General features: G+C 46.9%; 1 protein-coding gene across 1 annotated transcript; it reads right to left on the reverse strand.

Moving 5' to 3' along the window:
- Positions 1 to 2,359: 2,359 nt before the first annotated feature.
- RASGRP1 (RAS guanyl releasing protein 1) lies at positions 2,360 to 64,467 on the reverse strand. The gene is made up of 17 exons (XM_075532286.1): positions 64,433 to 64,467; positions 59,684 to 59,868; positions 34,767 to 34,872; positions 28,053 to 28,115; positions 27,084 to 27,215; positions 22,453 to 22,606; positions 18,655 to 18,828; positions 17,693 to 17,809; positions 15,522 to 15,797; positions 14,081 to 14,161; positions 12,199 to 12,303; positions 11,346 to 11,455; positions 10,435 to 10,579; positions 9,403 to 9,439; positions 8,583 to 8,735; positions 6,192 to 6,577; positions 2,360 to 2,494 (listed from the first exon to the last, which is right to left on the reverse strand). Exons 1-17 carry the CDS (start codon positions 64,465 to 64,467, stop codon positions 2,360 to 2,362), a joined length of 2,394 nt encoding a protein of 797 aa, XP_075388401.1.
- Positions 64,468 to 144,179: the final 79,712 nt, after the last annotated feature.

A 144,179-nucleotide genomic window follows, 5' to 3' on the forward strand; every position in this document is an offset into this window, starting at 1 on the left:
ATAAATATTACACAGAAAACTTACAGTAGGTATCAAAATAACCTTTACAATCTGTACATTTTTTTCCTTGCGATTCTTTTACATTATACATCTTCAGACACAAATTCACAGGTGGTCAGTAAAAAGAAAATCAACAAGTACAAGAGAAAACGAGAAGTGCCATTGCTGTAATAAGCCAAGATTAGACCTTGCTTTGGCAGAGACTCAACCGACTTCAAGCCAGTATGAGATGAGCCTGTGGGGTCATTCTACTGTGACGCATGGAGTCTCTGCGTCAGGATCTACTCAACAGTACCCAGGAACAGCTCGGCAGGCAAACACCGGCACCCTCGGCTTGATGAGCCGTTTCTGTAGAGCCCGTTAGCCTTGTGCAGCTCTGTGCAAACAGCCTGAATTTACACAATTTCTAGCCCCTTCTGGGTTGTAAAAACTTAGGATGAAATTGCTGCCTTCTGTCCATTTGAAGGATCAATTCTGGAATGCCAAAAGTCCCCCGCCCCACAACAACTCTAAATTGATTAAATAGAAGTGTGTGCTTTTGAATACAGCTTACACATTCAAAACAACCTGGGGTTTGCCTTTTGAATGGAGGAAAAGAAAAAGACTTTCTTTTGAACGGCTTGTGCGACCATGTTTAAAGAAATGGAGCTCTACCCTCTTGGGTCTGTATCCCAAGAAAAGAATAGCAAGACAATGATTTTGTAAGTCATTAAACTCGTGTTTGTCCTCTTTCAGGCCCTATAGTGATACCAAGTAACTACAAAATAGTAAAGGCGCATTTAAGCGATTCTATAGAATTTAATGAAACACTTGAAAGAGTTAACACTAAATGCTAGTTTTATGCCACTCGAACCAACTACCAGTCTCGAAGAAAGTGCGCCCAAGGAGACCAGCTTCCCATCGAAGACCCTTCCGTGGTCTGTCTCCCCGAGTCAGCAACACGAGGTATACTCTGTCTTCTCATTAAGATTTGGACCCACTGGCTCTACCCTTGAAACTTGGTTGTTAAGACCATATTCATGGTAATTAGTCAATTTGGGTCAGAATCTCAAGAAGTCCTCCAGAGCATGGAAGGCACCCTGACACCTCCCCCTCAAAGATGAACTTTTGTCGGGAAATAAAAAGAGGTTGACAGGAGAGTTTGTGGACAGTTGCTAAATGAGCCTGTTTAGCATCTAATCTTGCCGATAGAAAATGCATAGGACTATTACTTGGGGTTTTGCCAAGCTTGGTACAATTTACACTGTGAGAGATTTTTTATCTTGTAACAAACTCAAGTTTCTTCTCGTGAGCTTGTGTAAGTGACCGAGTTATTAAATTCACTTCCACATTTTATCAAGGAGGAAACCGAACTAGGCAACATGCCTGAGACTGCGGTCATGCCTGATATTGTCTAGACACACTGTGTACATGTACGTACATGCCATCAACTGTTATTGATGCCGCTGATTCAGTTAGCTTGTTTCTAAGCATCAATCATGAAAACAATTTTAAGCACAAATTCAGTTCAAAAGAAAAATTGATAGCACACTTAGAAAAAGATAAGGATGGAACACGAGTTTGACTCTTCACAGATTTTTTTTCAAAGCCCCCAGTTGTATGTGCTGTATGCGTGGTGGCAGACATGTCTGCACTGTGTTCAGTTTAGCCCGTCAGCCAGGCGTGTGTGATGGTGCTAGCTACGTTTTCTAGGTACTCACTTTGGTCCCTTGTATGATTGTGAGACCACAGCTAGAGCCTCCAGCTCCATGACGCCACATTGTTTAACAGGCCCCTCAAACGGCGTCGTTACATCTCCAGCAATTCAGGTAGTTGTCCTGTATGGATGAGTGTAGTGGAGGAAGGAGGGGTGAGAGGCTAAGTGATTAGGCCTGAGGTAGTGAAAAACAGGGACCAGATTCATAAAGAATGCTGGGATAGAGAGGAAGTAGATCTCCTTTGGAATATGGGTGATTTTCTAAATCAAGCTTTGACTGGATGGAACAAAGGAAATCTCTTAGTTCTTAGAAAAACTGAAAAGGAAGTAAATTCCTTCCCCAGGGATTTTAGTTGTAAGCAGAACCGGGCTGGCCACTTGGGAGTCAGGAAACTATAGTCGGGTTTCCAGCACTGTTGGTGTTAGTCTGGGGCCGGGGAAGGTGGTTTGATCGGCAAACACTGCTTGCTTCCCTTTTGATTCAGTTGACTGAAAGATAACCATCACACCTTACGAATCTCTTAGGCCAAAAAGTAGCCTTTTAAAGGCAGGCCAGTCTCTTGTTTAAGATTCCCTGGGTCTCTGGTTGGTGCTAATCAGCACAGGAGACGAGATCCTCGGACGCGCTTCTACCAGTGGGTTTGTGCTCCTGGGCCATCTGGGTCAGGGACAGTCGCCCTGCTCCATCTGAGCTGAGACGGGAGGGCTTCTTTGCAGCTGGAGGGACTCGATTTTCTTCTGTGCGCATTTCAGTTGGGCCTTGAGGGCGTCATTGTCCGCTCTCAGAGTGTTTATTTCCTAGAGGGAAGGAAGGATGAGCTATGTTAATCCAGCAGCATCGATACCACATCAGGTACAGTGTTGGAGATACTACACTTGATTGGCATTTCCTCTTCACTGTGGTTGAGAAATAAAAACTATTTTCGAGACAATGATTTTGCCCTGAATAGAAAATAGAAATAAAATCTATTTTCAAGACATGATATTGTCCTGAATAAAAAATAGTTTCCAATGAGCATGTGCAAACAACAATTCGTTGATTATCTCAAGGATGTGAGGAGCTAGCAGGCAGAACAATTTCCAGGCCGTAAACGGGGGATGTCGCATAGCAGGAGATGGACTTAGTTGGCGGAAACCAGGGTCTTCCTACAGTCTCGGCTGCAGAAGCAGTGACTCAGAACACTGTCATTGTGTAACATCTTGCAGCTTATGTAATTTAGGGCCCCTTCCCCTTAAATCACTGAACACTAATGTCCCCTTTGATAAAGATACAAGTTTCCCCACCTCCCTAAACTGGGATTTACTTTTTGATTCACAGCTACAGTATCTAACTGTGTAAGTTTCCAGTCTTTGACTATGATTCCAGTGATATCATTTTACCACATCGATGATCCTAAAAGGACATAGAGATGCTATTGAGCTACCTTGGGGGTGTCAGGCGCTTTCCCAGTGGCCCTGGTGGCATAATGGCTGCTAACCACACGTTCACAGGAGGCAGGTGAGGCCTCACACTCCCGTAGATTTATAGTTGAGAGACCCACAGGGGCAGGTCTCTCTGTGCACAGGGTCGCAGTAAGTTGGGATCGACTTGATGGCAGCGAGTCTCCTTTGTAAACAGAATCACGACTCAACTACTTCATATAGTGAAGCTGGTGAAAGCCTAAACCTGTGTAAAGCAGAGCCTGTTGGAGAAGGTAAACTAACTCCATCCAAAGAGGGCAACAGAAAAATGGTAAGACTGTACCCTTGTCAGAGGTGGAAAACGTATGAGACCCAGGCAACCAAGGCATTCCCATCTAGTTTGGGGTCTCAGGTTTCACTGGGATATTAAGCCCCTTCTTTGTGCTGGTTTCTGTGCTGTCATAACAGAGCATCTTAAGCCTCACACCATCCAGTCTCTGTATAGAGAAAGGAAGCGAGACAGACAATTTGGATCCAGGTATATCCAACTCTAGGAGCTTTGGCTAGGTTTTTCTCTGTGACGGTTCAGAGGTATACACATGCAAAGGTATTAAAAGAGTCACCTATATCATAAATTATTTGAAATCTGGTTTTAATTTAGCTTGTTAGTAAGAGATGAGAGTGTTGGATTACAGGCAGACACGTCACTACGTAAGGGTTCCACCTCCTGGGGAAGTGGACATTGTTGCGCCTCTAAAATATACACAGTGAATTCGCAGGGACCCTGGGTCCCTTTCACAGGTGACTGAGAAAGATGGTGAGAGGACTGAGTCACTGGTGTTACCGGGTAAAGATTATCCTGGGCTAATTTACCTGAACTCTACCACCTGTTTCTTGCCTTAAGAAGTCACCATTATAGACTAACTGCACCTTTCAAAAACCATGCAACATGCCAAGGAGCTATAGAAAGCAGGGAGCCCAAGCCCTGCATGTTACAGGTGACCAAGCAGGGCACAGTCTCCCACACATCTGGGACTGAAAACGCAAACTTCTGTCCCCAAGGCCAAAGTTCTTTCAACTCTTACTGCGCTCACTTTGCAAGGCTCTTTAATTTTCCTGTTTCCCATGGCGGTTTCTACTCCTAACGGGGGTTGGGGGTGTGTGGGGTGTGTGTGTGTTTCTACTAACAAGACTTGTGTGTGCGTGTCCCACATTTTGCCACCAGATCGCCTTGATTCATAAAAGCAATTCTTAAAAAATACTCTCCGCAAGAGATTACCTTTCATTCAGAAAGTCTGTTTTTCACTTGTTCCTCATCTTGATCTAGTTGGGCCTGGCACGCATCATCTAGTGTCATTCAGATGGTCCTCTGTTCCAGCCTCTAGGAGTCTGGTCGGGAGACCTGGGGCTGTGGACTAGGGATCCTCCAGAGCTTTCTGTGCTGTATCTTGGGTTATTTAAGGAACTCTAACTAGGTGGATGCTGCTTTTGTATTTGTACTGGTAGGCTTCTAAACGCAGGGCAAACCTTGATACATTGGGGAAAAGGCAGGCTAAAGAATTTTCCTCTGATGAAATGATTATTTATCATTGCATTCCTGTCATAAATTACCTAGAACAGATAAGAAACTACTGAGAGGCAACAAGGGATTTATTGAAACAAGCCCTGACTTTGAACTAAACATTAATAATGGGCCCCAGAGAACTGGACAACATTATCTTGTGAGATTAAACAACATACTGCATTGGGTACATCTTCTGTACAAGACCTCTTTAAAGTGTGAGAAGCAAGCCTCTTACTTTGAGGACTCAGGCGTGCCAGACCCAAGTGGTGGTAGTCAGTCTCTTCACGTCATGAGTATAAGGAGACTGGTGAAGAACATTGGAATGACCATGGACTGCCAAAAGAACACAGTCCTGGGAAGAAATGCAGCCAGAATGCTCCGTAAAGGCAAGGATGACAAGACTTTGTCTCACATACTTTGCACATGTTATTGGGAGAGCTCAGTCCCTGAAGGACAGCATGCTTGGTAAAGTGGAGGGGCAGTAAAGAAAGAGGCAGACCCTCGGTGAGATGGATTCACACGGTGGCTGCAACAATGGGCTCAAACACCAATTGTGAGGATGGTGGTGTTTCAGTCTGTCGGACACAGGGTCACCATGCGTTGGAACCAACTCGATGACAGCTCACGCCGACGACTATCTGGTCTGGTTGAAGACCCTTTTCCTACTCTTGTCTCCCCTGCCCCTTCCTCCCCTTCACACAAATGTTTGCAGCACATTCCTGACTGCTGGTCTGCTTTCCTTAATGAATTGGATGATTCCTTTTCAAATGCCTCTATGATGTATCTTATAATTAGGACATGGTGTGCCTAGTTTCTAAAAAATAAAACAAAAGATACCTTGTGCTACAGCTGTCATTGTTTTGTAGATCACATTGTTATTTGCTAGCTTCTGTTGATCTGTCTGTGGCAATATGTGTAGGGGAAGGCACAGTCCTGATGTGTGGGGAAACACCCCTCATTTAGTAAGAGGGGGGCGTTTTCTGTGGGGGCTTACAACATGCTCTCTTTCTGCATTGTTTGATTGTGACGCTTAGATCACCTGTCCTCTTGGAGGGAGATGGCCAAGCAAAGATCCCAGACCCAAACCTGACGGGTAGTGTTACAGTAACCTTTAGTGAAAAGCTGTAAGCAAGTTTGTTTTAGTTGCGGTGTGGTGGGGGGAGGGGGAGAAGTGAGCATTGGCATAGCACAATAAAGCTGATCAAGAGACTGCTTTTTCTCAACGGGCCTCCTGTGAACAGACTCTGGGCTACTGGCTCTGACACAGGAGGCAGGCACTGCAAAGGCATTCGGGAACCTTGTACATCCTGTTTTGCTCCTGTAATCAGAACCGGGGCCCCCACTGGTCTCTGTGGAAAAGACAAGACTGGGTTCTTTTTATTTTGCTTGCTGCTTTTGTCTGGTTTGATCCAGCTAGTCTTCGCTCTGGTCCCAGTCGGCTCATGTGCGCTTCCCTGGCTTCACCTCATCTCTGAGCTCTGGGCTGCGGGTTCAATGTGAGTGAGAGGCTGAAAAGGGAAAGGGACAGACCTGTTCCAGTTCTTGGTAGCTTGGGAATCTGAGATGACGGAGCTCCTCCTTGGATTTTATGAAGGATTCTTTGTTCTCCCACTTGACAAAGGCCCGCTTTCGGACCAAGCCTGGGCTGGGGCACGGAGACGTGGGGCTGGGGAGCAGGTAAAGTGTATCCTGGGTTGTCTTCCTCGGGGAGGACAGTACAAGAGGACCCGAAGGACCGTCCCTGCCACTCCAGGGCACTGGCTCAGTCTGGGTGGCCTTGTGGGCGACAGTCCTCTTCAAGCGAACAGAAATCTTCTGTGGGGACACCCCCATCAGCATGATGGTCCGGTCTTTACTTTCCTCACCGTGTTCCACAGCCTCCCCATTGGGAAACATAAAAGGTCCCCCGTCAGGCCCTGCAGAAAATGCACACCAAGTTAGTACTCTAGCCTGAAAGGGCTGGCTTAACCCCATTAATCTCAAGTGAAACCTTACAGCTATAGGAGTTGAGCAGAAGCAAACGGGACCATTTGCAGCCACCAATTTAGGGAGTGAACGAGGGCTGAACTCCCACGCGCTTTGCTGGCCAGGCCATGGCCATTGGCATCACGGTCAGTGCAGCCACCCTGAGGAAAGAGCATCTTTATTTTGTACAAAGGTCGCCTTGCGGGTTTCTGTAGGTAACCTGAACCCCTGGCCTCAGCTTGGGAGTTCCCTGAATGAAGGGATAAAGGTCAATGTAGACAGAAATGCCCCATAAATACTTGTGTGGGTATTACTAGCTGGGAGCTCTCAGTACTTCGGTGTCCATATTGCTAGGGGTGCCTTTAGCAGCTGGTCGGAACTTTGGAGGGCTCATCTACCTGCTGGTCTCGGGAGGCTCGGCTTCACCAACCGAGAGAAATGTGCTGGCCTGTGAAAGTGCTTCGAAGTTGCTGCCCTTGTTTGATGCTAATGGGAAAGGGCTGAGGAGTCATTCTCTGTTTAGTGTTTTTGTTTTTAACCCACACTTCCCATCCCCTGCCCCCCCTCCCCCCCCTCCGCTCCCCCAGGACCCAGTCTGGTAATGTTAAACATTAAGAAGTAATTTCTTGGGAAAGCAGGAGAAGACGTCTTTGAGGTGGATGGCAGGCTTTAAGGTAGGCTGCGGATCATCTCAGTGCACTGCTTTGCAGCCTCAGCAGTAATTCTGAGCTCTTTGAAAAAATCATTAGGCTCCATTCAACAGTGACTAATAAACATGAATTTTGAATTCTGTTTAGTCTTCAGAGAAGCAGGGTGAAAATCTATGCCAGGGCTTGGAAAATGAAGTTATTATATAAGTGAAAGTCCTTTTACAAAAGTATGTATTTCGATTGGAATGTTTTATGTATATTTTTCTATTGTTCAGTTTTTAGCTAAGACCAGCCAAGATCTGTATGGCTGAAAAGACTCTGGCCTGATAACAGGAGTTCTCGAACTCATCGCGGGGAGCTTCAGAGGGATGGAGGCAGGGTGGCTGATGTCCTCAGGGACCTTCAGAAACTGGGTCTTCTCTTCTGGAGGTGATCATGCCACTCTCTGGGGACTCGCCCTTCTAACGGTTCCAATGCTAGAGGCCGTCACTATCTGGGTGAGTCGCCGTCACGTGGACTGTAGGCATTGTGGTCTCTGTTCTGTACAATTCAAATTGCCAACCACCTTGGCCTGCTTCTAGGCCTGGAGCCCCGTGGGGCAGTGACCTTCAGCTTCCACTCAAATGTGCTTTTGGTGCATTTCTGGCCTATGGGGACGCTTCTTTTCAAATGCACCTGAGTTTTCAACATTAAATATACTATGTTCATACCGTACTCTGTTAAATATGATACGTGTAATGTGCGCACACATGCATGCGTGCATGTGCGTCTTCTGTCTCCTAGTTTCGGGTTTGGGATGGGAAGAGAGGGGCCTGGGTAAATGTTCGCTTTGGGCTCTGTCTCGGCCAGAAGTCAGGATTTGTATTTGGTGGAAACCGGAACACCCTGCCCGTTGCTGCTGAGCTGACCAGCTGTACTGCCGAGAACTGACCTCTGGGGGGTTTGACGCAGCGACCTGTTGGGAACCAGTCAGTCACGGAGCCTTTCTTCTGACCTGAGGCTGGGTGGATTCAAACAGCCAACCTTTGAGCTAGTCGTTAGGAGTCGAGTGCCTTCACTGTTGGCGCCTCTCAGGGACTCCGGCCCTTGTATGTACTCAAGCAACAGCTACTGACTGGTTCTCATTTGCTTCTCCTGTTCCAGGACTTCTAGAGCTGAGAATCCAGAACTGTGGAAGGGGTCAGCCCTGGCCTAGCCATGGGAAATGAAGCTCCAATAATGAATGAATCTTTCTTCCCCCATAGTGTCCCCCTTCCCTCTTCACATAGCAGGATGCCTCTTCTCAGTTCAGTGTCTGCTTGCTTACCTTGGAGCAGCTCTTTGGCTCCCAGTGGGCAAAGCCTGGCTGTCGGCCCCCCCGCGGCGCTGCTGTCTGTGGGAGCTGCTGGGTGCTTCGCCCGCTTCTTGCACTCGAACACCACCAGGTCTTTGCATTGCTTGTGGCAGTTCATCCCACAGTCTGTGGACAAGACAGGAAGTGTCTGCCTTTCTCTCTCCCCCGATCGCAAAGCCAAGTTCATGCAGTGTTCTTTTGTCACGCACGCCTATCCTATCTTCTTGACCCAGGGTGCCCAACATTCCCAACCCACCTGGTTATGTTCTCACTTTGGACCTCACAGACCCGGGATAACCTTCCCAGTGAGACCCAGAATCAGAAGCAGTGGCTTGTTATTTCAGAAGGAAAAGAAAGTGCCTTGGTCATTGGCACCTAGTGCCCCGGCGAAGGAGACCAGGTGAAAGGTCACCTCCTTGTCTTCACTCCTGAAGTGTCACAGTTACAAGGAAGGCTGAATAATGTCCTCCTGTGTCCACTTATAAGAAGGAAGCCAACAAGGGTCTTTAAAAACTCCCTTCTGTCATGCAGGTGATCATGTCGCTTTCTTTGGGCACTCGCCCTCCCGTGACTTAGGAAGGCAAACTCTCCTACCAGCCAACCCACGGCCAGGACCAGAGGATCCTGTAAGAGGAGGCCGCAATCCTTTCCTGTGCACTGTCAGTCGCTCTCAGGGATGAGCTTATGTGTTCTGCTGAGAATTTGTGGACTGAGTGGACAACGAGGAGCAAATGCTTTTGAGGTGACCCAATAGATGAGGGGCCTGGAAGTCACAGGCAAAGGTGAGTCTTACCTCTGCATCGATAGCCTTGCTTGATCACGCCCCAGAGCTGTGAGACGAAGAAGACTCATTAGAGCGCGCCTGCCACCACTCATCTGCGTGCGGTCAAACTGCACGCTCACATTCATCCGTTATTTTCCGATTCCACCCCTCGTCCACGCGGGAGGGAACCCTTTTCTTTCTCCTATGCTTGACCCTTCTGACCTTCAAGTGAAAATGGGAAACGTCTGGGCTGATGAGAGTCAAATGTTCTGCAGAATTCACTGCAGTGGACATAGGATCTGGGATTCCTCCAGGTGGGGAACAAATGGGCTAGGTCTCGGGACTGAGGAACAAGGCTATAAAGAGAATCCTGAGGTCAGGAACTCAGGTTTGGGAGGACACTATTGGACAGGAGTGGGGCAGCACTAACGTGATTTCTTGAAGGCGGATATTTTTGATAGACCTACGTGTCCTACAGGCATACCTCGGTTCACCGAGATTCACTGATGGTCTGTTTTCTACAAGTGAAAGACCTGCGGCAACCCTGCATTCAGCAAGTCTCTATCAACACCATTGTTCCAACAGCATGCGCTTATTTTTGTGTCTCTGTCACATTTCGGTAATTCTCACAACTTTTTCAAAATTTTCATAAAACTATAGTTGAGCATAAGTAAAACTTTTGTGTACAGTGGAAAGCAAAATTCACGTGGCTCCCTTTAGGGACACTCAGTTTTTAGGACAGTCTTGAACAAAATGTGCATCGTCTCTGAGACATGCCTGTGTCCCTCTTCTGTAAAGATGAACAGCATATGAATATTTAGAAGTAAACTGCTGCCAATCAGACATTTCCATACCATCCCTCCCAGGCCTCGCACTCGGGCGGGAAACACACACGAGGGAAGCGGCAGAGACAGGAGTGTCCCTGGTCTCCTCCTGGGTGTTTGCTCACACTCCCTGCTGGGCTGAGTTGATAGGGTCCCAGGATCTGTACCCGTCTTTATGCTATGAACTGCCCTGTCTCCCTGTCCAACTTCATCCTGGAAGCACGCTGAGAACACTTACAAATCCGGCACAGTTGTCACAGAAGGTGGGCTTCAGGTAGGTGGTCTCTTGGAAGTTGTGAGGAAAGCCCAAGCCCAGCTTGGAGTAGATGGAGCTGGCCCGCATGAAGTAGGCAGTGATCTCGTCCCTGCTGATGAGACCCTCCCTGCCAGGAAACGGCAGAGGCAAGTGTGAGCCTGGGTGGCCTGGGGGGCGCTGGCCTTTCTCCTTATCCTCTGGCGGTGATACAGTGGGAATGACAACCTAAGGATCACTTCCTTGAGCCCCTGTCTTCAGGATACATGAATGGCATGTGACAAGTGAGATGACAGTACTCATGTTCGGAGTTGTTCTTTGGCGAAACCAGTGTTGCCTAACTATTTTGATGACTGCATAAGACTTGAAGAAGAAATGGAAAATGTACCCGGGAGGAGTTCTGGATTCATACTTTATACTAGAGTCCAACTCTGGGCAGGTCATATTTGGAACCCACCAACCATCCATGTGGTTTCTTAAGAGAACTGAGATAGGCTTTAGGGAGCCTTGTTAGTAAACAAAACATGAATAGGCAGTGTTTGCCATAATCTGGAAGGACACAGTGAGCAGGAAGACAGAAATTCTTCTTGTTCACGGTGGACTGTTCCTAAGTGGGCAGATGACTGGAATCTTCAGTTCGGAGGTGCTTAAAAGCGTGTACATTACTGAAGTGCTCCCTGTGGTCCAAGCTAAAGGAAGAGGGATTCATTTAAGGATAGCTCTCAGCTCGAGGATTCAGTGAGGAACTGTGGCAGTAACACACCCGGGTTTACAAATTAGTCCAGTGACCCACCCCTAAAACTGATTTGAAAGTTCTTCTGGTGACACATCCATACACCTCCTCTCACTGATAAGGGCTCAGAACCACACACCTGTGTACAACAGACGCCCCTCACCTGTCTTTGTCCATCACACAGAAGGAAAACGGGAAACTCGCAGCAATCTTTTCAAACTCTTCCTGAGAGATGTAGCCATCCTGGTCGAGATCATAGTTCTTGAAGACAGACTGCAAAAAGGAGTTTCTTTGGTGACTCCCATAGAGAAACCCATCGCCTGCCGTTAGCCAGCTGACCAACGGGGCTGGGGCGGCCAGACCAAAGCCTCGCAGCTTGAATGAGGGGACAAGGAAGCATGCCCCTGAAGCTGCAGCAAATCCCAGGCCTTTGCTGGTACCACCAGCTGGGGGGTGGTCGTGAGTTTGCAGTTCCTTTAGCGTGACGTTCTGTCATCACCTCTGGCCACTGCATAGAGGGGTGCACCCCTTCCACCCAGCCTGTCTCATTGCTCAGCTCAGTTGCTCTGCCATGAAGTTGGGGAAAGCACTGCCCAACCTCCAACCCCAACCCCTATTAGCTGGTCACTCGTTGGCTCAGTGCTCTGCTGTCACCCCGGAGGGCAGCCATGGCCCACAGGGGTAAGTGGTGATGTGGGAGGGCACACACTTGTTCATTAGGATTTTGCAGTGTTTGGGATCAAGCACCTCTACACCTGCCGTTCCCGCCCCCAAACCAGACAAATGACTTTAAACCTATACTCTCTTGCTGGGTCTTCAGTAGGGTACTACCCTCCTCAATATGACCCAAAGTGTATGTGCAAAACATAACTTCTGAACCATTGTGCAGCCACAATATGAGAAGTGGCTACGCCTACAGTCTCTGCCCCTCTGTCTCCACCCCCGTGCCTGCTGCCCTGGCTGCTCTTCCCACAGGCGGGCAGAACCCCTTCTGTCTGAAACACATTTGTACTTACGTCCACCATCCTCTGGACATGCTTGCTTATGGTCTTAGGATCAGGCTTCGGAGAGACTCCTGAGGCCCAGTCGACAACTACCGGTGGCTTTGAAGGTGTTAGTGGCTAAAATGAAATATCCAGAGAAATCCTCATGACTATTAAGCTACAGTATAACCCGCAGTGCTTCCTTTCCCAAATCTGGCAGTTCCGCCTAGGGAGAAGCAGGAGTAGAGCCCATATAGGACAGCAGTAATCTTGGCTAGCACATCTCTTGTACTTGACAGTTTACATGGACATGATCTTCATCTACAGAGAAGGTAACACTCCTACTGTGCCGAGCGTCAGTCTACCCTGTGTCTCGTCAGGACCATCCACAAGCAAGCCACACAGGAGATCACTGAAGTGTTATCTACTCACGATTCACTTTTGCTTAGCGATATGGATGACAAGGACAAGAACTAAGCAGCAGGGGAAACCCAGGTCAGGACAGACTTAGATGGGTTCCACAAGATTGAGCCCAAATTAAAATCGCTTCCTTAAATGGGAGAAGGCATGCTTTCTCACTAAAATGCTCTCATAACACCTTGGCAAGGGGACCTACCAACTTCTTCTTTGGTAAACATTTCCTTTATAATAGGAAGCTGAAACTTGACCTTCATGTATAGCGACAAAGGAATTTAGCCCTCTGGACATGGATGCTGTTTTTTTTTTTTTTGTTTTTTTTTAAATGAGAGTGGGCTCTGCCTTTGAGTACCACCTGCTTTGGGGTTGGAAACTTCCTGAGAGCCTGTAGGGACTATCCTTCAAAAGGCAGTTGGTGATTGTTGTCTGCCAGGAGCTGGGCAGAGAAACTGTGACACACCAGGGCTGTGCACTGTTTGGATGGCACCTCAACAAAGGCAACACTGGCACGATCGCTGAAGACAATGGGTGCACAAGCAAATGTGAAGAAAGCTGATAGTGCCCGGCTACCAAAAGATATAGCACCTGAAGTCTTAAAGACCTGAAGATAAGCAAGCACCCATCTAGCTGAGAGAACAAAACCCACATGGAAGAAGCACACCAGCCTGTCCCAACTTGATCGCTGAGGACAAAGCGGGTACATAAGCAAAAGTGGTGAAGCAAGCTGATGGTGCTCAGCTATCAAATGATATAGCATCTGGGGTCTTAAAAGCTTGAAGACAATCAGGCGGCCATCTAGCTAAGAAACAAGAAAGCCCACCTGGAAGAAGCACACCAGTCTACCCCGAAATGAATGCAAAAGACAAAGCGGGTGCCTAGACAAATGCGGTGAAGAAAGCTGATGGTGCCCAGTTGTCAAAATATATAGAATCTGGGGTCCCATAGGCTGGAAGATAAACAAGGGGCCATCTAACTGAGAAACAACAAAGCCCACATGGAAGAAGCACACCAGCCTGTGAGATGACAAGGCGTTGAAGGGATCAGGTATCAGGCATCAAAGACCAAAAAATAAAATAAAAAATCAGCATTGTGAATGAGAGGGAGTGCAGAGTGGTGATCCAGGGCCCATCTTGGGGAAATTGGACATCCTCCTGCAGAAGGGCTGTGGGGAGGTGACGAGCCAGCCAGAGTGCAGTAGTGTAGCAATGATGAAATATACAATTTTCCTCTAGTTCTTAAATGCTCCCCCCCCCCACACACACACTATCATGACCCCAATTCTAGCCTACATATCCAGCTGGACCATTCACAAAATGGCCCGATCTCTTCAAGCAGACTAAGCTCTTGGTAGATGGAACCTCTCCTCACACATAGGTTGAAGCTGTCTCAGTTCTCAAAACAAGGTTGGGCACCTTGCTTAGTGAACTCAATGAAAAGGCCGTTCCTTTCGATGAAGCACCCAACCCACCTGCTAAACATTTTTATAGCGCAGACTCACTGGGGCTTTGTGATTCCTCGGCTCCCGGGCATAGGACAGCTCATAGATTTCATCTTCCGTGTAGTAGAGATCCAGGGATAACTGCAGATCAAAGCAGAATTGGTCAATGACTAAGATGCTCTTGGCCCTTCCCATGGCTGATGTGCTTTCCCCCTTGATTGCTCCTCTCCAGGGGTTCACTTTTAAGCTTCTGGCGATTTATCAAAATCACAGAAGTTTGGGGGCATGTAACACCTACTATTTTAGTAGGGCCAATGTCAGTTCTTCTCATAGTGTTTATGAAGTGTGAAACTATCCCAAGATGCCTCCCCTTTCACTCGGATTTCATATCGGAACCTCTGTAGTGCTAGGCGGTCCACACTTGAGTTGTTCGTTCCTAACACAGAGAGAAATCCCTCCAGGAGAGTTAGCATGTCTTCATACTATTAACAATTTACGCGCAGCGTCAGGGCCCAGTTTAGATGATCACCGGAAATTATTAAAGGCTATGAAGGGCTAATGGACTCCAAGTGCCTCAGAAGGGTGACATTTGAGAGAGGGAGGGGCTGTAGACACAATCTAGTTCTTAGCCTGGAGTCGAGAGGCATCAGGAAATTGTGTGCCCACTCTGGTGTGTATAATTTATGCGTCTTTTTTCAGAAGGTGCACAGTTGTCATCACAGGATTTATGACTCAAAAAAGGTTAGGATGCCGAGCATCTGTCTACAAATGATAGAAACAGAGCCAAGGTCACTGGTTAATTAGTGAAAGGGCTGGGATTAGACAACATAATCAGACAGCAGCTGGGGGCTCTATCCTGTGAAGTAGGAACTTACTCCGTTTTTCAAAAAGTGCAGGTTAAAGTTGTATAACTTTTGAAGTGATAGATGTGATATGGAGAGGGAGTTACATTCCCACCCATTCATACAACCAGCGAACCCCAGACCTGCAGGTCTAGGAGGAAGCTCATCTGACATTATGCTGCCCCGAGTTCAAATCCTATTCTGCACCCCAACCAAGTGGTCACTGGCCCTGGGCTTGAGGCCCCCCAGGCATGGGATCTAAGCCAGTGGTTGTGGGATCCAAATAGTAAACCTGATTTTTAAACTCACTGCTCTCTTTTCATGAGAACACACCACCTCCCTCTCTTATCAAGTCTTGTATCCCAGTTTGTCGTGAGCTCTTCCCAAAGAACCTAGCCTGTTTTTGTAGGCCTCAAGTCCAAATGGCATAGTGTTTTAAGAGCTCAGCCGCTGGAGTCCCACAGCCTGAATCTGCATCAAGCCTCTGCTACATGGCCCTCGGGCAAATTAGGTCTTTGTGCCTCCACATCCCTATCCATAAGATGGACAGTAATAATAATCATACCCACTTTGTAGAAAGGTTTTGTGAGGATTAAATAAGCTAATATGTGTTAGGTACACAGAGTCGCGTGCAAACTGTCCTCCAGGGCGAACCTTACCGTCAACAGGTGTACCAAGTCCTTGTTGGCCTCCAGTGGTGGGGCCACCTCTTGCAGCTGGACCAGCTCATTGATATGATTGTACAGGGCCAGCAGCTTGTGAACATTCACCTTCCCACCCTCCAGGTAGTCGGGCATGGCTTCATAGAGGGAGATGAGGTCCTTGAGGTGCACCCCCAGGATGGGGATCTTGAAGTGGGTGCACTCCCCATAGGCTCGCCGGTAGTTGTCATAGTTCCTGCAGGAGGAGAGCAGCTCCGTCATCTCACCTAGGACCTACGGAGGCAGAAGGACAGGGCCAATCACAGGTGCTGCTGGCAGGGGAGTCTGTAATGACCACTCGCCTGGTCCCAGCCCGCCTAACATGTTGGGCAGGAGGTGATTCATGTCTCCGGTGCCAGACATGACTCCTAGATGGCCAGCCCAGAGTGTACTGTAAGAGGGTATGCGTCACTCGGTTCTCGACAATAGCAGGTTGTAGTGATCGTTTTTAGATGAAATTTTACTTCAAGAAAACACACAGCATAAACACTTGCAACAAAAAAACATTAAGAGAGTATGGTGAACAAGACAGTGCCCACTGACTTCTGTTCCCAGGCCACAAATTCCTTTCCCAGTTGTCTTGTGCAGGCATCCTGAGACATTGCCTTGCAATCCATTTGCAGGGTGGCTTGAGGAAATGCGGTATGTGTTGCTAGCTTGGAGAAACCGCATGCGGAGCTTCATTGGCGTACTGCTTGTTCTCCTCTAGGAGGCGCTCTGTGGGTCTTATCACTGGATGCCCCCAAAGGGGCTTGTGTCTAGGAAGTGAGTGACATCCGCACGCTTAACGCCCGAACTAAAGAGTCTGAGTAGACTAGACCAGTTGTCAGCAAAGGGCAAAAGAGCTGCAAGCTCTGGGGAGCACTGCTGTTCCTCAGTCCCGAAAGGGAGTAGGCTCATCAGGCGTTCTTTTCAAACCTGGCTCAGGTGAGCATGGAGTCCACAGATCCCTCTTCCCCACCTGGTGGGCAGCCATCTCAGAAGCAAAGATACCAAATGCAAGCCGTTCCATCACATCACACACATTAAATGTTTGCATCTGAAAGTCTTAAAGAAATCATGGTCCGAAGAAGTACCATTTCCCCACAATACAGCACTTAGGCCCGTGGGACAGCAGGGTGAAAGAGTATCATGTTCTCATGCATCTCTAGCAAACTGGGTTGTGTGTGCGGTACAGGTGTATGTTGATGTCAGCAAGTCCATGGTTAACTGTGACTATTTCCCTTCTGCCACCTCTAAGACATGGGCTATTTTTTATGGTTCCAGCCAAACTGCAGGTGATTCAAAGGAAAGTCCACGTCCCCTCTGAGCAGACTATGGGGAGGAGGTGGGTGGGCAGCAGCCCGAGCATGAACACCTGGGACTAAGGGTTGGGCTACGAGCTTCAGACATCCCTCCTTAAGAAAAGGGTCTGCATCCTCAAAGGCAGTTCGGGGATCAGGGTTCCAGCATATTGAGGGAAGGCATGCTCTTTCCTCTTCGGTGCGGTGAAAATGCCCCGGGGCAGGCATTAGCTAAGCCACACGTGTACAGCTGCACCTGTGTGCTTAACTGTGAGCGCTTTCTGCTCCGAGTAGCTGCATGCCATAAAGGAAAGGTGACGTTATCTGATAACGTAAGAAAGCACTTTGGACATTTAAGAAGAACAGTTTGCAATAAAACCACTATCTGTTACAAAAATGGCACCCAAGGAACTCGTCTCCAGCTCCCTGGGCAAAGTCAGCTCTCCAGAATATGCCTCTTTAAGGGCTGTGGACAGCGGCTTTTCGCACGGAATTCTACACTCACCGCGCAAACGGAGCTGTTGTCAACGGACCCCTTCGTCCTTCTGGGCAAACGTTTTGGTGCCAGGCGTTGGAGCAAGGCAGCTAGTGTTAAAGATGGTGACCGATTACTCCGTAGCAATGGGCACCTGGAATAGGTATGGCGACATGTCCTTGGCCAGATGGTCTCAGTTACTCTCAAATCTGCCTTCTCACCGCAGGTTTTCTTGGGGTTTGCCTCCCTGGCACTTTGGCTGACGAGGGACGGTGCAGTTTGGAAATGCTCTCTGGGTTGCTTTTCAGGGAGCAAACCTCCAGTGGCCCTCGGATTCTGGCCAGGGCCACCGAGAATGCAGTCGCACTGACCTTATTGATTTCCTGTGGGACGTGCGAACTGGTTTCCTTGAGCCGGGAGATCGAGCTGTGACACAGCCCACCGATCACAGCCATCAACGTGTTGAAGTTCTGTAGCTGGTGCAGCTTCTGTGGCACAGAAGACACAGTCATTGTCAATGTCAGGCATCCGAGAGGGTTAGCTCCTTCCTGGACTGCAGAACACTCTCTAGCTCACTTGTCCTGCAGACCCATCCAGAGTAGTTGATGAATGCAGATTTTCTGATTCCCTGGGTGGGTGTGTTTGGCATGCCTCTAGCTAATACCACGCGGGTGGTCCATGCTCTGAGAAGCCTGGAGAAACACTGGCGGAGCGGCACCATTCCGTGTTGGAAAAGACACCGTCACATGCAGTCTTTCCTTTCCTTTCCCCCAAGCTAACCCATCGGCTGTACTTTGTCTTACTCACTTTGTTCGAGGCAGTAGCTGGGATAGGGAAGCTAGGATCTCTGGGGGGGTCAAACGCGTATTCCTCGTTCCTGTTTCCCTCTCACCATTGCTTAACCTCTGCCCTCTTAGAGTAGCGTGCAGGCACAGCACAGGAACCTAGCACAGCCTCACCATCTCTGAGGCCAAGTCTCGGCTTGTGCAGTCATTGTAAGGCTTGTCATGCTGCCTTCCTCTCTCAAAGGTAGGAGTCACACTAGGGGAAGCCAGTGTGTGGACTGGTTCCAATTTGGGGGAACATGTGAAAGATGTAGCTACCAGAATACAAATCTCATCCTGAGCCTGGGGGGCGTGTTTGGCCACGGCTCCTTGTTGCCTTTTTGAGGGGGATAGAAAGGTCATCAGATGTTTCCATGGGGACAACTGAAGGCGGAGTGTCACAGGATTCAGGAGGGAAAGCACCCCTGAGGGGCAGACAGGCTGGGGGAAGAGAAGGGGGAAGCATTTCCTTGCTAGCCCAGACCACCAGCCTCACTCCATTCACTCACCTGGGCCACCTGGATGAACTTGATAAAGACTTCTGCCCGGAGCTGCGGGGTGGGGCGGCTGAGAACCATCAGCTGCACCCACTGGGAGATGCCGTTGCACAAGGCAATGGAGCGCTCCATGGTGGGGTTCTCCTTCACGCAGCTGTTCACCAGGTAATTCTGATAATCCGAGAACTGGGGGGCGGGGGGGGGCGGGGAGAGAAACTCATCAGAGGGCTCTACTGTTCTGGGAAGCCTTGGGGCTGTCCTGCTCTCCTCTCCTGCTTCTCCACGGGGCTCCCAGAATTGGTAGAAGGGGAATTGTTAGCATGCTCCCACAGCATGGCGTCAATGGATGTGTATTACACTCATTAATCAAAATGATGCAATTGTGTAGAGACCCACCCCTCCAGAATCCGAAAGAAAACAGAACAAAGGCAAGAAGGTCTCAGTACTGGCTCCAGGTCTGATGAGGAAGGTCAGAGGAATAAGATCATTTTCTTCACACAACATGTAATCTCTCATTTTCTCAAAAACGCCCTCCCTCCTCCTCTCCTGGTTCTTTTTGTATTTTCACATCTGGGTGCCCCGCCTAGGACACAGAATTACCATGCAGACGGTCCAATGAGCTCCCATGTGAAAGCCCCTAGCGCTTTCCAAGTCCTGCAGCCACGTGAAGCGGTGGCGACGGGAAAAGCGCTAACTCTCTGCTGGGACTGACTCTGGATTCCCTTCCACTGCCTTCCTGACCAGAGGCAGGGGAAGAGGGAATGTGAACTGCGGTTTGCTCCATTTTGGGTGATTGCCCTGGAGACACGGTGTTTAAGTGTTGGGTTGCTGACCTCCAGGTAGGTGATTCGAGCCTACCAGCCGCCCCATGGGAAAAAAGATGAGGCTCTCTGCCCATGTAAAGAGTTACAGTCCCCAAACCGTACGGGGCAGCTCTGCTCTGTCCTGTCAGGTTGCTAGAAGTTGCAATCGACTCGACGGCAGTGGGATTTGGTTTTATCGTCCCCAAACTTGACACTGGCATTGACTATGGTTGGTAATGAAAAAGCCTAGGCAGTTGGACATGTCCTGGAGGCTTCAGTGTAAGTGATGAAGGTAAGGTTGGGTCTCTGTCCCAAAGACCCGCGCTGCTCAGTCAGCATCACCAGGAGGGAGGGGCTGTCTGCTCTTCTCCAGCACTGCGCTGGGAGTCCATGTCTGCTCCACACTCCCCAGTCTCTGCTTCTGAGCCCTCTCCTCCGAAGCAGAAACAGCCACGGGGCACCGGAAGTGACGTCACCCTCGACCCGACCAATTAAGAGGCACCGAGTGATCTGCCCTGTCGCCTTCCCATTGCTGCCGGGGAGCTTGTGGGAACGCTTGTCAACAAGAGTAGCGACAGCAGCAACGCCTTCTGGGTCCCTAAGTGATGATGGCGAGCAGAGGGTCCCTAGGAGCCCTCTGCGGAGCCGTGTGAGAGACACAGGTGGAGCAAAACACAAACCTTGGCTTTTGGTAAGCTGCCAAGATTAGCTAGCGTAGGGTTGCTGGTGCTGCCCGAGTGGTGACTGGCCTGCCGAGCACCCCTCACCCAAGGCCAGCAGCTGCAAGTTACCTGATGTCAGTGTCATGTGCTGTGGGTGCTGAGGCGGGTGGGAGGGGAGTGGGGGGGAGGAACGTGAGTAGGACCCAAACCACTCCTTAAGAGAGGCAGACAGCTAAAGCCAAAAGCGTACTGAGAATAAACGCGAGGTCCCATGAGTCATTCCGGTGAATACATTTTATAGATACCTCCCACCCTCAATATTAATACCGAATCCATTTGCGCTTTAAAAGAATCATCCTTATCATTCACCCTGCCCTCCGTACAGAAAAGACTTATTGATACACCAGGCCTAAGACGGCTAGCCTTGGAAGGGCCCGCGAGAAGGGTAACGCCCTCATGGACCTCCGAGGGACTTGGATTTGGGGACCGCTCCCAGGTAAGGGTGTATAAAGTGTTTGCGCACACAGTCAGGGTCGGGCCGCACGCCTGCTTTCCTCTTAGGAGCGGGCCTTTGGTACAGGCTGGGCAGAGGACATCGACAGGAGCAGCCCCGTGCACACTGCATGCCCGGCAGACAGCCGTGTCCTGTCACAAGCTGGGCTCTGTGTGGCCACCGAGAAAGGGCTCTCGGAAGCCTGCATCTGGTTTCCCACAGATGTCACCCCTATGCCGTTCCCCTTGGTTACTGTGGTTTATAGCTCTTTGCTGGACTAAGACCAGCGATCCCTCCGAGTGAGTCACCAAATCTGGGGCACCTTGGGGGACCCCCCCCAGCTCTTCTTCGAACCTGAAGTGCTACACTAAACTTCAAATATGAAATAGCATTCAGCTTGCGGGAGAGATGAATTTCTCTGTAACCCCATGTTGAAGGGAGGGTTACCATTGGGTAAAACTGGTTACAACTGTAACCCTCCGTTTTCTTTGGTGATGGGACTTGGGCTGCTCACTGAAGGGAAGGGTGTCCCCCTTGCAGAGGACCCAGCCTGGCTCCCGGCCGCTCTGGGTTCCAGTGTGATCGAGAACTCTCTTGAGTGCCTCTTGGTTCAGACTGGTGTCCTGCCCTATGATGAAGGAGCTGCTGCCAAATGACAGCTTCCCAAGAGGCGCCTTTGGGTTTCTGAGGGGTGCCAGTGATGGCCTGGGGGGTTAGAGCAGATTAACACTTGAAGATTTATTTCTGAATGGGAACTGGGGGTGGTTCCTTGCTGACCAGCAAACAATTGTGTGAAGACAGGAGGGATGGCAACACGGGGGGAAAGATGGACTCACCTCTGTCACCTAGTCTGTGGACTCTCTTCCAGACATAGCTGGGCTCCAGGAAGGGGCTCGTTGAGACCCCCAGGCCTAATGGTGGTGTAACAAGAACACCGGCTTACCTTGTTCCCTCCGTCTCTGACCTGAGTAAGCCATGCACCTGGGCTCAAGTCCATTAAAGCTGAAGAGCCTATCTGTTGGCAGTGGTTGGACTGAGAGGAACAAGGACGTCATTTGGGGGACACCACAGAGGTGAATGAGGGGCCTAGTTTATTGACAAGTTCTCCACAAGAACCATCACACGCGGCATTTCCAGGCTTCCAGTGAGGAAGAGGTGCACTGGTATGCGCTTCTGTTTCTGATAAGGTGGAATCCCCTTCCCTTCCTATTGCTCTCGGCCACCAGGAACACTGGCCCTGCTTAGTGATCCGATCAGGGAGGTCGGAGTCACAGCGGTTGATCTCAGTGATCTCCGGTGACTGCTGTGCTGGCCGCACGACTGAGAGTTGCAGTATACTCCGGGTTAAACCAGGTGCACCTGCTCACCTGGGGACTTCCTGGAACCTTTCAGAGCCTATCCAAGGATCCATTCATATTCTTACAGGACGTAACCTCTCTCTCTTTTTTTATAAAAAAAGTTCCCAGAGGGAGTTTAGTGATCATCAGAGAGGAGTGTGTGCGCGCACAAGCATGCTTGCGTGCAGGGCAGTACGTGTGCTGGGAGCGCTGTAACTGGGGTGAAGGCTTAGGTAGAGTGGGGTGGCCTTGGAGGCTGGGAGATGGGGGCGACACCACCGACGCGACCAAAGCCACTCGGAGAGTACGGATTCTCTAGCTTACAAGCAGTCTGCCGGATAAGCCCCTCGGCGCTGAGCAGTTTGAAACCACCAGCTGAGAGCAGGAGGAGGCTTACTGCTCCCATACGTGCTCCAGGAGCCCAAACCAACCCAGGCACGTCCAGCCTATCCTTCAGGGCTACTAGGAGCCAGCAGTGACTTGATGGACGTTTCCCCTGCCCCTTAGGTACGTACAACTATCCTTCGGAAGGACTTGAACTCAAGGTAGGTGAGGTGCTCAGACAACTCTTCTGGTTCCAGATGGTCAAAGAGTAGAGAGACTTTGCGTTTCTTGCTGGTATTCGATTTTATCCTTTGAGTAAGTTTCCTGGACCAGTCCCGGGCATTGCTTTTGTAGACAAACATAAAAGAGAGAAAGAAAATGAAAGGGAAATAAAGACCAAACTTGCTTTTAATAAATAAGTCCATTGTCTTTCACAAGAATATATAAAGCAACATTAGTTAATTTAATCATTAGTTAAAATACGGCATCGACGGTTTCCCCAAATCAATGTTTTATATGACAGCAGCTAGGAAATCTAATTCCTGTTCAATATTCCTTTCAAGTGTGCCGTGGGGAGCCAGGTAGTGGGAGAGTTTACTTTAAGACATGGAAAAACAATCACAGGCTGTGGCCACCATTTCCTTGTCTCACACCAAGCACACCTGCTCTCGCAGGGGCTCCTGCATTCCGGTGTCCTGATGGCGACTCTATCTAGTTGGAAATGCCAGGGCCCTAGAGCAGTTTTTAGGAGATGGACATGGAGGACCAGCCTCCTAGTACTGGTTGGGAGAAAGTTCAAGTAGGTGCAGTTGCACACCCATCAGATGGCTGCATGCACTAACAGGCTTTTGCAGGTTCACACTACACCCTGGAGATGGAAAGCATTCGTGGGCATGAAGTGTCTCAAGGGTCACAAAAGAGCCTGCAGAACTGATTCAGTGGCAGTGAATTTGGTTTTGTATTTAGATGTGGCTTGGAGCCTTTTCAATGATTTAAAAACTATGTTCAGAAGTGAGAAAACGATGAGGCATGTATTGGGAGTATGGGGTTCGCTCAGTGATTTCCAAGTGAGGACAGGTTTCCATAACATTACAGGATAAGCAGGAGTCGTTCATAAAGGGGCGTTCATATTCTGACGACTTCCTGATCTGAGGAAGGAGAGGAAGCCCTGTTTGGAGAGGCAGCAGGGGGCAGATCAGTGTTTCCCATATTGGAATTCCTAAGAACCTACCACCGGACGAAAGTCTGTGGACAAAAGAGTCTGGAGAAGATTACAAGTCCTGTAGCCCCATAAACCCATGAGCACATTAGAGACTCAGAGATGCACGGCAAAAGGAACATTTAACTCGCCACTTCTCAAATTCTCAGTCCTGGCAATAGCCTACAGAGGAATTCCTAAAGAACAGACTCTGGAAAATACTGGCAGAGGAAAAGCTCGTTTGGGACATAGTGAGTCAAGGAGGAGTCCTAAATTCTTCTATCTTTAAAAGAAGAAATTGCTACTTTGAAGCATTTCTTTAACTTTTGTATACTTCGGTAAGCAGAGAAGTACAGAGAGGCCAATAAATAGATCTGTCCGGGGTCCCGGAAAGTGGTTTTGAAGGCATTTCTACATGGATATGGCAGAGGGGGCCAGAGAAAACGGGGGGCTCTGTATCATGCAGCCTGCGTGAGTTCTGATGTCTGTCTCTAAGCCCCAGTTTTCCAATCAGGATGTCAAAGCAGACTCTAGAATATATTCCAACTCAGAATTTCTTTAAAAACAAAGATTTTTTAAATAAACAATTTCATATAACAATTTAATCATTCAATCATATTAAGAAAAGTTGTGTGATCATCACAATGAATTTCAAAACATTTTCTTATACTCGTTTTTAGCTCCCCTTCTCCCCCATTTTCCCCTGTCATGACCCAAGGTAATTATTTATCCAGTTATTGTCTCTATAGTTTTACCTATCCTGGATTTCATACAGAAAATCAGACAAAACACAAACAGGAAACAAACAAGAACACAAGTGAAGCCAACAACGACTACACCAAACGTAGCCTCAGTCAAAAAGAAAGCAGAAAGTATTAAAAATGGAAATAACATTAAAACAGGCCAAAAGGAGGATCAAATCATCGTTTCAGCATAACGACAGCTGCCAACATCAAGTTCATAATTCTCTCTGTGTGACAGCAAGGCGAGTCGCAGTCCTTGACCGTGGTCAGAGGGGACTCACTGGAGGCTGAAACCATGTGTGAGCCGGCAAGTAGACTTTCTGCGTTCACTGTCCTCGAGAGACCTCTGCAAACCAGGCATTCACAATGTCAGCTCTGGCACCAGTCCCTCCTTCAGATTTGGACTTTATTATTTGCAATCCTTGGATCACACAGGTTGGTGTGCTTCTTTCATTTGGACTGAGTTGGCGTATCACCTAGATGGCTGCTTGTTTTAAAACCAACCTTTAAGACTCCAAATGCTATTCTTTCTAATACCTGGGCACCATCTGGTTTCTTCACCACACTTTGCTATAGGCCCCATGTCTTCAATGATCTCTTCATGAAGGCAAGTATCAAGTAGGGCCATGTCATAGAACTCATTGTTCTTAGACTGGGGCTAGAATTAAGTGGGAGCCCCAGACCCATGCAGCTATCTATGGTTTACGCATGCCACTGGTTTCACTTTCGAGACGTGGTTATAATTTTATGATAGAGAACATTATCAGTTATCCCCTTGAGACATAGGTAATTCTGTTGAGAGTGTCATTAATTTAGCCAACAGTATGGAATTTAAAACACTGTTGAGAAAAGGAAATTATGTAAGACTTCTGACCATGATACATGCACTGTTGACTTGTGCAGATTAATTTACACAAACAATGGGTTGGTGATAGGGCAAAACTTTTAATAACACCCATTCACAAAGGTAGAACCATGCCTTCCAGACTAACACATGTCATGAAAAAACAACAACAGACAAACAAAAGGAGGGCATGAAGATAGTACACATATGACAGTCTGGGGTTACATTCATTGAGCACCCTCCAGGGGCAAGAGATCGGAACAAAAGTTCAGCGATCACCGAGTCCATAACCTTGGGATGACAGTAATCTGACTTCTCACACTAGGGTGTTTAAGCTGCCAGTCTGTCTAAGGGAGTAGGCAGGTTCCTTAAATTTGCTATGGGCGAGTTTCAGGTCAAGCTCCGTTCACATCCTGGGTTTCCACACGGAAGGAATCCTTCTGGTATGGCCTATGGAGGATTATGGCCTATTTGGAGGATGTGTGCTTGGGAAGGGCAGGGTAGGGAGTGCTGGTAGTCTATAGCACACGGCCTGTGTCACCACGGGCTAGATGGGAACTAGTTCAAAGTTGTCTAATGAGGAACACAGTACTGACAATATTCTCCCCGTGGGATTATATGAGTACTGGTGAGCATGTTTTCCCTGATGGGAGGTGGTTCCACCTGGTTTAACCACCAGCCTAAATGTAATCACCTTCTTTGAGACATATAAGCCCTCCTTCCCCCTATTGACCTGGATTTCCAATTAGATTCGCTTAGCACTCTTGGAGAAGTATGTTGATGTAGGGATGATCTTAGCACCATGTTGTATAGTAGCAATTGAATCGTCTTCTCCCTTTCCTCCCATCTTGAGAAACTGACCCCAGCTGAGGTGAGGCAGCCTCTTGAAATGGTTTTAAAGAGATCCATAGAAAGGCGGTGCTATATGGTTAATGTGTGACAGACAGGCTCTCTACCCCATTGCTTAGGAGCCTGGATAGGACGATTACATGACCTGAGAGCAGCCGCCACCTTCATCTTGGTGTTTATCCATGTAGTCATGGATTCCTAGAGTATTTATCCTTTTGTAAGCGACGGATGCACTCAGCACAATGGTTTGCAGGTCTGTCCATGTCATGAGGTGTTCTCTGGTTTCATCACTGTTTTTAGGGGCGCATCACCTTCCATTGTGTAGATGTCCCCGAGTTTCTTTACCCATTCTCCTACTGATGGGCACTTGGGCTGTTGCCACTTCTTGCTACTGTGAACCCCACTGCACCAAACATGGCATAGCACGCACCTGTTCTTGTCCTGCCTCTTTTGTTGGGGTACATGCCCAACAGAAGCATTGCTGGGTCAAATTGGTATTTCTGTCCCCAGTTTTAGAGACTGCCATATTGTTTTCCAGTCTCTGGGATTCTTTATCCTAAAGCTCTTTCATACTCCAAAGCAAAGCACCCACAATGTGAAAACCTTGGCCTTCAACTCCTTCCCCCCCCCTGCCACACACACACACACACACACACACACACACACAGAGAGAGAGAGAGAGAGAGAGAGAGAGAGAGAGAGAGAGAGAGAGAGAGACTTCCCCCAGAGTGGCTACATCAATCCTGTAAATAAGAAATCCAAGGAATAATCTGCACTAGTCCCGAGACCTCTCCCCACTGGGCATCCCATGTCGCCCTGCACTCAGCCCCTCCTGTTGACAACTGGGGGTGGGGAGTGAGATGGGGGCAGAGGCTGTTGGCACCTGCTGCGGAAGAAGCATGAGTTTCTACGGATCTGGCTAACTTTTAGTCAGTCTCTTGCTCCCCAATTTCACTTTGACTGGGACTTTCCCCCTGCTCTTGGATATGAGTCATCCACTGTTACACCGCGTGGGGGGCTCCTCGGCTCTCCTCTGACATGCCCAGCTTTCCCCATTGCTTTGGCCCGCGCAGGTGAGGGAAGGTGAGCAGCCAGCCCCGTGAGCGCGGGAAGCCCAGCTGAAGCAGCCTGGACGGCATTCTAGAAGGGAGGCGTTTTCGAAAGATGAGTCCAAACCTTGACACTCACATTTGAGTCGTGTCAATTAGGCGGCAGTGTAACTCCTCACCATTAGCTTTCACCAGCTCCTGGAACTCCTCCACCGTGCTGGCCAAGCTGGCATCCATTTTAAACATGACCCAGAATTCCGTGATCCAGTACCTACAGGAGGCAGTGAAACACAACACACAATCCACAGGGAGGTCAGAGAGTCCTACGCTGGTGGGCACCTGCTACCCCGAGGAAATTCTGACAGCGAGGTCGGCTTGCTCTTTTATTTCCTTGAATCAGCTCGGGAAGTAAACTGCCCACCGACCGTCTTCTCCACATGCAAAGTGCTTTGCGAAGATAATACGGATGTACTGAAAGGCGCGGTGACAAAGATGGGGCAAAGCCATATGCATGAGGGATACAGAGGAGACAGCTACAGACCAAGCAAATATCGAAAAATGAAGCTGTACTTTAGCCTATGTTGGAACCTTGTAGGGCCATGCAAATCACTTACAGAGTCATTATTGACGAGCGGCCGTTGCTAATTACGGGAACATTATAGGACGCAAACGCATGCCTCTGGATTTCAACTACGTTCAAGAAGACGAAAGGAAATTCACTAGCATTTCACCAACGGCTTCTTCTAGGCCGCCAGTCGAGGACTAGTCATTATGTTCAAGTCCTTTATATATTTTCAAAATGTCCTACAATGAACTCGATTGCTTTTTTAAATGTTATAAAACTGTCAGAACACAACCACCGCCTGTGTTGATGTAAAACTGCCATGAGACTAAAGAAAACATTCAGCATAAATAATAAGCTAGGGCCCGCCAGGAACAACAACACGTGTTCCCTCTGCGGAGGCTTATCTGGTCGTAGAGATTGCCCTCTCCAGTCTGTGGACCCTGTCGGTGGGCAGGGAGGGGCAGGAAGGAGCCAGCGCCCCTTGCCCCCGCTTCTCAAGTCACCCAGTCTGCAAGTCCTCAGACGCACACGCAGAGACGTTACCTTACAAAGTAGCAGATCTTCAGGCAAAGCCCCGGCGAATCCTTTGCCAAGGCGTCCTTATAGGTAGAGCTGTGGTTAAGGAAAAGGGCAGCCTCAGAAACCCGGGACGTGTCTGCTAAACCCCCCCCCGTGAAGGAAGGTACTGCCATGGCACCGGGATGCCCCCGGCCGTGAGGTGTGGCGCAGGGAGTGAGTTCTGACTGTGGGTGAACGAGCAAGCGCAGAGTGACTGTCGCCCAGGAGGGTGACCACACGGCTGCGTCTAGCCCAAGCTGAAATGGGCTACGGAAGGAGATTTTTTTTCTTCCTCTTTAAGGAGACCATTTATGAAGTCTTAAAAAGGCAAAGACCATACAAAGACACAGACCCTTCATCCGGATGAGGGAGGCCAAGAGCACATGGTTTCAATGGTGCCCGAGAGTTCTTGGTGGGAGCAGACGGCCTCATCTTTGTCCTGCTGAGAGCTAGTGGGCTTGAACCTTGCAGTTGGCAGCCCAGTGCACCCCCTCCCTGCAAACCCCCCCGCCCCCAGCTCCTCCAAGGGTCTTCGTCATGCTTCCAGTAAGTGAGGAATAATGTGTGCGGTAAAGTAGAAGTGGACGGAGAGTATGGTAGGAAGACACAGTGTCATGGTAACCAGGAACAAGAACGTGCAAACGAACACACAGCCACAGGGGAGCTCTGTAGCTGGGACGGCAAGTCAGACAAACCCACAGGAAACCCACTGCCACTGAGGTGCGTCCGATCCTAGTGAAGCTGTAGCAGCCCCATAGGGCAGAGTAGAACTGCCCCAGCCCGGGCTGTGTGCTCTGTGGAGCAGACTGCCACCGCTTTCTCCTAGGGCCTTGGCGGCTGGGAGCCCAGACCCCAACCTTGTGGTCAGCAGTCACATGCTGTGACCACTGCCTCCCTCGGGTTAGTCCTCTGAGTAATCCCGCCTACCGTCGGCGATCCCAGTCAGGGTCTGTCGGATTCTGAACGCTGCAGGAGAATGGTGCCCTTCCTCAGGAGGAGAAGATCCCGTCACGGTCATGTCTCTCGAGACACTGAGGCACTCGATGGGGCTGCCTTGTTTATCCAGGGCTCCCACGCTTGCTGCCTTTGACGGGGTGCAGTCTCACCACTTTCCTATTGCTGGACATATTTGGGGTTTCCTTCTCTGACAGGTTGCCACCTTACACTACGCTACTGTCCACGGAAAGAGACAAAGACATGCGAACTCCAACCCAGTGGTGAAGCTGGCGGGTCCTGCCATCTGCCGCAGCCAGTCGGGCTGAGGGGGATGGGGGGTGTTGGGGGGGGGGCGGTGTACTCCGCAAGCCTACGCCCACCAGGCGGCCTGATACTGTAAAAGGGGTCTTAGGCTGAGCCCTTAAGCATCTGGCCAGTTAACGGAAAGCTTAGCCATCTGAAGCCACCAGACATTCCCCAGAAGGAAGGCCTGGCGATCTGCCCAAGTAAGGATTCCAGTCCCAAACAGTGTGGGGCCACTGTCCTCGGTCACATGGGGTGGCTCTGCGTCAGCATCTCCCCCACGGCTCATAACAGCAAGACCTCAGTAACTGTAAGACAGGTCTCCGTCTCTCCCGCCAGGGTCACCACCAGGGATGCCAGGGGCATCCTTTAGAGGGGCTCTGCACACATTTATATTTTGGGAAAATTTAGAATTCATCTGGGAAAGTAACGAAAATCAGGCCCATAGTCCTGATTTTTTTTTTTAACTCGGAAGGAATTTGTGTATTTTGAAATGTGACATGCCTGTGATATCTGAAAGCACATTGGGACGATCACTTGGATGACTGCATGTAACTGGGCGGTTTTGAATGGAAGCCTTATTAAGCTGGATGTACAGCTTTGGGACATCGAAGATCATGTCCATAGTGCTGTGTATGACTTTAACCTATTAGCATTATAAACATTATTTAGAATTCAGCAAGGCATCGAAGCACTTAAAAATAATCTGTGATGCTAATTTCATAATTGTGCTTTAAAACCGAGGAAGACAGTTAACTAATTAGCATTATTCAAATTAACCAAGCATATTACAAGGCCCCTTAAAAATCTTCTCAAACACGCGAGGCTTACAGAAAGAGTAACGAGCGGTTTGCAGACTAAACGTAAAAGCCCCAGAGAAAAACTAGGGTTGTACAATTTGACATCTTAATGATTTCTAATTTAATAATTAAGATTTGAATAATTTTACTGTCTAATCTGTCCTTAAGAGCTCCAAAACGGAACAAAAGAGACATCATCTTATGTCAGTGGAGGGCACCCTCTTGAAGCTGTGTTATGAGCCTATAGGGACAGCAATTAGACTAAGGGGTGTCAGGGGAGGTGGGTACAGTGTGGTGGTGGCGTGGGGGTGGGGGTGGGATAAAAGGGAGGTGGATGTCAAGGAATCCCTGTCGAAAAGATTGGAAATGGGTTGTGGTAGCAATTGTACCATTCTACTTGACGTGATTGAAATATGGAATGATATCCGTATGAAGCCCCAACTAATAAAACCAAAGTGAAGCCCCAACAACTGGCAAATTTCATAAATTTAAATGTCCCGATGCCTGCCTTTCTTGGGTGTAGAAAGTAAATAATAAGAATGAGCTGATTTTATATCTCTTGATACCAGACCACTGAGGCAACCCATCACTTAAACCCTAAAAGATTGCAGTATCAGGTACATTCTATACAAGTGCCCCTCAGCGCCTAAATCCCCACAATCTGATCTACGGTATGTGTGGGACTTTCATTGCTGTGTAAGGGGGGAGACATAATGAACACACGTGTCTTGAGCAGTCTCACCTGGGTAAGCCCAGCGCCATCCTACAGCTGAGTGCTGAGCGTGTGGGTCACTCAAGCTATAGGGCAGAAGCCTCCTGAGGACATGAGAGCCTCTCAGCCATTACACAGGCAGCCATGTTCCAGAGTGAGTTAGAAATGGGGGAGTCACCAGAGGTGCCGCAATCTGATCTGGGGGAAACGTCACTGCTTCCTGAAAGCCTCCCACCCCACACCTCAGACTCTGAGAGTGCCTAATGGGCATCTGAACTATTCAAAACAGGCTTTTACATTCATTTCTCTCTTTCAAGAATGGAAAAATAGGAAACTTTCTGAGCGCCCTTAACTATCTGTTCTATTCCTACCAGGCCAGAGAGCAAGAACATGAATGGCAGAAAAAATGGTTTTGCTTTCAATATTTAACCTGGGTTTTTATGACAGGAAGTCTCAGTTCATACTACCGTCTTAGAATCCCTTCTCACAGCACAAGCTGCTGCTGAATCTGGGCAAAGCGGAGGGGCAGGGGCCATAGGTCCCTTCCTCGCATGACAGTTCTGGGAGAGAGAAAGTAGCATCCCGATCGTAATCCAACATTCATTGACCCCTACCAACGAGAAAACCCTAAGGTCAAGTATACTGATTAAACCCTGTGGTGGAGCACACGGAATGTGCCACAGAACGGCAGAAGGATGAAAGGTAGGTCTGCGCGGGAAGAAGTAGAGCCAGGTGATGGCGAGACTCCGTCTCATGGACTTTGGATCTGTCATAAGGAACGCCCAGTCCCTACAGGAGGACATCGCGCTTGGGGGGGGTCAGCAGAAGCGAAGGGCCTCCATGAGACTGGCACAGTGGCTCTACAAAGGGCGCAGAGACAAGGCTCATGAGGATGGCCTCCCACAGCCGGGTGGCGTTTCCGTTCCACTGTACACAGTGCTGTAAGCCGGGAGCAGCCCCAGAGGGCATCTCACCACCACACTGCGCTATACTGTCAACAAAAGAAGTTATACTCACGTTATCTATATATCTAGATCTAGATCCAGATACAAATGAAATCACCATTATCTGAGTGATAACGTGACTCAGAATCAATGCGGTAGTGACGTTCGCCATGAGATGAGACGGTGAGCAAGATCGGGCACGGCTTGTCCACAAGGTTGTTAGGAGCTGGAGGAGCCGTGGTGTCTGAAAGGGAAGGTGAAAATACAGGCAGAACTCTCGGTCGCGGAAAGAAGATGAAACCAGGCAGCATTAATGAGGCAGTCGCTGGGACGTGGGGAGGTGGTGAGCTAATGAGTTATGCTCTGAACATACTAAGTGTCTGCGGGATAAGTGCAGTGAAGAGGATTATTTCACGTGGCTCTCCTAGGCAGTTTCTGTAACTTCCACTCTGCCATCCTTTCCTGCTGGACTGGGTAAGAGAAAGCAGGGGTGTGGGCAGACACACGGAGAGGATTCAGTTGTGACCGACTGCTAACAGGGTTCATGGCGATTGCCATCCAGCTGGGGAGAAAATGAACCATCTTAGAAGCAGGGAGGGGCGACTCACTCCCAGGAAGCGAGAAGAGCCAGGAGTGGAGCACATGCTTTGGACCCTGATCCAGGAGACAGCTTTGCCATCAGAGGAGCAGCAGAGGTGAAGCAGCAGCACAGCCAGAGGCCAGAGTACGAGACAGGGTGGTGGACTTCCTAGCCTAAGGAGCAAGGAAAAGCTGAGTGCTTTGTGGAAGGAGGCTGGCTCATGGAGTGGGACACCTCCGGGTACTTAATAGGGGGAGCTGGGTTTGCTGAGTGCCTCCATAGAGCTGAGTACCTTTGCGTTGAAGCTCATAGCAGAGTAGCACGCCCTGTGGACATTTATTGGCGGCCCTAAAAGAGTTTTGTGGCATTGCCTGAGCAGGGCAGAGGACAAGCTAGTCAGCAGACCAGAGAGAGGGTTGCCTGTGGGCATGGCAGAGAAGAACCGGTCCCAACTGAACACCTGTAGTTGGAGCATTTCGCACGCACATGAATTGTATAGCCCGTTCACTCGACTAGTAAGAACGAGTCAGGAAACTGTGGCTCTTTTGGTATGTACTTGTGGCTCTGAAGTAAAATGAAAAAATGTTAAAGGCTATCACTCACTCAGATAATGGTGATTTCATTTGTTTATATATATAATTTTTTAATTCTTGGGAGGGACAGGATTGGCTCTTCCATTTCAACGATGTGCTGACCCCTAATCATGAGCATTGTCTCCAAGCCACTGCAAGTCATGACTGAACCCGGCGGCAAGCGGAGCGTGCTGCACAAGACAGAGCTTGTGGAAGTAGACTTCTGTGGAAGAGCAGCAAGTTAGTTCGACCTTGACAACGCAGCTTGAGTCACAGAAATAGAGACTTGAAAGCACAGGAAACTGGGGAATCTTAACGGAAGCAAGAGAGGGAAAGCAATGAGGACATTATCCCCAAGTTGAAGAGGTGCTCAAAGAAGACCCGAGTTGGAAAGCTGGAGACAGCCTGGCCAGCGGAGAACTGAGGGTGCAGTGCTAGTTTGGCACCCTGGAAGGGAGCATGGACAGGCAGGGGGTTGTCTTAAACAAGGACGGACACAAACTGCTGGCCTGGCACTTAGGACATCGCTGGTGATATCAGAGGATGTGAGGGCCACGGAGGAGGGCAGGAATGAGTGGGCAGTGAGGGCCTGGAGCCAGCAAGCACAGACTCTTTTAAGAAGTTTGCCTGTCGAATTTCTGCCTGTCACAACGAAGGAAGGGGAGGGACACCCGAGCATTGGAGGGAGGGACATGGATATGTTTTGGGCTTGGAGGGGGCGTTCACTATTGCAGAGGCAAAATGTAAAACTGTAGGAGCAAAGAGAAAGCTGGCGGAGTGAGACTCCATGATTGGAGAGTGTGTGGGGACTGCTGAGGGGTGGGGGGAGTGAGACTAGGGTGACCATCTCAGGCATCATTTACTATGTAGGCCAACAAATCATCCCCACCCCCCAGGGAGGGCTATTTAACCACTGACGCTGTTTAGAAACGTCAGTACGTGGAGTCCCTCAATAACAGGCAGCCTCGGAGCTGGTTTGATCAAAGCTTGAAGGCCTTCCCATCATGACCTGCCTCTGATTCCACGGACTTTCCTACTGCAATGTCCTTGGAGATGAGAAGTAAGGATGTGTAAGCAGATGGAGAGAAGAGGTTCAGAGAAGAGATGATGGTTTTACGGGGTTTGGGAGTTCCAGATGGTGACAAGGAGGCCTTGGGAGAGTGGCAGAGGATTAGAACAGCCACCAGTCATGACTCAGTACCAGGGACCCTGAGCCTCAGGTGCTAAACCGTCTCCTCTTCAGGACCTGGGCTGACAGTCATCAGGGAGAGGGAGAAGACAGGTGGCACGTTCTTCCCCGCTATGCCATTCACACCCCACAAGAAGGTGGGCAGCCGGCAGGGCTTGCTTGGCACATTGTCACCGTCTCCACCAGCAGCACCCCGGGACACAGGTTCCCCAGACCCCGGGAAGCTTGAGCAGCCGCGCAGGAGAGCCAGGGCCAAAGCTGCCCCTGGAGTCATGCCTGGGTCCTCACCAGTGTGCGCAGGATGGACACACAGCTGGATGCCCAGCCAGGAAAGACAGCTTTGCCAGCAGCAGGTGCTGCAGGAGCTGGCATTGCCATGTTGATTTCTTTGGAACAATTAGCACCAGCAACAGTCCGACCGCCAATAGAAGACGTGTGCATGAGCCCCGGGTCCCTCCTCCCCTCCTCCTCTCCCCTCCTCCTCTTATTTCTGGAAAGGACCCAGGCACCCATTTGCCACTCAGGGTTCCTGGCAACTAATGAAACGAGAAGCGAACTGCCAAGGAAGTTTGCCAGCGACGCAGATGGCAAGCTAACCTTTGAATGACTTCGCCCACAAGGTGCCACTTGGGGATGCCCCGCCCCCCCCACGCGAAAGGATATAGGGCGATAACTTTCTGCAGCAGCTCCGCCGAGGAGATGAGAATCCGGTGCATGGTCAGCATGACTTGCAGCAGCTGGCTACTTCGACACAGGTTTCCATCTGCATCTGAAGACACAAAGAGCAGCCTCTGGGTTAGGCGGGACACCTGACAGCCAGCCGTCCAGGACTTGCCGCCTCTGCGCCAGCCAGCGCTCCCTGCTGTGTTTGTCTCCTCTGCTGCTCTGCCCTCCCCTCCCCTCCCCTGCCCCGAATATCCAGTGTGGTGCTCACTGACCGCCACCACCACCACCTCCCGCCCAGAGGGGCTCACGTCTCGGAAAAGGAAGGAAACTGGCAGCAGGGCCCCGGGTCTTTGTGGACAGCAGCTGCAGGCCCAGGTGTTGTGGGGCTAAACGTTCATGTAACTGAGAGTGGCGGGTGACCTCCTGATGTCAGAGTGAAAAAGATAATTTGGGGAACCGCAGCCCCCAGTGTTAATTACATGTGTACGTTTTAACACATGAGCGCATGAATACATTTCGAGGCCTTCCCATGCCCTCGGAAGGGGCTCGTGTTAATGAGTGGCCCTGCTTTGTAAGCTTCTGTCGTTTCATGCACAATACCAGGGACTTCTACACGTTCATAGGTAAGTTCCGTTTTCTTCAATTGCATTTTTTCTCCACCAACATGTTGAAGCTTCCTCGTATTACTCTGCTTGGAAATGAAGGAAGACTGGGGGGCAAACGTGACATTTGAAACTTGTTGGTGGGTTCCAGTAATCAGGCAGACTCACGTCAGAGCGCGTGGTGAGCTAGGTTTCGTAAATCCCAGCAGGCATCCAATAGGATGCATTTCATATACTGACCTTGGGCATCAAGAGCGCCCCTGGAGAAGTTCTTAAATTCTTTTCAACCTTAATGGCAAGAAAGGCCACTGGCTGAACTGGCTCCATCATGCTTTTTCTTCCCGGACTCATTGATATCGTCTCCTGTTTACAGCCACCTCCCCCCAGCTGTCCCCTCCCCCAACCCTTATTCTATTTGCTGCCCCTATAGGTTCATCAATCCTGGATTTCATATACCGAAAAACAGAAAAACATATACCACAACTTCAAGAGGATGACCGCCAATGACATGAAAACTCTGAGATAAACCCTAATACGACCAAACAAAAACAAAACAAAACTAAATACAGAAAATGTTGAAAACCAGACCAGGTCAGCGTGCACCAGATTGGGAGTGGGGTGTGGATCAAAGGGCAAAGTTTTAATGGTTCAAGTCAGACTTATCCCCTTGATTTACTCTACTCATCTGTAGTAAGATATATATTATTTGGGCAAACCTGTGACGGATATTCTCAGTGATTAGTTTTGTAAGTTTTCCTACCCCTCAACTTTACCAAGCATGGAGTCCTTTTCCAGGGACTGGTCTCTCCTGATGACATGTTGAAAGTATGGGGAAGAAGGGGGAAAAAAAAAGAGGACCTGATGCAAAGGGCTTAAGTGGAGAGTAAATGCTTTGAAAATGATTAAGGCAAAGAATGTACGGATGTGCTTTATACAATTGATGTATGTATATGTATGGATTGTGATTAGAGTTGTATGAGCCCCTAATAAAATGTAAAAAAAGAAAGTATGTCAGAACTAAGTCTTGCCATCTTGCTTCTAAGAAGCACTCCGGCCTTACTTCTTTCAAGACCGTGTGGTTTGTCCTTTTAGCAGTCCGTGGTGCTTTCAATGTTCTTCGCCAGCACCACAGTTCAAGTGCATCGGTTCTTCTTCGGACTCCTTACTCAATGCCCAACTCTCACATGCATGTGAAGGAATGGAAAATACCATGGCGCAGGTAAGCCCCATGCATCCTCATCCTCAAAGTAACATCCTTGCTTTTCAATCCTCTAACGAGGCCTTGTGCAACAAACTTACCTCATGCAATGAGTTGTTTAGCTCTTGACTGCTACTTCCTTGAGCATTGATTATGGATCCAAGTAAGACAAAATTCTTGACAACTTCTATCTTTTCTCCATTATCCTGAAGTTACCTATTGGGTCAGCTGTGAGAATTTTGGTCCTCTTGACACTGAATCAAGAAGTCATGGATCCACACTGAAGGCTGTAATCCTTGATCTTCACCCGGAAGTGCTTCAAGTCTTCCTCACTTTCAGCAAACAAGGCTGTGTCACCTATATACCACAGGTTGCTAATAAGCCTTTGCGATACTACTTTCTTCTTCATATAAGCCAACTTCTCTGGCTTATATTTTTGTTGTACATACAGGTTGAACAAGTCTGGTGAGCTACAACCTTGACATACACCTTTCATGATTTTAAACCATGCAGTATTTCCTTGTTCTTGATCCATGTACAAGTTCCTCATGAGCCCACGTGGTCTGGAATTCCCATTCTTCTCAAGGTTATCTCTAGTTTACTACAGTGCACACAGTTTTTGCACAGTCGATAAAACACAAGTCATCTGTATTGCACTTTAAACTAAATGTTAATATGAAAATAATACTTTATAATCTATCAAGGGGTCACGAGGGTGGAGGCAGGGAGGGAAGGGGATAAAGGAGGAGCTGATACTAAGGACTCAACAGAAAGTAATTATCTAGAAAGAATGATGGCAACATTTGTACAAATATGCCTGATTTAATTGATGTATGGACTGTACCAAGAGTTGTAAGAGCCCCCAATAAAATGACCTTTCAATAAAAAATAAATAAAACAAATGTTTAAAAGGCTATTCATTTTATTATGTTCCACATATGTGCATGAAAGGCTAAATGATGAGCCTAGTGTAGTTGGGCTTGGATTAGATATCTTGGTTCAGGCGTAGCCGATGACCAAAAGTCCTTCTTCATGGTACGGTATCACTTAGCCTCCCACCCATCACCAAATCTACCAACTCAATTTCATTCTACCAACCCTCTCTCTGCTGGCCTGCCTACCATGGAAGGCTCTTCAGAGCCCATACTTCCCTGTGTTCTAGGTCTGCTGCTTTCCCAGGGACCAAAACACCCCCAAACTACTTCCATGGAGCCAGTTGTAACTCATGGTGACATACAGGACTGAGTAGAATTGACCCACAGAGTAGACTTGTGGGTTTCTGAGACTCTTGACTCTTCATGGGAGTAGACATCCTCTCCAGATCCCAGGGGCCAGGATTCTGAATTCATCCACTCTCTGCCTTCCAATCTCATATTCTCTCTCTGCACATTTGCTTCCATTGGCATTTAAGTATGCCCCAGAATCTCCAAAGTAAAACACCAAAAATTAAAATAATTCTCTCTAGTTCTCTATTTGTTCCCCTTTCCAGCAAAATCTCATTGTCAATGATTTAATTCTCATCGACTTTTCAGTCATTGACTTCTGTCCCCAACATTTTATTCCATCTTTAATTTTCAAGGTCTTCAAATAGCTCTAAACTGCCAAAGTCAAGACCCCCCACCCCATGTTCGCATCTTCATGAAAATGGCATCAGCCCAACATCCTCCTCTCTCTCCCCCTTCCCCTCCGTTCCTCCCTCCCCTCCCCTCCACCAGCCCCCTCCCTTTCCCTTCTGGAACAATTTCTTCCCTTGGCTCCCAGGACACTGCCTGCCCCCGGTCCCTCCTGCTTTCCTTCTGTCTCCGCTCGCTCTGCTAAGATGTTACTTGTCAGAGTTCTCCATGGCTTAGCCCTCGTTGCACCTCTTTCGTTCAACATCCTCCGTGAGCTCATCCAGGCCACTGGTTAAAATACTATGGAGATGCTGACCGCTGTTAAGCTTCTATTTTCAGCCCCGCGTACCAGCTTGATTAACATGTCCAGCGGTGTCCTTACTATATCCAGTTAGATGTCTAAGTGGCATTCCAAACAGGCATGTTTACATTTCACGTATACAAACAAAACTCTTGGCTTCTCCTTTCCCCCAGCTCTCTGGCCCATCCCACTGCCAGGCTTCCCCACTTTAGGAAATGGCAGCAAGAGCCGTCCTCTCAGTTCCCCACATGAAACCACGAGAGCCACCCTTGTTGACTTACTTTCTTCCACACCCAGCCCGTCAGCAAGTTTTGATTCTACTTCTACGGTTTCTCTCACGCCTGCCCATCTTTCTGTCTTTGCCATCACCTTACTTGTCATTGTAGCTGGTACAGGACGCCATGGCCTAATCTCCCAACTTCCACTCTGGGTCACCTAATCTGCTCTCCACGGCCAGGAGGGAGCTCCTATGACCAGGTCATAAGCTTCACAGACGTGTTTTTAAGGAACACTTGTGTGAAACTATGTGATAAGCGAGAGACTGTCGAAAATGTGTTGAGTCTGCATCCCAGTGTTCCGATGAATCATGGACATGGTCTTAGGCTTATTTGGCATGTCCGTCTTGGACCTAAGACTTATGACCCCCTCTTTCCTCTGTGGCTAGCATCTTCTCGTGGACAGTCATACGTAAGGCCAAGGGGCTTGGGATGATTGTGGCTGAAATAAAGATCAAGTCATGAACGAATTCAAGGGACTAAAAGGTTTACAATGGAAAAGAAAAGGCTCAGGGGACACTTACAATATCTCAGATAATTGAAGCGTAATTTGTGGGAAAAGGTTTGGACTTGCTCTGTGGGGGGTCCCTCCTGGCAGAACTCGAGTTGATGGCCCCAAAGGGAAGCACTCTCGCCACAGGCGCATTGAAGAGGCAGCTGGAGAGCGGCATTTAGGGATCATTATTAAAACTGGTAGAGCACGGTCGTTTATTAAAGCCAGTTAAACAGCAAGGGCTGCGCAAACCACATGAACAGTATGATTTCTACGTCTCGCCACCCTGCCAGGTCCGTACTGCTCACGCTCTCTAGCTGAGGCAATGAGAGTTGAGCAGGATGGGCTGAGGAGCTAGGATGTGGTCTCTCATCTGCTGGAGTCCAGCATCCCTGCCCCTTCCCTCCTACCCAGCTGCCAGGATGGGAGGTTCGAGGATCGAGTGATGGGGTAGGGGTTGGCTAAAGCTGAAGAGCTTCCAGGTCTCCACCAGGCCCCTGGGGTGCTGGGTTGGAGCCAGTGCCCATTTGGCAGAGTAGCTTCTGTTCTTTGGTGATTGCTGAAAACTTGCGTAAGCCTTGGTCGATCGAGCTTGCTCCAGCTAAGAACCAAGGGTGCTGCATCAAGGGTCACATCAGATTCACACTTTGCTGGCGCCTGGCACCTTGCTTCAGGGGCCCTTCCCATGGTGGGGCTGCTCAGTGCTCGCAGGCACTCTGTGGACGTGAGAGCTGGCCAATGGTCAGACGGGGGGAGGACTCACTCAGTGGTGGGAGGCCGAGCAATGGGTGAGGGAAAGAGCAGAGAGAACCCCCCCCCCGCCTCTGTCTGAGAGGGACAGCACGCCATTTCCCGCCCCTTTATAGTTCTTCTTCAGCTGCACAATGCCTGGCGGGTGCTCACATAGTACCCTCTCCCACAGGGTTCCCCTGACCCCCCACCCCAGATCCTCTGGCCTGCAGACGACCTGCTTGCTCCTCCTCAGGGGCCAGCCTCTCCTGTAAAGCCAGGTTCTCAAAGTGGGTGATCCAAGGGCCTCTCTCCACTTCCAGGGCGCTGCTGTGTTTTATTTAGATACAATCACTGTGAGCAGATTTAATTACTCTAGTGAATAATTTCATTTTGTTCGCCTCTTCAGGCACAGAGAAATGTAGGGTGTCTTGCTACAAATTTGAGTAAATCAAATGTGCAGTGGAAAACAATATGTCATTCCCCTCCCCCCCCCTCCATTCCTGCCTGGCTTTCCTTACACTTCCGGGAGAGTCTTTAAAAATAAAAAACAGGTTGGAACCTTCGAGCAGTACAATCTGTCCATTTTTGCATTGGAGAGCAACAAAGGCAGCTAGAGAAGTTACACCAGGCGAAGATCCATCCAACCTGTGGACCGTCTGTCCCACGGAACAAACAGAAATGTCCCAGGGTCTCCGGACAGCCCCTCCTCTGGGAGCCAACAACCTGTCTCCCATGGTTAGACTCCGTGCTGGAAATAGCTACATGTTATGAACCTTGAGATCTCCCAGGGGAATGACTTCAGCCTGCTCCTACCCCAATCTTCTATTCAGCGCCTCTATGTACCCTCCCCCTTCCCAGCGCCCCCATGAGAGGATATAGCTCCTTCACGATTCTGTGTAGCAATTTTTCATTCTATTTCTGTTAAAATTGTTCATGACACCATTGAAAAGGATGGGTGGCAGAAGGGACTGTTGCTGCCGACAAGTCAATTTTTCAACAGAGTTGAGGGGACCGAGGTAAAAGCTGCCCCTGGCCTGCAACACAAGGGATCCAGGATAGATAATCCCTCCAGGGGCAACAAGGAGAGCAGAGATGCCGGAGGATTAGGGCAGGGTGGGGGTGGGGAAGGGGGAATCATCACAAGGATCAATCTAGAACCCTCTCCCAGGGAGAGGAACAACAGAAAAGTGGGGGAGGCGTGATGGGGGATGATGTATGATATGAAAATAATAATCTATAACTTATCAAGGGTTTGTGAGGGAGGATAGGTGGGGGAAAGAGGGGGCAGAAATGAGGAGCTGATATTGGGGCTCAAGTGGGAAGAGAATGCTTTGGAAGTGATGATGGCGGCATATGTGCAAATGTGCTTGACACGTTGGGTGAATGTGTGGATTGTCATAAGAGATGCAAGAGCCCCAGTAAAAGTATTTAATACAAATGAATAAAAATAAAAACGGTTCCTGGGGGCGACTAGCTGTCATCTTTGCAGGGGTACCCCGACAGGTCTTTTCTCCTGCCGAGCGCTGGGTGGGTTTGAACCACCAACTTTTCCATTAACAGTCAAGTGCTAACTGCGGAGCTGCCAGGGCTCCTTGTATGGTGCAGTCCCAGGCACTGAGGGAAAATTGAAGAGCTATTAGGAAACCCTTGTCACCAGTGAGCTCAGATCTCCCTGGGGAATAAGGCACATATTCAAGATGCCTAATGCTATCACGTGCCAATGTTTCTGGGAGCGGCACCTGGCAGCCACGCTGAGTGACGACTGGGCTTGGAGGAGGAGGAGCAGGGAGCTGGGTTGGTTGAAGAAGGATCTCTGGTATCTGTGGCAAGGTGATTTACAATGACAGACACAGCAGGCCATCCGGTCCAGCCTTGGCCTCTAAAGTGGCCCCCACACTCTTCACCTCCTTCCCTTGGCCGAGTCTTTGGAGAGGTGCTAATCTTTCTGACACTCAAAATCCTGCGAGAGCAAGCTGGAAAACGTGCTCCCCAGGCCCTGCTTCTTGCTTCTGGGAGTTGGGGGCCACTCTCCTGTGGGGTTTGCCTTGGAGAGGACTCCTTACAGAAGAGACATGGAACATGAACACAGGCACCCCGCAGCAGAGAGAGCAGCTCCAGGACAGGGTCCTTTCTTCCCCTTGGCTTCGGGGTCCATGGCAATCTGGTGGCTTGTGAGGGATCCTGGAGTGTTTCTGTTGTGGTGGTTTCTGCGTTTGATAAGGTGTCCGCAGGTGCAAGAGGGGTGGGTGTGTCTGTGAAGGAAAACTGGGGTAGTCCAGGCTTCGAACTCCCAGAGCTGCTTCTACCACAGCAATGTACACCAGGTAACCAGCACCACTGTGCCTTTTGTGTGCATGCAGTCCCTCACAACTGGGGGGGGGGCCAAGAACCCCCATAAAGGGGGTGGTTTGCACGGGGTTAGATTGCAGATCACAGGCAAGTTTGAGAACCAGGTGGCTACAGTGGAGGGCTGGTAAGAGTTAATACCCAGGTCTCTAGGCCGAGTGTGGGGAGGACGCTAAAACACAGTATTTGTATATGGTTGTGGTCTAAACACTCCCACGGTGGCCAATTTCACGCCACCACTGAGTGTAGGGCTGGGGCGATGCTCACAGCCAGCAGGCCTGAGGTTGAAAGAGTTGTCGCTCTCTTGGTTCTCTGCTGCCGTCCCTCCTACCTGGCTGGTCTGTTCCCTGGTGCTCCTAAACCCGCCTGACTCCTCACCTTACTCTCATCCCATGGCCCCTGGGCCTCGCCTGGCGACTGGGCAGATCATTCAGACCGACAGAATCCTCCGGAGGGGAGATGGACCCCAAGGGAGAATCCTCTCCGGGATAACTTCATTGCAACCGTGACTTCTTGGAAGCTCCCAGGTCCTTGTAAATCTAGCCCTGTTCTTGTTCCCTCTGGGATAAGCTGGTATATCAAACCTAGGCTGCAGGTGCCTGCAATGCGAATGAGAAAGTACCTAAGAAGAATGTATATATGAGTGTATATGTGTGTGTGTGTACACACACACACACACACACACACACACATAAAAACCATAACCAAATTCGCTATCATCAAGTTGATTCTCATAGCAGCCTGTGAGTTTGCAAGATGGCAATTCTTTATGGGAGCACAAAGCTGGTGGTTTCAACTTGACCTTGAGGTTAGCAGCCCAGTGAGTAACCGCTATACCACAGCATGTGTGTGTGTGTATGTATATGTTAGAATATACGTATGGGCACATGTGTGTATATGAATTTTTAAAGTTCTGAGTTACTCAATGATAATTTTTTCAATATTTGCAATGGCTAGGGAACACTATGCCATGGTCAAGTCCATGAGCCTCAATGGAATGGAGACCTGTAGCAGACCTTTAAGCAGAGTTCTGCCCAAGTGGGGAACAGGGCCGATGTGTGTCTTCCCTTGGCCAGCTTCCACCCAGCCTTCAAGGGGCGAGACAGTGGTTCAACAGCTGAGGCCGGGGACACGAAGAAGGGAACCCCCCTGGGGAACCTAGATAAAGTGCTTTAATCCATGCAGGCCTCCCTCCACTCCTAGCCCAGAGAGGACAAGAAGAACCTGTACTTCCTCCTCCCATTCTATTGGTGCTTGTTCACTGCCGTGCCAGGGGCTCGCCAGGCTCGGCGGGGAAAGTTCCCAGAGTGGCCCAGCAAGAAGGAGGGACGGACTCCTCAGCAATGGAGGCCATCTAGATAGACACGTGCACACACCCTGACCCGGCGGCGTGAAACAGGTTAGTGGAGGGAGAGCCATGCTTTTCTACTGAGGACCTGCTACCACTGTATTTCCAGCCTCTGCCAGATCAATGGCTGCTTCACCTGCGTTGAGCCAAACAGCTCTGGAGGAGTAGGGGGCAGGGGCTCCGTTCTAAGGATGTAAAACCCACAGCCTTGAGCCTTGGCCATGGCCACAGGGATGGTAAGTGGTGGCAAGGCATTGGGGTCGGGCCCCCTGGCCTCCAGCTCAGGCTTCTTCCTTTTCGCCTGCTGCCGCCGTCTTGGCATTTTTTCGAGGATTAGGAGGCTAGTGGGATAAAGACTGTGGTTACGCTGGGAAGGGCTCGAACTTTTGGCCCAGCGTGCTGCAAGACTGCACCCGTTACCCATGTCCCCCTCGTCTCTTTTTCTCCCTAGGAAACCCTACAGCCCTCAGGGCCAACCTAGCTCTTCTCATTCGAATGATGCCACTAGATGGCACTAGCTCCTGGGAGCGGCCTCTGGCTCGTGGCAACCTCGCCTGCGCAGAGTTGAACCGCGCACCAGTTCTCAAAGGTTGCTTTTTTGGGGAAGTGATCCGTGGGTCTTCCTCTCAAGGCAGCTCTGGGTGAACTCCAGCCTTTTGGGGAACAACCTCGCGCGTTCAACAGTTGTACCTCACAGGAAAGCAATTGCTCCCTGAACTCTAACCCCCCCCCCCCCCCCCGGGAGAGCCCAAGTCCACTGCGCTCCGTGGCATCAGCACGAGGCCAACAGGATGAGGACCATCTAACCAGGGCACCACTGGAAGCCAGAGAGCTCCACAGTCAGTGGCCACATGGATAAAACCCGAGAACTCGCAGGCCCTGCGCTTCCCCGATTTTTCTCTTCCTGCGGCAGAAGTGGTCCCCACTCTCGAAGCCAAATGAGGTACCAAGAGCAACACAGCTCCGGGGGCATGGCTCTACTTCTGAAGCATGAAGCTCTATGCAAAGAGGGACCTAGATTCCTCTGGATGGGCAACTGTAATCTGCAAATGCCTAACCAAGCACATGAATTGCCTGCAGTGAAAGATGGTTTCGGCTTTCTTGTCCTTGCCGAGCAAGGTAGACTGCCTTCCTTCAGGAGGGCTGTCCTAAGCCAGGCCTGTCACTTCTAGAGAACCAGGGCCTTAAGATGTCCAGAGGGGGAAGTCGTCTTCTTTGTAAACCGGACACCGCTCTGTGGGTCGAGTAGGGGTTGGGGCTATGAACTAAAAAGGCGAGCGGAGGGAAGTCCTGGGACACCCATTGATTAGACTCCATTCAAGAGTTTCCTCTGGAAGGCGATGCCAGCTGAGCACCTCCAATGGCTGGTTCTCCTAGTGCTCCCACAACTCCCTGGGACAACCGAATGAGCTGGCTGGGTCGTTCTGCTGAAACCTAATTCCTGGATGAGTTGTGCTTTGTTCGACCCAAGCCTCCTTGGTTCATAAATGTTGACCACTCATCCTTGTAGCACCCCAGGAATGTGCCAGGCCGGGGAAACCAGTGATGGGCCTGACCAGCTTCCTGGGGGAACTCAGAGAGCTGCGGAGAGGTAGCCTGGATGGGGCTGGTAAGGTGGAGTTGGCCCCCCCAAACGAGCCACACACACACACACACACACACACACACACACACACGGTTAGGGAATCTGGGGCAATGTTCTGACCTTGTTCTCTAGAGCACATTCCGATTGCTTCAATCTTGTCTGTTTTGCATATTTTTGAACAGGCAAAATCAGTCCTAAGAAGCGACTCGGGGAATTCCCCAGTAATCAAATAGGGCCTGTCAGAAGTATTGGTCACCATGAACTCTGTCTTCTTCAGAAGTTTTTAATTTTCCTTCTCTCCATTTGTGACTTGATCTTATCGGACCTCCAAGCTCGATGAACCTCATTCCATGGCTTGACAGGGTTGTAGCTGACCGAAAATGTCAACCTGCCACATCCAGTCTCAGCACAAAGGGGGCCCTGCACCGTGCACGCCGTCCTCTGCTTGTAACTCTCCTCCACGCACGGTCGTGCACAGACACAGCACATCGCCATGTATGGTAACAGTAAGGGAGGTCTTTTTACAACCAGAAGCTATTCTGAAAGTCTCCCTTCCCCTGCCCTTCGGTTGTCACGAGGAGTAGATTAAACACATGAGAATCCACTCACACGTGATGAGCTAGGCTTCTTTCTCTTGCCGGGTTCTCTGTAAATTTACTACCCGCAGACTCGAGCTTCACCCTCAATATAGTCTTAGGCTATTTCAGATTGGGAAGGTGACGTTTTTCATCAGCTGCTTCACGATACGTGTGACCCACAGAGTGGTGGCCATCGTGCGCTGTCACAAGAGCTGTGCCAATGAGATTGACCTTGGGGGTGTCTGTCAGCTTGCCTCATTTCATGGCCGAGTTGGTTCGTGGCCTTCCAAGGTTCCTTCTGAGGCTGGACTTCTAGTGACCCCTTTCCTCAGGTAGTCAAGACAGAAGGCTCTCTGAGCATGGACTGAAGAACTAGGGAGCGAGTCTGCCTGTAGACCTGGGACCAACACTGAAGGAGCGAGCGGCAGACGCAGGTCCGGGGAGTCTATTACTATCTGAAGGGGAGGAGAAGCATCTGCTCACTACTTACTAGCAGCCGAGAGCCAAATAAGAGAAGGATTGCAAAACACCCCAAGGAATGAGCTGGTGCTGGGGCACGTACGATGCTTTACAAAAATATCCAACATGCAATATTGAAACGCACAGTGTCGTTACCCATGGGGAGATGAAAGGGACAGGGAGATGCAGTGGATAGTGGTGTAAATGAAGTGTCTGGCCAGAAGAATGACACCTGCTGTCATTTATCGATTAGCTCCTGTCCGCCACTTCACAGTTATGAAGATAGTAAAACATCTGTGCAACTGTTTTGTACACGAATGATGCTTGTCAGGCAGTAATAAATGCCAAGAGGCGAGGCACCAGTAAAATGGGCTGTCGTGGTTAAGATGTATCAACTTGGTAGGGCTGTAATTCTAAATTTGTAAGGATATAGTCACCCTCCATCTGGTGATCTCAGCTGGTCATCCTCCATTTTTACAGTAACACCGACTTTCACGTAGCGACCTGATCTTTGGAACCTAACCATGTTGCTAAGTGAGAAGTGGGCGACCTGCTACTCAGTTTGATCTCTCTCTCTCCTTCCTGTGCACTGGGCCCTTTTTCAAGCCAAACCAAACCCCTTTGACATACCGTTGCTGTTTGACAAATAACACATGCAAAGAGGGGTGGTGGTAAAATAGCTTGCCCAAGTTCATTCAGCCTAATAGGACAGAAGTGGAATTTGAACCAAGGTCATCCAGCTCTGGGATGACCCTCAGCATTTCTAAACCTTGATTTGGTCACTTGCAACATGAGAGTTTCAGACCGCCCTACCACCTCCCTTCTAGCAGAGAGAGAATCCAGCTATCAGGTAAGATGAGGAAAACACTTGGAGATCTTTGGGAGTGACAAGCTCCTGACTCCAATCCAAACCACCGTGATGCTCCTGGGTCCCAATGTCTGGGCTGCCCGCCAATCATGAGTTAGGCACAGAACACGTTCCCTCTGTTCCTGACGCATGACTTGCACTAGTGCTTTGCTGGCATAGCCTGTCATTGCCATGTTCATTCTTTTAGGAGTGAGGGGAGCAGCTAAGGGGATGTGACCTGAGAAAAGCAATAAAACTGATTACTGGTGCCTGGGCTTGAGTTTTTGGGTTTTGACTCCAACCTTATTGGGTCCATCCCCATGTCTCTGGCCCTGATCATTGTGCAGACAAAGGCGTTGCTTCCGTATTGGAGGGCTTCTGAGGCTGACCTTTCACGCTCCTAAGTGAGAAAACTGGGAATGAGAATCCCCACCGTAGTTGGAGCACCTACTACAGATCTGATACTGCCCTGACAGTGTTAGGTTCATTCTGTCATTTTCACTACAATCTGCATGTTTTCTAACAGATAAAGAAAAGAGATTTAAGCAAAGGGAAGTCCTTTGTCAGTGGTTCCACAGCTAAGGGACAACACATGATCATCCTGGTTATCCCATCCTCTGGAATCTCCACTTGCTTTATGACTCATGCACATGGATTCTTCCCCTGAGTCTCCTTCCCACCCCCACCCCCCATCTCTCTGCAGTCTCCAGTAACCTGTTGTGTCATTTTAAATTAGGATTTATGTGGAAGCTTCAAAAGGCTCATGGGAACATGGAATCAGAACAGAACAGAGCTTCCCCACCAACTTTTGGAAACCCACTTGTGTAAGAGCAGAGACATTGATACAAAATAAACCCCAAACACTAACTTGGGGCGCACACTATGAGGGAAGAGTTAAATGTCTTTGGAAGGGAGCAGCAGAGAAAGATCGGTAGCCTCAGAATTTGGAGGGACATGTGGGGGAATGGGGAGAATGAACATGTCTTAGGAAATGAAGCATAAAAAAGTCAGACTGCTCAAAGGCCAAGGAAAGAACTAAGATTTTGATGTTTCCTCTGAGGCATGTTAGTGTGCCTGGCACTTAGGGCCATTTACACATCAGGGCCGAGCAGCCCCTTGGCGTTCCATGATAAGTAAATTCGAGGTGTCCGGATATCTTGAGGGATTCTGGATGCTCAGGTCACTGCGCAATAAACGTTAAGGGTATGTAAGTGACACTAAAGCGCTAAAAGCCTTCCTGGAAATACTTGGATCCTCTTTTCTAAAACTACTGAAAATTTTATATTTTCCAGGACAGAAAAGCTAAGAGACAATGCTTACAGCATCTAATTGCCTGAGTTTCCGTGGGATCTAACAGACTGAATTCAAGATTTCTCAAATTTGTTGTGTTCTTCTCACCTCAAGGTCACAGTACCTCGGTTTTCGTGGGGAGCCTTCAATGGGCAGAACTGCACTGGAGAGGGCCGGGGGCAGGACAACCAACTCCCGCATGTTTGTAGGCTGGAACCACCGCCAACAGCCCTGCCTCTCACATGCTGACACTGGACACGTACTTTCACACGCATTACCTCACCTGACCACCACAGGGACTTCGTGAGGTGGACAGGGACGACAGTAGATTTTTGAACAACATACGGGTAGTGGCATGGACTCCTTTGCATGGTTGATAGTCTGTGTATAACATTTCACTTCTCCAGAACTTAGCCTCTTGTTGGCCAGATGCCTTACTTACTGATAACTCTTGTGTGTGTATGTGTAAATGAACCTACACAGTCCAAACTCATGTTGCTCTAGGGTTAACTGTCTGTTCATACTGGTAGACATGTCAGGGGAGGAAACTGAGGGTTAAGATGTGGATGCTGGTCAAGCGAGAGAAGAAAAATCACAGCCAGTTACTCTCTAGCTCAACAGCAAGCCCATTAGGGGAGTTCGGACACAGCTTCCACCGCTGTCGGCTTGACTTTTATGCTTAGCTGCAAAGTGGAAGGTGAATCACAGGTCAGCGTTGGTCATGGTGAACCGGAGCTCACAGAGTACATGGCTACAGGGAGGAGCAGCTGCGGGACTTCCCTCCCACGTCGGTCACTCACCTGTGGAACAAACTCAGACGCCCAAATGTATACAACATCAGCAAGGAGGGCGGCTTAAGACTGGGAAGCACTCGCCTTCACCTGCTTAGCTATCGCAGCAGGGGGGTGTGTGTTTGTAAATACTGCTATTTCATTTTTTATTCCTCCTAAGAACTAGCCAACCCACCTGCCCTTGAGCCTACTGTAAGAGATTTAAGTAAACTTACAGACCTGTAGCCAGTCTAGAGAGGTCTGGGGGTTTCAAGGCTTCCCTCAAGTCATATGTTTTTATCTCTTTAACCCTCACCGTTCAGTACACTGAGCCTCCCAGATTTGTGCAGGGAACATAGGAAAGAGCTATTAAGGTTCTAGAGACTTAATTCAATATTTTTCTATCTATATTGCCCACTAGTCATTTGAAGGAATGAAAAATCACAAGTAGAGTTTATAGCTTTACAGGAGTTTTTTGGTTTTTGTTTTTAACTGATAAGACTTAGTGACAACAGCCCACAGACTCTATGGAGTGTTTTAGGGGATGAATTAATGGTGTGGTCTCTTAGAATGATCCTGTCCAGGCATCTCCAGAAGCAGATAATTACGTTAAACCTAACTGACTTTTCAAGACCTCTTTGGGGCCACAGAGAGAGGACAAACCCTGAGTCAAACGCTCATCATTGGCAATAATTGAAGGGCGAGTCCAGAGCCGGCAGCTTGGTACTCATCGTATCTTCTGGAAAACAGACAGCACATTAGAGGCTGGCCCCAACAGAGCTCACTGTCTGGCCTGAAGTGCCTGGGACTGGAGGTAAGCACTGAATTCACCAGTACAAGTTTGGATGCAACAAATTTGGGACCTGTGGCACTCATGGGGCCGGTGGGGGGGGGGGGGAGAGGAGGGGGCGGGTGTGAAGAAGCCCTTATGCATGTGGCATTAAATAAACGAATGCAAAATTAACTAAAATCATGAATTGCCCATCGCTACAAAGACAGACTCACAAACGATAATGCCGGGGCATTTCTTGTTTTCCCAAGTGCCCTGATTTACTCACTGAGTCAATTCCAACTCATAGCAACCCTATAGGGCAGGGTCGAACTGCCCCTGTGAGTTCCGAGACTGTAACTCATTACAGGAGTAGAAAGTCTCATCTTTCTCCCTCAGAGAGGCTGGTGGTTTTGAACTACTAACCACCATATAACCACCGTACCACAAGCGCCCTGGGTTTCCCTTGAGAAGGAGGGTGCAGCCCGCGAGAGCACAGAAAGAGAGACCTTGGCTGGGGTTCAGCTCTAAGAGTGAGAAGACAGCAGCTGTAGTCCTCTTTCCGCCTGCCCACTGACATGCCCACGTGCCAGGTGGAGACTGGAGCTTTCCCACTCTCCCTGCCTGCTGGACCACGCGGGTTATTCCATTACCAAGACGCTGACACTCTGCTTCAAGACCGTCTCCTGTAGGCCTTACTTTTTTTGTCCGATTAACTGAGCCACTGTTGTCCACCGATTCAAGCTACAGCCTGGTTCTATCTTCGGCTTGAAAATATTAGCAAAGACCCTGGCATTCTTCCCAGACCTTTGGCCACCCTCTGCTCCAAGCAGACGACATGGCCTCTCCAACGTCAGTGCCCACATCCCATGAAGTCTGCAGAAGAAACTCCAAGATACCAGATGCCGCATCCTCTGGTTTCTGCTGGGTCTCTCGTCTGTTACAGAGATTTCCACAGAAAGTTAACTAATAAATGTTTCCCTTTGTTTCTGAAAGTAAGGCTTCTTTTCAACAAAAACCATCTCATTTTCCTCACAATTTAAAAAGAAAAAAAGAGAATTGCTCACACCTCAAATGCTAAATTAGTGAAAACCTTCTGTGTTGTCTTCAATCATTACAGTTGCAACCAATCCTGGTTATTATAATGAACATTTAGCATTAGAAAGAACTGGGTAATTGCTCTTCTCCTCCTCTCGCGATGTCTTTAATTTCTCATTAGTATCATTCTGGTTGCCAAGCAACCTTCACTTTTACGTCCTATATTTGAAGAGAGCATGACAGAAATGTTCTTGTAACTAAATTTCCCTTAGGACAGAAAAACAGTGTGGTACCCGAACACACCTCCTTATCAAAACTCACGTCAAGATCCTAATTGTTTAAAATGTGAATTATGGGAAACAAAGAGATCATTATCGTGAACCTGCCATAAAAAATGTGATGATAATACACGCAAACACTCATCGAAGAGGATCTAGAAAGACGCAGCCAAGGTTGCTGATAGCACTTATCTTGCCCTTGGTGATGAAATGCGTGGCTGTAATTTTCTTTCTTTTTGGGATAATCTTTATTTTCTAAGTTTTCTACAAACTCATTGCTATTGAGTTTATTTCAACTCGTGTGGAGGGTGGTGGGGCAGTTCTCTGCCCTGACTGGGTTTGCCAGGCCATAGCTCCTTAGGGAAGCTGTCGTGCCCCGCATGCCCCTTCCCACGTGAGTGCCGGTGGCTGCCAACTGCTGGTCTTCTGTGAGCAGTCAAGCGCTTTCCCCAGGACGCGTACGTGAACAAGAGTAACTTTGAATTGCAACGCATAAATGTGAGTGGAGTTACAGTTACAGCGTTGCAAATAGAATGATGTACAAACTAATGAGAATTAAATGAAAAAATGTCTCAATAATACAGTCATGCAAACACTGTGTTGTTCATAGTAAATGCTCGAGTTATTGCTAAAATATTTTCTCATGTGATGAAAGAAAGACATGAGGCGAAAAACCCACATCAGCCTGGCGGTGGCTTTCGGGTTCAGCGACGCTTGCCTTCAGGACTGATGCCAGTCTGCAGGGAGCGGGCAGGGTGGGATGGGGGAGGCTTGTTGGGTCAGTAACAGTTGCAAGGCGACAGCAGCAGAGCGTTAAACCGAGGCGGGAGCTGCGTGTCTGCACACGTAGCACCCCCATGACGCTGGCCCTGCGCACACTGGTCCTTCCTGATCCCCCCCCCCCACAACCTACTCCTCGTTGCTAAGGCAGCCCCAGCAGGATGTCACTCAAGCCCCCTAGCCCCAGAGAATTGGCAGCAAGTCTAGCAGTTGTCACTGTTTCGCACAGAAGCAGGACAGGGCCTACCATGGGGACGGGCTGGACAAGTGTCAGTTGGGTGGTAAATGCAGAGGGAGCGCCTCTTCACGTCCCTGTCCAGCTAAGCCCCTACTTACAGGCTTCTGACTCAGGGGAAAGGCATACGGTAGGGAGCAAGCCTGGCCAGCGCCATCGGAAACTGGAGTTTGTGCTGTTTGAAGATGGAGGCGTTGGCTAGGAACAGGGCCTCTAAGAGACAAAGCATCGTTATAACAGACACCCACACTCTGCTTATTTTCACGGTCAAAAGATAGGCATGCTATCCATTCCCAAGGGTGTCTTCTGCAGTTGAGGAAGACCAGCAATGCTGGGAAACCAGACGGCACTGGTCCCACGCAAACACGCTTAATCTCTCTGATTAGATCTGGCTGCATTGCTCCAGAGATCCCCACGAGGCTGGTTTCCCCGGGAGCTTTGCTCCTCCATGAGGCTGCAAACCTATTTGTTCTCTGGCTTCGCCAGGTGAATTATACCCTGCAGGTTTCCCAGGTTCTTCTAGAAGACTCGAGGAGATGAGAAGCAAGTATGCTAACGGACTGCATTTCTCACCATCAGCTCACAGACCACCTCCACCCAAGCCGTCAGTGAGTGACTGGCTGCAGGAACGTCTCTGGGCTGGCTTCTCAGGAACCTCCCTGGCTAAGGCATGCACTGCCCTGGCGCTCATTCCTCACGGCAGCGTGAGTCTCGGAGAGCACCTGAGCAGAGTTTAGAACTCTGAATCTCTCGACAACCTCCCCGAGCTCCAATCCAATTCCCTATTATTAAAAAAAAGGAAAGAAAAGCTAAGTGTTCAACCAGTGTCAGTTATTGTGATGTGTGTGTGCGTGTGTGTCTTCTGCCGATCTCGGCAGGTCTGTAGACAGACTTAAATGATGCCCAGAACCCCCGAGGCACTAATTTACTTATAAGCATGTTGACAACCGCCTCTGCCCTCTATTCTAGAGAGAAGTCTACTAGAGATACGACCTCATCAGAGAGGAGCGTGAAGGGGATTTCCCCGTCTCCCCTCTCTCAGGCTTGGCAGTCACCGTCATGCATGCTCATGAGAGGCCAGATGCTGAGTGAGGCGGAGGCCAGCCTGTCAAAGATACACAAAGACACTCTATGGGCGACATAGTTGCTGGGGGCTGAGAATAGTAATGCCTTTGACATGCTCTGGTGTCCATGGGAAGCCTTCAGATGTGGGTTTCCCAAGGGCTGTCCTTAATATTCAAAACCTTGCCGTGACTCCCAGGGGGTGTAGATCCATTGGGGAGGCTTCTGGGACAGCTCTGGTCACCTTCATGAAGGGGGTGCTACCAGCAGTGGCCGAGGCAGTGGAGCCCCTCCCTGATCCTGGGAGTTGCCGGTACTGGGGTCTGAGCGCCCACGGATGCTCATGGCCATTGGCTTTGGGCCTTGTGGCCCTGTTGCTTTACTGCTCAGCCTGAAAAGTCGGGGAATGGGGTAAAAGATCCCACCTTTCCTTGGACATCGAGGAACCATTCCCAACAAGTGTGTATTTGCTTTCTTGGTCTCCAACTTCAAAGGGAACTCTTTGGGAGTTCAAGTCTACAAAATGCTTTTACTATTCAACTGCTCCACCGTGAGGGAAACAAAGCTACGAGGCTTGGGGTGTTTTTGGTTAGGAAACCTGTCCCCCAGGGGTGATGCCGTGGTGTTTGAAATTCTGGTGGCGTGGCGTCTAGCATCGTAGCAACAAGCAAACCACTGTGGTAGAACACACTGACTAGGATGAAAGCCTGGGAGTCAACTTCCAAAAAGGAGCCAATGACAATGTAAGGATCCCAGTGTCGCGCTAGCAGATGAAGCCTCGATCCGACGGCATGACACAATAGGTGCAACAAGGGACCGAGGCAAGCCACCCATCGCACAGCCGGAGTGGGACTGGCCATGCATGTCATTCTGCCGTACATGGTAAAGGCAAACCAAGCTCGCCACCATCGAGTCCCTTCTGAATCACAGTGACCCTGCAGGGTCGGGATGCACTGCGGGTTTCTGAGACTGTAACTATTGACGGGCGTGGAGAGCCTCATGGGGTAGTTTTGAGCTGCTGACCTTGCACTTAGCAGGCAGCATAACACATTGCCCACTACTCGGCTAGGGCCTCCTTCTGTGACATACAAAGTCATCCTAAATTGCAATGGATTTGATGGCCATTGCCAGTAACAGCCACCCCCCAGTTTGGGTGACACTTACACTTAGATAAGATTGTACAGTGAACACAGTAACTAGAATTTTGTTTAAGAGGGAATTTTTAAGAGGAGATCTAGTAGATAGGTGGGATCCTATCAATGTTTCTATAACCGAATGAAGTTTAATTTCTGACCGGGGGGAGACCAGGCCTACAGAATGGTGGGAATAGGGTGCAGGTCTCTCTGGAGTGTGGGCGGCCTATTCTAGAAGAACCCTGGGCTTGTTGAGCTCAAGGGGCAAGCAGCTGCTGAGGGTGCTGGACGGGGGGCAGGGGGCGGGGAATGTGAGTGATGCTTTTGGGGTCAGACTAAGAGCATGAGGTAGTGATTTCAATTCTCTGAGGGTGATGTACTGTCTCATTTGCCCAACAGACTTGGGCTGCCTATGGCACGGAATCCCTGGGTGATGCCCATGGTGGACATGCTCAGGTGTTAGCTGAAAGAGTGGAATTTCAAGTCCACTCAGGGGCACCTTAAGAAGAAATGCCTTGCAACCAATGTAGTTCTGACAAATCCACCAATGAAAACCTTATAGAGCATAGTTCTACTCTGAGACACACACACACTCTCTCTCTCTCCAAGGAAGAATAAACAACACTGTAAGTATGAGCCACTAGGATGGGTTCATGACAAAGACCTTGAGTTTCCTCCCTCCTCTCACTCAGGAGCAGCGGCTACTGTCGAGAGCTCCCTTTCTGGGATGTGCGAATAGTCGCTTTTCCAGTGCTGTCAGAGTGTGTCTGGCATTCGGAGGGGATGAGAAAGAGCCTGTGAATTTGGACAGCTGAAGACTTCTTCCCATATGGCCTCACACGCTGGCAGCCTTCGTGCAGAGTGAAAAAATGGAGGAAGCCCAGATGATTGCATAGGGCTCCGGAACAGATGGCGCGGTTCACATAAATACACTTGACATCAATGTACCAGGTTGTGATGATTTTCCCTCATGGTGCTCAGCTGAAGAGCGGACTAACTGGCAATCCTGTGCTGAGAATGGCAAGCAAGCGTGACCTCAGATTAAGAGAAGGTGGGAGTGGATCGCTTCGTGGAGAAAGCTGTGACCTATGACTCAAGGGTCCATGTTCTACTCAGAGATTTGCAGCCTTGTAGGTGACGCTGGAAACCTTGCGCGAGCCCTTCAAAACCACAACCCAAAGCAAAACAACCACAATGGAACTCATGTCTACTGCCCTAGAGTCCACTGACTCAGAGTGACCCTAGGGGACAGAGCAGCTCTGGACCTTGGGGCCTTTGAAGCTGCACATCTTTATGGGAGGAGCTAGCCTCATCTTACTCCCATGGACCAACTAGTGGATATAAACCGCTGACCTTGTGGTTAGCACCCCAATGCTTCCCCACTAAGCCACCAGAGACCTTCAAAAGTGCTGGTCACCCATCTTTTAAAACATGATAATAAGTCCTTCCTTGGAGTAGTTGTGGGTGGTCATTAATGGTTAATAACAGTAAAGAAATTGCCATCAGTAAACATGTCCCATTGTCCAGGATGCCTACACAGAGATGCTACCAAATGGAAATCCTAGTTTCTAGGAATGTCTGCCAGTTGCTATCCCCCTTGGTTCCCCATTAACTCTCCACAACTGCCCAACAAACCCTCCGAGATGATGAGACGTTCTGCTTGTGCTTGTCCACTGGCAACTGCATGTGTGAACTAATGAGCACAGAACTGAGGACCCGAATTTTAACATTTCATTTCATTTTAGTTGCACGTACACGAACTGTAAGTAGCTAAGTGACTGCCAATTGGACAGAGCAGCTCTATTCACTTCAAAGCTCCTAAAGTAACTTCATGGAGACGAGGTAGAGAGGGAAACAGAAAGTCAATTAATTCACCAGTCTTTGTGATTAAAGCAGTTTTCTCCTTTGGGGAGTTATTGTTGTTGTTGTTGTGTTTTAATTGTTGGGAACTAGAACCAGGGTATGAAGCAAGAGGTTATCAAAAGGGAGAGGGAGGGCAAACATTTCTATATTATTTCCATTTCTTTATACGGGCATTGAAGGGAGAAGACATCTAAACTCCTTAACAAATGTAAAGCTCTTCTTTACCAACTTGAGAAAACAACTAGCCTGGGAAGATTCAAGAGAAAATTAGGCTCAGGTCTGTCAATTCCCAGATCGCCTCTTCACAGAAGCACAGGCGCAGAATCTGTCATGGAACTGCCAGCAGACCTGCCTCTGGTGGTCTGCCTTCGGCTCTCTGGGCCGTCCCCGCAAAATGCATCACCGGATAACCGAAGAGCAAGCAGAGTCACAGGGCAGAAACTAAGGTGCTGCCTGTCTTCCAGGGCGAGAACATTCTCTTTTTACCCTTTAATGTGCATCCGCAACAAGGAACACATCATGCACCAGCCCCCGAGCCCTCACCTTGCTGCCTCCCCTCAGCATTGCCATGGCTGAAGACGGATTTCACAAAAACTTGGCTTTTCTCTCCCTGGTCTGGGTTCTTGTCCTGGAAGTGGACTTAAAACTCGCACGTGCTATTGAGAGCTTATTCTTCCTGTTTGCCTTCACTTACTCTTACCCTGTCTGCAGGGCATCCGCTCTGGAGTGTACACTTCTTGGGGGTCCTAGGCTCTACGGCAGTGGTTCTCAACCTTCCTCCTGCCGCAACCCTTTCATACAGTTCCTCATGTGGTGCTGACCCCCAACCATAACATTATTTTCGTTGCTACTTCATCACTGTCATTTTGCTACTGTGATGAATGGTCATGTAAATATGTGATATGTAGGAGGTCTTTTCATTGTTACAAATTGAACATAACTAAAACATAGTGATTTATCACAAAAACAATATGTAATTTATTGCTACTTATTTCTAATTACAAATAAATGAAAATTTGCTTGAAGCATGGGTAACAGTCTTAATATAATATGTATTAATATGTGTTTTCCCATGGTCTCGGGTGATCTGTGAAAGGGTTGTTCACCCCCCCCAAAGGGGTCATGACCCACAGGTTGAGAACCACTGCTCTAGTGGGACAGGGGCTTGTAATTCTACCACCTAATGGTGTCAGATGCAGGTCAGTGCTTGAGTAATGCACCTTGATAGCAGACAAGAGGCTATTAGACTCGATGGGATTTTTAATCACTTTTGGATTTTAAGGTACCTTTTATAATACAAGCTATTCCAGAAAACCATGTCCTTTGTCCTCGGAGGATCCATTGAAGGCTATGAATTAGGCTCTGCTGTTTGTGGGAAGTCTTCACAGTGGAGCATGGACTTCTGAGTCCTTTGAAAATGGGAAAACAGCCCTGAATGCAGCTTGCGCTTGATTGGCATGGGAGGAAGAAAGCCAGCATCAGCAATAGGCTTTGGATCCCAGGTTTCTGACAGGAAGAGCCTAAAAATGGTTGTTCTTGAAATATTCACACTGCCCTGCTAATGACCGGGGAGTGCAGATGACCACCCAAGCTGGGGGAGGAAGCCTGCAGCTCAGGGGAAAGCAAAGTATCTGGTGACAGCGGCTCATCCTCAGCCCTGTTTCCACTTGGCTCCACTCTAGGCTAGTTTATCTCCTGGCGTAGGAATTTCCAAAGGAGATTATTTTGGAACAGAAAGCCTTTCATTCTGTTCCCAAGTTCACCCCAGCATTAAGCTGTCGACTACATGAATAGCAATTTAATGATATTGGAATGCTAAACTAGTCATAATAAAAATGCCTGCCACCAAGTTAGAGTCTACGATAAACAGCACTTCACAGCAGTGATTCTCCAAGCGTGGTCCTCAGCTCAGTCGCATCAGCCTGACCTGAAACTGGTAGAGACGCACATTCTTGGGTCTTCCTCTAACCCACTACCACCCAGTCAATTCCAACTCTTCTGAGAACACGCAATCTGCATGGGAGCAGACACCTCATCTTTCTCTGGCAGAGCCCCTGGTGGGTTTGAGGGTTGCCGCCCAACACCTAAACCTCAGCACCACCAGGACCCCTTCAGGCCTTCCTCTAAATCACAAAATTTGCACCTCTGGGAGAGGAACCCAGCAGTCTGCGTTATAAAGCAGACCCCACGTACTTCTGAGGCACCGAAGTTTGAAAGCCATGACTTTGAACCAACAAACACGCAGGTGAAACTATTCTCTGCAAAGAGAACTGAATGAGTCCAGTCTGACTCGGTTCTAGATATAAGATCTGACCGAGCACTGAGGACGTCCTGTCACACATCCCTGGTTCTGAGTTCTGAGCAATCTTCCTCTTGTTCCACCTGAGATGGGATCAAGCCACCCCCTGCACCTTGGGCGGTTCCTGGGGCTGAGGTGGGCTGGCGGTCCTGAGCTAGACACGCGCATCTGCTCCTCAGTGGGAGCTGGAGGGTGCAGAGGGCAAAGGGGATGGCTGGAATGCTGGGCATTCCCCTCGAGTTTGTCGATCCCTTCCTTGGTGTGGAGCAGAGAGTCCGTACTCTTCGATCACCATCTCGCAACCAAGCATCTCAACAAAGGCAGCACATATGAAATGAAATGAAATAGAAAATGGCATCCTGAATGGTGAGTCCCAGGGATGACGAAACACAGTGTGTGACGCCCCACCAATAATGCCTACGTCCCGACGCCAAATTCTGAAATCCTTCCTCTGGATTACAGTGCTGAGGAACCAGCATCTTCTCATCACCAACGCTCCGGCTGACCCAAAGCCGTTCCTAGTCTCCCTCAGCTACCTTCCAGACCAGATTGTAAGGAGAATTATAAAGATGTTATTTGTCCAAACGATTTGGAGGTTCTCGGGTTTCTGGCTGACAGCAATGTTTGCTCACGTGAGATTGTCTTCATGCACCCTAAGGACACAAGGGCAGAACCGTGTCAAAGCTTCAGACGCACCACATCCTCTTAGGGAGTGTGTCGTCAAGAGAATCCTCCAGCCGAAGAGAGATGGAAACGCAAACTCTCCCTGCAGGAACTTCTCTCGCTTTAAATGGTACCTCTCATCACGACCTATTCCACCCACGTAGTCACATGCCATAGGCACTGCAGACTGTCGCTAATGTTTCAAAGACTCTTTCAGAAGCTATTTTTAAAGCCCCCAAACATTCTAGGTTGCTATTTGGTAAAGCACTTTTTAAGGAAGAACAGCATACTCTATAGCCTCCCCACCCTCCCCCCACCCTTAATAAAATGCATGTAAGCAGTAGTTAGCCAACTCACCGAAAGACTGAATGCAGCTGTCAATGAGATCGTCCAGGCTGGCTCCTTTGGTTAAATGACCCAGGGACACCATCATTCGGAGCTGGGTGACCTGAGCCAGGCTGGGATGGGAGGGAATGGGACTGCTGGGTGGCTTTGCCTCTAGTCTTGCTTTGGGAGCAGGTCTGCTGCCATGGGCAGGCTTCCTGGGGAAAGAGAGAAGGCAGCAAGTAAGCAGAGAACAGCAGCCAGCCCCGGGGAGCTCTTTCTGCAGACTGGAGAGGAAAGGAGGAGAGATAAAACAATTAATCCCGGGAGTCGGGTTGATAGAAGACACAACCCTCCCACTTGGCAAATGCACCAAATGGACCGGTTGGCTGTGAATGACACATCTCCCCAGTAAATAATGAGGTGCGATTTCAGGGTTTCAATTGGGGCTCTTCTTCCTGGGGTTAGGCTGTCCTGCTGTGTCCTAGTTCCTGAAAGGGCGAAGAGGCAAGACTGGCTCTTGGCAAACCCTTAGCTCCTAGCAATATTAAAAAAAAAAAATCCAGCTCATGGGCCACATTGACTAGGGCTTTAAAGAATTGTGTAAGTTGATTTTGTCTGGAGCGAACACAGTTCATCTGGGGCAGTAGCTGGATGCTGAATAAGGTCAAGAAGCCTTAAAAACACCTTTAAAGCACAAAGGAGGAGAAGTTAAAGCCAGGGGAGCTGCGTGCAAGAGCTGGCAGATTACTGGGGTGGGAGTGAGATTTCGAGTCAGGCCTGCCTCTCACACAGACCTCACTTGGTTTCAAGAGCTCAATTTCCACCTTTGATAACAAAGCGCTCCGTGGGGGCCATTCTATCAAGCCCTCATTTGGGTCCTCCCCAAATGAAAAAGAAAGCAGAATGTAGGAGAACTCTGTCCCAGAACTAAGGGTGAAAAGGCAAGACTGGATCTGGAAATGCCTTCGATGCCCCACGGGTCACCTTTGTCCATGCACAGCTCTGTCTTTGGCTGTGACCTCCCCAGTGCACGGCAAATTGTTTGGAAAGCGACAGGCTGAAGATTAGGCATTTTATTTCCCCTCCATAAAGATAGCAGACCCACGCACACATATACACTCATATCTATATAGCTCGAAGGTTACCTAGCCTTGCTTCTCCGAGCATATTGCTAGTTTTCCACTGAGGCTTTGGAAAGTCCATTATTTGCTATCGAAAGGGAGACATGCAAACAAAAGCATAGTGCGGAGCCGGCACTTTAGCTACTGAAGACAGCTCAAGATAGCTAACGTGGTAGCGAGGCTGAAGATTAGGAGAAACACTCAATGGCATCAATTCATCAATCAGTAAGCGCAGTTCTCCGAGAAAGACATGTTGGTAGGCCAGGCTCGAGTCGACCACAAGGAGATGTACTCTGGAAACCACACCATGCATTCTTTGTGTGCTCGGTTTGGGCATTGCTGATATAGAAAGGAACCATAGAGGTTCCTCAACAAAGAAACTAAATCGACTGGAGAGTCAGACCGAAGCCAGCACTGCTCTCTCTGGATGCCAGGCAGATCAAGATGTGTGACAGGCCTCAATCAAGTTGTTGGCTATTATTGATTTCTAACCAGGTCCGGTGCTAGCCCAAGCCCAGGTGAGTATGTAAAACCAAGAAAAAATAATAAGAGGCCGAGGATTGAGTAAGTACAATATGGCAGCCACTTTGCTGGGAATTTGCATGATCTATAAAGCTCACAGGCCAGAGCGTTGGTATCTCCCTTTTATGATGACGAAATGGAACCCAAAGAGATGAAGTGAGATAACAGAGGCTGCCAACACATCTACAGCCTCAGGGGTATTTGTTCTTGGTGCCTTTCTGGTTTGAATATTTGTCTTTACTGGGCCCGAACTGGGCACCATTCACTACATCTCACCTAGCAAGCAGATCCAAACAATCAGGCTGAGGGTGGGGGTGGGGATCAACTGTATTTTTTAAATAAGCAAAGTTCCCACAAAGTACAACTGATAACGTCCGAGCTGAATCTCAAACCCAGTCCTCTGCAGGTTGCCGGTACCATTCAGAGGAAGAGCCGGACTGTTCCTTCCTAGTCCTTTTCCAAACCCTCCTCTACAGGCGTGGAGGTGCAGGTTCACAGGGGCAAAGACACGCGAAAAGCCAGGCCTTCTGTGCTCTGGGCCACTCTCCCATCCCTTCCCGGAAGCACTGATAGTTCTGTAAATGTGGGGCTGGTGGTCTGGAGTCAGGATTAATCAGTTTGCTACCTTATCCACTGCCTTTCCACCGTTAAGACTTCTGCCAAAGGCAGAGTACAGGGAGAGAGGACAAAAAGGTGGGGCTCTGTAGAAGCCTCTTTCTCTCAGGCTTCCACACCACCTCTCCCTGGTCCCTACAGAAAAGGCAGCCGCAACCAGAGGCTGAGTCCCGGGACAGGGCTATTCCTCCTGAGGCCCGGGAGGGGGCTGCCTCACTCTCTCGACCGGAAAGAGTGAAGGAAAATTCCATTTTCTCTCGTGGTTGGTGGCATCCATCACTCAGGCGTCCTGAGCAGTCCCTGGCCTCTCTTTCTGGCCATGTTCCCTAGTGTCGCCAGTAGGGGAAACCACTTCAGTTTCTAGGGGTGGTTCTTAGAGGCAGACATTTTCACCAGAAGTAGGAGGCGTTGGGGTAGGTTCAGGTGGAAATAAAGAAACAGAAGAGTGTATTTGGGGTGAGGGGGACGAGAGGGAAAGGAGAGGGGCAGGCTGGATCTACAGACCCAGGGAGGCTCAGACGGCGTGGGCAGGAGAAATTAGGGAAAAGAGGAATGATGGCAGTGCCAACTGTAGCCTAACAAGTCTTGGAAGATGGGGAGTTATTTGCACCACAAATTGGGGAACCGCTCTATTTTAGGCAGGATCTTGACTGGGTGCCTTTTGAAAAAAACCTCCAAAGCACTCAGTGTCTTCTGGTGAAATGGATTAGACAAAGGTTGAGACGACGCTTTATGACAGGCAGGCATAAGGTGTTTTAAGGAGCAATCCATAAAGGAATGGCCTCTAAGTTGGTGAAGGTGTATTTTTAAAGATAGCAGCCAAATATTTTCCGGCTAGCTCCTTGGTACGCTTTTGAAAGAAAAAGAGTTAGAGAAGTGAAAGTGGGTTTTGATCGTAAAAGTGGCCAAGGCCCTATGAGGTTTGCTGAACAAACGAACAAATGAGCTCATTGCCCTGGAAGCCGTCCTGACTCATAGCAACCCTGCCCTTATGGGTTCCTGAGACTGTAACCTCCAACTGGAGTCAAAAGCCTCATCTTTCTCCTGCAGAACTGCTGGTGGTCTCAAACTGCTGACCTATGGTTAACAGCCCAATGCATAACTCACTATGCTACTAGGGCTCCTGGTTTGCTAAAGGTTGCCAACTCTCTAAACTGGTTAAGGCGAAATTCCTCTCCAGGCACAGGTACATACGAAGAGCCACAATTTCAGGCTCAATAAAAATTTTTTTTTCTTTTATAAAAATGAAAGCCAGCCGGAAAGAGTCAGGGATGAAAGGGAAGAAGAGAACTATTCATTTCTACTACATTCTTTACAGTCCAAGGTGCCCTTTGTTGACTCCTGGTGAGGACTTCTCCCAGTCCTGCCCTCTCTTTTCAAAGTAGAAACTCAATTTAATTTACTGAACTGAGCTCTCCCGGCCCTCCAAGGAGTGAAAAGTACAGTGATAGGCAGGTCCTGGGGTGGGGGGGTGGGGGTGGGGGGGGAGGATAAGTGAAGATGGTGGCAGTTGGGGGACAGGGAGGAGACGTGCACAAAAGGTTAAGAGCCCTTAAGACCAAAGAATGCAGGTAAATCCAGCGGAGAATTGCTTCCTGCCTTTACTGGGTATGGGTGTGCAGGTTGGGCACTACACATTCAGGTATCTGTGAAATGCACTACTTGTCCCACCCTGTGCAGAAGGCAGGCAGCTGTCCAGGCAATTTCCCTGTTCTGGAGCCTTGGGTGTGTGTGTTGTGTGTGTGGGGGGGTGGGGGGGTGGGGGGGGTGCAATCTCAAGTTGCTGGTCCCTTCATGCCTTTCTCCTCCCAAGAGCCCTTTCAGTCACGGCCACCTTCCTTCATCTTCTGTCGCTCCAAGAGCCTCCTACAGTTTCTTGCTAGAAATGTTAAGGGGTGGGGGGTAAGGTTTGGAGATTGCCACCCGGAAGGTTCTAGGGGGATCTGGAAACTTCACAGGAGAAGGTGCAGCCAAGCGGCAGCCCCGTGGCTGGCTCCTGGGGCTCGAAGCCCAAAGCAACACACGCTCGTGGCCTGTGCGGCCGCCAGATGGCACTGCCGACGGCCCGTGCTCGCAGCAGGTGCGGGTGGCGCGGACAGTCCGCGCGTGGGAGCCCCGGTGCCCAGCAGTGAGGCCCCGGGGGAGGACGTGGGCAGACACGAGGGCAGTGAAAGGCTTTCGGGCCTCGCGATTAGGAATTGACCCTGGCAAATGCTGGCTCCGCAGCGGCATCACCGCAAACCTCAGCTCCCTCGCCCACCAGGCGGGCACGGCTCGCACGCGCCTCTAGCTCGCCCCCCTACCCCCCCACCCCCCGCACTCCAACCGGAGACCTTGACCTCCCGCCGCCCCCCACGTCGGGCCAGCAACTTCCTGTCGGAAGAGGCTACCTGGCCGCCCAGCACGTCCCGCCACCCATCAGCAACAAGACCTCAGGGCGCCACCCGCCCAGAGGCCCCCTCCCCAAGATAGCCAGCAGGTGCAACCGGGCACCGGCTCGGCCGCCGTCGCCCCTACTCACCGCGGAGCCTCTCTGACCTTGCCCAGGGTGCCCATGACCGTGGCCTGGCTCCGGAGCCGGCTCACCTAGCGCGACGGCACGGGCTCGGCGGGGCGCGGCGCATCGCCTGGCCGCCGCCCGCCCGGGCCTCTCCGCCCCCAGGCCGCCAGCCCGCCGGTCCGCCCTCCGGCTTGCCCCCCGCTCTCCGCGCCCCGCGAGCCCCGTGGAGGAGCTTGCACCGGCGGCGCAAACTTTGTGTGAGCGCGCGCTCGGGTCCCGGCCCTCGCCCTCCCACACACGCGCGCGCGCGCACACAGGCTGCACACTCGCTCGCCACCGCCACCGCCGCCGCCGATCTTATCGCCGCTGGGCGGGGGGGATGTGTGCTGCTTTTCAGCTCTTCTCCGAAACCCGTCCTCTTTACGCGGCAGTGCCCGGGCCTCCCGCCCCCCAGCCAAGACCTGCTGGTGTTGGGTGGGGGCGGCTCTATCTGAATCCCATCCCCACCCCCCTCGCCCTATAAGCACCCTCCATCGGACCCGGAGGAAGTGGGCTGGATGAAGCGACCCTCGTGGGACGCCCCCTCCCTTCTCCTCCCTCGCTTTGTTCGCACCGGTTCAGCCTTCGCCTGGGAGCGCTGCTGGCAGCGGCGTCTCTGTTGGGGCTCCCCAGAACCCCTTGTCCTCTGGCAGGCCTGTGTGGATCTCAGAGCGGCCACGGGGGTTCGGGCTCAGGGTGACTACATCACATCTGCACATTTGGGTGCTTTCTTGGTGGCAGTTTGCAAGGCTGGGCGGTAGATCCACGTCCAATGTGCCGTGTGTGTGTGTGTGTGTGTGTGTGTGTGTGTGTCTCGGGGGCCAGGCGGGGCTGGAATGGAGGTGCGCTTCTGCAGCGTGATCCATATCGGGTGGGCCATGAGGCAGCTGCCTGGCGCCCGTGGGCGTGGGCGCCTGGGGAGAGGAGGAGGGCGGTGGGAGAGGTGAGAAGGGGTGCTTGGAGCTTCAGAACAGCACCAGGGCAGCAGCGCAGGCGGCCTTACCTCCTGCTCCCCAGCGAGAGTGGAGAGGACCGCAGTGGTTCACGTTGACTTGGGGCCCCCTCTCCACCTGGCACTGTGCTAAGTACTTTCTCTCCCTAACCTCATTGAGGTCACCCCCCACCCCCGCCCAAAGACCCCGCTGTTACAGAGATGAAAACTTACAGGGAGAAGATCATTGGGCTCAGATCACACGTGGAGACGACAGCTACGACCTGGCCGGAGGTCTAGCTGCCTCAGCCCTGGCCATGACCGCTGGGTTTTCTTCAGAACGTTCAGACCATGGTAGCGCTTTTTCTCACGCTCCTTTCCCATCGTGCTCTGGGCCTGCCTTCTGCTGTTGCACATACATGCATTCCGTCAAGACATTTTTTCAAGATAGCTCACAAGCTAGAGCCTCAAAAGAAGTGTGCTACGTGAAAACAGAAACAAAAAAACCACAGCACGTGAAATGGAGCCAGAAACAAGACCGTTTTAAAAATTATGCACCCGGCGTTGAGTCATGGGTACGAACCCCCAGCCATGAAGTCCCTGAGAACTGATGGCGACCCACGTGCTAAAGAGGAGAGTGGTCCTGCAGAGCTCCGGGGCTCATGGAGCTTCTCCATAGCGTGTTCTTGGCAATAATCTTCACGGAAGCTGATCAGGAGGCGCTGCTTCCATGCGTAGTGGTCGAGGGCACCGGCTGGACCATCCAGTGACTTCAGTTGCTACAAGAAGGACCAACATTTGGTGGGTTTCTAGCAACCAGATGAAAAAGGGAGGCTTTGTCTAATATCACCCGCAAGGCTCCCCTCCCCCCAAATGACTGATGAGAATAACTCTTCATACTGAGACCAGAAAGATATTTATTCAGAGGGTTTTCCTGAAGAAGACATCAGGAGATATTAAAAAAAATGAGTTGTTCAATTGCAGTCATCAATGGGCGGTATAATGCAGGGGTTAGAAAATATTAAAAAATGACGCTCTTCTTCACTTACGAGCTCTAATATTCAAACCCTTTTAGACCATCTCTGACACCCATTGACGCATGCAAGCTCTGGAAGGCAAGGAGCTGAGCCCCGTGAATGTTTGAGGAAGATGAAGATTCCATATGTTCCAACTGTCTTCCACTGTTGCCAAACCAGCCTCTGTCTTTGTTCATAGAGGCTTTGGGTTCCCAAGTGAACTCTGGCCTTTCCCTGGCCTCTCCACCCCAGAAGGAACTCCGCACATTTCCCTTGCCCTTGACTGTGTAACATCTTTTACTTATAAATTGCCACATAATAGTCTGCACCCTTGTCTTATGTGCACAACAAAAACGATGAGCTACTTGAGGCCAAGAATCTTGTCAGATGCTTGGTTAGCTTTTATAGGAACTACAGCACTGGCTGGTATGTGTGGGACGTTCTCTGAAAGTTGCTTTTAGTTTCATTTTGAAATACGGACCTCATGTGAAGTAATGGCCTCAAGGAACGTGGGATCCTTCTAAATTATACCCGGAGAGAGATCTCTTTGAAGTCTCCTACCCACAGCAGGGTTGTGTGCTTGTTGGCAGGGGACCCTAGCTGTTCCCCGGATCCATTCACTGGATTCTCCGAGGCCTGCAGCCCTTTCCTCTGGCTTCCCCACTGAGAGTAGAGCAGTCTCCTCTTTGCACTGTCTCTGCTTTTAGCTGTGGCCTTTTCTGCATGTCAGTGCGAGAGCTGGACAGTGAAGAAGGGAGACTGGTGGAGAATGGATGCATTTGAATTGTGGTATTGGCAAAGAATATTGAAAGTAACTGAAAATAAAAGAAGAAAACATTTTAATTAAAAATGATAAAAATAACTAACTCTGAACCGTCAGAAGAACAGACGAATCAGCCCTGGAGGAAGCGCAGGTGAGGAAACCTTTCACATCCTTTGGACATGTTACCTGAATGTGCTGGGAAGGACAGCATGCGTGGTAAAGCAGAGGGCCAGTGTAAAAGAGCAGGGCTCCCCCCCCCCCCCCACACACACACCCCGAGCTCAGGCACAGCAGCGAGTGGGAGAGTGATGCAGGACTGCTTGGGGCTTTAGTCCCTTGCCCGTGGGTCACTATGAGGCTGAGCTGACTCAGTGCTCCTGAAAACAGCAAGGGGGTAATCCAGATGTCTACTCCAGATGGATCCTTCTTTATTTAAATTATTATTTGGAACATCATTTATTTCCCAGAAGAACAGCAGACTGGAAGCCTCACTTTACACCGGAGCATTTTAAACGTGTCGGCATGTTCTTATCTTCTAAGCTGCTGTACAAAGCATTGAATGTCCAGTGGACCAATAGGTACCTTTATGCATGCATATGCGTATGTCTATATGCACCTGTGTTTACACACACACCCGGGCAATGGTAGAATTCCAGGCTTCCATGCAGGAAACCTGTGCTGGATGCCCAGTCAGTGCACCTCCTGCCCCACCACCATCCGTTATTGTTGCCATGATGCGACACTGACTTCAGCTGAAATTCCAATCTCAGCTACATTAGGAATACAAGGCTGGTCACATACTTCGGAAAATCAACCGGTGAAAGTTCAATCCATCAGTGAAAGCCCGCCGCAACCTATTCTCGGGATGGTGCAGGAGCAGGCAGGCGTTGCTTGTCCATACACGAGGTTGCTATAGCAGATGACCACAACATTGTATGCATGTGTATAAATACAAGTAAATGCACACATACACACACACGCCATTCGGTGTATGCACACAATACTATCATACATGTAGGCAGTTACACACATCTATGTATGAGGAGATACTATGTATTTAAGGTTTGTTTTCTTTTACAAAACAATCTTGTGGTCAATATATAATCATTTGCCAATTTGATGATTGAGAGGGTAGGGGAGGAGTCTAGTTTGTCAATCAGATCATAGCAAATGAGGCTTCTGCGTGGGCCTGGCCTTCTCCTGAGAATTCTGGGAAATCTGGTACTTCCTCCTTGGAGGCAGGAGACACCTCTCTCTCTTTGCTCACACCCTGGGAGACATAGCAGCTGACAAGACACATGGTCCCACCCTGATGCAACCCTGGGTGCTGGAGAATCCTTGCCACTGGATTCAAAGACTTCTACCTACTGGCCTGTGATCTTAAACATTCGGCATCATTGCATGCATTGCGTGAGTATGAAGAGAAATTTATAGATTGGTATAGGACATATGGGCTAATATAGGACTTGATCTGAACTGGGATGGGATGTTTTTTCAATGTTCAATTGCTCTTGTATATAAACCTCTTCCTTATACACATATGTGTGTTCATGGATTTGTTTCTCTAGTTTACCCAGACTAACACAAACCTGATCACCCGCGAAAATGAGTACATATATTTATATGGGAAGTCTGTAGCGGATGGACTTTAGGCCTCTCTCTACTCAAACCCTCCCTCAACTCAAGAACACTGTGTTCTAACAGCCTGGTTTTCTGTGATGCTCGCCCTCGTGGCACGATCGCTGAAGACAAAATGGGTGCACAAGCAAATGTGGTGAAGAAAGCAGATGGTGCCCAGCAATCAAAAGATAATAGTGTCTGGTGTCTTAAAGGCTTGAAATAAGCAGCCATCTAGCAGAGAAGCAACAAGCCCACATGGAAGAGGCATACGAGCCTGTGCGATCATGAGGTGTCGACAGAATCAGGTAACAGGCATCAGAAGACCCAAAACAAACAAACAAACAAATAAAAACACACATATTGCTGAGAACTGAGCAGAGACTCAAAACACATCTGTAGACAATGGGACATCCCCTCACAGAAGGGTGACAAGGATGGAATAAGTCAACCAGGATGCAGGATAGCCCCAATGAAACACACAATATTCCTCTGGTTTCTTGAGGTTTCCTCACCCCCCACCATCATGACCTCAGTCCTGCCTTTAAGTTCTGGCTGGACTGGAGCATGGACACTGGTACAGTTAAGAGCTCAGGCCACGCGGAATCCAGGTCAGATAAACTCCTCAGGAACAGAAATGGGAGTAGTGATACTAGGAGGGGAGGGGGGAGGGGAGGAAGGGGAACCCATCACAGTGATCGACGCATAATTCCAACCCCCCTCTCACCCCATTCCTGAGGGGGACAAACAGCAGAAACTGAGGAGTAAGAGAGACAGCAGATGGTATAAGATATGAAAATAATAATAATTTATAATTTATCAAGGGTCATGAGGGTGTAAGGATGGGAGGGAGGGAAAAAAGAGGGGCTCAAATAGAAAGTAAATGTTTAGAAAATCATGATGGCGACATATGTACAAATATGCTTGATACAATTAGTATATGGATTGTTATCTGAACTGTAAGAGTCCCCAATACAATTTTTTTTTAATTCATACTACAAAAGCTCCGCTCCCTGCAGCACAATTCCACTTCTTCTTGGGTACCTCTGCACATCTACAGTCCATTAAGTATGGAAGCTATCAATTCATTCCAGAGAGGAGGCTGGGCAACTTTTCTACTTAGGAGGGTTCTGTACTCCACTTGCACATGACTCTGTTTCTAGGCCAACCTGAGCTCTCTGATGAGGTTTTTCACTGTTCCAACCTGAACAATGTGCCTTTTCAAAAAACCCCAGAAACTAGATGTCAGCTCGATCACCCACTGTCCCTGGTGTCATCTGAGACTTCTCTGACCACAAGGACAAAGTTCTTGTTGTCTCTGGTATTTGCTCTTCGACTTCTCCTGTCTCTCCCGTGGGCAATGATCAATGTTTCTATGGCAGCCAACCAGGGTTGGGATCCACAGTCTCCCCCCCCTTCCTCTCAATCAGCGATCCTTCACTGAAACACAGAGACATTTTACTAAACTTTTGGAGGATGTCTGTGAAACTCTGAAATTAAACCCAGACTTTTGTGTAAGTTTTTCCTGGGGAAACCGCTTCCTTACACTAAAGATGATCCATGACTCAATTCGGATCCTTTTCTTTCCTGTCAAGGCTTCAACTATAAGGTTCAAATCTGAATATCCATCGCTTCTCCTAATATTCACACCCATATATTCTGTGCTTGTCTTCTTAGCGCCTTCTTGGGTTAGGCCCATTCACTTCTTACTTGGACCTGTATATTAGCCTCATGACCGCTACCTTCATTTTTAAGACCTCTCCCTTCCACCTCCACCCCCACCACACTGTTTTTATTCTGATTCACCTCTGCTTGAAGTGTAATGTGCTCCTAAACCGTAAGTTTTCGCTTTGTCAGTTCTTGTGGGTGCCTTTGCCTTCTGTGTAACCCCCTCTTCTGATTTAGGAACAATTTGCTCCTTTTCAGTAAGGACCACTTCAATGTGGCAGGGGGAACGCATGCATAGGGTGACCCAATCACCAGCTCTGTAAGTCCAGCGGCGCATCGTGGAGGCTTTGTTCACCTGGATGTGCTCAATGACCAGCGAATCCACATCGAATCCCTTAAGTCCAGCGTTACTCTCTGCATTTTAAAGCATGTGTAGCAACAATTCAGGACTCTTTTTGGGCCCCCCACCCTGTGTCCAACCCCACTGTTTGGCCTGGGCACACGTACTCCCTCCACCACGGTAACGCTGGATGGGCACGCACTGTTTCTGCAAAGTGACATCTTTTAATTACTTAGTGCTTTCCGGATATGCAAGCCCTTGATGGCCTGAGAAAGTTCACCGGTATTCTTAAAATGCACTCAAAGGTCTGACCCTCTTGATTTGCGTGATTTTGTGAGGTTTTCTGGGACAGGTGAGTATCGAACCGTTTAGGCAGAAATGGGTAGAAGAACAGGAGCCTTTTAAATCCGATCCTTCTGTTGTGGTCTTCCAGAGTGACCTGGTCCTGCCATTTCCCTCTGCTAAACTGACAAGGAACAAAATAAAATCAGTCTTCCTAACATTGTGCGCCTTCAGAGTTGGGTCTTACCCTTGAGCTTGACTTTCAGACATACCTTCCCAAGGATCTGATGGCTTGGGTTTGACCTTGCCTGGGCTGCATCATTGCTGTTCTCTGTGTCCTTTCAAGTCTCCCTGCCTTTGCTCAGATACTTCCTGCTGCCCGCCCCGCCTTGTCCCTGGGCAAACACTCAAAGGCTCAGTTATCCTCAGTGAACCTCAACTGGCGGTCATCCTGAAGGACACACACAGGTGCAGCGGGCACAAACCTCCTCTGCCCCTCCTTTCTGAATCTAACTGATGGCTAGGGAGACCGCTGGTGACCACCGTCTCCATTCCATGGCACGTTTATTTACTCATTCATCTACTTAAGATATCTGGAATATAGATGCTGCCCACGGCACTGAAAATCTGGAAGAGAAAAATTCACACAGCACGCTTTTTGTTAGGAGCTCACATATTAGCCGAGGAGACAGACGGTAACCCAATCAACAGCTGCCATTTCAGCATAGGATACATCCTCTCGGTCCCATCTGAGGTCTCTGCATAGACCCACGAGGGCGCACCCTCCCTACTGAGCAGCAGAACTCCGTGAGACAGGGAGGGGCATGCGTGGGACAAGGATGGAGAGGCTCAGGCTCCATTGATTACACTCGTGTCGAGTGCTGCCGTTGCTGTTTTTGACCCAGGGAAAACGGGCCTCTGTAGTTGTACTGATATAACCGCCCGTCTCGCCCATTACAATTACACTCATTGTGGTAGTTAGATAATTTTTAATGTCAATTGTAGAGGCATGAAAGCAGAGGGGCGGAATCCAACCTGTCAGTCACCTCACAGCCTGGTAGTGCCTCCTTGGGGAGGACCCCAGGAACCTCCTTCTTTCTCTGCCCCTTCTCCTTCCTGGGACTCTGTCACTGACCTTGGGAGCTGTCAGTGCCCTGCCAGGGGGCTACCCACTTTTGAGGCACACGACCTGTCACTCATTGGCCTGTGACCTTCCTGCATTCTGCATCATTGTGTGAGTCTGAAGAGGGACGTATGCGCTAGTCTCGGACTTAAGGACTTGAGTTGGGCTGGGATTAATATAAAGCTCTTTCTTATACGCAGACGCACGCCGCTGGATGGGTTTCTCTAGTCCATCCAGCTGACACACATGTAGTTCCCTGTTCCTCACCTGGAACCAAAGCTTTGGGGAGCAGCCTACAGGAGAAGTGGCTCCTTTTGCCCCTGGGGCTTTAGATTTGGGGCTTATCGTTGTACCCCTGCTTGTTTTTTGTCTTTACAGCATGCCGCCCTGGGAGTCTTTCCCAATTAAGAACCAACTGTTCTGGAGAATACCATGTTTTTGAGGTGCCCCAGAATTCTCCAAAGGGAATTTATATATGTCATATAAATTGTATGTTCAGCTAGATCATTCCAAATATAGAAGCCAGATGGAAAATTTCACCCTTGTTTTCAGCTGTTTAAAAGGATGCTGCCTGTCTCTAGAACATCCCTCCGCAAGCTACCCAAAGTACTTTTATTTATACCACACAGGCCCTATTTCCACTCAGATTGACCTCAATTGACCTAAATTAGGGCTTGGATTTTTTTTTAGGAAGCTGATACAAACAAATGGAATTACACACTGTCATGGGGCTTTTATTCCTATTGAGGTAGGCGTCTCTGGGAGGCTTTGAGCAGGGAGTGATTGGGTCTGACACATCTCTCTGGGTATTGAGTTCAGGAGCAACTGGTGAGAGCTAAGGGCAAACACTTCTCAATTAGAAGTGGTCCTCACATTTCCAATTATGTGGGCCCACCAGGCTAGTGACTGTCAAGCTGTTTTAGACAATACTCCACATTAAGGAAAGCGTTTACATTTACATTCGTCAGATAGATGAGTAAAGCTCAAGCACAAATTTAATGAAATAATTTCCCTTACTACATGTGAAACACTGTAATACTTTCAAATCCTTCCCCACCCCCCTCTATGACACTTAAAAATAAAATGCAGATCAGGACCCATAGAATCAAGCCATACTCTTGGGCATGATAGTGTACAAACTATAGTTCTATGTCTATGTCTCACGATATCAATAACCAGTTGTCAATTTGATCCCAACTTACAGTGAGTCCAGACTTGTCAGAGTAGAACTGTTCTCCACAGATTTTCAATGGCTGTTTTTTTTAGAATTAGATGTCCAGACTTCTCTTCTGAGAAATGATCAGCCTTCATTCAGTTAGCTGGCTAGCACATTAACCTTTATATCACTCAGTCTTAACACTAACCCATGCATTGCCATTTCATTGATTCCAACTCATAGAGAACTTACATAGGGTTTCTGATACGATAAAGTTCTACAGGTACACATAGCCTTAATTTTTTCCATTAGCAGCTGATGAATTTGAACCCTGTGATAGGTAGGCTTATTGTACCAGCCTCCTCAATAATAATATGTGGGATTAATAAGGTTTGATTGGAGGGCAAAGAGATAAATGGCTTGGCAAGGCTGGCCCCTCTTTCTCTTGCTCTCTGCTGATTGGACCAGTGTGCAGCTGCTTTAGCTAGTTCTCTGCCTCAACTTGTGAGCTATACTACCTGTGGGACAGCCAACCTGTAGATTGTGTCACCAGAGCCTGAGGTTCCATTGAGATGCACTTTGCCATGCTGCTGATGTGTACATGGCTTGAGCTTGAGGCTGGTGGATCCTGTAGTCTTGCATTCCTTGAGTTCTATATCCCATCGGTCTGCTTTGCTTAGCTCCTGAGCTGCTCACTGTCAGTGACCCGCCCTGCGGTTTGCTGCCTATGGGAGGACTGCCTGCATTGCCTGAGGGAAGACTCAGCTGTTCGCTTTCTTGACTGTAGACCTGGCAACCCTCTTGAGTTGAGTATATTAACTGTTCCACAGAAGTGAGTTGAACTGAACCCTCTGTACTATGGTGTGGACTAATTGTTATATTCCTTCATGCTGTATAAATCCATATATCTATAGATCTATCTGTATTAAAGGGTCACGGAATTAGCAAGGTTGAGAACCACTGCTCTAGAGAACCCTGCCTAACACAATTGACTAAACTACATCCTTCTCTCTTAAGTCTCAAATTGACAACAGATTATGTAACTACCACCAATTCCTAACCTTGCAGTTAGCAGCACTAAAGGCATTGATCTAAAAACTAGGCTCAGGTAATTTACAGAAAGCCAGTTAGTTAATATAGTTCAGCCAACAGATAAATGCTAGAAAGCACTCACTAATCCAGGCCAAGAAATTTGGAAGACAGCTATCTGGCTAACTGATGGGAATAAATCCATATCTGTGCCCATTTCAAAAGCAGAAGGTAGAAATTAACAAACCATACCATGAATATCACAGACAATAACATTTTGCTGAAAACAGTTAAAAGGTGACTGCAGCAGCCCCGCCTCAGAGAACTGTGAGAAATGTGAACTGGTCCAGAATGGGATTTGGAATGAAGGCTATCATTGCCGATGTGAAATGGATCTTGGATGAAAGGAGAGCGTACCCCCAAACGATGTTTACCTGTGTTTTATTACCTCCGCAAAGGCATTTAACTGTGGGGATGATAACAAATTATAGATAAAGTTGTGAAGAATGAGAATTTCAAAACACGTATCTCTGCTCATGTGGAACTTGGACACAGACCAAGAGATAGTTGTTGAAATAGAACCAAGGGGTACTGTGTGTTTTAAAATCAGGAGTGGTGTAAGTCAGGTTGTAGCCTTTCTTATCAATCTGCATGTTGAGCAAATAATTGGAGAAGCTGGACTCCAGAAAGAAGAGAGCGTCAGCATTGGAGGAAGACGTAGTGACCTTCTGGAAAATGCAGAGGACATCGTCTTGCTTGCTGAACGTGAAGACTTGACGCCCTCACTGGGGAACAGCCGAGATGACAGTCTTCAGGATGGCTAGGACTCACACGAACCGATCAGCAACAGCATGACCCATGGTAAAACGATGAATACTGTCCAGGATTTCATTTTACCAACCTACAATTAATACTCACCAAGCAGCAGTCAACGAATCAAACAATACACCATATTGAGCATATCTGCTGCAAAAGGCCTCTCTAAAGTGTTGCAAAGCAAATAGGTTGCTTTGCTGACTAAGCTGGGTCTAAGCAAAGCAGTAATATTTTTCTTTTTTTTAATTAATCATTTTATTGGGAGCTTCCACAGATATATAGCAATCCATAACTTAGTTAGATCAAACATGATTTTTCAATTGCTACCACCATTAGTTTCAAAACATTTTCTTTCTCCTTGACCTCTTTGAATTCAGCTCCTCTTTATCTCTTCCCTCCCCCACCACATCCCGCAGGAACCCTTATTATTATACTATATATTATTATTTACCATATCTTACGCCACCCAATGTATCTGTTCACCTGAAATTCTATTTGTTCCCCTCAAATGAGGTTATACAGTCATCATTGCTATCAGCTACCCCTCTTCCCATGCCCCCAGGGAATCATGACTCCTGTGACTATTTCTGAAGGGTTATCTATCTTGACTTCCATGCATCAAATGCTCTTAATTATACAAATGAACATATGCAGGTGTAATGATATTAATGAGGTAAAATGAAGACCATAATAGAGGAAGATATATGAAAGAACTAGAGGATAGTTATGTATTTCAGCAGTTCTATATGAAAGTGGTAAGATTCTGAATCACCCACAGTATTCTCAATCACCTCATAGGCATGTTAAAACCAGAGCAATGAATGAAGAAGACTTGATGTGTTGAAATGATGGTGTTAGTGGAGAATATTGCATGTACTGAGTGCTAGGGGGGTTGACTAGAGAAACAAATCCAGTGACACTCATATATGTGTAAGAAAGAGCTTTATATCAAGGAATATCTGTATATCAAGGAAACATCCCAGTCTAGTCCAACTCAAGCCCATAAGTCCAATACTACTCCATCAGTCCCTCTTCAGACTCACGCAGCCACATGCCATGATGCAGAATGCAGGAAGATCACAGGCCAGTGGGTGCAAAGTTCTGTGAATCCAATGGCAATGGTTGCATCTACAGGACCCTGGCAGGTCTCAGAGTGGTTCACCGGCATGAAATGTGAAGACAGAGAGAGGGGGAGGTTCCCAGAACCCTCCTTGTGAGAATGCCACGGCCACAGGGAGTCACCATCAGGTTGTGACCTGATTGACAGGCCAAACTCCACCCCTACACTTTTATACCTCTTCAAGTTGACATGACATTATGTAACCACCACATATCTCTACACAGTGGTATTTCGGTTGTTACACAGCTCCAAGCTCCAACTCCCCCCTACTTGAACAGTAAAGTTAAAACAAATCCGCTCAGTGTTCATAACTCTGCTTGATAGTTGAACTGAAAATCCAACTCAAAGAAACCTGTAGGGGCAGAGAGTGAGTCACGAGTGGCATCTTTCTGGGGAAACAAAGGCGTGCCCCTTCAGGTTAAGCGCCACTCTCATTCAGACGACATCCAGCGCTTGCGCCAGTGTGTTAAGACATTCATCACCACGCTCCTTTATTTGTGTAAAATACCGTCACCAGGGCTCCTAATAAACTGTGATACCAGCCGTCAAACTAAGCGGAAAACTGTGAGGGCCACGATTGAGTTAGAGAAAGACATCATTGTGAAGTTTGGATCAGGTCACCGCCTGCTTGATTTTGCAGCTGTATACCACATGGCTAGGTCAATATTATCAATATATATATTTTTGGGGAAATATATGATTATAGTGGCTAAGGTAGCAAAAGGTGTGGAATTGTTAACCATGAAACAAAGACTACCGTCCATTGAAGAGGTTGAAAAGTTACTGTTGATTTGAATAAATCAGAAACAACTTGAGGCAAGTATCCAAGGCAGTGATTTGGGAGAAGGTTAAACCCTCCACTGTGATTTAACGTCTTGGGAAATGAACTTGCCAGTGTGATTTTGGGGTCCCAGAACCAATTATTTGGTTACCCATGACTTCGTATGGGGAAAAATGTTTAATTCCAGAACTTCTTGGTCTTTGAACACAAATTTGGAATGAATTTAATTTGACAATGGAGTTACACTGTATACCTGTCTTGGAAAAAATACAGCAAGAATGCTTCTTAGAAGGAAGAATGGTAAAACTTCCATGTACTTTGGATATGTTTTCAGGAAGGACTAGTCTGTGGAGCAGGATACTGGGCTTGGCAAAGGGTATCCATGAACAAAGAAGAAGACCGCTACTGACACGGACTGACACAGTGGCTGGAACAATGGACTTGGGCAGAAATCGCTGTGAGGGGGTGCAAGTCTAGGCAGTGTTTCGTTCTGTTGTACAGAGGGTCACCACAAGTTGAAAGCAAGTCAGTGTTACCTTATAGCAGCACTTTTATTCAATTCCATACTTTCTAATTCTGTCATCAATGAGCTTAGAAAACCCAGGATCAGGGTCAGTAACTCTAAGTCGCTGCTATCAAACAATAATTTTTGGGTGATGTGGGGGAGGTGGAATGGTGGGGTAGCTAAAATTGTGAGCTCTGGTGTTTCACTGAAGTTGAACTTCAGTTCCATTGCTGCCGAATCATATAATACTGAGCCAGGTCACAACTTTTTTAAGTCTTGGTTTTATTGTTTTGTCAAAATGGGTGATGGTTCATCTTCTGTGTCAAACTCGTGAGGCTAGATATTGTTGTGAAGGTATTTTGGTGGATAAGATTGATGTTCCCATCAGCTGGCTTTACGTAAAGGAGATGATCTTGTAGAAAGAACAACCTTAAGAGCGAACAACCCGGATTTCCCAGGACAGAAGGAATTCCGCCTCAAGAGGTGGCAGGAGTGATACCTGCATTTCCAGCATGCGCTGCTGATTTTGGATGCCGGCCCCCGTCATTGTGTGAGCCAGCTCCTAAAATGAGCACATCGATCTAGCTTTGTAGACATCCTACTGGTTCTTTTTATGCGGAGAACTTAGACTTACATGGAACTTTCCGGACAATTATATGACATGCTCCATGTAGCATGTAGTGTTGAGAGTATGTTAATATGTTTGGGGTGTGTGGGAGTTACATAATCTGGTGTCAACTTGAGACTAGTAAGAGTGAAGGGGTGGAGTTTAGCCTGTCACAGTTTGATGACCTCATTTGGAGGCTCTATGGAGATAAATAGCTTGCTGGAGGCCAGATCCACTCTCTCACAGCTTCATCTTCCTGCTGACAAGCCACATGGAGCTATGCTGGTGGAGCCAGAACCCTGGAGCTAGAGGAGCCACTTGCAGACCCATGTCAGCACTGAGATCCACCGCCACTGGATCCACAAAACTTTCCATCCACTGGCCTGTAATCTTCCTGCATTTGGCATCATTCCATGTGTTACATGAGTCTGAAGAGGAATTTATAGACTGGTATCAAGCCTATGGGCTAATATTGGACTTATGGACTTTGTCTGGACTGGGTTGAGGTATTTGCTAATATACAATTACTCTTTGAGATAAAGTTCTTTCTTATACACATGTGAGTGTTCATGAAATTGTTTCCCTAGTCAACATAGGGTGCTAGTTCTGTGTCAGGTTGTGGGACACAGTGATGAGTAATTTTCATAGCCTAGCAACTTCTATCCACCTCTTGTCTGTCAGTTTGGTGTACTATGGTGGCTTATGTGTTGCCGCCAAAGTCAACAGGTTTCAGTGGAGTTTCCACACTAAGAACTGACTATGAAGAAGGAAGAGTCTGCTCACTTCTGAGGGAGTAGCCACTGAAAACATTATGACGAGCTGCAGAACATTGCCAGAGACGGCAAACCTTATGAAGAGGTGCAGAGCATTGTTGGAGAGAGTGCCAGAAGGTGCCTGCTCAGTTTGGAAGGCCCTCCAAACCCGGAGGAAGAGCTGCTTCCCACCATCGTGACATGGGTGGTGTAAAGCCATGGGGACTTTCCTTTGCGGATGGGGCATGACTCACAATGAGAAGAAACAGCTGCATATATCAATTAATAATCAGAACTTGAAGTGTACAATGTATGAATCTGGGAAAACTGGTAGTCATCCAAGATGAACTGGAACTCATAAAGGCCTATGTTCTAGGTGTCAGTGAGCTGAAATGGACTGATATCAGCCATTCTGAATCAGAAAAACAAATGACTTATTATGCTGGGAATGATGATTCAAAAGGAGTGGTGTCACACCCTTCATCCAAAAGGACATTTTAAGATCTATCTTGAAGTACAATGTTATCTGTGATAGGATCATATCCATCTGCATACAAGGAAATCCAATTGATATAATTATTATTTGAATAAAAATATTATTCAAATTTTCAGATCAACCACTAAAGCTAGTCATGAAGAAACCGAAGAATTCTATCAACATCTTCAGTCTGAAATTGATCAACATGTAATCAAGATGCATCAATAATTATTGGCAATTGGCATGCAAAAGTTGGAAACAAAGAGGAAGGAATACTGTATATACTCGTGCATAGCTGAGCTTTCCAGCATATCTTTTAATGCAGTTTTTGTGGTAAGATTACATGCCTCAGCTGATATTCAGGTCAGCTTATACTCGAGTATTTACAGTAATAGTTGGAAAAATAAGGTCTTGGTGATAGATATGAAGCTGGAGATTATATGATAGAATGTTTCAAAACCAACCACTTCATAGCATAGCAAATGCCTTTTAAAAAACAACAGAAACGATGACTATAGAGGTGAATATCTCCAGACGGAATACACAGATGTCAGATTGACTATCTCTGTTGGAAGCGATGAAGGAGATGCGCAATCTCAGCAGCTAAGACAAGACCAGGAACAGACCATCAGTTGCTCAGATGTAAGTTCAGGTTGAAGCTAAAGAATATTAGAACAAGTCCCTGAGATCCAAACTATGATGTTGTGTGAATCCCACCTGAGTTTTGAAAACATCTCAAGAACATATTTGATTCATTGAACACTAATAACAGAAGACCTGATGAGTTGTGGGAGGACATAAAGAACATAAAGAAAACAAATGGTCCTTAAAAAGACAGGAAAGAAAGAAAAATAAAACTGCATGCCAGAAGAGACTCTGAAACAAGTTCGTAATCATAGAGGAGCTAAAGCAAATGGAAGAAATTATGAAGTCAAAGAGCTGAATAGAAAAGTTGAAAGGGCAGCTTGAGTAGACAGAATAAAATATTCTAATGAAATGTGCAAACACCTAAAGTTAGAAGACCAAAACAGAAGAACACACTCAGCATATCTTAAACGGAAATAATCCAAGAAAAAAAATTGAAGCCTCCAGTTGAAATCTTGAAAGATTCCCTGGGCAGACTAGTGCATGATGCAGGAAGCAACCAAAGAAGAAGGAGAGAATACACAGTCACTGTACCAAAAAGCAGTTGTCGGCATCCAATCATCTCAAGAGGTAGCATATAAGCCAGAACCAATTTTACAGAAAGACCAAGTTCAAGCTACACTTTAAGCACTAGCCAAAAGACCAAGGTCCTAGGAATTGATGGAATCCCAATGGAAATGCTTCAACAAACTAATGAAACATTGGAAGCACTTACTCATCTGTGCCAGGAAATTTGGAAGACAGCTACTTGGTTGACTGACTGGAAGAGATTCATACTTGTGCCCATTCCAAAGAAAGATGACTCAACGGAATGCTAAAATTATAGAACATTATCATTAACATCACATGCAAATAAAACTTTGCTTACGATCATTGCAACAGTGTATTGTCAGGGAGCTTCCAGAGTTTCAGGCCAGATTCAGAAGAGGAAAAAGGGATATCATTGCTGTCAGATGGTTCTTGACTGAAAACAGAGACTACCGGTGAGGTTTATTGTGCCAACCTGGCCAATAAACATATGTGGGATTAATTAATTGAAGGGCAGAGACATAAATGCCTCGGCAAGCCTCGCCTTTCTTGTCTCTTGCTCTTTGATCACCGGACCAGTGCGCAGCTGCCTTGCTTGTTCTTTGCCTCAATTTTCAAGCTACACTACCTGTGGGACACCTAAACCATGGACTGTGCCACTATAATTTGAGATTCCTTCAAGACCTGCTTTGCCACATCATTGGAATTTACATCTCCTGAACTGGGGACTGTTGGACCCTGTCATCTGGCTGACTGTTGGTGACCTGCCTTGCTGTTTGCTGCCTGTGCCTGGATAGCCTGAATTGCTCTACAAAGGACTGCCTGGCAGCCCTAAAGAATTGAAGGACTGCCAGTGTCTCACAACTGTCTCATGGGAGTTAGTTGCACTGAGCCATTTGTACTGCTTTATAATTTAATTACTGTAACTATTTATTTCTTATGTGTTATATATATATTTGTATAAATATATATAAAATTATTAGCATTCTGGTTTTGTCTCTCTAGAGAACCCTGTCTAACACATTTGGTATCAGGAGTGCTTCTAGAGAAATAAAATCATAAATATGGGCTTCTTAAATTGGCTCTCCAGCCTGATTAGTCTTAACAGCACTAATAATGCTACTTCAATGCCCCAAAGCATGGCTAAGGCTGCTACTCTTACTAATCCATGGTGTAATACAGCAAAGCTAACACCTACAGTAGCACCACCAATAGACGAGGTGCTAGTAAAGGAGAGACTCTGAGTGACCATACCTTTGATATTTTCCAGGAGTTTTGTCAGGATGACAAGTATAGGGAAGCTGGTTGGCTGGTCCTTCTTACAATAGAAAGTGTGATTAAGGAGAGGGATGGTCTCAGAGCATCAGAAGCGCACCTCAGGTGCAGACTCACCGATTGGAAAGCTTCCGTCTGTGCTACAAAGGAGAGCCCTCTCTCCTCTAGTAATAGAGCTGACATTGCTGAGAACCAGGTCCAGAGTCTCATCATGCAAGTGGCTGCATTACAACATCAGTTGAATTGCAGATCTAGAGCAGTGTCTGATTCCAAAGTGAGCGCATTGATTGGAAAAGTTGCGACCCTGAAACATGGAATGGGAACATATGGGTTAATGATCCAGAAGAGGAAGATATTGATCTCCTAGAAACAATTGATCCACCCCAGTTAATAGATCCACCCCTCCCAGTTGAAGGTATTAATTCGCTATCAATAAAACAATCCACACCTGAGCAGATTAGCCAAACTGTTCAAGCTGAAATGTCAGGTGGGGCTGCATCAGTAGCATTGCCTGAGAGAGATGCCTTACAAGATATTGCTGAGAGCACTCGGGAAACACCACCCATATTTCCTCTAGCCCTGTAACTAAAATTAAGCTCAGAAAGCTCCTAAAGGTGAGGTTGAAATGATTACCCAAGAAGAAGTGCGCTATACTCAAAGATGTGCTCGAGTTTTCAAATACGTACACGCAGAAGCCTGGGGGATATCCCTGGGAATGGTTACTAAGGGTGTGGGATATTGGTGCACAATGTAATATTAAACCAGTCTGTGTTTCTGGATATGGGATGCCTAAGCACAGACTCTTCTTTCATTGTCTCTGAGAGAGAGGCTAAGAGAGGATCTAATTCTTAATTTGGTTGGTTCACTGAAACACGGACAGCCAGATGGCCTAGATTAGACCAACTTAAAGTCCGTGACCTACCTTGACACACTGTAGAGGAAGGCATCCAAAAGCACAGTGTCCCTAGGAATGAAATAGATGTAAAACCTACATATTTACTTGATCTATACAGACAGAAGAATGGTAGATCAGGACTCATGATTGCTCAATAAATTCCCAGACCTGAGCCAGTTTACAGCCCCACAGCCCCTTGAATGAAGGGGAGGCCGGATTCCTTTGAAGTAGGACCCTGCTACATCACTGAAGGTCTATACTGTTAGTCTTTCTTCTAGCCTTCCCCACAGGGACCTGCGGCCTTTCACAAGAGTGACTGTTCATTGGGGAAAGGAAATAATCAAACTTTTCGGGAATTATTGGACACTGGCTCAGAACTGACCCTAATTCCAGGCGATCCAAAGTGTTTCGAAGGTCGACCAAAGTGGATGCTTATGGAGGCCAAGTTATCAATGGAGTTTTAGCTCAGGTATGCCTCACTGTGGGTCCAGTGGGCACCCGGACCCATTTTGTGGTTATTTCCCCAGTTCCAGAATTGCATCATTGGAATAGACATATTAAGTAACTGGCAGAACCGCTATATTGGATCCCTGAAATGTGGAATAAGGGCTATCATGGTAGGAAAGGGCAAGTGGACACCATTAGAACTGCCATTGCCTAGGAAAATAGTAAACCAAAAGCAGTACCGCATTCCTGGAGGGATTGCAGAGATCAGTGCCACTATCAAAGACTTGAAAGATGCAGGGGTGGTGATTCCTACCACATCCCCGTTTAACTCACCTATTTGGCCTGTAAGGAAGACAGATGGATCCTGGAGAATGACAGTGGATCATCGTAAACTTATCCAGGTGGTGACTCCATAAAGAAGTGGCCCAAATGCCCACAGTCTCCACTCCTGTCACATTGCCTCCTTTCTCCCAGTCTGCACCTATGGCCTCCTGGGGAGTTCCTTACCATACTTTAACTGAAGACCAAAAAAGCCATGCTTGGTTTACGGATGGCTCTGCACGATATGCAGGTTCCACTCGTAAGTGGGCAGCAGCAGCACTACAGCCCCTTTCTGGGATCTCCCTAAAGGACAGTGGTGAAGGGAAATCTTCCCAATGGCAGAACTTCGAGCAGTGCACCTGGCCGTTCAGTTTGCCTGTAAGGAAAAATGGCCAGATGTGAGGCTATATAGTGATTCATGGGCTATAGCTAATGGCGTGGCTGGATGGTCAGGGAATTGGAAGGACCATGATTGGAAAGTTGGTGACAAGGAGGCATGGGGAAGAGGTATGTGGATAGACCTCTCTGAATGGGCCAAGACAGTAAAGTTAATTGGATCTCACGTGAATGCTCACCAAAAAGGTTACCTCTGAAGAGGAGGATTTTAATAATCAAGTGGATAAGATGACACGCACTGTGGAGACTGGTCCTCCTCTTTCCTCTGCCACTCCTTTTATCGCCCAATGGGCACATGAACAAATTGGACATGGCGGCAGGGATGGAGGTTATGCATGGGCACAGCAACATGGACTTCCACTCACCAAGGCTGACTTGGCCATTGCCATTGCTGAGTGCCCCATTTGCCAGCAACAGAAACCAATATTTAAGTCCAAGATATGGGCCCATTCCTCAGGGAGATCAACCAGCAACTTGGTGGCAGGTTGATTCCATAGGAGCACTTCCATCATGGAGGGGACAGCGTTTTGTTCTTACTGGAATAGTGGAATAGACACCTACTCTGGATATGGATTTGCCTTCCATGCATGTAATGCTCCTGCCCAAACTACTACTCGTGGACTTACAGAATGCCTCCTCCACCGGCATGGTATCCCACACAGCATTGCTTCAGGTCAAGGAACAGACTTTACAGCAAATGCAGTGCGGCAATGGGCCCATTCCCATGGAATCCACTGGTCGTATCATGTTCCTCATCATCCTGAAGCTGCCGGCTTGATGGAACGATGGAATGGACTCCTAAAAACACAATTATGCTGTCAACTAGGTGGTAACAACTTGCGGGGCTGGGGCAATGGTCTCCAGGAAGCTGTATACGCTCTAAACCAGTGGCCAATATATGGTGCTGTGTTTCCAATAGCCAGAATTCATGGGTCCAGGAACCAAGGGGTGGAAGCTAGAGTGGCACCACTCACTATTACTCCTAGTGATCCACTTGCAGCATTTTTGCTTCCTGTTCCAGCAACCCTGTGTTCCTCAAGCCTGGAGGTCCTGGCCCCGAAGAAAGGAACTCTCCCACCTGGAAACACAGCACGGATTCCACTGAACTGGCAGCTGAGAATGCCCCCTGGCCACTTTGGGCTTCTCATGCCCTTGGATCAACAGGTCAGAAAGGGTGTTACTGTACTGAGTGGTGTCATTGATCCTGACTACCAAGGAGAAATTGGAGATCCCATAGGCTGACTCTTAGCGCTACCATGCCCTGTGATTGAAGTAAATGGTAAGTTGCAGCAACCCAATCCTGACCAGACTATAATGACCCAGACCCCTCAGGAATGAAGGTGTGGGTCACCCCACCAGGCCCCAAACCACAGCCAGCTGAGGTGCTTGCTGAGGACAAAGGTAATGTAGAATGGGTTGTAGAAGAATATAGTTCTACCTATCAGTCACGACCACGTGATCAATTGCAAAAGTGAGGTTTGTAATTGCCAGTGTATTTTCTTTGTATGTGCTTATTGCATATATTTCCTTTGTTCATGGATGATATATCAGATACAATTGGACTTAGTGTGTTTTCATTTATTTGTATGATAGATGTTTAATGATAAGTATACGTGTGATTTCATTAATGTCCAGAAATTATATATGGCTAAAGAATTGTGTACGCACCTCGCCTTTCTTGTCTCTTGCTCTTTGATCATTGGACCAGTGTGCGGCTGCCTGATTGTTCTTCGCCTCAATTTACAAGCTACACTACCTGTGGGACACCAAAACCATGGACTGTGTCGCTGTAATTTGAGGTTCCTTCAAGACCTGCTTTGCCACATCATTGGAATTTACATCTCTTGAGCTGGGGACTGTCGGACCCTGTCATGTGGCTGACTGTTAGTGACCTGCTTGCTGTTTGCTGCCTATGCCCAGATAGCCTGAATTTCTCTACAGAGGACTATCCGACGGCCCTGAAGACTTGAAGGACTGCCAGTGTCTTACAATTGTCTCACGGGAGTGAGTTGCACTGAGTCATTTGTACTGCTTTATAATTTAATTAACTGTTTATTTCTTATGTTATATATCTATCTGTATATATATAAAAATATATATATAAAATTATTAGCATTCTGGTTTTGTCTCTCTAGAGAACCTGTCTAACACAACTGGAAAGTTGTTGACTTGTGCTTTATTGACTAGGCAAGGCATTCAACTGTGTGGATCACAACAAACTATGGGTAGCCTTGAGAAGAATGGGGATTCTAGAACAATTCCTTGTGCTCAAGCAGAACTTGGACATGGATCAAAAGGCTGTTGTTCAAACAGAACAAGTGAATAATGCATGGTTTTAAAAAGGTGTGTGTCATGGTTGTGTCCCCTTGCCATGCTTATTCAATCTGGATGCTGAGCACATCATCAGAGAAGGTGGATTATGTGAAGAAGAGTGTGGCATTGGGATTAGAGAAAGGCTTATTAACAACCTGCAATAAGAAAATGCAGATGACACAACCTTTCTTGCTGAAAGTGAGGATTTAAAATAAAACATTTGCTGATGAAGATTAAAATTCAATGTAAAGAAGACCCAAACCTTCACAACTGCACCAATAGGCAACATCATGATAAATGGAGAAATGATTGAAGTTGTCAAGGATCTCATTTTGCCTTGATCCACAATTAATACTCAGGCAAGCAGCTGTCAGGGATCCAACAATGCACTGCACTGGGTGAATCTGCTGCTCAAGAACTCCTTAAAGTGTTGAAAAGCAAGGATGTTACTTTGAGGACTAAGATGTGCCTGACCCAAGTTATGGTATTGACAAGCACCTCATACGCACATATTGGGCATTATTAGGGAAGATGGAAGAAGAATGAATGTACTTGTGCTGGAGAAGAATATTGACAGTACCATGGACTTTGAAAAGAATAAACCAATCTGTCTCGAATGAAGTACATGCTTGACAAAGTAGAGTGGCAGTGAAAAACAGGAAAGCCCTGGACAAGAACTGAAACAGTGGCAGCAACAATGGGCTTGAACAAAAGAACAATTATGAGGATGACATAAGACTGGGCAGTATTTTTCTGTTCTACATTGGGTCACTGTGAGTTGCAACGGACTGAACAGCACTGTGGCAGTTACACATTTCACGTTAACTTGATGAAAGAATGAAGGGGTGGAGGCTAGCCTGTCAATCAGGTCATAGCCTGATGAGCCTTCCTTGTGGGTATGGCCTTCTCACGAAGATGCTGGGAACTCTTTTTCGCTGCTACACATTCCTGTTGACAAGCCACATGGAGCCATGCTGATGGCAGCCAGAGCCCTGGAGATGCGTCCACTGCCATTGGACCCGCAAGAGTTTTCACCCACTGGCCCGTGATCATCCTGCCTTCAGCATCGTTGCATGTGCTGCATGAGTCTGAAGAGGAATTTAAGGACTAGTATTGGATTTCTGGGCTAATATCGGACTTATGGACTGTATCTGGAATGGGCTGGGTTATGTTCTCAATATCCAATTGCTCTTTGATATAAACCTCTTTCATACACACGCGTCTCTGGATTTGTTTCTCTAGTCTACCCAGACTAACACAAGCACCTAAAAACAACAACTACTACAGTGAAATCCCATCCTAGGGGTACCCACCACATTTCTAAATGGAATTGAGGTCTAGGCTAGGCCATTAAATGTGAGTTGAACAGCGAGATAAACAGAAGTGAAGGGAGCCGAGTGGGCAGTGTTTGCTGGAAAGGAGTATGCGAAGGGAAGGGTGAGTGCTCTCCTGACCTGCAACACTCACGAACTTCTCCTGTCCTTCTCTTGAAAGATACACGCGGTTCTGCTGGGCGACTCAATCATCTTGCCTTTGCAAAGAGACGCTTCACACCCAGAAGAACCCCCAGTGCGAGATTAAATCCCCAGCTCCAATACAGACATTATTCAATTAACACCTCTCCTGGAGTTTGCCTGTGGGTGCTGGGATGAGGGCTGAAGGAGAGAGGTAATTAAAATCCAGCACAGGTGCTCTTCTCAAAAGGCTACCATTGCGACCAGGGCAGGAATATTCTCAATATTTTCCAGTTTAGTACTGCTACCACTTTATGTGGAAAGTTTACGGAGCACCTGGCACCATACTAGCATTCAAAGAATTTAATAATTCAATTAATAAAAGCTGGAGCGGGGCGGGGGGCAGTTCATAGAAAGAGTCAAGTGGCCAGAACTAGCCAAAGGTTCCAGTTTGGTATATACGATAAACAAAAACTATTAAATTTCATATACATTTTAAAAAAAGTACTGTGTAAAGTATAGTATGGGAATAAACACCCTGGTGTATTAATGGATAAACTCATGCGAGCAGGGGAGAAAAGGATGGAAAATTCATATGGGTGAGTGTTTGTGACGTTAGGACCATCTCTAGGAACATTCTGAAGGGTCTCTAAGAAATTTTGCTCCCTTTAAGAGGGGACATACTTTACTCAGATAAGAAATACTAAGGTGGTCTACTTCACACATCCACGACAAGTCGAATGCCCATCCTCGTCACTCTAAAGAGCCTCGGTGCACAATAGGTTAAACTTTGGGCCGCTAACCAAAAGCTCATCCAATTTTTCCCTCCCTCAAGCATAGAGGATAAGCAATTTTTGATTCATTCTGACTCTTGGGCAAAGGAATATGGGTGAAACGCTCACCGGCAGAGAGAAGCTGTCTCAGGGGATAAGTTGGGATGGAATGATCTGTCCTATGTTCTTTTTTGTGCAATCTTGCTTTGGGAGTGGGCACGTGCTCTCCATGGGGGACTGAGACCAGATGTAGCTGAGCCTGGTGGTAGTGCTGGCGTCTGTGAATATAGAGTTTGTGTTCCACAATGATAACGTCACACCATAGGCAGTCCAGGGTAGGAGGTGGGAGGTGGGAGGTGGGAGGCGGGAGGTGGAGTGAGCTCACCTTAGGCCCCGCCCATTATTTTTGACTGCATGACCGCGTCCTCCATAAAAGGAGTCCCCTGGGTGGCACAAACGCGTAGGTGCTGTGCTACTCACCCAAAGATTGATGGTTCAAGCCCACCCAGAGCCGTCTTGGATACATGGCCTGTCCTTCTGAAAGATCCCAGCCTTGAAGACCCTACTGAGCACCGCGCTCCTCTGCGACACTTGAGCTTGCCGTGAGTCCACAGTGACTCTCCAGCAACGGATTTTTCCTCTCTCTCCATAAAAAATACTTCCAACTGTTGTTATAAGGATGAATGTAATGCAGACTGGCTTCCTTGAACTCACTTGGATTTGAAACTATGGTGGCTCGTGGGCATCAGGCCTCTTGAATCCACTGGCCCTGGGAGATGGACTTGTCCTTTGTGAAGACAACGCTCTGTTCCGGCTCTAGGGGAGCCAGTGGCTTCTGGCTGTTCAAAACTGCGGGTGTGAAACGGGGTCAAGGGGAAGTTCGGAAGAGGAACCCCCTTTCTGTGGTTTTGGACATCAAGTAAGACGTGGATACAAAAGACTAAAACTAGAGGTCCATAGGGCGGGAAATGGATGGAAAACGAAGGCTTCTTTGGGAAGAGCAAAAGACTCAGTGTTCTCCTTAAAGGTAGGGTCTATGAAGCCTCCTTCAAGGGTAGAGAGCACCGTTTATGTTGGAGCCAAGAGCACTGCCATCAGTTTTGACTCATAGCAGTGGCCTCTTAGGACAGAGGAGACACAGGACAGTTCCGTAAGGTTGCTGACTATACACCTTGCAGGCATAGACTACCTTTTCTCGCGCACAGTTCGTTCAAATGTAGCCCGCTCCACCGTCCTTTCTACTACCCTGTTTATCGTCAGGTTCGTGAAGAAGAATTTGTTGGGCACGGAGCTGCCTCGAAGGCAGTTGGCAGCAATAATAAGAACATGTCCTGAATCGGGGCGTCCGAAGCTCTGCTTTCCTGTGACACTCACACTTGGGGTTGCTTTCCCAGCAGGCGCGGCAGGCAGGATCTGGTAGCCATGAGTTGCTGCAGAGAGTTGGTTAGACTATTGGACAAAATGATTGTAGACAAAACAAACAAACAACAAAGGACAGACTTTATGTTAAGTCATGCTGAGCTGGATTCTATAATTAAACAATGTTTTTGTTCGTTTTATTTGCATTTTCTTAATTTGCCACGATACTGGTAGATACACACACGCATACAAATTTTAAAGAAAATAGAATGAAAAAATAACAGAATTTTCCATCAACGTTTTATAGCCTCCATATATGCAATAAGTCATATATATAGGAATTATATATATTGTTCATATCCATGGGAATGATATATAATTCATGTATATATGAGAATTATATATATGGGAATTGACTCAATGGAAGTGCTTTTGATAAGTGAGTATTCACATCAATGTACAACCTCAAATTCTCTTTTCTACAGATGTGCATATTTTTCTTAGGTGCAGATACAAGTTAAAACATTTGGTCTACTCTGGTAAGACTAGTTTAGACTGATTTTGAATTTTCTCTGTCTTTGGATCGTTTCAGCCAATCCCTCAAGTTTCCAGCCTAGAACACCCTTTGCTGGAATATTCTAGAAACCTAGTGTTCGCCGGAGTTTCCTATCTTGTTGCTGTCCCCAGCCTGCGTACAGCTTCTTGTACAGAGCTGAGCGCTGGAGAAAAGAGGCCTCTTGGCTGACTCATCATCCACTGAGGGCAGATACGTCACTGAGGAGTGCCGTGACTCAGCACTGCTGCTTTCCTTCTGCTCCCCAGCCCCTCGGGAAGACGTACAGGTGACACATACATGTCTGCTTCATTGGTGTCTTGTCTCACTTTCCCCACTGTTAGCCCGCCCAGACAACTGAATGCCACTTTTAATTTTAGCTTTTATTCAACCTGGGTTCCTGGTACTGCTGCCAGCCTCAAGACGCATAGCAATTTCTATGCACTAAAACCCGAAGGATAAAAACAAAGGAGTCACTTGGAACTACTCAAGGATGCCTTTCACAGAGACAGGAGGCAGAGGCTCCAGATCAGGAAAGACAAAGACGGGGACTGGGATGGCCTCCTTGTGTCTGAGCTTCTGCTCAAAAGAAACCCCAGGGGGCCAAGTCCTGAAAGAGGTGTGTATTTAACTGTGCTCCACTCTACTCCGTCCTCTGAGAATATCTGATGTTTTCCCCCTACAAAGACAGGATACAGGAGGTTGAATTGCTTGACAACAGTCTCAACATTTCTTAGGCCATCACTTCAGTAAGGTATGTAGCTATCCCTAAGCTTCAAAGCAGGCTCTGAGAGTCAGGGGTAGCTTTGAATCTGGCCAGTAGTTTTTAGCAGATGCAGCTCCTTGAGAACTGCAAGTCTTTGTTAAGTGACATGAAGACCAGAGCTAAAGAAAATGAAGGTTTCCATAAACAGAAGACTTTTCAGCCCTGGTACTCAAAGAGTTCCACCCTTCACTCAACCAACTTTGCTCATTTCGGTGGGAGAAAGCAATGAGATTCTGCTATCTGGAACATGAGCAGTATTGCCCTTGAATTCTTAACGGTGAATGATCCACTCACCATTAACACTGACTTCATGTTTAATTCTGTATCTGTACCTCAGTTCCCCATGAGTTGGAGCTGATGCCACAGTGACTAACTAATAACAAGTGGTCACTGCTTGGCATCAAGTTCATCTGGAATCGAAAAACAGCAGAAACGCTTTCCTGGGTTGTCTGCATATCCTTCATCTTGAAGCTCACGAGGGCATGGCTCTAGCCTGCCTATACTTCAAACACAAACAGGGCCATTTCAGCAAGGGACAGGCCCCAGGGAAATGATGGCCAGTTATCCAGGTTCAACTTGTGTCTGTCTCCGCTCCCACCCACTTTTTCCTTTTGATGGCTGTTGAGGTCTTGATATTCCTCCTTGTTGCGGCCTGCTCTGTGCCATCCTCATGATGGGTTGCAGATAAGACTGTCTTATCCCATCAGGTTTTTATTGGCTTATTAGGGGAGTAAATCTTCCGGTCGTTTTTCCTAGTTCATCTTAGTCGGAAGCTCTGAAACTGGTTGGGGAGCGTGACAGTCTTCATTGACAGATGAAGGGTGGTTGTGCACTGACTGAGAATGGGGCCCAGGTCTTCTGTGTGGAAGGCAAGGACGTCACCACGGAACCACTATTACCCACTCATACCTCACCACTTTTCTTAAGGAGGCTGAACGCAGATCTCAGTCAGAACTTCTCTGGGACCTTCTTGTTGATAGGTGCCGCTGGCTCGGTTCCGACTGTACGAGACCCGATGGGAACCAGAACAAAGCACCGCCCTACACCGTGTCACCTTCATCAGCACTCTTATGCCTTAGACCATTGTTTCAGGTCTTACCAAACTCGGCGTCCACTTAAGAAATGAGCTCCTTGCTGGCTACAGCCAAGGAAGCTCAGGGCTCTGACCTCACAAAAGAACCCATGAATACTGAAGGATTGACTGGTTCCTGAAGGACGGCTAGGGTTTGGGGGCTCCCACAAATGCGTTCAGCGAAGTGCCATCTGGAGTAGCTGTGGCAGACTTCTGGACCCGAGGTTAAATGTTTCTGTGGATCTTTATAGGCAGGTTGGTCCTTTCTTTTTCCTTTTCCTTTTGCAAGTTTTTAAAAATCGTTTCATTAGGGGCTCATACACCTCTTATCACAATCCATACATACATCAATTGTGGAAAGCACGCTTGTACATTCTTTGCCCTTATCATTCTCAAAACATTTGCTCTCCACTTAAGCCCTTGGCATCAGGTCCTCTTTTTTCCCCCACCCTCCCCGCTCCCCCCTCCTTCATGAGCCCTTGATAATTTATAAATTATTATTTTGTCATATCTTGTCCTGTTCGATGTCTCCCTCCACCCACTTTTCTGTTGTCCCTCCCCCAGGGAAGAAGTCACATGTAGATCCTTGTAATCGGTTCCCTCTTTCCAACCCACTCTCCCTCTACCCTCCCAGTATTGCCCCTCACACCCCTGGTCCTAAAGGGATCATCCACCCTGGATTCCCTGTGCCTCCAGCTCCTATCTGTACCAGTGTACATCCTCTGGTCGAGCCAGACTTGCAAGGTAGAAGTGGGATCATGATACTCGGTGGGCAGAGGGGCGGGGCGGAGGAAGCATTTAGGAGCTAGAGGAAAGTTGTATTTCTCCTCATTGCTACATCACACCTTGACTGGCTCGTCTCCTCCCCGAGACCCCTCTGCAAGGGGGTGTCCAGTGGTTGACAAATGGGCAGGTTGTTCCTTTTACTGCACAGAAGACGTTCCTTACATCTCTGCTCCTTGCTAATTTCTCCCACGAGTCCTTCCTGAGGCACAGAGACAAGGGTCTTGTTTGGGGGCACATGGCAAGTCATTAACCAATTGAGGATTGTATTGTATGCTCAAAATCCAGCTTCGACCAGAGAGTATTTAGCCTTTCTTGTAAAGATGATGCCACAGGTGGTAAAACAGCACCAGTCTTAGTTTTTCTTCATTTCGGTTGTTTCCTGGTTTGGGTCGTTCTTGTTGTTAAGAGCAATGGAGTCAGTTCAGACTCATAACAACCGGAAGCAGGACAGAACAAAACACAGCCGAGTCCTGCAACCTCCTCTCAGTTGTTCTTATGTTTGAGCCCACTGCTGCACCCCTCTGTCAATCCATCTCCCCGAGGGGCTCCCTCTTTCTCCCTGCCCTTCTAGTCCTTCTTCTTTTCCAGGGGTGAGTCTCTCCTGGTGACAGGTGCAGTCTGTGAGGCGAAGTCTCACCATCTTTTCTCCCAAGGGGCAGTCTGGCTGTACTTTGTTCAACACAAATTGGTTCGTTCTTTTGGAAGTCCACAGGACTTTCACCAGCACCGCAGTTCAAATGCATCAACTCTTCTTTGGAGTTCTCGCAGGTGTGATCTGAAGAGTCCGTGCATTAATTTCCTAGGGCTGACATCACCAAGGACCACCACGTAGGTGACTTCAGACAAGGAACATTTATTGTCGCTGTTCTGGAAGCCGCAGTGGATGGCTGCAGACAAGTGCACTCCATAATATACTAGTCTTGTTGGGGAACCTTCAGAAAATAAAAGGTCCAATCAAAACAGCAGCTTCAGAGGCGTTCTGCTGAGTCAGTTCAGTTCAAGGTGGAGAGGTCAGCTCAGAAGGTTATGGTGATTGAATTTTGGGATTCCAAAAGGGTCATCTTGATAGCGTTCTTTTCTGAGGACACTGGGTGGTAAAGAGAGCTTATTAAGAACTTTTAGGAAAATTTTAAACATGAATTAGTGAGAAAAAGGCCAGAAAAATTGTATCCGGGAACTTCTTTTCCTCACTACAGTACTCCTGCTCATACTTAGTAGGCAGCAAGGACTGTCCTCGGAGAAGTTCATTGGGAAACCGTGCCCCATGCCCCTTGAAGCCCTGAGCTTGCCCATACAGACTTCTTTTTGTTACACAAACTCAAAGAACAACTAACAATACAACAGGAGCATGTTTGAGTCCTTCATGGATCCCAAAATGACTGTATTGATATGGTGTAAATTTAAGAGCACAGAGTTCTCTGGGGAAGGGTTAGAGAGATGGAAGGTCTATGCTTTATAGATCTGGATGGAGGATATGTCAAAACACAATAGTTCCAATTCTACCTTACAAATCCAGCTGGACTAGAGTACACTGGTACAGATCGGAACTGGAAATAGGGAATTCAGCACAGATGATCCCTTCAGGACCAGTGGTGAGAGTGGTGATACAGGGAGGGTAGAGGAAAGGTGGGGTAGAAAGGGTGAACCCATTACAAGGATCTACGTATAACCACCTCTCTGGGAGATGGACAACAGAAAAGTGGGTGAAGGGAGATGTCGGGCAGTGTAAGGTATGACAAAATAATAATTTATAAATTATCAAGGGTTCCAGAGGGAGGGGGTAGGGAGGGAGGGGAAAATGAGGAGCTGATACCAAAAGCGCAAGCAGAAGGCAAATGTTTTGAGAATGATGAGGGCAATAAATGTACAAATGTGCTGGACAAAAAAAACAAAACCCCCAATAGTTTCACATTTTGAGATTCTTTTTGTAAAACAGTTTAATTGACCCATAATTCACATATCATGCAATCAATGGTTTTAACATGTTAAAGATTGTTCAATCAACACCCCAATCAATTTTAGAATATTTTCTTCTTCCTTGTAATCATTATAATTAGCTTCCGACTTCCCCTTAACTCTCCCTGCCATAACCTTAAGAAACTATTATTCCAGTGACTGTCTCTATAGGTTTACCTATTGTGGATTTCATATAGAGAAAATATAAAAAACAAAGACCAAAATCCTGACCAATAACACAGTAAAACAGGAAAATCTCAATAGAAAAAATCAGAAAATAATAAAGCAAAAACTAGAACAAATTTAAAATGAGTCAAGAGAGAGAAAATGATAAGGTGTTGTGTTAGTCTGGGTAGACTAGAGAAACATATTCATAGACATTCATATGTATATAAGAAAGATTTACCTATAATAGCAATTGAATATTGAGAAAATTTTCCAGCCCAGTTCAGATCAAGTCCGTAAGTCCGATATTACCCGTTTGTCCAATACCAACGTATAAATTCCTCTTCATACTCATAAAACACAAAGTGAGTCTGAATGCAGGAAGATCACAGGCCAGTGGGTGGGAAGTCTTGTGGCTCCATTGGCAGTGGAAGGATCTCATCACTGGCGTGCGTCTCCACATGGCTCCACCAGTTCCAGGGCTCTAGCGTAGTTCCATGTGTCTTGCCAGCAGAAATGTCTCCCAGGGAGTGAGCGTGTACCCTGCCTCCAGCAAGGTTTTTATCTCCTTAGAGCCTGCAAATGAGGTCATCAAGCTGTGACCTGATTGACAGGCTAAACTCTACCCTTTCACTCTTAATAGTCTCAAATTGGCAACAGATTATATAACTACCACAGGTGTTAAATTTTAACCTAACTACATCTGGCCTAGTCCACGTTCTGCACTGTCTGCTAGCAAGGCTTTGCACAGCCCTGGTTCATGGTCCATGTAGGGACCCTGCAAATGGATTTTGGGATTTCCCTGTCATCCATAGCCTTCTGCAAAGTTGGTGCTCAGAATTTAAGTGCTAAAACAAGTCCCTCCTCTGCTCTTGGATTTTATTATTTATAATCCTTGGATCACAAAGACTGGCGTGCTTCTTCTGTATAGGTTTGCCTGATCCTTCACTTACATAGCTGCCTGTTTTAAGAGAAGCATTTAAGACTCTAGATGCTCTTCTTTCTGATAACCAGGCACCATCTGATTTCTTTGTCACACTTTGCTGTAGCACCCATGTCTTCGGTGAGCTTTCATGAGGGCAAGTCTGAAGTAGGGCCATGTCATAAGGACTATCTGTTCTTGGATGAGGGCTACGATTAGGGGAGAGCTCAAAACCAATATATATGGTTTATATATGTCCCTGGTCTATTTTAGAGGCATACTTATTTTTTATTGTGTTTATACTCTTTATGCTCTGTGAATTTTATGTCTAAATATCTTTTTAAAATTGTCTTATTAGAGGCTCATATAGCTCTTATCACAATCCATACATACATCAATTGTGTAAAGCATATTTGTTCATTCATTACCCTCATCATTCTCAAAACTTGTGCTCTCCGCCTTAGCCCCTGGCATCAACTCCTTATTTTTCCCCTCCGTCCCTGCTCCCCCTCCTCATGAAGCCTTGATAATTTATAAATTATTATTTTGTCATATATTGCCCTGTACAATGTCTCCCCCCACTCACCCCTCTGCTGTCTGTCCCCCAGGGAAGAGGTCACATGTAGATCCTTGTAATTGGTTCCCTTCCCCCTTTCCAATCCATCCTCCCCTCACCCTCTCAGTATCTCCACTCACACCACTGGTCCTGAAGGGATCATCCGTCCTGGACACCCCCATATAGTCTCATTAATGTACCCAATGGTATAAAATTTAAAATACTGTTGATAAAATAAAAGCACACATGTATAGGGCAGATTTTTAGACTAAAGCACATGAATTGTTGTACAGATTAAAAACTTATGGGACTGGACACTATTTTTGCAAACCACATTTTGAAAGGTTCCTATCATTTTGTAGTAAGACTTTTCCACTGTGAATATAAATGCCAAGAATAATTTAAATCCCATAGTTTGTTTTCCTGGGGGAACAATTCACAGGGCCATTGAGCAAGGATTTGATAAATTTCTGGAGCGTCCAGGTGGTTTTTGGAACGTACTTCCTTCTCTTTCTTCTTTGGGCTTCTCTAGCCAGGACATCCTGGGACGGAGGTCTGAGACTGTTAGCCTTTGAAGAGTTTCCCTCAAGTTTTTAAATAAAATCTGTAGTGTTTAGGATGAGAATTTAATCTTTTTTTTTGCTTGATGCATGTGGATATATCAGTCATGTCTGAAAACTCCATCTTCCCAGCGTGTTCTAGTAAGTAGCAACTGTGATAATTTTCATCTCCTCTGGTTGTACTAAGTTCCAGGTTCTTCAATTGGATACACGATAGAGTGAATGTCATTAACCTGGACTCCATACTTTTAGTAGCATTTTAAAAATATTTGTATGAAGGAAATATTAGTCTAGACACATGGTTTTAAGAGCAATCAGATAACCTGATAAGAGAGAAAGGTTGTTCTGGTAATTTTGCCTAAGAGCAACCCATGTGACGGAGAAGGACTGCCTCATGGGATTCTCTAGGCTACATGTTTTATGGGAACAGATCACCTGGATTCTCCTCCAGTGCCACTAGGAAGGCTTGAAACATGAACTATTCAGCCAACAGCCTTTGAAGATTCAATTCCCCCCTCTCAATACTGCTGCTACCAATTACAGCTGAGTTTCGCAAATGAGATTGAGTAGCATTCGAGAAGAATTTTCAGTTAACGAGGTCTCTGCGAGGTGAAAGCAAACGTAACAGCCACAGAACGCTCCACACATCCTTCCTGCTGTTTGCTTATTTTTTGGAACTTGAATATTGTCTTCCACCTCCCCACAGAAGTTGAGACAAGGTTTTAGTGGATATCATGGGACTCTGAGGCTTGGGTGACTGGACCATGACTTTGTGAGGATAATCTTAGAGTTCTATCTGTAGGATTCATGTGTGTGTATAAGTATGCTCATGTGTGTAGATGCATGTGTTAGTATGTGTCTGTAAGATATGATGAGCTATAATGAGCAATGTTTAATGCCAAAGGAGTTTAAGGAAGCAGAGTTATAGAAATTACCCTGGGTGAATAAAAATATTTATTTGGGTAAAAAGAAATCATCTCAGAATTGTTAACTAATAGAAGTCATTTTTCCCCTCACTCTGATCCAGTCGATTTTTATTCACAGCAATCCCGAAAGACAGAGTAGAACTGCCCCATGCAGGTTTCAGAACCTGTAACTCTTTATACACGTAGGCTCGTTCTTCTGAAGATAGGGTCAGGGAAGGTCTATAAAAGCGGCTCTTGGTAAAAGCCTCATTGAGTGTCCCGTTCCTTTAAACAGAATGAATTCTTCAGTAGGGTACGATGTGCAGAGTAAAATGGTCTGCTGGTCTGTTTGAACCATCATTCAAATTCAGAATGGCCTTCAGGCATCAATTTTTTTTAAGACACGAAGTTTATGTTTTGTTTTTATAGAGCACCTAGGTGGGAATGGTTCCCATGTGGGTTATCCTACCTTCCAAGGAAGCCAGAGGCAGAGTAGATATATCAACATTAGGCCAAATGTTTGAAAATAACATAAAACTAACAAAAGTAAGTATCACAAGGCATTTTTCTATCTCTGAACAACATCAGTAGCAGCTATCTTCTGTAAAAAATGCAGGTGTGTATGAATATGGGCAAGAATGTGTATGAATATGGGCACCGAAACATCCATCTATTAAAACACAAAACTATGGAACTTTGCAGGGAAATGAATTGTTATTTTATTTTGTAACCCATAGCTCAAATTTCACTAGCTTTTCTAATCATGATATTCATGAATTTTTTTACATCTATGAAATGAGAAAAAGAGTTACTTATCTATAGAGGCTTCTCTTCAAATGCCCACAATACTCCCACACACTTATAGAAACATTTCATCTAATAAGTGGCTAATTTCTACTCTAGACAAATTTTGGATCAATTCTAATTCATGAACCCTGTCACCTTCCAGAGTTCTAGAACTCTTGATTTATACTATTGGGCTCCAACTCAGGATATTAGTCCTTTTTAATAAGCCCAGTATAGTCCAATTTTTGTTGTTGGAACTTTTGGTCAAATGTCTTAGCAGGTCAGTAAATTAAAAACTTATCTGCATAGGACAAAATGATATGGCCATGGTATGTATGTATACACACACTATATATATATGATATATATATATTTTCTTTTGAAAATGTGATTGGAAAATTCTCAAATCAAGGCAAAATCAAAGACGTTCACTTAAAAGTTAGGAGGAATGTTAGATAAAAGAGGAACTATTTTAAAATACAATGCTTAAAATTTTGAAATATAGCATCCAACTTCAGCTACTAAAACCGTCGTTGTGTTTCTCAGTTGTAAGCTGAGCTGTTGTCGGTAATATCTACTATGCTGTTGCTGTCATGGTTGCTAGGCGCCACGGGCTTAGTCCCAACCCATAACAACCCTGTGCAGAACAGAACGAAACACGGCCCTGTTCTGAGCCATTCTCACAATTGCTCCTGTGCTGGAGCTATTGCCGCAGCCGCCATGCCAATCCCGCCAGTTGAAGGCCTTCCTCTATTTTGCCGCCCCCTCCACTTTCTCAAGCAGGATGTCCTTCTCTGGGGGCTGGTCTCTCCTGACAATGCATCCAAAGTAGGTTCGAAAATATTTGCCATCCTTGCTCTCAGGAGCACCCTGGCCATACTTCTTCCAAGACAGAGCAGGTTGTCCTTTTCTCAGTCCATGGTGCTCTCAATGTTCTTTGCCAGCATCACAATTCAAACACATCTACTCATCTTGGGGCTTCTTAACTCCAAGTCCAACTTTCATAGGCACGTGATGCAACTGAAAACACCACGGCATGGGTCAGGTGCAACTCCTCAAAGTCACATCCTTGCTTTTCAAAACTCTAAAGAAGGCTGGAGCAGCAGATTTATCTGACGCAGTTCATCTCTGACCTCTTGACTGCTGCTTCCATGAGCACTGATTGTGTCCGAGCACAGGCTTTTCCCACGATCACGTAGTTTGATAAATTCCATCTCTCCTTTACCTGGAAGCTAGACTTTTCAAAGAATAAATTTCACTTTCAAATTAGCAATCAAAAAGAACACCCCCCCCCCACCAATGGCAAGAAACTGAATTCTTTGTTAATATTATCAATTACACTTTCAATCAGATGGGAAAAGTTTTGCTTATATCAAATGAGTTCTTCAGCCACTGTTCTTGTAGATCTCTTTAAAATTAGGAAAATGAACACACTATTTAGCAGATGCATTTCAAAAAGTGTGAATTTCTGATTATAACAAACATCTACTAATTCAAATTTTACATCAGCAAATCTCTTTAAAAATCTTAAAATTATTTATGTAGGCCAAGACACTACTGGAATAAAATTTAATTATTTTTACATTTTTCTTAACTTATTTCATCTAAATTAGATTCTTAGATTATTTTAAATGTCTACATTTTTACTTCAAAATCCCAAAACTGTAGTTATTGAGTTGACTGACTCATAGGACCTCATACAATTAAGCAGAAACTGTTTTTGCAGGGTTTCTGAGATTAAAAAAAAAAAGCAAACAAGGCTGATCATTTTGGGGAACTGCCTTGCTCTGCTTAGTAACCCAGTGCCTGACTCATTGTGCCCCTTGGCGATTTCTACTTAGAATGAACGAAATTTAACTCTATTCACTTGCATATCTGAATTATCTCAGACTGAGCAAAGTAGGAAAACTGGTTTTCCCTTCAAACTCACTCCTTCCTTTTTTTGAATCACATGTAATATCTAACTCAAGTCACTTGAAGAAGTACAGATTCTAAGGTTGATTCACATACAAAAACCTGTCACGATGAACCATCTCATGAATTCTTCATAAAATTAAAACAATGAAATTTATAAGCACACACATATTATAAAATAAAAACTGAGTTCTAGAAACTAATAATAAAAGAGAACACAATAAACAACTCATTTACCTTCTGCCCTGAATCCTGCTTGTGTAAAGTTATCAAAGTTTGTACACAGGGAATTTCATGTCACTTACCCTACCTTCTGCAAAAACAATTCTAACTGTAAAATAACATGATAATTTAGAGAACCCAGAGTGACCTTTGCCCTCCTGAATCCAGATTATACAAAGGGCAAGTATTGTTAAGAAAGGCAGAAAGATTAAGGGTGAAGGGGGTTGTCTCCACCGATTGCCTGTGCTAAAGGAAAATTAGTTGTCTGTCACAATAAAGGGGTTGCGAAGAAATCAGGTACACACTGGACACCTATGGGGAAATCCGAAACTGGGCATGCCGAGACCAAAGTCAGAGGTCACCTAGGCCCAGGTAAAGAGCCACCTGGGCCTGCATCGAAGGCACCAGCTGCATCACATCACAGGCGCTCCTGAACTCAGCCAGAGACCGGCCAATATGCTCACCTGCGCTCACCTGCGCCCTGGCCACCAGTGGGGATTGGAGGGGATAGGCGGCAGATGGAGGGCAGGCTGCCCCTCTTTCAGGCGTTCTCTCTCGCGCAGGGCTCCCACTGTCTTTCCGGTTTTTAGTTTTAGGGCGCCATGTTGGTTCTGTGGACCCCCCCTTTCTGGCCATTTCCCAGAGCGAACACGCACTGCCTGCCGCTGCCCTACCTGAAGCTTCCCTTTCGCTCAGGAAAGTTCCTGATTGCTTCTGCCGCGATTCTCTCCGCGAAGGACCGTCCCAGAAACCTAATGGTTACACCAAAACGCCATCTTTTTCCTAGAGGTTTGTCAACACAGGAAGACCAGCCAGAACCCACCCCAGGACTTTCCTCCAGGCAGACAGTTTGGAGACCATGCGGAGCAACCAAATTTACATCGCAAAGGAGAGCTCTCTGTCGCGGTCACAGATGACGTTATCCCTAGGCTTGCACCTTTTCAGGGACTTAGATCAAGTGCACCTACCAGATGGAAGCGGGAAGGAGACTTTTCAAATCTGGAACTGAAGGCGATGGGAGACTGAGTGGCCGGCCAGGCGCTCTCAAAGGAAAGGGCCCTTCAGAAATTGCTCAGGTCTTCCATCCTTCCCCGCAGGTGCCCCAGTTCAGACCATCTCCAGGGCCCCTGGCAGGGAAGGCTCTCGGAGCGGAAGTTCTGGCTGTGATCCACAAGGTCGGCAGGTGGAAACCAGCAGCAGCTCTGGGCTAGGGAGACTGGCCTTTCAAGTCCCTTAAACACTTACCGACTTGGAAAGCTACAAGGGGTCGCTATGAGTCAGCACGGACTCTGTGGCAGCTAATTTGGTTTGGGAGCGCACCCAAAAGGCCTTGTAGATTCCTATTGTGGTCGCCAAGTATGTTGCCATAAATAAGGATCCGGGATTGCCTGGCACTATTTCAGCCGAAGACACGGTCAAGTTGATTGGAAAACCTCGTAAGTCTTTTTCTGCAAGAGCGAGACAGGAAAAACAAGCAAGCAAACAAAAGCAGTTGGATTTGCTCCGGTTAGGTTTCTGAGGTGGTTTATCTCGGTTCTTGCTTCTCAACGCTGAAAGAATTCATGCGGCAGAAGCAATTTTGTAATCCAAATAGCTTTTAGGAGGGAAAGGGAAGTTTCAGGTTATTGGAGACTCAGGAAGTACACACTATCTCTGGAAAGCACGTTCAAGGCCGCATCCTGGGGACGTGGGAGAGTTCGAGACTGAACATGGCCGCTTCAGGGGATGGCGAAAGAGTCCACAGAGTCCAAGGAATGTCCGAACCTAGAGCACAAAAAAAAACAACAAGACAGTTTGGGGCCCCAGAGGGTGCCCAGGTCCCTGCGTGCCACGGACATGGGAGAATTCAACCCCCTTCCACCTGCAAGAGACCACCGTGCAAGAGGAAGTGGCGGGAGTGCCCTGCCCTCAGTCTCGTATGTATCCGTCCCCATCCCCACAGCTGGGGAGGTGTGGTTCAGACTAATTGGCCGATCTTATTGGCTGAGTTTAAGCCCGTGTGATGTAATATTGCCGGTGCCTAAGGTGGGTGTGCTCAGGGTGGCGTCCACCTGGGCCTAGGTGGCCTGGGTCTGCGCATGCCCAGCTTTGGCTTTTCCCATAGTGTCTAATTAGTGTGCCTGATTTCTTTCCAACCCCTTTATTGTGGCCCTGTCAGCCGGTGTTTCCATGGGAAACCACCCCTTTGGTCCCCTATCACTACCGCCACACTGCTTCAGGAATCCATGGAAAAGGCGAGTTATATACCACAAACTATGTAACAAATCAAACAAACTTGTTTTACAATGATCGCAAGAGTCAACTGAAATGAAAAACCAATGCGATGAAGAGCAGGTTTCTGTAATGATTCCAGGAAACCATTGAAACCTCCAGCTCTGATAGCAGGCCACCATCCCCCAAAGCCTCCGACTCCACTGTTTATTGTATGGCCTTGCTCAGCGTCTGCCCTTGTCCGAACATCCCTACCAGTGAAGCTTGAAAGGAATTTTTACTGCAAGGGAGGGGGCTGTTACATTTTAGATTTCTAATAAATCCAAATTTTGTTATATTTTTGTATTCTGATTTACAGCATGCTAGCAAGCATAGCAGCCTTCGGTTCGGATTACAACTCAACGTAAAGAATACCAAGACCTCACACCTGGACCAATAGGTAACATCGTGATAAACAGACAAAAGATTGAAGGTGTCAAGGATTTCGTCTTGCTTGGATCCATGATCAATGTTCATGGGAGCAGCAGTCAAGAGGTCAAAAGACATATTGAATTAAGTCAATTGGCTCCTTCCTCGAGACCTCTTGAAGGTGTTAAGAAGCAAGGAGCTTACTTTGAAGACCATCAAGCCATTCTTTCACCTCCGTTGTCAGAGTGCCATTGTTCCTTTGACTTGCTTCTCCTAGATGGCTAGTGATCACGAATTTCTTCATATGTGTGTTGGCCATCTGGATGTTTTCTTTGGTAAACGATCTGTTCATGTCCTTGGCCTATTTTTTCCCACCAGTTTTATTAATGGGCATAAGTGCCTTATTTATGAGAGGTCCCAGTCTTTTATACTGCCTTCTGTGTGTGTCTGCATGTGAACATGCATGCATGTGAACCTTCAAGCCCAATAGAGGGAAGGACTCATATTTTGAGGACGAGAGATCAAAAATCTGACCAGAAACTGATCTGAGAGTCATTATTTCTATTATATTCAGAAACTTGTGAATCAGGATGGCTAGCTGCTTCTGCCAACTGATGGCCAGGCTGGATAGGTGAGCAGGGTCGTTCTGAAAGCTCCTCTTATAGGGAGAGAGTGAAGTGGGCTATCCAAACTGCTGAAAGGCCATTAACACTAGTGTGCTAACACACCCAAAACTCATATAAGGGGAGAAGAGCAGGAAGCATTCTTGTTGTTTCTGGGTTTGCCGTGGCGCCCTGGCTATTTGTGGGGGGAGGGTATAACTCAGGTGGACCTAAGGACACACTGAGAATGCCTGCTTAGCTGCAGAGGCCAGTTTGGTAGCTTAATCTTGTATCCCCACAGTGTGTTTTTCATTGTTTGATAAAATATTTAGGTCCTGTGCTAAGGCCTCTAAGCTTGTCCCTGTTTTTTTCTTGATGATATTTTATAGTTCTAGGGTGTACATTTAGACCTTTAACCCATCATAAGTTTATTTTTATATGTGGAGTGAGGTGTGGGTCCTGGTTCATTCTTCTGGAATGAAAATACAATTTTTCCAGTACAATAGCCTATCTCTTCCCCATTTAATGTATCTTGGCCTTTTAATAAAATATCAGTTGTCTGCAGGTGGATGGGTTAATTCCTAAGTTTTCTGCTCCATCCCCTTTGTCTCTGTGTTAGTCTGGGTAGACTACAGAAACAAATTCATGGACACTCAGATATGTACCAGAAAGAGATTTATGTAAAAGAGCAATTGTATGTTGAGCAACATCCCTGCCCAGTCAAGATCAAATCCATAGTCCAATATTAGCCCATATGTCTGATACCAATCTATAAATTCCTCTTTAGACTCACACAGTAACGCAATAATGCTGAGTGTAGAAAGATCACAGGCCAGAGCTAGTGACGGTAAAAGGATGTCAGTGCCGACATGGGTCTCCATATGATTCCAGGGTTCTGCCTGCCATCAGCCTGTATCCATGTAGCTTGTCAACAGGAAAGTCTTCCAGGGAGTAAGTAGAGAATGTGTGTGTATCTGGTCACCAGGGAACTATTTATCTCCCTGGTGCCTCCAAATGAAGTCCAAATGAAGTCCTCAAGTTGCGACCTGATTGAGAGACTAGACTCCACTCCAGGAGATGATGTAAGTACCACAGTCAGTGATCCCGGTGGGCGAGGCCTTTTACTTTAGTGGTTCTTTTGCTTCTCCTGGGTCTCTGTCCTCTTCACATGAAGTTGGTGATCTTAGGATAATGTACCTGCAAGTATGATGTCAGGTACAGGAAACATTCAAATGCTTTTACAGTGTGACCTGCAGTTTCCTTAGTTATAAAATGAAAATTTCAGATGGAATGGATGTCCTTGAAGCTTTTCTCCGTTCTTCTCAGCCCATGTGTACTTCCTTTTGGCAGACACGTCTATAGACACCTGGACTCTGAATAAGTCAGAGGTGAACTTGCTCCGGTTGAGTGAAGCCTTCTTCCCCTCGCAGGGCCGGAGGCTCTGAGGCAACCCCAGAGCACTGAGGCGCAGAGACGAGGAGCTGACTTCAAGTTCTTTCCCACTAATATCTTTCTAGTCGGTTGCTTTGATTGAACAGCGAACTGCTTGACTCTTGCCGCTGGGTCCCCCTCTTCCCCCCACTCTAAGAGGGCAGGCGGTGGTTACTCATTGCAGAGAGCAGCCACTTTCCAACAGGTCATGCAGGGGGGACTCTGCCGGTAGAGTGAAGAGGGAGGAATCGGACCACAGGAGGTTGAGGGAGGTCTAAGGGGACCTGGATGTGAAGCTGAATGCCGATGACATCGAACTTGTGAAATGTGAACGGCTTATATTGGAAAAGGTGTACTTGTTTAATATACAGGAGATTTTGGAAATCAAAAATCCAGCCGCTCTGTTTGTGCATGGGCCTTCCTCCTAGGGCGCTAACTGTGTGCGATCATTCTCTCAAAGTGCTTGGCTCTTTCAGGCCCTTGACCACGTTAGCTGCAACTCGTAGCCTCACGTGTTAGAGACCGCGATGGACTTTCTCTAGAGCACATAGCAATAGAACGGCACATGAGGCATTCTGGGAATGGTTAGGACTTCTTCCTCTTTTCTCCAGGGCAGTGGTTCTCTACCTTCCTCATGCCGTGACCCTTGAATACAGTTCCTCATGTCGTGGTGACCCCCCCAACCATAAAATCATTTTTGTTGCTACTGCATCACTGTCATTTTGCTACAGTTATGAATCGGGTGACCCCTGTGAAATGGCCGTTCGACCCCCCAAAGGGGTCGCGACCCACAGGTTGAGAACCGCTGCTCTATGGGGTGGGGGTCGGTGGGGTGGAAGGAATCCTTCATGCCCATGTGGCTCTGGACAGTGATCTGGATGCCTTCCTCATCCCCTCAGTCCTCCTCTCAGGATGGGAGCGTTGTGCCACCTTGCACAGAAGGACTGTCTCTGAAGTTCAGCGCTGGGCCCAGTAGCACCCAGCTGGTGGGTGACGATACCATGCCTTGAACTTCCAACTCTCTGACACTAAAGAACATCTTTTCTCAACTGGGTTCTGGTTTGTTCATCTAGAAAGGCACCTGGAGCTTAGGGAGAGATGAGCAAGAACCCCCTTTTTACCACTTGCTGTTCTGTTGGCTCTGACTCACCTTAACTCCATGTGTGTCAGAGGCACTGAGCCTCATAGGCTTTTCAGTGGCTGGCTCCTTGGAAGGAGATGGCCAAGCCTACTCCATGTAGGAGTGCCTCTCCATGGACGTCAGCCTCCTGCCTCTAAGTTTGCACTTATCATTTGTCCCACCCAGGCCTCCAAGTGGCTTTGACGTCCTGGGAACTGTGAGTGGTACACCAGCCTAGCTTGGTCTCATTGCCTTCCCTACTCACATGTCCAGGAAGTCCCAGCGCCTGTCGCCTTCCAGACACCATCACCCACTGCTGTCTTTCCTTTCACACAGCCCACTGAGAATGTCACTAGCTGCAATCTTGTTTGCTGGCTAATGGTTCTAGTGTGTTAATCCCAGTCAACTCCAATGTAACACATTTCTTGAGATTAGGGAAAGGATATGGAGATGAATTTGGCTAACCTTTCAATACAGCAGATCTTAGAGAACGAATGCCTGCGGAAAGGTCTTTGAATTCAGACCACCTGAGTTTGAACATGGACTCTTCCTTGATCAGTTGACATAGTCTACATGCCACCCAGTCTCCTCATCTGTAAAATGGACACAGTAATGATGCTCACCTCACCGAGCACTAATTCTTAGTGCCGAGATCATTCTTAGAACACGCCTGGCATATGGTTAATCCTAAAAACACCCAATCAGCTGGCATTGTCCTCGAATGCTATTGTGCCCCTGGGCTGGGTGTGCCAGTGTCATTTACTGCTGTGCATGCGATTCCTACTTTATGGACAATCTCATTTGCTGTTGAGCTGAACGTGGCTATCACCAAATTTCAAAGATGTGGTTTGGTGCCTATTGACCAGCCATCTCCGACTTTCTTCTAATCGGCCAAATCCCACTTTTGTTTAGCTGTGTGCCTTCCCCCCAGTCACACTGTCCTCAGGGAAGATGACTCTGCCCTCAGCTTGGGGATAATTTCAGCTCAGGGATACTCAATAGTCTAACCAGTCAAGTAGTCCATTACCAGTGACTGGCTAAGGGGTGGGCCTGTGACCTAGTTCTAGCTTAGGGAAGCAGGGTAGGGGCTTTTAGGGAAAGTTTCCTTATTGATGAAAAAGTGGCATGTAGGAAGACATATATTTCCCCCTTGCTCTGGATCTTGTAAGATCTAAATGTTCATCTGGAATCGCTTTCATTAGATGTCATCGAGTTGGTTCCAACTGACATGGACCTTACATGGAACCGAACTCCAGCCTCCGAGTCCTTGTTTTCAAGCCCATGTTGTCGTCACAAGGTCGGTCCATCTCACTGAAGATCTTCCTCCATTCCTCTGACCCTCTATTTCCCCAAGCATGGCGTCCCTCTCCCTGGTCCCTCTTGAAAACACGCCCAATGTGTGGGAGACAAAGTCTCCCCACCTCGGACTCTGTGGACCATTCTGACTGTACTTTTTCTGAGACGGATTTGTTCAGCTGAAAGGCAGCCACCACAGATGGTGGAGCCAGAGCTAATTTAAGCGGAGCTCGAGTCCTGACATCCACACCTGCTGCCAGGTACCTGTGCACTTTCTATTACGTGAGGTGGCACTTCCCATGATCGTGAAAGCTCTGAGTCATGCTTTCCTGTAACTTGCAGCCAAAGAGACATCCTACCTGGTAGCGTGAGGCATTTACTTCCTACTCCTCGCCCCTCCCGCCTTGAGGAAAATGAGCTCGAAGGGGTTGGCCGTTCTTACTTGAATCCAGACAGATAGTGCACAGTCACACAAGCAATGGCTTCTACATGCCCTATGGCCTCCTCAGACACCTCCGTGTTGTTGAACAAGCAGGCAGCGTCTCAGAGCCTTGCTGTTCACCAGTCGCGCTCTCTTGGGGTCGTGTCAGAGGTCTGCTACCAGGGGCTCTTGAAACAGGACCTGCTTCGGCAGCTTTAATGGCGGTCCACCCCTGTTTGCCTGGTAAGCCTTGCCAGCGAGTTCTCTTAACAGCAAGGAGAGAAACTACCAAAGGCGATTCTCCCTTCTCGGGCTTACTTCAGCCTACTTAGCTCCGTGCTGAGTAACACTTGCTCTGTATTTAAATAGCAGACTTTGGTTTGGAAGTTACCACTTAACAGGTCATCTACTTTTAAAGAGGCAAGATCCGTGCTATAAATGGTTAAGGAGTCTGGTCCTCCTTTCCTATAGCAAGTTGCGCTCCCTTGAGTCCAGCATGGATGTCAACTCTAAGGGGTTCACTTGACTGGCATCTGGGCGGAAAGCTTGCAGGAAGGTGTCAGGAAATAATGTCAGATCTAAGAGTGATGGTGGGCTCCCGGGTGGGCTCAGCCTTTTCCTCCCTATAGCATCTGCGCCATATTCTAATAGGTACCTCTCTGATTTTGACAGGGATGGAAAACCCATTGCAATCCCGTTGATCCTGATCCATGCACTAAGTTCAGTGTTCAGTGAATCTGCTGCACTTGGGTAGAACTTCAAGGTCATCAACCTTGACTGATATGGCCAAGTGAGTGAGTAATGGGGGCCAGATTATCACTGGTTAATTGTCCCTCTGCAGTATACCCAAACTCAAACCAAATCCATCGCCACCTAGTCAACTCAGAGTCACCTATATCCATGACAGCCCCAGTAATTGTTAAAATCCCCATTCTATCCTAAGGAACAATCACAGGAGAAAAGCCAATAATAACAATAATAAGAATGAGAGTTAACACTTAACATATATCAGGCTCTGTATTTAATACCTTACATGCAATACTAGTTGAATTCTCACAACCTGTGTTAAATTGTCTCAACTCGCATGAATTCTTCGGCAATACAGTAATGGGGCTTTCTACCCCCCGGAAGGAGTTACAGTCTTAGAAACTCACAGGAGTGGCTCTCCCCTGTCCTCTAGGGTCGCAATGAGTCATCCACTTGATGGCAGTGAGTGGTGGTTGTTTTAATAGTAGACACTGTGACTAGTGGTGGAAAGATGAAGCACAGGAGGACTAGGCAACTAGTAAGTGGCGAAGTGGAACTGTGGGTAACCAAGCAGTCCTGGGGACACGATAATGCTATGCACTCAGCTGCTGCTAGTGGAATCGGTGGTGGCTTGAATCTACCGAACAACTTCCCCAGAGAGAAATCTATAAGTCCCAAACTCTTTGCCATAATTCCGGCTCTGTGGGTCCCGAGACTCGAACTCTTCACTGGAGTAGAAAGCATCTTTCTCCAGTGGGGTGACTAGTAGTTTTGAACTGCTAACCCTGAGGTTAGCAGTCTAGGTAGTTCTATTGTCCCACGGGGTCAGTATGATTTGATATTTTTTCCGTGACACCAAACAAAAACCACAATCTGGGCTCAGTGTTTAACTAGCCTCTACAGGGCTCTTGAAGCCCACAAGGGAAGTCTAACCTGTTCTAAAAGGTTGCTATGAGTCAGCACTGACTGGATGGTGGTGCGCATTGTTTATCCTGACTTAAGGAGGTCTGGTGGTTTAGTGGGCTAAGGAGCTAAGTTGCCCTGTGGGAGAGTGGTAAGGATGTGTGCTCCCATAAAGATATGCAGTCTTAGAAGTCCCATAGACAGTCATATTCTGTCCAAGGAGTCACTGTGAGTCAGAATGGACTCAAGGACCGTTGGTGTAGGCGGCTTTTCAGTAGTCTTCTGTGGCACCTTTGTCAAAATAGTTAACGAGAAGAAAATGGTTTGAAAGTATAAACAGAAGGTGAGAAGCCAAGCGCTTCTGTCAAGCTGGCCTGGTTTGTCCATCTGCACTGTATCTGAGAAGGGGCAGGGTTTGGAGGGGAGAGCCTGGCTATGGGGATATCTGAAGGTCTCACTCCAGTGCTGTGTTTTATCTTGTTATTGAGGCCCACACAGGTCAAGGCACATGCTCCCCTGAACCTGAATGTGTGGACTAAAACTTTGTTGTCGTTAAGCACTGTTGAGCTGGTTCCAGTGAATGGTGACCCTGTGTGCCACCGAATGCAACCCGACCTGACTCTGTGCCATGTCCGCATTGTCACGCCTCAGCCCGTGGCTGCAGCCCAACTTATGGAGCTCCTTCTTCTTGTTCTTCCTGAATTTCTACTTTCCCAAGCATGATGTTCCTCTCCAAGAACCGATGTCTCCTTATAACATGTCCAAAAGATGAGAGGATCATGGTATATTCAAGATTTTTCACCAACATCATAATTCTATGCATTCAAATACATTGATTCTTCTCTGATCTTCCTTATTCATTGTCCAGTCAAAATAGAAACTAGAGAGTTTAAGAACCACAGACTGAATCAGAATTTGTGAGGTCAGGAATTTGCATGGCTAACAAGTACGTGGGATGTTTGGGGACCACGTGTGGAAGTCTATTTTTTTTTGCGGGGCGGTATCTGTTTTTCCAGCGTAAGAATCCAACTACTTCCCTTTGTGGTGCTGTTTCTAGTCTGATTTGCCTGTAGAGCAGAGAGAAAAGGAAGGCAGGTAGAGGCTCAGTCAGGTAGTTGTGTAACAACAGGCTTTTGTCACTGTCTGCCTCCACCCTTTCTCTCTCTCACACAGGGGCAGGATGAAGATAGAGTGGCCATCCAGTGGGTGCCCACTCATGGGCATCTTGGGTAAAAGACAACAAAGTGTTGCCCAGCCCTGCATGCTCTTTATAATCTTGGACACATGTGAGGGTCAAGTATGTCATCATGGCTACTGTGTCCACCCATTTCCCCAAGGGTTTCCCTCACCTTCAGAGGCCTTCTGCTTTTCCAAACATGATGTCCTAGTAGAGCGATCGATCCTGCCTAATGACATTCTCAGAGAAACTGAGGCAGACATTGTTCTGTTGTGATACATAGATTTTTAATTGGCAAAATTTAAAAAGTAGATCACCAGTCTTTCCCCCCCAGTACAAGACCAGAAGCCCTAGTGAACAAATTCCCACATATATACTATTCAGAACTGCTGCCGTTCAGTGGGTTCCCACTCAGGGCAAGCCTAGAGGAGAGAGCAGAACTGTGCACAGGTGTCCAAGGTTGTCAAGCTGTATGGAAGCAGACTGCCACCCTTTTCTCAGATGAGGTGGTTGGTTAGGTTTCAGCAGTTGACTTTTCAGTTAGCCACAAAGTGTTTAACCACTGTGCCATCAGGACTCCCATACATCTATGTTCAACTAATTTTTGGCAAGGCTGCTAAGTTCATTCTGTGGAGAAAGCAGAGTCTCTTACAAATGGGCCTGAGAAAATGGGGTTTCCACGTGCAGAAAATAAAGCAGGATCCTTGTCTCACAGCATACACGACGACAGATAAAAATGGATTCGCATCCTAAGTGTACAAATGAAAACTAAAATAATTTCAGAAGAAAATCTAGGGGCAATACTGTCAGGCCTACCTTTTAATAATGGATTATATTTATTTATTTATTCTTGGGTATTATAATCTTTTTATTCAATCTTTTGTTTTCTTTTTATTTTGTCTCCATTATTGTTGGTTTTGCCTACCTATATAAGATAGGCATGGGAAACAAGCGTGAGGAGAAAGCCACAGGACCGATGGTTCCAGAGGGACTTGTGGGGAGGTGAGACAAGGGAAAGGGGTGGTGAGCAAGCAATGTCATAGACAGGGGAACAACTAGGGAATTAAAAGCAACAACAAGTAGGATGGAGGAATTACTAAGAGGCAGAAGAAAGGTGAGCATGATGGTGGGGCAGGAGGAAGGTAAAAGGAAACACAGGCAAGATCTTGGACATATGGGCTCATATCAGACTTATGGACTTGATCTAGACTGGGCTGGGATGTTTTCTCAATATTCAATTGCTCCTGTATATCAGCCTCTTTCTTAGTCACATATGAGTCTCTATGGATTTGTTTCTCTAGTCTACTCAGACTAACACAGCCACCAAACCTATGAAATGATGCCCCTTAGTCACCAGAGAGCTACAAGTAAAACCACAGTGAATTTTCCACTCCCACTGGGATGGCCAGGAAGTCCTCGTGATGCAGTGTGCTATCTGCTGGGCTACTATCCCCAAAGTCAGCCCTTTCAAACCAGCAGCTGCTCCTTGGGAGATAGAAGAAGCTCTCTACTCCTGTAAGATTTACCATGGCTCAGGAATCCACAGAAGCAGTTTAACTCTCTCTTATAGGGTCACCATGGCTGAAATCAACTTGATGGCGGGGTCTCCCCTCTCCCCCCCACAAAAAGGATGGTGAAGATAAGCAAAGAAAGAAACAAACCAGCTCAGGAAATAGCAAATGTTGGCGAGGGTGTGGAGAAATTGGAACCTTTATCCACGATAATGCAGAGTGGTAACAAAACCCAAGGAGTCAATTCTGGTTCATAGCATCTGTGTAAGACGGGGTAGAACTGCCCCTGTGGGTTTCTGAGACAGTAATTCTTTATGGGAATAGAAACTTTCTCTCTCTCTCCTGGAAAAATGGTACCATTGCTATGAAGAACAGTGTGTCATTTTTTTTAAACCTAAAAATGTAAATACCATATAACCTAGCAATTTCACCCCTAAAAGACGTAAGAGCAGATGGTAAAAAAGAGCCCTATAAACTAATGTTCATTGTAGCACTATCTACAGTAGCCAAAAGATAGAAGCAACCTACATCTCCATCAAGAGATGAATGGGTAAACAAGATATGGTATATACCGATGATGGGACATTGCTCAACCAGTAGAAGAAATGGAGTCTTGATATATGCTACAATATGGAAGGAGCTTGAAATCATTATGCTGAGCAAAAATAACTCCATCACAAATAAACCAAATATCGTATGACCTCCATTAAATAAAAAGGCAAGAAAAGGAAAGTGTATAGGGACCAAAGCTTATTAGTAGCTACCAGAGGCGGGAGGAGTGAACAGGATGGAAATGTTACACTGATTAAGGATCAGGTCCCACCTGATGATTATAACCGCTGTCAATAAGTTGTACATCTACACAAAGTAGACTTGGCAAAGATAGTGTAATAGACAGATGAATGGGACTTAGAAAGTTTGTGGAACAATTGCATTATTTTAATTTCCATTTTCCATGAATATTTTGCCCCCACCCGTATTTACAACAATAACAAAAATAAACAAAAAATGAATACCTGCTGAGATTACTTATTTACAGCCAATCATCTCTTGGGATCTGATTTCTTGGTTTTGAGGTTGAGAGTCATGGTTTCATGGGAAATCCCAGTAAATTGGTGTGGATAGTAATGTGCTTAGTGCTTCTGTTAGTAATGTGTTTAGTGCTTCCTCGTTGGTTGTCTTAAAAGCTGGGGTGCTGGGGCATGGTCATCCAAGGAACAACAAATGATCTCTAGTCATCTGGAACATGACAAGAGGGGATGAAAGTCAAGAATAGGAGAAGGATATGGAATGTTTGACTAGCTGTCTCCAAGAACAATTGCCTCATTTCCATGAGACCAGAAGAATTGAATGGTTTCTGGCTAGGATCACTGAACATCCCATTGAAGAATCCTGATCAAAAATGGGGAACATGTAGAAGAGAATTTCAGATCATGGACTTGTGCCCTCTGGAGCCATGGGAGTTGGATGAACCCCTGAGACGATTGCCTTTAAACCTAAAACCAAAAATAGCCCTGGAAGCCCAATAAAAGCAAACAACAGTTTAGTTTAGCTAGTGAAAAAGGTCTACCTTGAATGTAATGCTTTTAAAAGAAGAATCGATAGAGAGTCAAATTGGCAACAGCAAGTTCAAAGATTAGAAATTAACTTTAGGGATCAGTGCATTTATGTTAACGAGGGAGGTACAATTCAGCAAAAGAGTGAAAATGGTTGCACAACTCCCGGATGTGACCAGCGTCATTACATGATACACGTGGGAGCTGTTGAATTGCAGTTTGCTGTGTAGGGTTCCAAGAACCTGTGTAGGGTTCCAAGGTCATGGAAAGTGTGTATTATGAGAAAACGATGTCTGACTTTTAAAATGTTTGCATCAAAATAAACTCATACTAACCTATTATAATATGTCAGAATAGAATCTAGTTTGAGGAACTATGACGGATAATACATCCGTTTGAAAAGACGTCTATTTGAGCAACATGAATTTTGATAATAAGCAACAAGTGTACAGTGAATGAGGACAATGCCCCCACAGAAAGCAGCAGTTTGCAAATGGAGAACTCAGGTTAAAAAAGGCAAGAGAGTGTTGAAGGTGATGTCTGCAGGGACAGATCATCTACATGAATATTTCAGGAAAATATTAATATTTTTCAATGAAAAGAGCACCAGTGAATAACAGCGGAAACAATAGCCAACACCATAGACATCTCAATGGGCTCTGCTTATGCAATCGTGACTGAAAAACTAAAGTCAGGCAAACTGTCTGCTAGATGGATAGCAAAGTGGACGTGCCTAGGTCAGCTGCAGATAAGAGCAGAGCGTTCAATGATAATTTCAAACAAATGGAGAATCTGCATCATTTCTTTGAAGAACTGTAACAGAGATGAAACATGATTTTAGCAGTCTGATCCTAAAGACAAAGCAATGACTACCAAGAGGTAGAAGAGGTCAGCAAAGCAAATGTGGATAGACCAAAAGCAAAGGTCATGACCAAAGAATTGGGGGATGGTTTAGGCATTTTGCTTGGTGACTTTCTGGTGGGTAAAGGTTGATAACGTGTGTTTACTAAGAGAGAATTTTGAAAATGCCAGAGCTTTGGCAGAAAAACACCTAGCAAAGTTTCAACAGAGAGACTTGCTCCATCACAATACAGTTCCTGCTCGTCCCTCTCATCAAATACGGGCAAGTCTTCAAGAGTTTCAGTGGGAAATCATTAGTCACTCACCTTGAACTTTTGATTTGGTTCCTTATGACTTCTTGTTTCATAATCTTAAAAACATTTTTTAAAGGGCACTCATTTCTCTTCAGTTAATAATGTTAAAAAAAGACTGCAATTACACGATTAAGTTCCCAAGACCCTCGGTATTTTGGGGATGAACTGAATGGCTGGTATTATGACTTACAAAAGTGTCCTCAACAACAGAATAAAGAAAATTGGAAGAAATAAACCAAAACAAATGCCTTAATTCAGCATTGTTACACGGAGGGTTTTAAGGACCAGAGGTGGAAGCAGAGTAGAAATTTAACTATTGGTTAGTATCAACGTGATTAATTGACATTGTGACCTAGACAACTGTGCCAAGTATGAAGTAACTGACAATGTACTTGTGCAAAGGGGAGGGGGGTGCGGAACTTCAGCCAAATTCAAATGCACAGGGGCTGCAAAAACCACATCCAAAAACTGTCCCCCCTAATAAAAAGCAAACTCACTGTCATCTAGTCAATTCTGACTCATAGCAACCCCGATAGGGCAGTCTGCCTCTGTGGGTTTCTGAGACCGTAAATCTTTTTGGGAGTAGAAAGTCTCATTTTTCTCCTGAGAAGCAGTTGGTGGTTTTGAACAGCTGTCCTTGCGGTTAGCAGCTCCATCTTCAAGACTTAGTGGTGTGGTGGCTTTGCATTGCGCTGCTAACCACAGGTCAGCACTTTGAAGCCATCAGATGCTCCATGGGAGAAAGATGAGACTTCCTACTCCCCTAAAGTGCTACAGACTCAGAGACACAGGGGCAGTTCTACCCTGTCCTACAGGGTCAACATGAGTCAGTATCAACTGGACGGCAGTGAGTTTGAGGGCTCCCCAAACCCCCAACAGTTTTTGGGCATATAATTTACAATCATATGATTGGTTCAATCATATCAAGAAGAGTTGTATAATTATCCTCATAATCAGTTGTAGAACTTTTTCTACATTCTTGTCCTCAGTTACTTGCTCCCCATTTCCCCTTCAACTTTCTCTGCCACAGCTTCAAGGATCTAAGGTCTATTCTCTATAGATTTACTTAATCCTGGATTTCACATACAGAAAAGCACTAAAAAACAAACAAGCAAGAATAACTAAGTAAAACAGATAAAAATCTCAATAGAAAGGAAAGCAGAAGATATTAAAGACTAGAGCAAATTTAAGTGGGACATAAGGGAGATCAAAGTACAGGGTGCTAATTTTTAACCTAATTGCATCTACAACAATCCACTTGAGTTTGAGCTTTTGAGTCTTATCCTAGAAAGCGTTTGAGATTTTATGGCTACTGGTCTCCACATGATTTCTTTTTCCGTGTTCTTAGATGTGTCTCGTCTTGATGGCTTTCCTGCACACTTGTCTATACTCAAAGGAATCCGGCAAGTCCTCTGTCGGTTTTGCTCTTTTAACATGAGTGTCAGTGGGGCCCAAACCATGAAGTAGGATGGTGTCTGTTCCGCCGAGGAACGGCTAAGGAGTTCCCTATCTTTTCAGGGGATCTGAATATAGTGGAGGTGGAGCAGGGGTAGATGGTGACTAGATTCCCTCTCAGAGCCCCACTTGGCTCTCAGCAAAGGTACCAGTGCATCTCCACTCTGGCAAACTCTCCTATAGCAAGAATAGTCCCTGTGTGAGGAAAAGGAAGCCCAACCGGAGCCCTGGTGGCCTAGTGGCTACCAGGCGGGCTGCTAGCCTCAAGGTCAGCAGTTTGAAATGACCAGCAGCTCCAGGGAAGAAAGATGAGGCTTTCTATTCCTGTCAATATTTTCATTCTCTGAAACACACAGGGTTCTACCCTGACCGATCAGGTGGCTATGAGTTGGAATCAATTCCATAGCAGTGAGTTCTTTTGGATGGAAATCTGAGTCTTTGGCCTCTGGTCCAGGGGAGGAGCTGACCTGTGCCCTGTAGGGCCCTGGAAGAACTGTTTTGATAGTAAACCTTAGACCCTTAGAACTGAGAACCCAAGTGGGAGAAAAGCCCTGGGAGGCCCAAGGCCCTTTTGGATCACCTGCGAAGGAAGACACAACTTGGTAGAGAGTAATCAAGGAAGCAGCCTGACTCCTGAGGCCTCAATCCCTGCAGGCTGAGTCCCAGCAGTAGAGAAGATAACTTAAAACACTGCTCTTTCTGGGGATGGCAAGAAAGCAAGTGTAGCTCCCCCAAGAGGAGGTAGACCATAAGTCATTGGACAACTTGGTCCAAGGATTTTAACTTGGGTATAAAGGTGTGGGGTCAAAAGAGCCAACGCTGATTCTTTGCAGAGAAGGTGCTTTAGGAGTTAGCTGAGGACCTGCAGCCGCTGCTGGGAAGGTGGGAGAAGAAGTGGTGTGATAGGAAAGGACTCTTTCTGGGCAGCGGATTGCAGTTGATTGGCGGCAGATGTTTGCTAAAGGTTTTTGTAAGGCACATATGCTAAGTACCCCCTTTCCTTAGCACCACACTTAAAGGTTTCTTCCAGAGGTTTAGAGAGATGTTTCTTTGTGAGGAAGGGCACCCCAGAAAAAATATCTTAATTCTTATTATGGATTCAATTGTGTCCCTACCCCAACCACACATGAATTATGTTGACGTCTTAACCCCTGTGGGCTTGACCTTGTTTAGAAAAAGGATCTTTCAAGATGTTATCGGTTAAAATGAGGTCACACCAGAGTAGGATGTGTCCTACGCCCATCTGTACGGCATCCTACAAAAGAGAAGAGTAACTGAAGACAGGCTGCTGGGAGTCTGCTCCACAAAGACGCGTTGGCGATGGAGTTGTGCTGGGGAGTAGCTGCGAGCCAAGGAACCCCTGTGGTCACAGGAAGGAGGAAAAAGGATCTTCCCCTAGCGCTGTGAGGAAGAGCAGGACTGTGTCCACCCCCTGAATGCAGACTGCCAGCCTCCTAGAATGGAGGCAAATTTCTGTCATTATAAACTGCCCAAATTTGTTCCTTTGTTATTCCTAGGCAACTCTAGGGAAGTAATACACTACAAGAAGACCTGGTAGCACAGTGGGTTATGTGTTGGGCTACATACCACAAGGTCAGTAGTTTGAAACCACTACTCCCTCTATGGGAGAAAAATGAGGCTTTTCACTCCTGTGAAGAGTTGCAGTCTCAGAAACTCACTGGGCAGTTCTACCTTGGCCTATAGGGTCACTGTGAGTTAACGGACTCGGAGGTAGTGAGTTTGAAGTGCTGAGATCCAAATTCCTTGCCGTCCAGTTGATATCAGTGAGTAGAAAGCAGTGTAGGTGAAAGAAGAAAACCAAGGGTGAAGGCCACCTAGGTCTTTATTAATCTGCTTTCCTGAAACCCAATTTAGTTCATTAAATTTTCATCTCTCATTACTTCTTTAAAGTTATGCTTCCTAATAACACATTGTATATCTGGAAACCTTATGTAGACTCAATATTACTTCTTGCCATTAATTTGGGCCTAAGAAAATGGCTCCGGCGAGGCAGAATGAGGCATCATTTTTCTAACTCATTTACTCATGTGAGTAAATAATGAACACATTCAGAATATTTTGCAAAGATTTATCTACTGTGCAGCATAGGTAGCACACACCAAAGTTGTGTGAGCAAGTAAGGGCAGAGAATACAGGATTCGTATAGGCAGCGATAGTTCTTTGTGGCAAGCGTTGTTTAGAAACTTTAATAAATCTCCAAGACAGGTGAGTAGTTTTTCCCAAGTGTGTTCTTAGAGCATTGTGATGAAATAGTACTCCAAGGAGCACACGCTAAGGAATGCTGGTTCTTTCTAAGTCAGTAGAGTTCTGTTTGGAAGTTTCCTTTCTTGACTTGTTCCAGGAAACATCTGGGGCAGTGAAATGATGCATGATCAGGAGGTCTACGTCGACATTCTTCTTACTAGGGGTGGCCTGAAGGATATCATCTGTAAATCGAATGATTTTTTGCAGGGTAATGTTGAGGAGATCAAATGAGACTATGAAATAAGACAAATATAGGTGTGGGTTATGATATAAAACCAATCTTGGTGAGGTCAGTCAATTCATGGCAAAGCATGTGTGTCAGAGTCGACTGGTGCTTCACAGGGTTTCTAATGACTGTTTTGGGGGAAGAAGTTCACCTTCCTTTTGAAGTAGACTCTGGGTGGACTCGAACCTCTGACCCTTGTCACTGTCCAGGTGTATGGTCTGAGGAATCGCTTACCTTGCTTATTTGAATGATGTTTCAAGACATCGCTCTCTTTTTTGTATTTTATTTACTCAATTAAAAAAAACAAGCGTTTGGATGTTTATTTTGCATAAGGCACTGCTTATGTTGAGTCTAGAAAAAAAATCTATGGAGACTTAAACCAAATTCCCAATTGCCACTTATATAAATTCACTTTGGTTGCCTGGACAAGTTCAGTCTGATAGTCCTTTTACCTGTTATTCACAAACAAAATTGAATCAATTTCTTGTTCTATGGAACGTTGGAGCAAAACTCTGGAACAGAGTTTACTGCAGGGCATTTTTATCTATCATTTCTGTGAATTCAACTCTCCTCCTGTAAGGGTTGGGTTCAAACTATGTTCTAAAAGACAAATACTTAATTTACATCATTTACACTAACTTTCACTTTTTCAGGCTGGAGATAATTGGACCTTACTTGTTCAAGGGTGTCAGCAAACCTGACCTAGAAGAGGCCAGAGGTACAAACCTTTGGCAATATTGTTGAGGCTCATATTCTTGAAAGAAGTGAATCAAGGCAAACAAACTCAGTTGGAAGTCAAGGGCATAGCACACAGATGAACTCTTTTAAATCTCACACTAACTGCATGGAGGTATTAGGCTCATTCTATTTTGAGGAAAGCAGAGAGTATATATGTCTTTTCCTGGGATACGGATTCAGGGATTGTATTTATATCCTGGCATGGTGCACAAACATATCAGGTACTTTATCTACACGCCCATAGCTCTTGGGTGATCTTCCTGGTCTTTGTTGATTGCATACTGAATGAACACCTGACCCAATGGCAGCCGAATTCACCGGCTGGTCAGATCCTCTCAAGAGTTTGAAAACAGAGTGATAAAGACAATTTGTTATTAAGATTTAGGAGCCGAGGCAAACATTTCGGGTTTTGTGAAAGTAGATAAAGTAAAGGGAAATCTACTAAGACAGGGGCAAAGAAAACCAAGGGCCTCACGATCCTAAGAAATATAGAGATGTTCTCCCTTGTTTCAGGTTTTGGGGTATGAGAGGCTTGGGTTTTCATGGGAACTTTGTTGGTTGTGAACTTCAATAATTACCTGCCTTGCTTAGGACTTGGTTTCCACATGTTTAAAATGCCAATGATAATCGAGCACAGTGCTTCCCATTGTGGTGATCCTGCCTCCTGGAGGTGGTGGAGAGTGAGGGTGGGACACCTGGAATAATCCAGTGGGCTTGCAATAGCAGATGCCTACACTTGATCCTGGATTATGGTTTACAGTACAAATGCTTTTAATGGTCACAGGGGTGCTGAGTAATTTTTTTTCCTGAAAAGGGCATAGCAGGTCAATAAATTTGGGAATCTGTGGATCTATCACGCTACTGGCTTACCACAGGGCCTGGCACATAGTAAGCTCTCAGTAATTAAAAACTAAAAACGCTATTATTATTAATATTTTGATGACTATTCAGTTCTTTTAAGGCCGACCTTATACCACAGGCTACCAGACGCGTGAACTGGAAGTAGCTAGAGTAATGCTCAGAAGCCAGGGCTGGGAGACTGTGGCTCAGCACTTAGGCCATGGTATCAGGAGGACCAGTCCCTGGAGCAGGGCATCATGTTTAGTAAAGGAAAGCATCAGGGAAAAGAGGAAGACCCTCAGTGACATGGATGGACATCGTGCCTACAACAAGTTCAAGCACAGTAACAGTTATAAGGATGGCGCAGAGACATCATGGCTACTGTGAATACAAATCAATGCAGCCGTGCCAAACCATAAGAGCAACAGGATCCAGTATTCCTCAATCATGTGCCCTAAGTCCATCAGATCCTCATAACAACCCTGCTTCTTTTCAGTAAGTGTTAATGGAAATGTATAATAGAAATGCATGCATTATCATCCCATTTCCTTATTTTCTCCTCAAGTACGGTAATTTAGCATCAATGATTGATTGTTTCTTTTGTTTCTTCACAGTATATTCAGCTCCGAACTGTAATGTATGTGTGTGTGTGTGTGTGAGAGAGAGAGAGAGAGAGAGAGAGAGAGAGAGAGAAAGATTAAAATTAGTGGGAAACCCCATTCCTGACCAGAACTAACGGATTGGTAGAAAAAAATAAAAATAGTAAACCCAAGAAAATTTTAAAAAACAATAGAGTAGTATACATCAAGTACAATATGGTTTCTTAGAGGCTAGTGGGTTTTAAAAAAATTTATTGGCACTTCATCCACATAACATACAATAGTTCAATCATATCAAGAAGAGTTATATAATCTTTACCACAATCAATTTTAGAACATTATCTTCTTTCTTGTACTCATTGCTATTGTGTAAATTTTCAATTTTGGAAATAATAAACACAATAAAACATTCTCCAATTCAACAACTTCGACATATATAATTCAGTCCCATTGATTATACTCTTCATGTTGTACAGCCATTATTAATGTTTGTGACAGTCAACTGAAGTGAAGGGGTGGAGTCTAGCCTGTCAATCAGGTCATAGTCAATGATGCCTCTGTGTGGGCATGGCCTTCTCCTAAGGATTCTGGGAACTCCTGTCTTCCTCCCTGGAGGGGGGGCACACACTCTCTCTGCTTGACATTCTGTTGACAAGCCCCATGGAGCCATGCTGATGGCAGCCAGAGCCCTGAGATGCTTCCACTTCACTGGGTCTACAAGACTTTCCACCCACAGGCCTGTGATCTTCCTGCATTCGGCATCATTGCATGTGCTGCGTGAGTCTAAAGAAGAATTTATGGACAAATATCATACATATTAGACGTATGGACTTGATCAGGGCTGGGCTGGGATGTCTTCTTAATAAACAATTACTCAATATAAAGTTCTTTCCTATACATATCTGAGTCTTCCTGCATTTGTTTCTTCAGTTGTCCCTCTCCAAATTGTTCCACCACCATTAAAATAAGCTCAATGCCCTCTATGTAAAAATTCTCCCTCCTTTACCCATGGTAACCATCAGTCAAATTAGCTTGGTTTCTTGTTTACAAGTAGTTTTTTTGATATAATATTCACATATCATACACTTCCATAGTTAAATCACCTTTAAAAACAGTTGTACACACAGCATCACAATCAGTTCTGATGCTTCCTCTACCCTCCGGCATTCATTGATTGTCCCCAATTCCTCTTCGCCCCCCCCCCGCCACTCCTGATAAATCATTGCATCAGTTATTGTCTCTAAGGATCCACTCCTGTGCTTCTTAAACAGGGAGACCTAATACAAAGAGTACAAAACAGAATGAAACAGAAAGAAGAAAATTATAATAATACTATAAAGGTAAAAATAAAAATAAAGACCAAAAAAAGAAAAGACCATAAAAAATATTAAAAAAGCCAGAGAAGAAATTTCTGTCATGTTTCAATAGAAAATTATTTGAACATAGAGCAAATCTAGGTTGGGTCAAGAGAGAGTTCAACTGACCAAGTATCGCATTATACAATGGTTCAACCCTCCATAATCAAGTTCACCTTGATCTCTGTCAGATAGGAGAGCTGTCGACTTCCTCACCTGTGACTGGAGGGGCTCTGCCAGACACTTTATCTGATTAGATACTCTGGAGATGAATTGTGGGTCCCCCATTCTTTGTATCTTGCTACCAATTGGGCGTTCACAATTTAAGATATTTTTCCTTTCATCCTATTTGGATTTTGTTATTGTCCTCTTTGTACCACAAAAGCTGGTGTGCTTCTTCTGCATGGACTTAGTTGATGCCTCACTTAGATGCCTGCCTGTCTGAATGCAAGCCCGTAAGACTCCAGACACCATCCAATTGATAGCCGGCACCATCTGCTTTCTTCACCACGCTTTGCAATTGCATCGAGGCTAGTGGTTCTTAAATGCAGGTCGATGGGAGCATTAAAAAACAAAAACAAAAGGGTGGTTTCTCAGTCATACTCCCAAAAGTAAAAATTCGGGCAGTCTGAGGGAGAGGATGATTCATTATTTAAAATAACTCTTAGAGAGTTTTGTTTTGAAGGCAGATTTAGATGAGAAGTTCCATTAGAATTTCTGGGGACCGGAGTTGTCAAGTGGGGCATGACAGATGGTTGAAAATTAGGACGGAATCTTAGAGGCTGGGGGGTGAGAGGTGGGCATGAAAGGAACAGACAGGAGTCGGGGAGCAGTAGGAGCACGCAGAGGGAACTTGGGTTCTGTATGTCATCTGTTGGGGTAGACAGAGAACTGAAGTTGCAATTGGACATGTATGAAACAAGAGCAGCAGGCCCTTCCTTGCATTTTGCATTATTTGCAGCATCGGCATCATCTTGACCTACTTCTGCATCTGTGTCTCTGTTAGGTTGGAGGGGCAGTGCCCCTAGTGGCCCTGAGGGTAAAGCTAGGCAGCCTCGGGGAATGCCTCAGTCAATCTCCCGTCTCCACTCTGCGTGCCATAAGGCAAAACCAAGTCCAAGAGGACAATGGTGCTTGCTGAAGTAAAACCTGCCCTTGCAAGATAGTTCTGAATCAGCTGGTTAAGGCAAGACACCTGGAAGAGCCAGTCCAGGCCAGCTACGGCCCAGCTTCAGGCTCAGCAATGGTGTCCAGGAAGTTGGCAGGTCAGCTGGTTCACAGCTTGGTTTTGTGGTATTGACACCCCACTTTACAGGAAAGGTGTACAGAGGACAGAAGCGTCTTAGATCAGGAAGGTACTGAGAACCTTTGAACACACGAACAGAAAAAAGGAGCCATCTGCTTTTGTTATTTATAACTCCATGTTGAACACGGGGCCGCTGCCTGCCTTCCTCCCAGCCACGTTCATCTGGAGCTGATGTGTCTTTTCTGAGGCCCGTCCACTTCCCGGATCCCAGCCTCTCCCAGCTTCGTTTCCCTTTTCTTTTTGTATCGACCCCAAATCTGGGCCTGGTCTATCAACTTCTTCCTTGGTCAGGTCTCACCTGTCCTCTGTCCTTTGGAATCCTGCACTAGCAATGGACAAATTGAACCTGTGAGAAGTGAAGCCTGTAGCCGCGATCAGACCCCTCCCTGGCTGTACCCTGACAATTCAGCTCCAAAGACCTACGCCTTTGACTAGTGTTACCGGAATTTTTATGTACATGTCCTTTTCAGGGCAGTCTAACCTGGAACTTCTCAAACCCAACTCTCTGGACTTAGGGACAGGATCCCAAACCATCGTGACCCTATAGGACTCAGTAGCCCTGCCCTGGGAGTTTCTGAAGCGGTAAGTCTTTGCAGAGTAAAAGTCTCATCTTCTGCCACTGCTGATGACAGAAAGCTGATGGTTTCAAACTGCCGACCTTGTGGTGAGCAGCCCAATGTGCAACCACTACGCCATCAGGATCCTCTCCCTGGACTTCTCGAGACATCTTATTTTAGCCAGAGTTCTCTAAAGAGCATGATTTACTTTCTGGTGTAGAGGGAGTAGAGAAAGATCTTTTAGTAAAAGGGTTTTTTCACACCCCAGGGCCCTTAGGTCACCAGTGGGGAGGGGACTGTTTCTGGCAGCCATTTCAAGGCAACAGATTGAGACTCACATAGTCTCCACCTCTGATGCTCAGGCATGAGACCTAGTCTTCTCCTTCACCTTTTCCACATAAAGATGTGAGAAGAAATAGCCCCATAACCCAGGCGCCTGGTGTAATTCGAAGCGGGGGCAAGAGGGTTTGCTGCGTGAGTGTATTCGTCCCTCCCTCTCTGTCTGGACACACCTGGTGTCGTTGCTGGGCTGGGCATGCACTCGGTGACTCATGGGGAAGCACACACCCCTCGTGGTGAAGCATCATCTTTCTCACGAAGCACGACATCATCTCCAACATTAGACTTTCAGGACACCCACCAGGTCTTTTTTGGAATAAACTTCATCACTGAATGGGTGAGCCTGCGTGAGTAAAACAAGTCCGAATTTTGAAAGCATCTGTGGCAACTGTTTAAAGCGTGCTAACTCCTGTAGAACGGGAGGGAGGTAGAGGCCTCAGTGTTAGGGAGCTGAGAACTTTGCTGTGCTTGTTCATTGATGCATACCCATGGGGGCGCCCAGCACAGACGAGGACCTCAATCGGTGAGATTCCATGTTGTGCTCCCAGCGTACTGCTTCCTTCACGTTCCGTGAAGGCAAAGGTTCTTGTCAGCCTTGTGCCCCATGTATCCTCAGGGCCTATAAAGAATCGCTGGTCAATAAGCACTTGTTGGCAGAATGAATCAATTACCTTTTTGGCACCCATTTTTTCTCCTGGGAGGAGTCGTGCTGCCAAGGACTGGCAGCAGTAGAGGATTCCCCATCATGATAGCTTCCTGATGGCTTGACCCCCCAATAGGACTCTGATGATGCTGGAACGTGTGGCTTCCTGGTTGTAGCACAGGCAATTTCCGTGATGGCCTGCTTCCATAGTGCCATTTGGGAGTCTTTCCTGAAGGCTTGGTTTACATTGGTTTCTTTAGCCCTCCATATTAGTATATAAGCCCTCTAATATGCTGAGATAAATGCTTTTTAATTACCTAACTCTTTAGAGAGGATTTTGTTCTCTGGCAGTGAACCTCAATGGATGCAGCATGGTATGTAAGAGAAACGAGAAGCACCGTAAAATGGAATCTGCGTGAGAATCTAAGCACAAGGATGAATAGTGTTCGAGAGAACTATTTCATCGATGCACCCCATATTTATCGAGCCCCTCCATGTGCCAGACGTTGGGAACAACTAATGGCGCACCGGGGATGAGACTGATGGGGTTCTTTTATTCATAGCGCTCACAGTCCAGTGGCATATTTCTCCTTCATGCGTTTGGTCGCTCTGAATATAGCTGGCTCGGGATCGGACTGAGGATTCGTTTCATGTAGTGACCCGGCAGCTGAGTGGCTTGCTGAAAGAGAGCTGTTTGATTCATAGAACACCCCAAGCTCAAGGAGAAAAGGTTCCCCTCAACCCAGGCCAGTCATAACCCCGGTGATTACATGTGTCCTGGCAGGTAACCCAACAATTAACCAACAACTGGAGCCTACAATTAATCTGTTGTCTCCAGATCGGGGTTTACGCCCCACACACCTGGCAAAAGTTTCCATGATCGGCACGGTAAATTCCTCTCTAAAGTTTTTCACTGAAGGTTTAGGCGTGTGCCCTCCTCCTCCCTGTAAGAGCCCACTCAGATCCGCCTTTGAGGAGACTCAGTGCTGGGCAGCGCTGTTAGCTTCATGTGCCTTTGGCATCTGCTTCACCCTTTGCTCCACGATCACGCCCCTCTGAGACAGTCCCAGCGAAGTGACTGAGCTCAGCAGGATACAAAGGCTAATCATGTCCAGCCAATATGTGACTTCTCGGTGGGGACTCTGCACTGTACTCCTATGGAACTGGCTCTCCAGTCCCTTTCTTTTTCCCTTTCACAGATACCACACGTCTGGTGTGGTCTGAAGATTGTCACTGCTGATTCCCACTTGCTCTCCTCTTTATCTCTCACAGATCTTACCCCGAAGCAATTCCTAATTCTATGACGCTGTCTGCTGCCTGTGTAGGTCCGTATGTCTGATCCCATCTATAAATTCCTCTTCAGAGTCACACAACACATACAATGACACCAACTGCAGAAGGATCACAGGTCAGAGGGTGGAAAGTCTTGCCGATCAAGTGGCGGTGGAAGCATCTCAGCACCGGCATGGGTCTCTGTGGCTCCTCCAGCTCCAGGGCTCTGGTTCCATCAGCATGGCTCCATGTGGCTTGCCAACAGAAATGTCTCCCAGGGAGATGAAGCAGAGTGTGTCTGGCCTCCAGTGAGCTATTTATCTACGTTGTGCCTCCAAATGAGGTCACCATACTGTGACCTGATTGACAGGCTAGACTCCACCCCTTCCTCATTTTGTAAGAAGACCTTTTCTTCCATAATGTTACCCACCTTTTCCTAGCTTGTTTTCCTACTTGTGCTTTTTTTTCTTTCTCTATGTCTGAGATACTAGTTCCTCTTATCTAGGTCGGCGTTAATCCCAGTAAGAAAGGATGCCATGGCTATAATTAATATGAAACAAATTAACTAGTAAAGATATTGAGTAACTGACATTTGGCTCAAAAATATCCGTGAACCTGGTGCAGTGTACGGCAGTCCTGGACTCCCTTTCCAGATGGTGGGTCTGGTTGTACTGGGAAGGCAACCATCAGTGGACTCCGTTGTGCTGCATCCAGCGTCTCCTGGGTGAAGACTTTGCTGTTTGCTCAGGGAGCCCCTCCCAGTCTTACTTCAGTGTTGTGATGGCAACAGGGGCGTGGCTTGCACATTCCATGGCAATTATTTGAGGAGAGAACTCCTCCCTAAGTAGGCTGTGAGCCTGAAGGGTGGGGCACTGTCTGTCTCAGGCATTGTTACATCTTCCTCATAGGTTTGGGCCCAACACCTGGTAGGAGCCAAGTACCTGCGTTGAGTAAGTGAAAGGTGAATTCCTGTCTGGAAACAAGGCAATAGACTAGGTCCTTCTGAGGGAGTTTATTGGCCTGCTATGTCACTCCTAGCCTCAGTCCAAGACATCCGTGCCTTTGGCTGATGTTCAGGGAACACTGCGCCTTGTGAGTGGTTTGGTGAAGAGTGAAGAACAAAAACAGAGACTCGGTCTTAGCTCCAGTCTGGGCTTTGCTGTTGGGTCTCTTAAACCAGGGGCTTGCTAGGATTCTTCATAAGATTTTACAAGCCACAGTTCTCCAGGTTTCTGTGTCGGTAGACAGGTGGCTGTGTCCTCCGCTAGCTCAACTGTTTCCGAGGGAGACTTCGCAGACCTGGAGACCCGGCCCTCCTTTACTGTTGCTTGACCATCTCTCTAGTGGTGACTTCCGTTTAGGGAGAGGGGGCAGCGCTTCCACGTATATGAAGCAGGAGGAATCATTTGTGTTAGAACATGACGGAGAAAAAAAGAGAGAGGACCAATATTCACTGAGTACTTCTGTGCTGGATGCAGCACAAATGTCATCTGGGTTTCTCCAACAATTCTAGAGGTAGCCACTGGGATGGCTGATTTTAAGGATGTGAAAACAAAGACTTAGAAGTTGAAAACGTGACCTGCTTCCACGTTACTAGAGAACTACCAAAGGTGGCATTTAAACCTAAGTGTCCCCATGTATAGTCCAATGTGTCTATTGCCGTGATTGCCAGCAGAGAGAGGAGTGGGCATAGGTATCTATCGAGAATTGGAGAAGGATGATGGTTGGGTTCCTTGCTTATTTGCTCAGATGTCTGAATGTTTGCCTCTCAGTATAAAAACAAGGTCTGACTGAGCACGCTTTCTCTTTCTCATTTAAATGTTACTTCTCCTATTTTTTTAAGTGAGGGGCCAGGTGTCAGAAACGGTCCCAGGGTTTATATCTGCTCATGTCAGATAGTGGACTACAAAGAAGAGTGACTGAATTGCTCTTATCACAATATGGAATCTTTTCTTCCTGCTCCCACCCCCACCCCATTTTCTAGTAAGGCCAGAACATGTAGAAACTATAGACACAATTAGGGCTCCCCTGACCACAAATCTCATTTTTTCCTGGATATGCAGAGGGGTTCTTAGTTTAACTGACCCAGTGTCTGTGCTTTAACAATAGTGTTATTTTCCATGTGTACTGCCGCACACTGCACGTTATAAACTAACCCTGCCTCCCCATTTGGTCACGCACTAGCCTTTAAGTGCCAGTTCTTGGATTTTTGTGTAGCAGCGTCAGAAGGGACCTATTTTGAAATAGATCTTTAAGCGGGACTTACCATCAACCAAAGGATGCTGTGGGGGGTAAGCATTGGGCTACTAGCCCGTAATGTTGGCAGTTCAAAACCACTAGTTGCTCTGAGGACGATATTTGCTCCCATAAAGATTTATGTCCTCAAAAACAGATATAAGGTGGCTATGAGTTGGAATAAGGACCCCCGATGGTGTAGCGGTTACAAGTTGGGCTATGATCAGAAAGGTCCCTGTTCAAAACCACAGTCTGCTCCTCAGGAGAGTGATGGGGCTTTCTACTCCTGTAAACAGTTAACAGCTCAGAAGCCCACAGGGGGTTTGCTGAGTTGGCATCGACCTGATGGCAGTGAGAAGAAAGGGAAAAACATGAGTTGGAATATATTCAGTCAATGGCTGTGGGTTGGGCTTGGGTTGATCAGTGCAAACAGCTAGCACTAAAAGGTTGGCAGTCTGAACTCATCCATGAAACAAGCCCTAAGGAAACCCCATGGAGTGAAGTTCGACTCTGCAGTACGTGGGGTTCCCAGGAGTCAGAACAGACTTGACAGCAATAGGGGTTGGTGTTGTTGTTTCTTTGTGTTTTTAAATAGCCAATAGAGGAACTGATGTGTGTGTGTATGTGTGTACATATCTATTTTTCATTTGTGATCCTATGAGGCAAGTGAAAATACCAGGTCTTGGGTCAGATTTGCCCAATGTTGTTTGATTCCTTGCGTACTGCTTCCATTTGCATTGACTATGGATCCAAGCAAGATGAAATCCGTGACAACTTCCATCTTGCTCCATTTATATGCTATTTGTCCAGTTGTGAGGATTTTGGACTTCTTTACAATGAATTGTGATCCATATTGAAGGCTGTCGTCCTTGACGGTCATCAGCACATGCTGGCTTTGCAGCCTTGGCAGTACTCCATGAAGTTCCGACTTTACTCCTTGATCAGCCCCAGCAAGTAGGGCAGGAGACAGTGATTTTGGATTTTTAAAATCCATGAAAATTTTGTAAAGTGCTGACATGCCAGGCACATGGAGCGGTGGTGGAGCAGTGGTTAAGTCCTTCACAAATACTAGGAAAATCCACTATTTTAAACTGCAAGCCCCTCTTGCAGAAGGAAGTTGGGGGCAGTGTGCTCCTGTAAAGAATACCACTTACTGCCATTGATTTTATTCTTAACATCCTCTGTAGACTAGTTCTAGAGAACTATTCCATGGTGTTTTCAAAATTCAACAAAGCAAATTCACTGCCTTTGAGTTGATGCTGAGTCACAGCAACCTTAGAGGACAGGTAGAACAGCCCCGTGGGCTTCTGAGATGATCGCTTGTGGTATTTACATAAGCTCCTGTCAACTTGAAGGCCTAAGAGCGAAGGGGTGGAGCTTACCCTGTTCATCAGGTTACAGCCTGATGATGCTTCCTTGTGGGTGTGGCCTTCTCATAAGGAGGGCTCTCCCTCTCTCTCTGCCTTTGCCTTCCTGTTGAAAAGCCACACGGAGACATGCAGGCCCTGTGCTGTAGCCACCGCCATTGGATCCACAAGAGTTTGCACCCACCGGCCTGTGGTCTTCTTGCCTTCTGCATCATTGCATGTAGCTATTAAGCTTATGGTGTAGTATCAGACTTGGGGACTAGTATCGGACTTATGGACTTGATTTGGACTGAGCTGGGATGTTTGCTTTATATATATTACCAACTTTGATATAAAGCTCTCTCTTATAATAGATGAGTGTCACTGGAATTGTTTCTCTAGGCACCCTCACCTAACATCTCTCTCTTTATGGGAGTAGAAGGCTTCACCTTGCGCCCAGAATTTTCAAGGTTGTGCATTTTTATGGAAGTAGTTCGACACATCTTTTCCCCACAGAACAAATGGTGGCTTCAAACTGCTGACCTTTGGGTTAAGTAAACCCCGCAGCTTAACCACTGTCCCACTAGAGCTCCTTTCCAGAAATATTAAAGTCAGGTCGTTGTCCTCTGCCCTATCAGGATGCTATGAATCGGAAGTGGACTAGGTGGCAATTAAAACAAAATTCCATGTGTTGAGTATGTTCCAGGGACCTTCCTCTTTGGGGTTCTTCTGGGAAATTCTGTAATGCGTGCCTTTTCTCACTTCTTTCTACCTGTTCACTCCCCTACCCTCAGAAAAGAGATGCCTAAAGCCATCTCCCCCTGTTACCCTGCATTCCACATACCAGAAACAAGAGAGAAAAGATGGAGATCAAGAAACCTTGTACCCAGAGAGAGATTGCAAACTCAAATTCAGCAATGGATGAATGACTACCAGGCCCTACGCTCTGGCTGTTGCCTTTTCTATGGACTTTTTCTTATTGAAGACTACTCAGAGAATGAAGAACTGATGTTATTGTTCTTATCAACACTATTATAAGTACAGGTTGTTAGTTACATACAGAGGCAGAGTTTCTTAAGGAAAAAAGATATCACAGTGTAATAAAGTGCTCAGAAGCCTGGTGGCAAAGGACCCCTGGTGTCTTGGTGGGTTATGCACTGACCTGCTAACCGAGGTCAGCAGTTCAAACCCACCAGACTTCTTTGGGAGAAAGATGAGACTTTCTGCTCCCATGTAGATTTACAGCCTTTTAAACCCAAAGAGGCAACTGTGAGCTGTCCTTTAGGGTCATGATGAGCAGGAATCAACTAGATGACAGTAGGTTTGATCTGAGTTTTGTGAGTCACACCTCTGACACGAACTCATTCGGAGACCTTGGGCCAGTTACGCTGCTGCCATTCCTTCATGCTATATAATAAGGCTTGGAAAATGAGCTTGTCCTTCCAGTTTGGGATTCAATGATTCCAACATCATTTCCTTTCTAGAATTTTCTTTTTCTCCCCCCCCCCCCAGTTATCCATCTGCCTTCTCTTTTTCTTACCTACTTCTCCCCTATCCTGCTTTTCATCAGGACTCCATCAACCTAGTTTACCATTATCCCTATTGTCTTAGTTTGCAAGTGACAGCTTACAGAAAACAGTTGACACAAAACATGACTATCTTCCCAAGTACTCAGAGGCAGATGTAGGGGAAACAAAACAATCCTCTTCCTTTATTGAAAAACTCCTTGGGAAATGAGTATCTTTTCTTTTACCAATCAGTGAACAAATTGGCATTGAGTGTGGGGCGTCCAACTGTCTGTTTTCCTCTTAGCTGCCTACTTTAACAAAGGTTTGGGGGACATAAAATGAGGTGGAAATATGCTATGATAGTAGTCTCTTTATCTCTTTCCTTGACATGTAGTTAATATAGGTGTAGGATTATTTCTAAAAGTTACAACTTCTGCCAAGACAGAGTAGATATAAATTAGTTTATAATGAGCAAAGGATGTTTATTAAATTCTTCCAAACATTATGCTCAAAACTGCATTGACTACATGGCTTTCTTGAAGGTATGTGGCGTAGGCCTGACATATAATCGACACAGTCTTTTGCTGTTTTCATTCAGAAGTTACTGATGTAAAAGACTAATCTTGTAACTTCCTTAGAAGCCGTTTATTTGTGGTAACTGTGTTTTGGAATTAGAAATAGAAACCAGAGTTTGACAATTAATTTTTTCTAGTTGGAACTCAACTGGAATGAGGAAAGTATTAAAATGAACACACAGACAAAGTGTCAGGAGAGAAAGCACACATGAGCGTATAGGCACATAAAAATCAGCTGGTTTCAGAGAATCCATCCTGAAGAGAGGGTGGCAAAACTTCAGCTCATGTGCTTTGGACATGTGGTCTAGAGGGACGAGCCCTTGGAGAAGTCCTTCGTGCTTGGTAAAGTGGAAGGACAGGGAAGAGGAGGGAGCTCTTTGATGCCATGGATTGGTATCATGGCTGCAATAAGGGGCTCAAACATAACAAGGGAGAGGGGTGACTCAGGACTGGGCAGTGACAGGGTCACCATGAGTTGGAACTGACTTGGTGGACCTAGCAACAAAAGACTGTTGTCTATCTGGGCCTTGAAAATCCAGAAATGATTATTAATCCATGTGCCACCCAGTGAAGTTAGGGTTCAAGGGTTGCTGTGGGACTGGGTGAAGATTCACTAAGGTGTCTGGATGCTCTGGGCTCTAGTAGGAGAGGAATCGTAGAGCAGCTTCAATTTGTTTAATCCAGATAGGCTTCAGGGGCTGGCCTTGCCCCAATCTTTGAGCGATGAGCGAAGATAGTTAATCAACTGGTTTCATCCAGTGCTGTCAGAGTTCGCTGCCTCTTTTCACTCGTTTGCCACAGTCGCAGCCTCCTAGTGAACCGAATTCCGACCAAACTGGGTTTAGGGTCAGGAAGTTGAAGGAAGGAAATGAAGACTCTCACAGTCACAGCTTTCTAACTATAAAGGAGAAAGCTAGCGCAAAATTCCTATTATAATTCTCATCACCTAAACCCAGTGGAACATAAATGAGCCCCCAGGGAAGGCCCTACTGAAGTCACCCATTTCTTTAAGCGGAACCACAAACGTGTGGGATAGCCTGACTACATTTCCATAGGAATGGACTTTCAGTGCCCTATCGGTGTCCTAGTCTGAGTTGACTAGAGAAACAAATTCATAAACACTCATATGTGTGTAAGAGAGAACTTTATATCAAAGATCAATTGTACGCTAAGAAAACATCCTGGCCCAGTCCAGACCGAGTCCATAGTCCAGTTTTAGCCCATCTGTTGACACTAGTCCATAAATTTCTCTTTAGCCTCACGCAGTCATGCAATGATGCTGAATGCAGGAGGATCACAGGCCAGTGGGCGCAAAATCTTGGGGATCCAGAGGCAGTAGAAGCATCTCAGCGCAGGCAGGAGTCCCCACGTGGCTCCCCCATCTCCAGGGCTCTAGTGTAGCTCCGTGTGTCTGGTCAGCAGGAAGGCGAAGGAGAGCCTGTGTGTACTGGCCTCCTGGGAGGTATTTATCTCCCTGGTGCCTCCAAATGAGGTTATCAAGCTGCAACCTGATTGACAGACTAGACTCCACCCCTTTGCAAGTTGACACCAGCACATGTAACTACCAGACTACGGGTGCTACGAGTTGGAATTGACTGAATGGCAGTGGGTCAGTTCTGACTCATAGTGCGCCGAAGCAAGGAAGCTCTGCTCGTCTTTCGGCATCTCACAATCATCGGCGCGCTTGAGCCCGTTGCTGCAGCCAGTCTGCCGCCCCGTGTCCCTGGCGCCTTCATTTTCATGAATCTCATAAGCCCCTTGACATTTCTCAGCTGGGTTATTGCATTGGTCTTGAATGCAACCTACCTATTTCCATTCTTGTTGTCGAATCTGTTTCTTAGTCAAGTAGGCAAATACAATGGGGTCACCTCCAGCATAAATCTGTCCAGTGGTTTCCCACCAATGTTAGGATGGCATGTGATTTTCTAATGGTGGTTCTCAGTCTCGGGCCACCTTTCCCTCGTGGAAGGTGCTCCAGGCACATCGAGCTTCCCTCTGTCCCTCAATCGTCCCAAACACCTCTGGGCCTTTGCACCTGCTCCCTCATCTACTGCGCTCTCACCCTTTTGGCTTCCTTCTTTCCCTCAGGGTCAGCTAACTGGCACATTTCCCACAAGGCCTTCTCAGACTCTCCAATAGAAATTGGATTGGCTACTTCAGAATCCGTGCACTCAGAATCTCACCAGCCTTTAAAAGTTTTCTTCGTAGCCCTTATCACTTTCCAAAATTGTGTTCATTTAATAGTTCTGTTTTGTAGATTGATGTAGAACGTATGGCTCAATGTGCTGTAAACATTTCTAGATGTGCCAAGACAAGTTTCTGTCCTACACTAGGTCAAGAATGATGTTTACGTTGGTGTGGATGAGTGATTAGATCTATTCCCTCCCTCCCACACATCCCTGTCTCGGTTCTACTCCATGAATGTAAAGTGAGTTGAGACAGCTGTGCCCTCGTAGAAAGGCCAGTCCGCAACACATATTAGAGTACTTTTCTGATACTTACAGCTTTAAGAGGGCACATTCAGAGTTCCAATAAAATCCAAGAGGGCAGAGAGAGATATAATCTACCAAGGTGGTCACCCCTATGCCTTTCCTATGTGTGTGCTGACACTTTAACCATAAAAAGATTGAGTCACACAAAGGTCGACACTCAGATGGCTAATTAACACATGAGGCGATGCTCCAGGTCATGAGCTATCCAGGAAATGCAAGTCAAAACAACAACGAGATACCACATAACACCCATTACTGTAGCCCAGTTTAAAAATAAAAAACAACTGAGAACAACCAATGTTGGAGCGGGAGTTGTGCTATAGAGACACTTATCCACGGCTGGTGGGCTTGTAAATATGTACAACCACTGCAGAAGGTGATGGGCGATGCCTGAAACAGATGACAAGTGACTGTCCCTTTGACCCGCAAGACCATTACTGGGCACATACACAAAAGAAATAAGAAACATGTTTGCTCCAGCACATTTCACAAGAACAAGAAGCTGAAAACAGCCTAAATTCCCATCGGTAGAAGAGTGGATAACAAAACCCTGGTACATACACACAGTGGAATACTACACAACCCTGAAAAATAGCGGTGGAACCATGAAACACCTCAATTCGTGGAGGGCTCTGGAAGACATTATGCTGAGCGAAGTGAGTCAAGCACAAAAGGACAAATACTGTCTGAGTCCACCGCAGAATGGGCACAAGCTCAAGCTTGCAGGCCCTCCAGCCTTCTGGCGGGGGACCAGACAGCTTGGGAAAGAGCTGAACTAATGTCAATGGACCACACATCATCTGCTCCAGATATGTGTAGGGTGAGTTACTTGGCTGGTACCTCGTGACAGCTGGGATCAAATGGTTGGGAAAGGGGGGGTCGGGGGTATTTGCTGCTGAGTGGTAGCCATGTGGATCTGGGGTGAGGTCCCCTGAGAGGTAGGTGACCTATCAGAGGGATGAGGCTTGATGATGGGAGGGGCAGTGCAGGAGAGGGGAGAGGGAGTGGTCAAACTTGGATAAACGTAGGTGCATGTAGTTGAGGGGAGTGGATGGAGGGCTGACCATTAGGTGGGGGGAGGAGAGATTGAGGATGTTCATTGGATCACTAGGTGGGGAGGTTCTTTGGTGGTATGCTGAGGGAGGCAGAATGGACCTAGGACCTCTAGGGGTATCCAGGAAACCAAGCCAGTGCCATCGAACTCTGGGACACTGAATCCTGGATCTTCAGGGCACACACTCATGCTCCAGAGACTGTATCAGGGAGGCCCTGTATAGGAACCCATTTGCAACCTGAGGACATAAGCTGAAAAACACATGGTGTCTGCGGAAGCAGAAGAGAGCTGCACTAAGAGTGGTGTACTGTTTGTTGGTGGACAAACATGGTCCTGCCACCTCAATGCTCTGTGTGCTGTATTAAGCTGCGGACGTACTGTTCTGAGATGGCCTTTCTGGTATAGTCTGTTTATGCTTGTTTCTATCAGGCGTGTCTCCGAGATGCTTCGCCCCTGGTTCTCACCATCTTGAAGCTGTGTTCCTGGTTTCTCTGCTTTTCAATAAATGAAACCCACGGATGTTGAGTCTATAGGGAAAGAAAATAGTGCAAGGGTTTGGGGGGAAGGGGGATATTGAGGGGTGGGGGAGATAAGAGGGAGATGATGTCAAGAAGTCCAGGAAGGAAACGTATGTTTGGAGACTGATTATGGAAGTAACTGTACAGTTGTGTTAGACAGGATTGAACCATGGGATGATATGACATATGCATTAACTCCCAAGTTACAGCAAATTAACAAAAAAAAAAAAGCATGGATCCAGAAATGGGTTTGAGGCTTGCACTAAATGCTAGCTCCAGCCTAAGAAAAATTAGTTCTTACATCATGGCCCCGCTCCATACTCACCTTCCTGAAATACTCACTGAAGATGGGTGCTACAGCAAAGTGTGGTGAAGAAAGCAGATGGTGCTTGACTATCCATCACAAGAGTGTCTGGGGCCTTAAAGACTTGTACTCAAAACAAGCAGCCATCTAAGCGAGGAGTCAACTAAGTTAACATGGAAGAAGCACACCAGCTTGTGTGATTGAAAGATGACAATCACAAAATACAAATATGGTGAGGAAAAAGGCATCAGAGCTAAAAATATGAACACTCAATTTATGGAGGGCTATGGGGGGTGGTGAGAGCCCCAAACCCACCTACAGAGTATCTAGTCAGACTGAGCCACTGGCAGATCCGCTCTAGCCACAGGTAAGAGTTGCAAACAGCCTTACTACCAGACAGATATCATTGTAATCTTGATAATGCTGGATTGAACTGGACACCAGGCCAGTTGACCACCCTATAGACCTGAACTGATTTGTTCTGGGTACAAGTATCTCTTACTGGTTCCACAGCAGAAATTTCTTCCCTGGCGTTTTGAATGTTGATGGGGTTTTTCCTTTCTTAAGCATTATTTATGTTTTTGCTTTTGTGCCATTATGACTTTACTCTTACTACCTTAGTCTGATTTTGTTTTTATTGTTTTCTGTTGGGTCTCCCAGCTGTGAAGCACAGGTGGAGTGGATGCATAATGATAATAACTGATACAAGGTGTTATAGGGAATACAGGGGGAGGAAAAGGGGGTTTCGTGGGGCAATAATGAAGGCAGGAGGAGGGCGGGAACATCAGAACGGGTTGCGATTGCATAACTCATAGACGATGTAACCGCATGGGGTGGGGTGGGGAGGGTGGGAGGGTAGACTGCTCTAAAATTGATGTGGTAATGATCATACAATTCTCCTTGATATGACTGAATGATTGAATTGAACTATTGAATTGTATGATATGTAAACTACATGTCAACAAAACTGTTGGGAAAAAAAAAGGTTGACTCCCTTCCTGTCACTTTGAATCTAATTGACTTTGTGACTTAGTTATACCAATAAATAGAATGCAGCCGGTGATGTTATGGGATGTCTAGTCTCACGTTTTGAAAGAATAGGCCTGTATGAATATGTTTTATTTCTCTGGGAAGCCAGCTTTAATGTAAGGAGTGAAATGTTCTGGGAATGATATGCTTTGTAAAGGCCAATCTACCCATGTGGAGAAGCCCAATGGAGAAGCACAGGGAACTTGATGTATTGTTGAAACCTTGAACCTTCCTGTCAAGTCATGACTGTAGCCTAGTGAGTGACTTCAGGTCATGACACCTGAAGCAAAAGAATCTATCAACTAAGCCAAGTGAACTTACATATCATGAGAAAAAAATATTTGGTGTTTCAAGACACACTAACCTTTGCAGTAGTCTATTATGAAACAATCAACTAATGTTTATGTCACTATATCTTGAAGAAATTTTGAGCTTCTCAAGCTTTAATCTGCAAACAAATCATCAAGTATATTGTTTAAAAACTGGTTTTGATTCCATAGATCTGTGTGGAGTCAATAGTCTTCAAGTCCCAAGCTCCCACGTGATGGCTCTGCTGATGATCCACAGGCTGTAGTTGGGGCAGCAAGGATCTAGGTCAATCCCTGGCCTCCGGGAAATTCTCTACAGAAATCTCTTTAGAAAACCCCACGCTTCCCCCAGGTGTATTTGAGAAAAGGCTAGTTTGAATAAAGGCTATGCTTGCATAGCTTTTGTGGACACCACTCATCACCCATTCTACTCTTGGAGATCCATAAATACATTAGCCAATCAAGAGCTCTTAAAAGTTCCTCCAATCAAGAAGCCAGCTTATTTAGCACAGCCATTCCCGGGTCTATTTGAATATTACCCATGAACTCCTCCGAGAATGAGTATTCTGTGAAACGAATCGGGAGTTGCGCAAGATTGTCTTTTTTTCTTTTAATCATTTTAGTACGTTTCTTCTTGGCCCTCAACCATTAATTCTGATGTCACACCATTTCCCATTTTTGAAGGCCTTTTCCCTTAGAACTAACCTAATTTTTACTCCTTTCTGCAACTTAAGAAATCTACATTCATGCCTTATAGAGATAGAAAAGTCCTATGCTGCTCATTATTTACCCACTTTTTTTTTATGTTGAAAGGAGATTTATATAACAAGAAAGCATTTTGGCCATAATGGGTTAATCCTGCAGGCACAGGAGAAGAATGGAACAGTCTCTCGAGTTCTTTAATAAACCTGGGCTGACCTGGACAAGCTGAGACTGGAGAACTGCCCGTGTATTGCCCTGAGATACTCTTTAAGCCTTGAACCCGAACTAACCTCTGAGGGATCCTTTGAACTAAATAACAGATGGATTTACTAAACAGGAATTATCACCTATGCGTGCTCTGCTTCTTTTAAAAAATCATCTCTATGAGTCCAAACTGTTACTCTATTATCTATACAGGTAGAAAGTCACGTAAGACGATCCTGTAAGGGCATAGGAAAGGAGATGGATTTAAACAGAAAAACCAGAAGTGAAATGCGAGCATTCACACATTGCAAAGCATGCAAGCAATGCCACGGAACAAGGAGTGTGGAAATTGTTGCATGGGAACCCAAGCTGCCGTATGAAACCTCGCTGAACACACAGAACAGTGCTGAAAAGAAAAGAAGGACTTCTCCATCTACCGACTTGATGGTGTTTTTGCCATCTGTGTCGTTTTCGAATAGGTTAAAATTAGCTTTCCTTCTCACGGTGGCACATGTTTTCCTGCTCCTTTGTATGCTTGGGAACTGTGGTCGTTACATAATCTGCTGTCAATTTGAGACTGCTAAGAGGGAAGGGGTGGAGTGTAGCCTATCAGGTTGCAGCTTGATGACTTCATTTGAAGGCACTAAGGAGATAAATAGCTCGCTGGAGGTAGAACACATGCTCATTCCCTCCTAGGGATTCCCATTGAAAAGACACATGGAGCTACACTCGAGCCCTGGGACTGGAGGAGCCATGTGGACAATGACCAATGCTGAGATGCTTCCACTGCCACTGGATCCACAAGACTTTCCACCCACTGGCCTGTGATCTTCCTGCACTCAGTGTCATTGCATGTGTTGTGTGAGTCTGAAGAGGAATTTACAGACTGGAACTGGATATATGGGCTAGTATCGGACTTTTAGGCTTGGACTGGACTGGGCTGGGATGTTTTCTTTTCTTTTTTTTAAAATCATGTTATTAGGGGCTCATACAACTCCTATCACAATCCATACCTACATCAATTGTGTTAAGCATATTTGTACATTCATTGCCGTCATAATGCTCAAAACATTTGCTCTCTACTTAAGCCCCTGGCATCAGCTCCTCATTTTCCCCCTCCTTCCCCGCTCCCCCTCCCTCCTGAACCCTTGATAATTTATAAAGTATTATTTTGTCATATCTTGCACTGTCCAAAGGATGTTTTCTTAATGTATAATTATTCTTTATATAAATCTATTTCCTTTACACATATGAGTGTCTATGAATTTGTTTCTTTATTCAAACCACACTAACACAGTAACCTTTGATTGGCTGCCAGACACTGGATTTTACCCAACTGGATGGTGGATAATTTCCCATCCCTGCAAATCTCCTCGGGCTTCAGTTACCTGGAACAGTCTGATCCTTTCAGGTTGTGCTGTTTAAGCTTTAGTAGGTGGGGCCAGAGCAGCTGTTGGTAAGGCCAATTTTACTCCGCTATGAAGACTAGCCCCCTCTGAGTCCTCTACCTGATTCTCAATGAATCATGATGTTTCCTACTCTGACCGAAACAAGTAATGTTCCTAGCCCAGCCCTGTATAAACGATAGGGATTGTTGCTTTTAATCGTACTGAGTGCTCTTTCTCTGGCCTTGGCACAGCCATGCACCAACCAGTATTTAGCTGAAGATTCAAAGGGGGTCCCTCTCCAGAGTTCTTCCTCCATGTGAGTCTCCCTTTCCCTGCCAGCTGCTTTGGTCTTCTCAGGATCTTCACTCCAGTTCCTCCTATTTACCCCTTTTCATATTTAAAGAAATGCTCTCCTCGTTAAGCTCCTTGGTCTTCCAGTTCTTTAGCTTTTCTTACAACTTCCTGGCGCTTCATTGTTCTTTTTCAAGCTCTACGACTGGTGGTTCAAATGGTTAAGGACTTGGCTATTAGCCGAAAGGTTGGTGATTCAAAACCACTCTGTGGCACCTTGGAAGACAGGCCCGGTGACCAGCTTCTGGTCACAGCTTTGAAAACCTCATAGAGCAGTGCTACTCCAAACCTATGGCGTTGGCATGTGTCAGAATCTACCTGTTAGCAACCAACAACAATAGCCATTCCACCATCTACCAAGAAACCCATTGCCATGGAGTCAATTCCAATTCTGAGTGACCTCAGAGGAGAGAGTCGAATTGCCCCTGATCCCAAGTGATTTCCAAGACTATAGATCTTTATGAAAACAGACTGCGACACCTAACTCTTGTGGAGCAGCTAGTGGAATCAAACCACCAACCTTTCAGTTAGCAGACAAGTTCTTAACCATTGCTTCCCCGGGGATCCTTACTTATCTCACTAGGTGACCTCTTATTAATTTCTTGACCTCGCTAAGAATCAACATCCCCAATTTTAAAGTGAAAGTACTTCTAGTACTGGGGAAAGTATCAGGGGAATAAATCTATGTAAAGTTCTAGCATGTCATCATCTGTTGCTGCTTGGTTTGTGTCTACTCATGGCAACCTTATGTATAACACAACGAAACACAGAAGGCCTACAAACCCTGCTCTTTTGATCAATGTCGGTTCTGATTGCCACTGCTTGGGGTCTAAGCCTGGTTTCTCATAGTTTCACCTTTTCAACATTGTGGTGTTCATGTCCCACTGAGACTGGGGAGGAGGGGAAAGAGATTGAGGGACACCTGTCTGATGGAAACGTGTCTAATTCAAGAGTCTGATTTGAGCTGCTAGTTTTAGCCTCTTTCACACCATTCTCCTCTTCCTCCTCCTCCTCTTCCTCCTCTTCTTCTTCTTTTTCTCCTCCTCCTTCTCCTCCTCCTCCTCCTCCTCCTCCTCCTTTTTCTTCTTCTCCCCCCACCCCCACCCCCCAAGCGCTGCTTAGATGCTTCAGAAAGTTCAGGCTAAAATGGAAAATCTGAATTGGTGTCTCTGGAAGTCCACCCGCTCCCCAACTCTGGGAGCTATTCTCTGAGGCTAACACTGGCACTTCAAGGGTTAGCTGTTAACTTTACCTTCTCGTCATCTCTTGCTCAAAGCACGTCAGAAATGGTTTCCCAGCAGTCAGACTTGATATTGGGGGGTTTTCTACGAAACCATGGCTCTGAACAACTTCACCTCTACCGCTGACGTCTTTATTCCAAAGACGACCTGCACGTACATGTGAATTTCCTTGTATCTCGTGGCCATCATCTGCACAGGGGAGAGCAGGCAGCTTCTCATTTGTATTAAGAACAACTATGCCATTTTTCACGGACTCCTCTCCCCTGCCACTTGCAGACCTCTCCTACAGTATCACCTGCACAGTCTCCACTCCTGGAGCAGATTTAAAGAGTCACTCCAACTGTCCTCAGTTTTCCTCTCTCCGGTCTCAAAAGGAAGCAACTCTGGTCACAAGATAAACTTCCCTTTCCATGAATTGTGAGAAAACCTGCTGGACTTTTATTTCAAGCCTAATATGGTCTCTCAACGTGTCAGCTATGAGGCAATCATTATTGTACTGCTTTGTGGCCATCGACTGCCACGCTTAACACAGGCTACAGGGTAGAGCCAAAAGCCAAGCCAGAGAAGGACAGGGTTTGTGATGTCTGTGCTATGCTTCCGGGAAGCTGCTCAGCTCAGTTTCTCTTTATGACTGATGCCAAGGCTAGTGTGTCCACCCAACCTAGAGATGGAGGAGAACTGATCAGAATGACTGCTAACGTTGGTGTAACTAGTGTGCCAGGCACTGTGCACAATGAACACCTTGTATGTAATATTATCTAAACGAGACTCCAGGGAGCTAAGACAGAAGAGCAGCGTGCTGGCCTGCCCTTGGGTAGTGCCATTTGCTGTTGGCTACTAATTAAAAAGATAGCTTGAACCTACACTATAGAAGAAAGGCCCAATGACCAACGACCATAAAGTGACAGGCAAGAAAACTGTGTGCGACTCAGTTGGCCTCTGTAATAATGCACGGGGTTACCAGGAGCTGGATTCAACCAGGTGGCAACGTTTTATTTATTTTTATCTTAAAATAAAATATCTTTTGGATCACAGAGCTGGCTAGTGAGAGAGAAGAGATTCCAGAATCTGGAATCCGGGATCCTCCTGAGCAGTGCTTGTGTCCACTACAGATGTAAGCTCTGCTTAGCGGGCCATCCTGTCAGTGCTGAGCGGCACTCCTGGGTTCTGGAAATGGTGGCAGCTTCAGAACTCCCCTGCAAGCCCACAGCCCATTTCTTGGTCCCCAGCAGAATATCACACAGCTACTGTCCTCAGACAGTATCCCCTCTATTTTTAAACCACTGCAAATAAGTCACCTTACAGCCAATCCAGACAAATGTGGTCTAGGGGTTCGTGACCCTTAGACAGGAAGTGTTAGTTTGAAGTCTCTGACTATTTGTGTCTGGAAGATACACACACACACACGCACACACACGCACACACCCCTTTCTGCTGAGACACGAGCCAATGTTATTTTCTGTTTTGCTTCCCACGGGCAGGAAATGAATCCAGAGAAGTTGCGACTTGAGGCTGGGGTGCACATATGGTACTAGTCTTAGGATTACTGGGGAGCCAAAGAAAGGTTTTATTACCAGCCTCATTACAATATTTATGTTGCCGATTCTGTGAATTGCAAAGTAAAAAAGGGACAGTGACTTTGATGTTTTCCGAGGTGTTTTAGCCCTGGTATTTTTATAAGCTGGCCGCTCAAAGGGAGTCTCAAGGACCAGCGGGAAGAGCATCACCTGGGAGCTTGTGAGAAATGCAGCATCTCGGGCCTCATCTCAGACCTCTGGACTCAGCATCT

Source organism: Tenrec ecaudatus, chromosome 14 (assembly GCF_050624435.1).
Source record: "Tenrec ecaudatus isolate mTenEca1 chromosome 14, mTenEca1.hap1, whole genome shotgun sequence".
NCBI classification, from domain to species: Eukaryota; Metazoa; Chordata; class Mammalia; order Afrosoricida; family Tenrecidae; genus Tenrec; species Tenrec ecaudatus.

Bases quoted from the DNA above. Each gene is read 5' to 3' on its own strand.
- RASGRP1 (XM_075532286.1), bottom strand. From the start codon at position 64,467: ATGGGCACCCTGGGCAAGGTCAGAGAGGCTCCGCG. The intron at 28,116-34,766 runs ATATCCTTTCGC...CCACAGCTCTAC, and splicing joins CTGCAGAAAGTTATCGCCCT to CTATAAGGACGCCTTGGCAA. The intron at 22,607-27,083 runs GTGAGTGTCAAG...TGTCTACAAAAG, and splicing joins CTAATTGACACGACTCAAAT to CAATGCCCGGGACTGGTCCA.